At 33.0% G+C, this 104,541-nt stretch overlaps 3 protein-coding genes, 1 long non-coding RNA gene and 2 pseudogenes across 7 annotated transcripts; 1 reads left to right on the top strand and 5 right to left on the bottom strand.

The window, feature by feature from the left end:
* Positions 1–9,484: 9,484 nt before the first annotated feature.
* LOC147404151 (glycine-rich RNA-binding protein RZ1A-like) lies at positions 9,485–15,380 on the top strand. The gene is made up of 4 exons (XM_086439997.1): positions 9,485–9,638; positions 13,721–13,845; positions 14,600–15,160; positions 15,234–15,380. The coding sequence occupies exons 2-3, from the start codon at positions 13,735–13,737 to the stop codon at positions 15,134–15,136; spliced, it is 648 nt and encodes a 215-aa protein (XP_086296123.1). The 5' UTR covers positions 9,485–9,638; positions 13,721–13,734; the 3' UTR covers positions 15,137–15,160; positions 15,234–15,380.
* Positions 15,381–21,871: 6,491 nt separating this feature from the next.
* Positions 21,872–23,485, bottom strand: LOC147404150 (U-box domain-containing protein 28 pseudogene; annotated as a pseudogene).
* A 21,086-nt stretch (positions 23,486–44,571) lies between these two features.
* Positions 44,572–45,429, bottom strand: LOC147404149 (vacuolar iron transporter homolog 4 pseudogene; annotated as a pseudogene).
* A 9,065-nt stretch (positions 45,430–54,494) lies between these two features.
* Positions 54,495–59,358, bottom strand: LOC147404148 (uncharacterized). Its single transcript, XR_015177212.1, has 3 exons — positions 58,976–59,358; positions 55,776–56,030; positions 54,495–55,324 (listed from the first exon to the last, which is right to left on the bottom strand). It is a non-coding gene; the product is annotated as an uncharacterized LOC147404148 (long non-coding RNA).
* A 10,148-nt stretch (positions 59,359–69,506) lies between these two features.
* LOC147404147 (putative serine/threonine-protein kinase WNK7) lies at positions 69,507–74,193 on the bottom strand. 4 transcript variants are annotated; one of them, XM_086439993.1, is made up of 9 exons: positions 73,946–74,192; positions 73,617–73,727; positions 73,481–73,523; positions 73,278–73,360; positions 73,133–73,185; positions 72,814–73,034; positions 71,327–71,484; positions 70,486–70,924; positions 69,507–70,396 (listed from the first exon to the last, which is right to left on the bottom strand). In XM_086439993.1, the coding sequence occupies exons 5-9, from the start codon at positions 73,180–73,182 to the stop codon at positions 69,642–69,644; spliced, it is 1,623 nt and encodes a 540-aa protein (XP_086296119.1). In that variant the 5' UTR covers positions 73,183–73,185; positions 73,278–73,360; positions 73,481–73,523; positions 73,617–73,727; positions 73,946–74,192; the 3' UTR covers positions 69,507–69,641. The 4 variants fall into 4 exon arrangements, with proteins under 4 accessions (XP_086296119.1, XP_086296120.1, XP_086296118.1 ...); XM_086439994.1 differs by having other exon boundaries at positions 73,486–73,523; XM_086439992.1 differs by having other exon boundaries at positions 73,133–73,360; positions 73,486–73,523; positions 73,617–73,745; positions 73,946–74,193.
* Positions 74,194–75,451: 1,258 nt separating this feature from the next.
* On the bottom strand, positions 75,452–91,751 carry LOC147404146 (PH, RCC1 and FYVE domains-containing protein 1-like). The gene is made up of 9 exons (XM_086439991.1): positions 91,214–91,751; positions 82,383–82,469; positions 80,324–80,413; positions 80,062–80,148; positions 79,833–79,952; positions 77,246–79,354; positions 77,015–77,161; positions 75,983–76,527; positions 75,452–75,858 (listed from the first exon to the last, which is right to left on the bottom strand). Exons 1-9 carry the CDS (start codon positions 91,259–91,261, stop codon positions 75,690–75,692), a joined length of 3,402 nt encoding a protein of 1,133 aa, XP_086296117.1. The 5' UTR covers positions 91,262–91,751; the 3' UTR covers positions 75,452–75,689.
* Between the last annotated feature and the right edge of the window lie 12,790 nt (positions 91,752–104,541).

The raw sequence follows: 104,541 nt of genomic DNA, 5'->3' as shown, positions 1-104,541 counted from the left end.
CTCTTGTCTATCCAAGATCATCTCTTTTCCTCGTTCAATTTCATAAATGTATATTCACTTATCTTTGATTTGTCTTGATCTAAGCATGCAATTATCTTCTTTAGAAAATCCAACTTATTTTTAGGAAGTTGAGCTATTTTTAAATTTGTTAATGCATCTCCAAAGTTTACAATATAAGTAAAGGATATAATTAGCTAGGTTAATTGGGTCTTGGGGTGATGATACCAGAGACCTGGGTTCAATTCACATTAGGAGCGAGTTACTAAACTTATTAAAAAAGTACAGGCTTTTTAAAATAAAATAAAATAAAATAATCTTTAAGTGATGATTCTATGATCTGGGTTCAAAATTCATCTTCATCGATTGATTAGTAACTTTTAATCTACTAGTCTATTTTTTATTATTTTTTAATTGCTACTTTTGCACCATATCTTTGAAAAAGGATATTGACTGTGTTTCTTTTGAAGCTCTTAGTTTATTTTCAAAGGAAAATTAAATATTGTCAATTTCTTTTTTGAACTTTTATTTTTATTATAAACATTACATTACAATAGAGTCAAATTTTTTTTTTTTTTTTTTTAATAATGAAGTGTCTGGACCTACGTTTGTCTAGGGGGGAGCGGGGGAGCTAGGGCCAAAACAAAGGCATATGGGACCCTCCCTCGAAATGTACAACGCCTGCACATCACACACATCAGTGAGAAAACACCCTGGCAGGTGGCCCCGAGGAAATATAGTTAATATAAATTGTTAGAGGAGCATAATTCAGCTTGAACTTTTCTTATATTTCTCCATTCAAAGCCAAAAGTTATATTTCATATTTTTATCTTAAATTACACTCTTAAAATGGTAGGAGTAAAAGGCGATCTGGTATACAAACACGGAAATGATACATAATTCAAAGCTAGAAACTCTATTGAATTCCATGTTATATCTGATCCTTTCCCACACACACACACACACAAAAAAAAAAAAAAAGTAGCAAATAATTTCTTTTACTCTTAACTCATGAATCATCTCACAGAGTTGACTCGAATGACATACAAGTCAAATGGCTCAAGTTGAGTCGAGTTTTAAAATATTGATTTAAATAGTTGATTTAATAAGAGCACCCTCACTCCTTTTTCCAACTCCACACACATGAGCCTAAGCATTGTTTAGTCTATAACACACTTTTTTAAGTGTTCCCTCATTCACAAAATCTAAAGCTATAATAAAGCAATAAAGACTTTCATTTTTTTACCATTCCATGAAACCCGGGACAACCTTCACGCACTATGTTATTACTTAAACAGCTTTACATGCTTTGACTTGGAATTCAGATTTTCCCAACCATACACTTACCTAAGTGCTTATCTCATCTAATTGGTGTGTGGGCCCAAAGAATAAAACCTTTAAGCCTTTTATTAGCATTTTCTTCTTGGCACAATGACAACCAATCTTGGTAGGGATTTTAATGCTAACTAATCCATTAGTCTGGATTGTTAAAATCTCTAAATTCATTATAATTAAATTTAGAATCGTGATTTTGTGATGCCCACTCTACACGTCCCCCTGACGTGGTATTAGCTAGAGCCATAGATTCCCCCCCTCGGGATACACAACTATACATCTCATTAATATGTGCAGTTGTGTATCCCGAGAAAAAGAATATATTATTGTAGCACATGCCACGTCAGGGGTCATGTGTCATAAGGGGGGGGGGATTGTCAAAAAATCATTATTCTTATATTTAGGGTAATTTTTTTTTTATTTGAACTATTTGTTTTTATTAGAAATACTACTATGTAATAATATCATTGTAAATTGTTATAACCTTAGTGACAAAGCATAAGAATGAGACCAAGAATGCAAAAGTACCATGTTTAGAAATATCTTAACAAGTAGAGTAAAAGCATTTGGTATTAATTTAATATGTTTATTATATCTGCTCCATCTTTCCATCACTCATTTATATATTTTACTCAACCAATATAAATATTTTGTTGTGTTTTCGTTCATCTTTACTATGTCTTAATTAGTATTACTGACATTTCTACTCTATCCATCTTATAACCTTCGATTAACTACACTTAAATAGTTCTAAGTCAATATTAGTATTTTTAACTAGTAAATTATATTTAATATATTTTCTGCAACTAAAATTTATTGTATTTGGGAGTATTACACCAATTTCGCTTCTTAATTGCAATAATCACAAATAAATTGTGTTCCAATTATGAATTTTGACCACATAAAGAATAAAGATTTGTATAAAAAAGAAAAAAAAATGCTTAACAAGATAGGTGGATCATAGTTCTTTAGTGAGAGTAGGGATCTAATATTTTGAAAGTAGGATTTGAAAAATGAATGAAGTTTGAGAGTAGGAGTGACACCCCTAACACAAGAATATGATCACTGAAACTGTAACGAATGTTATTTTCAAAATAATAATTATTAAAAATAACAATTATTATAATCAATAAAACATGCATACAAATGATAGGTTAGATGTTATATAACATCCCTATCATTTCTCAACCACACATTCATAAACATTATTTTTTAAGTCTTCCCTCATCATAAAATCTAAAGACCCTAAAAAGTTCTAAAGATTTCACTTTTTAAATATTCCATGAAACCTAGGGCCACTCACATGCCTTTTGTTATTAATTAAAGGCCTAACAGCTCTCCTAACTATTGACTTAGAATTCAAATCTTCCCAACCATGCACTTACCTTAGAGCCTATCTCATCCCTTGGGTATGTGGGCCCAACTACAAATCATTTAAATCATTTTATTAGAAGCTTTCTTCTTGTATTAATGACCGACAATCTCTTGGTGGGGATTTTATAGATAAATGATTAATGCTAATTAATTTATGATTAGAAGCTGTTAAAATCTCAATATCAACAATAGTTTTATTTAGGGTAATTTTGAGTGACACACCCCTCGAGGTTTAGGTATTTGTTTGATGACCTTCTCATATTCCCAACCTAATTTCATACTCCTTCAAAATAGAAAATGACTCAAATACTCCCATCTTCACATTCTTGTAAAAAAATTTCTTGATTTTTTTTTTCATTATGTCTTTCTCCTTCATTCATTTGACAAATACTGTGGGATATTATAATTTTTCATTTATTTATTTGTCTATGTTAATTTAAAATCCAAAATTATATAAAGAATATCAAATAATTAGTAAAGAGACCGAAAAATATTGCAGATCACCTATTATCGATTGCACTCTGTTACTTCAAAAATATCCTTGACTTTCATTGGTATTACCGCACCAAAAAAAAATTAAGCTGCATTTCTTCGTTTATGGAAATTCAAACCAATCCAACATTATCCTACCTTTTTAAAAGTTACGATTCTTTTCAGAAATTCAAATCTCTTTCTTCTTCGTTCATTGAAATTGGTAGGGTGCACACAAAGGTATTTGTCAAGGTTGATATGCAATTGATGACTTGTGATCTGCAAATAATTAGTCTCTAAGTCAAAATACACAAGTCTAAGTGACAATATTATTGTCAAAACCCGAGGTTGAAGACAACGGACTTTTGGGTGAAAATTAGGAATTTTATTCAAGTGTCGAAGATAAGGTTACTAAAATCATTTTATATTAATCTCTCAAAGAATACCTTGGTCAAAGGGAGTATGTCATCAATTTGAAAACACAAGGGATGTCTCAAATATTCTCCAAAACCCATATAGATAATGACAAAATTACACTTTGATCTAGCATTAAAAATACCTATAAAATCAGCTAGAACATGTGATCCTTATAATCAAAATTCGTCCAAATCCCAACCCACCAAACTTAAAACTCCATAATTGGGTCTCCAAATATCTTTAATTATGACAGAAAACACATTAAAAACCATGCAAAAGCATGTGGTCGGATCCTCTAATTATCCCTACTCTGCCCAGATTAGGACGTGTCACAAACTTACAGATCGAAAACCGATACATTAGTGTGTGTTGTGTGGGTGTCATTTTCAATATTTCCGTATCGGCTTCTCATGGTGGTTGGCTAGTTGCCACCCTCATTGACTTTTTTAATATATGAACGTATCGTGGTCCACGTTACAGATTTTAGTTGAAGGAATGATTGCTGCAAGAGAAACGTAGTAAGTTTTTTTATTTTAATATAAGATTCAGACCTTTTTTAAATAATACAGACCATGGACAAATCAGGTAGTGCCACGTGTACTAACAGCCAAGATACTGGTCGATTCTTTTTTTAGATTGGAAGCTGGCCTTAAGAAGTCAATTTCTTAAAAAGCCCACCTTGTGAAATTCAAGATTACCGAACATGGTGGTAAAAGTCCACATTCTATGCATTTTATCTTTGTATAGTGGAGAAATTTTTTGTTATCAACCTCGAGGGGTCAATGGCAATTTCGGACCGACCAACGATTAATGCTCGTAGGTGGTGAGTGAGTTCGATACCTAATATGAACATTAATTCCTCATTGGCCACTTATGAGGGCGCCCCCTCACTTACCTGGTGTGTATGTGTGCTAGTGTTGCACATGCTGACTCTAGTCCATGGACGAGATCATGGTTTATGGATGGGATAGAGCGTAGATACAAGTCTGATCCGTTATTTACGGGGATACCCAGTTTAAAAAAAAATTGTTGTTCTTCAAAAATTATCAATGAAGCTGATTTTTGGTGTGGGATTAGCAGGTAAAAACATAGTTTTAAGATAGTCAAGTTGAGTTGACTTTAGTAAACATGACTTGGAGATGACTCGCCCCAAAGACTTTATGTGACTAACATGCTATGTCAACTTGACAAATAATTGAATCGACTCAACTGAATTAACTTGAAAAGGCACATAACGATAGAAATTCATCTGGATTATTTGTTTATACATAATATTTATTTTGTATGTAAATAATAGTTTTCTTGAGGGTATTTAAGAATCACTCCCCTATAAAATTGGTGATATTAGGTTTATCCCCTTGCAAAATGCAAGATTAGGTTTACCCCATTGATCGTAAGTCAACGTTATTATTTTTTTTTTTGATAATTTAACAGTGAAATTTTGATTTTTTTTTCAAATTTTAATTTAGTAATGTAAGTATTTGAAAAACATTTTGAAAAAATTCAAAATTTCACGTTAAATCCTTTAGAAAAAAAGCAACATTGACTTATGATCAAGGGGGTAAATCTACTCTTGCATTTTGCAAGGGGGTAAACCTACTATCATCATTTTACTAGGGGGTATTTCTAAAATACCCTTTTCTTGATTGGCATTCAACAATTCCTAAACCCTTTCCATCATAGTATTTTTTTCCTCCTTGAACAAAGCAATATCCTTTATTTTCATGTTCTCTTTTTTATGGCTCTCATTTTTAGTTAGGAATCCACATTCTTGTTTTGTTAGTAATCTTCTATTTAATTCTTGAAAATTTCATGAATTTTTTTTCAATGAAAGTATTATTCTCCAGATTATTGAATTATTATGAATAATTTATGTATTTTAATTTAAAAAATAATAAAACCTGATTTTAACAAAATTTATAAACCTTAGTCAGAAAAAAAAAATATTATCATAACTTGTAACACAAGTCATTCAAAATTTTAGAGGAATCCATGTCTTCATTTATAAACTAATGGAACAATAACCTCAATGCCCTCATTATGACCACCATCATTATTACCATCATCCTATATCATCACCAATTTACAATATCACCATCATTGTTAACATCACTATCGTATTACCAAAATTTTGATTTTCAAAATGAGACAAATAATACACGGATGAAGTATATGTCACATATTTTTCATTTATCGAATTTTAGACCGGATTTTTGCAATCCAAAATCAAATAGAACCCAAATTTTTCACGCATTGAATTTTTGCCATATTCTGAATTGCTAACAAGGATCCACACTATTAATAGATACATTGGAATAACACCCACAGCCTTTATAATTATCTTTTCGAAATATTTTTGGACGAAATTCCTCTTGTTGAGCATTTGATGGTGGATGATGCTTTATTTTTATCACTATTAATTGGTTACTATAATTATCATTTTAAAATATTTTATTATGAGCATTATATCTCTTGGAAGTTTGATGGCAATGGATAATTTGCATCTAATACCATCGGTACAATAATGATCTTTCGAAGTATTTTTAGTCCATCGTTGCACACCAAAGTAGAAAGAACATGAATCATTCAATTATAAGCAAGGGTATTTTGATCATTTTACTAATAAAATGAAATAAAGATAATTAGATAAACCATTATTTTCACTCAATCGATTGCTGATGTGAGATGTTTTGATTATTTAAGAATAATGATAATGATATTGTTAGGCTAGCATGAAGAGAGAAGATGCAATCAAGATAGAGAAAATGTAAGAAGAGTTGAAAGAGAGGTTCAAATTTTCCATATTCCTCTCTCTCGTGCTCTCCCCCTCTTTTTTTTTTTTTTTTACAAAAATAAATAAATAAAAATTGGCCTTTTCGTCTTGAAAATACTCTGTGTCCAATTTGCTATTCCTAATGATTGCTTCATTGATTGTATCATCTGTTGTAAAAATCTAGAATTTATCCCTTGTGTTTGAATGGAATTGGAAGTGTAAGTGTTAAGTGGTTTATTTTTAAGTTGTAGTGTAATTATTTTAATTTCACATCGAATAAAAACAACTAAAGAGTATAATTCTTATAAGGAAACTCTCACATAATATAATGAATTTGAGAGAGTTATAGATAAAGCCTACATGCACATGAGGGCCCATGGGTTCTAAAGGAATTTGAATTCATTGATTTAAAAAATCTTAGTGCGTGTGTGTGCAGAGCTAACACTATCTTCAAAGGGATATCACCGTCATATATTAATAGGTATATCATCGAAGTGAGGTGATTAGGTTGTTAATGGGTCAAGCAAGGCCAAATAAAAACACATGTAATCTTCGAGCCCCAAGACTTTTGGCCCTATATACGAGTTGAATCAATTCTTGAGTGAAAGTTTTCTGATGAAATTGCAATGCAAAAAATCGAGAGTTATAAATAGGATTCAGAGGTTTTTCATATTCTTCTCTAACAGAAAACCTATACCATGCCTATGCCTCATAGCCATGAATTGATGAGAACCTCAAGATGTGACGTGTGTTGGGTTCTACTAAGCATTTTTTTAACTTATCGTGGGTATCCCCATCCTTCGAGTGAGACTAATCCCACTGTCACATGCAGTTCCCCTTAGAAAGTCCCATGTGCAACTAGCCGAGTCTATGCTAAACTCTCATGAGTTGGAGAGAATATCAATAAATAGTTTTCAAGTTGGAGCTTTCACTTTGAATGATATATGTCTAAATTCTCCATCATTCATTCAAGGGCACATTTCATGCATCCATGTCATTTTCAAAGTTAAGTCATGAACAATGGTAACTCCTTTCTCTGTTGGGTTCTTATTTATCTCTATTCTCTCCATTATGTATGCATTTGGGTGTTTTTGTAAAAAAAAACATATGAATAGGGCCGAGCTTGATAATGAAACAGTCATCAACAATGGTCCAAGTGACATCCTTAGGGGCAACTATCATCTGAAGGACTATACATTAAATAGTGACTCGACGTCTTCTTTAACGAAAATGACAAGTTTATCAATCATTTCTATTTGTAATGATCTTTTTCCTATTTTCAATTATATAAGTTTGGTGAAAATTTTGATGCTTGTTGGGGTAGATTAGTAATTGAACTCAGTTTATTAAATTCCATTTCTCGATTATCAAATATTATTTTTATTCTAATTAGAATATCTTATGGTATTTTGATTTATGACATTAATTAACACAAATTATCTTATTATTCCTCAAAAACTCTTAATGAATATATATATAAATCAGTTTGGATAAAATTTTGAAGACAATATCACCTACATATGTGAGGATATATGTAGGTGATATTAATTAGAGAAAATTATCTTATTATTCCTAAAATTGTGATTTCTAGATTATATCATTAAGTTTTTTTTAGCAAATATTTCCATCATCTCATTTTGAATGGGCTTTCCACAGCCCAAGGGCTCTAACCAAATTTGGGCTTGGCTCGGGTTAGGCACTCTTTATTTGGGGTCGGGGTTGAACTTAGATTGTAGAATCCAACCCAAATTCAAGTTTAGGTTTGGGCTAACACCTTGGGTAATAAAACCTGATGATCCGATCCTAACTTGGTAATTTCATGTCATATATGGACCAATTATTTGAGTTGTTCTTCGGATCTGATTGATATTTATATATGTGGGTGGATTTACAGTGGGGGCACTTGCCCCCCACAAGAATTTTCAAAACCTAAAGGATTATTGAGTTATTGTGCTTCAAATAACAACGATAGATAAATAAATCTATCATTATTGCCCCCACAAATTATTTTCCCCTCTTGGTTGCTCCGACATAAAATTTCCCACTCTTAATTGCCCCCATATCAGCAAAATCCTGACTCTGCCTGTCTATAAATATAAGCTAACTGTCACTTGCAAATATTATATAAGTTTGATTTTGGATCAGTCATGTTTCGATCCTATAAAATGTGAGAAAGAATGTAAATCATATTATATATTTTATTTGGAAATATGAAGTTTATATATCAATCAGATTCGATCTTGTCCAAACCGATTTAATTGTTGAAGGTTTGGATTTGGATCCTAATATTCGGATCTGATAAAAAACCTGATCCAATATGGATAAGATCAGGACCTCAAATTTGAGCTTATCCAGGCTGGCTGGCCATATTTGTTGGTAGGTTGGGCCAAGTTTAGATAATTGTTCGGATCCCCCCCAATAAAAGTGAAGAGAGAAACCGTTTGGAACCAATCATGTGATACGAATCAAAGTTCCAATTTCAGTTTATCTGGATCTAACCATGGTCCGACCCGCCTTAAGCTTATGGGTTCGTTAAAATATCTCAAGAGAGGACCTCTACCGATTTCATACCCGAATTAAGACACACACACACTCATATCCGAATCAAGATACCTGATTTTTCATCTGAAATTTAGGGTAATACCCAAATTCGAATTTTTATCCAAATTTTAAGTGGATAACCAAACTCCATTTTTTAACTCACTCTTGCTTGAATTTTTTTAATGTGGTAACAAAATTTTTTACAAATACAATATTATGTAATCAAATATATTTTTATACAAAATGCAATCGAATAATTTATTACTCAAGACACTTGACACAACATCTCAAATCAAATTTATAGATTAAGTGATCTGTTAAAGTTCAATTTTACCCTTAGTTAAACGGGTAATTGAGTCGGATATGAGATATGATCATATCTGACTTACAAATCTTAGGCATTTTCCGTTTGTTAGGGTCAGATGAGTCGGGTAAACGGATATTGTCCCACTCATTGCAGCTCAAGTTAGAATCGTACCCGTTACTACCGTCACTCTTCGTCCAAACAGCAAATATTCCTCGCGATTTACATTAATTAATTCGAAGACCATCAGCGGTTTTAACATAGGGACGACAATACATTAGCACCATACTCGGGACTACAATATCAAAATATCTTAGAATGCTGTCAAGTAGAAAACTACAAAGGGGAATCATTTGCTTTCATGCCTTTGTTTCTTGGATTCATCTATTAGGGTTTTTCTGGTCTCGCTCGACTCTCGTTCGTTAGGTATCACATCTATCAAACCACTGGTTCTTGATTTCTCAGATATTTAATTGTTTTATTTAGTAATTTTTATGAATTTTACTCTCTCAAATTCCATGAATTTTAGAATTCTTACTCGGATCCATGAAAGATTTTGATCTAATTGTTTAGTTCTAGGGTTTTTAATTGATATTTGTAAAATAAAATTTTCCTCTAGAAGCTGATGGATCTAAGATCTTGCATAGAAAATCCGAAATCCGTCCTTTTTCACCATAGGTATCGGCTGATTTATTAGCACTGTAAATGAACATGGCATGTCGGTTTCTGCGACCCACTTTTTTCAATTATTATAGGAATTCTTTAATGAAAAATACACTGTATAGAGGAAATAGATTGAAGAGCACTACCATACTACCTCAATTCTGGTCAATGGGAGCCCTGCAGGTTATTTTAGGGGTTCCAGAGGTTTGAGACATGGAAATCCGTTGTCGCCCTTCCTTTTTCTTATTGTCACTGAAGCGTTAAGTAGACTGTTCAATAGGGGGTTTGAAATTGGTAGATTAAGGAGGTTTAGAGTAAACAACCAGGCCCTTCTCAATTCCCACCAACAGTTTGCAGATGACATGATGGTTTTCTTAGATCATTCTAGAGACCAAGTGAAAGTCTTGAGAGCCCTGCTGCATTGTTTCGAAGCAATTTCTGGCCTGCACATTAACTTTTCGGGGTGGGCCAAGTGTCTGACTTACATATTTTAGCGGCTACCCTACGTTGTAAGTGGGCTACTCTTCCATCATCTTATTTGGGCCTTCCCTCAGGTGCGTCTTACCGTAGTAAGAGGATTTGGGATGAGGTTATTGAGGGGCTGGAAAAGAGGTTGACTAGGGGGGAAAGCTAGATATCTCTCCGGGGGGGGGGGGGGGGGGGGGGGGGAGTTGACCTTGTTGAATGGCACTTTATGTAGCATCCCAATTTATTTCTCTTCCTTGTTTTTGATCCTAAGGTGGTGGAGTCCAAATTGGAGAAACTTGTTAGAGATTTTATGTGGAACAATAAGAAAGGGAGAAAAAAAGTACAATTTGGTAAAATGGAAACTCGTTTGTGATCCCAAAGAAAAATGGAGGTTTAGGAGTTAGAGGTTTGAGGTTAACAAATAAGGCTCTTCTTAGGAAATGGCTTTCTCATGTTGGGGAGGAAAGAGGAAGTCATTGGAAAAGGATAGTGTGGGCCAAAACGGGTGGTATAGTGGAGAGGCCAGGGGTTCCTACGTTATAATGTGTGGAAGGGTATTTTGAAGGTTTTGGAACAGTTTGTGAAGGATGTTAGATTTGAGGTTGGTGTTGGGGATAGAGTTTGGTTTTGGGAGGATTGGTGGGTTGGAAACTCTTCTTTGGAATCATAGTTCCCATCTTTGTATACGACTCCACTTAAGAAGAATAGCACAGTACAAGGCTGCCTGATTTGCACAAGGAACAAGCTCTTGGGATCTTGGATTTAGGAGAAGCTTTAATGACTAGGAGATAAACAAGGTGGCTTCCATGTTGCATCTTCTCAACTCCCAACACGTTGAAGGTGCGAATGAGGAGGACAAAAGAGAATGGGTAAAGGATCAGGAAAATAGATTCTTTGTATGCTCATTTTATAGATCCTTGCTTCCTCCCTTTGTCGTTTCCTTCCCCTACATCATAATTTGGTCCCCGTTTGTTCTTTCAAAGGTTTCTTTGTTTACTTGGTTAGCCTCCTATGGGAGGATCCTGACTTTGGATAATCTGATTCATCATGGGTGGATTATCCTAACATTTTTTGTCTGTGCAGGAGAACTGAGGAATCCATTGGTCACATTCTCATCCATTGTCCCTTTTCGTTTGGTATTTGGTTGCATTTCTTGCCTTTTTTCTAGGTGGTTTGGGTTCCTCCACTTTCTTTTTCTCTCTTTTGGCAAGATAGACTCAGAACTTATTCTCTAAGCGAGAAAGATACCTGTGGGCTATTCTTTTGTTTGCTATTGGTTGGGGGCTTTGGTGGGAGAGGAACAACAAGGTGTTTCAGGGGAAGGAGAATTCTTTGCATGCAGTGGTGCTGGAGCTTATGAGTTTGCTCTACTTTTGGAGCAAAATCAACAAGTACTTCAACAAAGTGGTTTTGAAGAGTTTGTGTTTAAGTGGGACTCGTTATGTACTGTGTAGTAGAATGTAGTTGGTTTTTTTTTCCTTTTCTTTCTTTTCTTGTATTGGGGGCTACCTTAGTTTCTTTTCCCTTTCTTTTTTTCTTAATAAAATTTTTACACTTATAAAAAAAAATAAAAATAAAAATAAAATAAAAATGGAAATGAAGTGCCTACTTAGCTAATTGATAAGATGTGTGGAGTGTTGAACCCACGTCCTAGGTTCAAAGCCCCTTGAACCCAACTTCCTTTGCTAACCACTTACCCTATGCCTATAAAAAAATGAAATGAAAAAGAAACAAGGAAGGAATGGACAACATGAATAGCATACATATAATGAAAAATAAAAATTGAAGTCTCCATATGAATATGTGATTCCCATTTGAAAATGATTTTCCTAAAAGGATCCCCCTAAAATCTTTGTACGTCAATGCCCACTAGAAGATATAGTCTTTGATTGATAGGATGTCTTGAATTTTACCCAGTCCCCTTAAAGAATCTTATGGTGCCTTTTCCTTCCAAAGTACTCACAAAGTGATAAAACGAAGGAACCTCCATGATGCACGGCTTCTAGAAGAGAGAGCCCACCATAAAATTTCGTAATCAACTTCGTTGTAATTCAGTGGATCCCAAGTTAGACCCATAGCTCAGTTGGTTTGACACATTGCAAAACAACTTGGAGGTCGTGGGTTCGAGTCTAGCTTACCCATCCAAAAAAAAAATGTTGGAAAAAAAAAAAAAAAAAACTCTAAATGTAAGAATGTTTAATTCACCGATTCTCATTTAGATTTGCACATGGAATGAAAATTCACCAAAGTCCATTTTCTAGAAATGAGATGGTCAAATGTTAGGATTTTGTTCAAGATTGCTATCCATACTCAAAAGATATTCTGGAAGGGATTTTTGAGCCATAAGCGACTAAAGTTGGAAAAGGAAAGAGAATTTATCAAGGAATGGAAAAGGAGCATGCAATTATAATAATAATTATTATTATCGTTGTTGTTATTGCTATTATCATTATTATCATTCTTATTCTAGACCCACTATCTCGTCCTTGCTCTGTACAAATTCACTATAAACCAGTTATTTGCATATAAAACAGGAGTCAATTTCAATATGTCGTATGGGCATGTTAAGCTGGTTGGATACGTAATCAATTTCTGACTAGGGGATCATCACCATCAATATTGTGGTGGAGTCTTACATGTTTTCTCTATATTTATCATGGCAATGACTAGAATTCATAAGTTTACTTATAAAAAAGAAGTTCATAAATACATACCATGAAGATGTCTCCTACCTAACCATAATTCCTTTTCTCTTTTCATCTGAAGAACTCCAGGTCCATGCTTCATGTGTTAAACTTCTTTCAGTAACCAATCAAATATTTACACTACATCATTTTTTTTCCAAATTGTGAAGGTTGTCCCATGAATTTGTTTTTTATGGAAATACAAAGGATTTCTATTGTGCCTTACATCATTTTTTATCATTCATTGCTGCAACGTCAACTTTTCAGATTGGATTTGTTTACTCTGACTGAACCTGCAGAAAATGTTTAGATATATGGTGCTCACATTACTAATATTTTCATTTTCTTCCTATTTACTTCGTTTTTCTTGGCACCTTAGAGTTTCTTTACAATAAATATCTTTTATTTTCTTGAATTAGTACATTTACCTTCCAGTCAATCATATCATCGTGTATTTTTTGCTGCTTTGGTGTGTGACTGGTGAACATGCTCATGTTCTGTATCGCTTTTTCTATTTTTGTATCAGTACACAGAGTGTTCAGATTGTTGTAATTATATTATATATGTGCCAATTTGGATTTTTAATGATTTGATAACCATACAGATACAATGTTCTTTGATGAATAAATTTGATGTTAGAGATGAGACTAACACATTTTTTTTTTTGTTGTGTGTGTGTGCTTTTAAATGAAGTTTGATTGATTGATATGTCGGAACCAGTAGAGTATCGCTGCTTCATCGGGGGACTTTCATGGTCAACATCAGATAGAGTTCTGAAAAATGCTTTTGAAAAGTTTGGCAATCTTGTTGATGCAAAGGTAATCCATCATTGGACAAATATTTGCTCATATATTGTTTCTTCTATAATTAGTGTTTCTCCTCATCACAATATATTTGTTATGCATTCCGTTTCTTACCTTTACTGTTATTTTGGCATTTCCTTTAATTATATACTATTACGGTTCATTTCTTGAATTTAAAAAATTCGCATCAACCTCTGACTGCTTCACTACTAGGTACCAAGGTCAATATATTTTTTTTGAATCCCTTCTCCAGATTTGTGCAAATATCCTTTGCACCCCCTTCTTTTGTGTTGACATCCATGTCAGTTGAGCAATTTTGGGGAGCTGTTACTTTTGGATAAAGTAGTTATTTATTCCTTTGTTTTTCCAAGAAATATCAGTATTGGATTTTCATGCTATTTGAGCGGTTGTGCTTTTTGTTGCTATCCTGGGTCTGAGAGTGCTTAGATTGCCTAGGCTTTAGAATAGAATCTCTCACCAAGTTTCCTTTAAGGCATGATTTCTGCTCATGTATTGAAAGGAGAAAAGAGGAGAGAGGGGACTCTTGAATTACATTTTGTTGATTAAATCAAGAAATCAGCTACTTCCTTAAATCTAGTCATTGACAAACACGTAAAATGATAAAAGAAATTCAACATATATTTCAAAATGAGAAATTGTAAGGTTTCTCTATATATTGAGATTTGGCTTTATGTTTTGGAAGCATTACTCCGAGGTTCTTGTAATTTTCAAGCAAGCATCTGACAGAGTAAATGTTTCCTAAATACAGGTAGTAGTGGACAGGTTCTCTGGTCGCTCTCGTGGATTTGGGTTTGTCACTTTTGATGACAAGAAAGCTATGGAAGAGGCTATTGAGGAAATGAACGGTCTCGATCTAGATGGTCGACCTATAACTGTTGATAAAGCTCAGCCTCATCAAGGCTCTGGTCGAGACCGTGATGAGGACCGGGATCGAGACAGAGACAGAGACCGAGACCATGATCGTGACCGTGGTCGCGATCGTGATCGTAGTCGTGACTATGGCAATGGTCGGGGATCTAATGGTGGAGAGTGCTTTAAATGTGGCAAGCCTGGTCACTTTGCGAGGGAATGTCCATCTGGTGAAGGGGCAAGAGGAGGAAGGTATGGTGGTAGGGATGACAAGTATAGTGGCGGTGGTGGTGGCGGTGGCAGTCGATATGGACCTGATCGTGGTGGGGATCGTGATGGTGGACGCAACAGGGATGCTGGTAGCCGTGGTGGATCAGGAAGCGACCGTTATAGTCGTGATCGTTCTGGTCCATATGAGCGCCGTGGTCGCTCCTGATAACATGACTGTTTTGAATTTGAGGTATGCTGCTATTCTTGTACAAATTCCTCAAGATCAATATGGGGACTGATGGAAATATTTTCATGTGTTGCAGGTGAGGGGCCGTGGAGCTTTTGTTGGAATACTAGACGTTTTGACTGGTGTTTGAAGTATGTCTTATGGTTATCACATCACGGACTATCGGTGTAGCTAATCTTTCTTTTGCAAGTTTGGAACATGGGCAGGAAAATTTGTGGTTCAACTATTTTATGTTCTGTCAGTTGCCCAATACAATGTTTTGTTTCGAGCCGTCTTTTGCTTGCTTGACATGCGTCTCGAATTTGGTCTTATACTCTTTGAATGCCATTATTGGTGATGGGTTCTGGACAATTTGCTTTCTATGCTTTTCTGGATTCTCGGTCTGGTCTTAATGTGGATGTGTGGAGGATTGGTGGTGATAACAGCTCAGTTGTGCAATCTCGGTTCTATTGAGTAATTTTGAGGGAGTTTGCAATGTGGAGTGTGCTTCTACCCTTGTTGTAGAATTAGTACAGTTCCCTCATTGGCTTTCCTGTTCTCCAAAACATGTGTTTTACCAAAGAAAGCATGGTATTTTTTGATCCTATGCTGTGTGCGAATTTCTTCATTATCGATTGAAACAATTTTAATTTTGTTGACCTTTTGGCAGGCTACAATTTGGTCGCCTTTGGTATTTTTGGATGCATTTTGGGCTTCTTGTCGCTAATCATGTACTGCTCAGACACGGTTTTTACATAATTGTGAACGCTTTTGGGCTGCATTGCCACTTAATGGAAGGAGTTCTTATCCATAATTAAATTGCTGCGGGTTTGCAAGATTTTTGCTGATTCAGCAACTTTTGTGCATCGTTCGTGTCATGGTTCTTTGTTCTGTATTGTTCTTTTCACAGAGAAGGTTGCGGGCATTCGTTCTTGTTTCAGTATGTGAACGTAATTTCCTGGTACCTGAAATAGTTGAATCACTTTCTACTATTCTTCCCATGGAGATCGGTAACTTTTGCATCGGTCCTTGTATAGGGTAAAATATAATTTTACTGTTACTAGTCTGATATCATCTGTGTTATCTTTTACTGGTCTCTTTGTCTTTTTTTTTTTACGCACTCTCCCATGTTTTTTATTTAGTTCCATGACCTTGATTTATATTAGGTTTGAAAGTATATCTATCTGATGGAGTCCGTTACTTTCTGGGTTCGTTAATGGTCCCGATCCCCTAAGTGGATATACTTGTGCAGCTCTTATGGTTTTCTGTGGCTTATATATGATTTTCCTTTGATATATATATATATATATATATATATATATATATATATATATATATATATATAGAACATTTCAGTTTTTTCTAATACTTATTATCTGCAAGATCATTGCATTATTAGCATTCAGATATCAACTATTTGATGCATTTTGTACTGTGTTGCTGAATACAATCTAACAATGTTATTTGGATTTGCAACTTATGCTTTATTCTCCTTTTCCTGATTTATTCTGTTCGGTATTTAGCCTTTTTTTTTTTTTTTGGTTGGAGCACAGATAGTAAGTATGTGCTTGATGTGGTCGCTATTTTACTCGTCTGCCGAGTATATTGATGCTTTCTCATGTTAATACTTCTTTCTTCCGGGTTTCAATTAATTGCATAACGCCACACTGTACACAATTGAAAATATTTGCTATAGTTTTATGGTAGCTGTTTTTCTCACAGTATATGGTAAAAATTTAAGATAAATTACATGTGCATTTATTCCTCTATTTTCCTGTCAAGGAACACTTGTGTGGTGTGGTCCTTGTGGAGCAATATTTTCACACACACACACACACTTCCACTGCTCACTGCTCCGAGACATAAGGCAGCCTCAAATGCTTAGAAATTTTAGAATAATAATATTATTCTATTGAATAATAACTATGAAATGTTGTAATAATATTGATTAGAGTCGCTACCCTATACTAGGATGGTTGCTTGCATTTATTGCTTACTTTTTTGGTCATTTTGTTCCTTTTTCTCCTTCTTGATTTTTCAAGTGGGTTTTATTGCTGCTCATTTTGGTTCCTTTTTTTTATCATTCTTCATTTTGAAGGTGGTATTCAAGTGGGGGCTTTTGAGAGTCTGATACCATTGTTCTGATTTGGATAGTATTTTGATCTCTTATGATATATATATATTTTTTATTCTTAATTACTAAGGGCAAGAATCAGGGGAAAGAAAAAAATTGTGAAATCATTTGATTATTTTCTTAAGAAAAGAACCAAGACTTTTGAGCTCTCATATTTATTCTTAAGAATCATTTTCTTGAGGGAATTCTATTCTCTCATATTTTTAGCTACACACTCAAGAGAGTTATCAGTTGACGATACTAAATCAGTGTGTTTTAAATTTAATTAAAAATTGAAAATATTAGAAATTTGTTTTGGAATATTGATTTAATTGTGTATCTGTTTGGAAGAGTTTACAACTTAAAAAGGGTGTGTTCTTACATGACCGTCCATGTGTGTTTGTTACTCTCATTTTATAAAAAGTTGCAACTTAATACATACATACTGGGTGACAGTTGTAACTTAAGATTTGTGATAGTTTAATCGGAACACAAGATGTTAAAAAAGGCGAATTTGCTGCTCTATTAATGCAAGTACCCCTAATAAATTTGACTCGTGAGCATACTCATTTCTTAAATTATTTAGAGCTGCTATTGCCACACCAACTTTTTATAATGCCACAACAATTCCTATGTAAATCACCAAAGAATTGAACAAAATTGGTGAGGGGTTAGTAAAAGTTGGTGCATCAATAGTAACTCATTATTTATCACACTCCATTGCAGCATTACAACACTGTTCAAACAAGTATAGTTGCTTACAATTATGATTAGGCTAATGTAAAATCCTACACTCAAAACAGATATCTTAAAAAAGAAAAAAAAAGACCTGTCAGCCACTCATTTTCTTTATTTTTAATTGGGGTGTAAAAAGTAAAAAAATTGGGGGCCAATGTCAGTTCTGTATAGTATGTTCTATTTTGATAAAAAGTATATGGAAATTATGACATAGAATATGTAATATAAATATACATCATTCTATTTATTTGGAAGTAAATTATCAGATCGGGTTGTTAATGGTCTGGGACATCAGTTGCTCAAAATTTTATTTTTTTTGATATATTGGGGTCAATATTGTGTTGGTTGCTTATCAATATTATCATTGGAACCTAAATCCTTGATCTGGATCTGAATCTTAATTATCAGATTAACAATTTGGTTTCTGATCAGATCAGATCAGATCTGATCCATCGACAGCCCATTCCAAACATAGGGTCTCGTTCAGCACCAACCATTTTTGTCCTAGATGGGTTAGAAGTTTTGGAATGAAACCTACACAGCTCCTAAAGCATAAAGCATCATCCACTCTCTCATAAAAAGCAGATTGAAGTCTGGGGACCAATTCTCGGCTTTTTACCTTTCCATAAAATTAAAAGGTTGTTTTAATAGAGAGTCCTCAAATTCAACTACTATTTCCATATTCTTTCTCCCCTTAAAGTTTGAGAAAACTCTTTCTTAACCCCCTTATTTTTTATTATTATTTTTTTTTCCAATTAGTTCTACATTCCTTCCAAGTAAATCATTTATTTTTAATAAAAATACTCCTCTCACTTTACATTTATAAATTATATTGTAGAAAGATATTTATAATGAGTTGTGATGAATGTAATAGTAATTTGGGAAGGGCACATAATCATTGATCTTTTTCTTCGGGATACACTTGAAAAAGATTTGCGATTCTGTTCCCTTACCACATCAGCAACGTACACGCCAGGTATGATTTACCGTGTGCATTCATCATTATTCATTTATAATATACATAATGTTTAAACTAAACTCACAATATCATTAAAATTTTAAAATCCAAATAACTTATTATTTACAAGTGAGGTTCCTGAATTAGATTGTTTCATCTTTTATGTTGAAAATTTGGAAATCATAGTATATATATATATATATATTTTTTAAATTCTCTTTTTTGTACAATCAACTTCTAAAATAACAAACTGATCAACAACAAAAAATTCTAAAATAAAAAATATATATAAAGATTGTCACATTTTGGACATTATATTTCTTGAAAAAACATTTATTTCTTAAAATATTAAAAGATATATCCAACTATAAATGAATGATTATATATATAAGAAAAGCATTTTTTTAATTTTAAAAATAAATAATATTTGTAAGATATGTAATTTCAATGACGCTCAACATTTTTGGATCAAATACAATGGCTACAAGACTATTAAATAACGTTTTGTATTTTAACAAAACTGAACATCCCCATAAATATGTACCATTGTGTATCCTGAGAAAACAAAAATCTATGGTTCTAACTCATACCACGTCAAGAAACGTATGTCAGAGGGGGTGTCCGAATACCTCCCTTCAGCTTTGCCGAAGTTTCAAACTGATGATAACTTGACCTTGTTCTACTTTGGAAGAGTCATGCTAAATAACCTAAATACCCTTTTCAACCTTTAGTCCAATCTTTTTATTATTTTTAATTTTATTTTAAACTACTTCTACGATAATTGTTTCTTTCTTGTCCCCCCCCTTTTCTTCCAACCCGGAAATTCTACCTTATCAAACGTTCTATGAAGAAACTAAAATTTTGGGATGTAGGAGATCATGAATTTTGAATAGAAAAATTGTTATTTATGTGTGGGTTTTATCCCAGCCATTAGATGTGTTTTAATCTAGTGGTAGGATAAGTTCCTCTTTTGGAACATTATAAATAACAATATTGGAATATGGTACATGACAATTAGTTTAGTTGGTAAAGTCTTTGGGCAAGCTAAGATTCAAATCTCGTGAGCATGGAGTCAATTACTAAACTCATTAAAAACAGGCTCACCTATAAGGAAATTTAAAAACAAAAATTGGGATATTTTAAGGATTAGATTTTTGAGAGATTAACCTGGTAGATCCAACTGTCGCATTTTTATTACAAAAATTTCTTTGAAGTTCTGACAACTCCAGGAGAGTTTTACTTTATGAAGTTTGTTACCCATAAAACCTCACTTTATCAAATTTGTTACCAAACAAACCTTGGAGTTGGGATCCAAGTCATAAAATTCAAATTTATGAGGTTAATTTGTTACTCAACATGCTTTGGAGTGGATTCTAACCCCATCATTTTGTGAAACATGATTTGATGTCATAGGGTTATAAAGGATAAAATTATGGGGACAATGACTGTGAGGGACTCTTTATTCAATGTATGTATTGATTAGTCCCCTAGAAAAGAATACGGACCATTTAAGTCCCAATTAATAAAATATTCACCTACTAAGGATATTTTCAAGATTTTTAAAGAAAAATAGTTGAAATACCCTTTTAAAAACTTTACAAAGTGATTTAATCTAAAAACATACCGAGTCAAATAAAAAATGTGATAAATTTATTTGTTATTAATATTTTTGTGAAAATAAAAAGTAAATATTTTTATTTATTAAAATCTATTAATAAATTCAATATAATTTTCTTTGACTCATATAAGTAAACTTGCTAATTTTTTAGTTGAATCAATTCGAATCAACATTCAAGTCGAGTTTTAAAATAATTAATTTTTTTTTAGTAAATCTAATATACATTGATCAAATTAGTTTGATGATGATGATAATCATACTCATCTCCATCATCATCATCTATAGGGTTAAAAATCACTAATTTTGCGAAGAGAGAACAAGGATTTTTTTTTTTTTTTTATTTAGATCTTTTATTATTATTATTATTATTTTTTCCATTGTTATATAAGAGTTGATCATAGTCAAGAAGTATGCTACTAATTTTAAAACATGGGATTACTTCAAATATTCTCAGATAAACATGGTTCTTTAAACTTCAAAATTCGTTAAAATGATAATTATGGTATTTTCGCTTCAAAAATTCTTTTTAGACTAATATTTGATAAAATGAATACTAAAGAGGCCATATATTTTCATAAGGGAGTTTTTAGTACATATTTTCAAAAAATAGGTCTCTGGGGTCATTGTCCCTAAGATTATAAGAACTTTAAAAAAAAATTTAAAAAAAAAGGATTAATTTTTATCATTGAATTTTAACTTTAAATTTGGGAGTTCGGTAGCTATCCATTTTCAACACCTACGATCCAATTCAAAAATGTTTTTGGTTTTAGTTTTTTCTTTTGAATCTGAGTTCGTTTTTTCTTTTGAATCTGAATTCTTCCCGGCAACCTAGAATGCTTGTTTGTTGGATTTCTAATTTGATAAATCACGTGGACCCAACAATCTTTAATAAAATTTGAAATCATACTTAAATTAGTGGGTTTTTTCAAGTCAAATTTTATCATTAGTCTTCTATGAAATCTCAAATTGACTTCTATGCTCAAAAAATTTCTCAGTCACACTTTTGCTATTACCACCTCAATTTATATGTAAATCACCAAAGAAATAAGACACATCTTGGTGGTGGTGTTAGCCAAAGTTGGAGTAGCAACATTAATTCTCTCAAATATACAACAAAATGTGGTGGGTAAGTCAAAATCGCACTTAAAATAAGAGAGATTCCCATTGCTTCATATGTAAATCACCGGAGAATAAGCACACATCTTTGGTGTGGCTTGGTAAAAGTTGGTGTCGCAATATAAACTCTCCAAAAACAAATAATCAAATTGAAACAGAAAGATTCTCTAACTTCACGGATGAATATATGAATGATACTTGGGCCGGCTCTACCCAACAAAACACTTTAATTAAATATCTAAATCCCCTCCAGAGTCATCTCCCCACTCACATACATTACTACAAGAATCCGAATGTTACAATAAAGAAGCCCAGTTGAAAGAAGAACATCAAATTCAAAGAAGAAAATGTCAAATCAAAACAATTCTTTTGTACTTTATTGACAAAATTTTCTTTAAAATTTACAATTATCTCTGTAAAAGATCCACCAAACAGGGGAAAAAAAAGATTTAAAATTTACCAGTAAAAATTAGAATGGCATGATATGTGTGGTTTTTGTCTCATAACTTGAAAGACAAGATTTCGAGTTCACACGAAAGATCTTAATCAAATCGCTGCACATCTGTCGAATCGAAGGTGAACAATTACTCTGCATCAACAGCAATATCTTTGTAAATCCATTGTTCTTCATCACTGCTTCCTGCGCTTTCTGATCCCTAAAAAGATAACAAACGCTCCACAGTATCACCGCAGCGTGATCTGTCGCAGCTTTCGAAACCTTCAACATCTTCCGTACAATCTCAGTAACACAGATCGGATCCTCACAGATCGCAATCCGACCTTCTGTACAAGTCGACAACATCTCCAATAGTTTTAAAACTTTTTCTGTAATCGAAACATTGGAATCGAATTGAGAGAGTAATTTCCCCAATTTGTGAATTGATACAAACCCTAGAATCCTTAATTTGATCCGTCTAAGGTTTGATACGGCGATCAAGCAAGATAGACCAGCGTGGATCGCTGTTGGATCCGTTTCGGAACTAATGAGCCTTAATAACTCGAACAAAATCCCTTCTTTTTCAGCGATTTGAAGCTTTGATTCTGGATCAATTGCTATTGTCTCCAAAAACCTAGCTGATTCAATCCTTGAATGCAAGCTTCCTTTGTTCAAAACCAGAACAATCGAAGACAATAACTCTTGATTTCTCCCAAGTGATCTCATCAATCGTTTTTTATCTCCGTAATCCGTCAAAATCAAATCCAAAACCCTGATCGACTGTTCAAACACTCGAATCTTCTCCTCACAATGGAGATCCACATTGCTAAGAACACCAACAAGAGCCGGAACAAAACCTTCGATCTTTGCCAAAAACTTCCTATTCTCATCGCAAAATTTCGCGAAATCAGAGATTTTCAACAAACAATCGAAGCAATTTTCATCCATGTTTTCGATCTTCCTGATCAAATATCTCGCTTCTTGGGGTGAGATCGAAGGAGAACCATCAGATTCAGATGAGTTGTTGATGGATTTCGACCAAACCTGAATCAAACGGTGGAGAGTGTGATTTGGAACAAAATCTTTACTAGGTAAGATCTGCATGGTTGCTGGACAGGTATTATTGCCGTTATCGAGCCATTTTTGGATGCTGGATCGATCGTAGGTGACACCAGTACAGAGACTTACAGGAGATCTCATTACGTCGAGTGAGATCGGACACTGGAACAAGCTTGGAACATTGATGAACAAATCGTTTCTCACCATTTTCGTCTCTTCGAGATTGAATTTCGATAGAACTCAGAGATCGCAGAAGAAGAAGAAGAAGAGTAGTTTAGGTTTGAGATAGAGAGAGAGAGAGAGACGACAAGGGTTTTGAGGAGAAAACTAGAATTGGTCAAAGGAGATGATGTCAGATAGAGAGTACTTTTTCTTTGGTCAATGTTGGAGCTCTTTTATAAAGTCTCTGTGTTTGTGGGGATATAATAATAGTATACTCCCATCGTGGGATTGTGGGCCCCACAGATCACTTAATTTAGTGTGAGACCCACGTTATGCACTTTACGTAAACAAGGAAAGATGCCCCTAATTTTTATTTTATTTATTTATAGTGGTATTAAGAAGTTGCGCAAGTGTTAGTAATTTGTAAAAATCAGTAATTAAATATTAGAAACCATCATATCATTTTGATTTAGCAATAACTATCTTCGATCATTGTCAAAGAAAATAAGATTGTGTACTACTTGTATCCTTGAGATTCTTGCTATGTGATCTTCCTCTTCGAAAGTGTTTCTTAAACTTCTGATTTTTTTTTCATTGTACTTGAAATTATATCTCAACGATCAGATTAATTGTAAATTTGACAAAATTTCTACTTTTGCTCTAATGTAGATTGTATATCTTCATCTTTGATGATTACTTATTCATGTCTTCGAGATGTTTGGTCAAAGAGCATGCTCATTTGGTCATATCAACCATTGATGTGATCATGTGTGTTGGTATGAGCGTTTTTTTTCTTCTTTTTCTTCAATGAAGTTTAAGGAACGTTAGGTCGTGTGTGTATTTGATGAGTGTGTGGCAATTTTGGATAGACTTTTTTGAATTCAATATTAAAAATATTAGTTTACATGAACCTATTAAATATAATGTGTGTCGGGGGATTAGTCTTTTGAAACATATGTTTGTTGGTTAACACTTAGTACCCTGAGTCCTTCACGCATGCCTTGGATACAATTGTCTAATTTTAACCTAGTCACTCAAGATTTTAGCTCTTGGGGGTATATTTTGTTTGGAAAGATTCTATATCGATCTTGTGTTTATATCATGCTTTCACAAGGATTACGCATTAAAATCTTCAAAAAGACTCTTGTATCAAACTACAAGTTTCTTCATATGTATCATCATCATGGGTATAATTTTTGTTGTAGTTATCGATGTAGTTTGTAGAGCCTAATAGTACTGATCAACAAAAAGGTATTGTAAAGAATGCAATATGCAATTGCGATTTTTCTTTTCATTGTGGAATCGATGTAACCCATAGACATACATCAACTTTGAGGGAACCACATAAAATCTGTGTTTTTGTGTGTGTTTGTGTGTGTGTGTGATTGCATCTTGTCTTAGGATTGTATCTCGATTTGTATTCTTAGCTCAATTGCACCTATTTTCTTGACAGTTATAGATTCCATTGTAATCAAGTTCAAATTTAGTATCATTAGACGGGATTGGTTCAAATAAATTTAAAAAGAAAAAAAAAAGGGGGGAAGGCGAGGGGGGATAAACTAAAAAAAAAGTCTGAGTGAAGGGAAATATTAAGAAATAGCTAATTATATAGAAAAAAGTTAATAATTTTTAAAATAATCGACGATTATTAATGTCGTCTTTCTCAAGACCTTGGCTATTTTTCTAAAAAATTTCCTTCAATTTTCACTGAAGTTTGGTGAGTTTTGTGAACATATGGTATATACAAACCATTCACGGTGGTACCCTAGAAAAAAAGAACTCATTCATGGTGGTAAACAGATCAGCTTATCCTCCTTGGATTTAATTTTATATTGTGCATAAGCCGTACTTAGGCTGCCTACCTCTCCCAAGCGATTGGTGTGCGTCAAGTACTAGGTCGACATGGTTGACATGGTTCTAGTGAGACACATTATTTTGAGTTTATCAAGCTTTTAATTTGGTCCCAGCATTCTTACGGCTTCTCCCACTATGGTAGCTAGGTTTCTAGTTGCATTATAAGGCTGTTGCTCCCATAATCGTCTGGTTTGATGGATTATGATCCCACTAGGGTCGGCTAGAATCCTCTTATTTATCTTAGAATTAATTTGTAGGACTTATATTGGATGACTTTATGTGTGTAATTGGATGGAGTGTGGGTTTGATAAGGGCTTGTTAAGTGATGAGGAGACCCCGACTTCCGTCTAAACCAAGTCCATGATTGTTTGGACATGATTGCAGATGAAAAAAAAAAAACAAAAACAAAAATAGATTGAACTAATGTTACGGGTATAACATTTACGTCATATGTGCATGAGATATTAGTCATTTATAATCCTCTTTCGTCATGCCCTAGTTGTTTTATAAACTCCCTCTCTTGGTAGAGTTCTTTTGCGAACATTTTTAATGTCTAATACATGTGTTTAAACATTGTCCGATGATAATGACTTTAGTACCTTACATGATCTAATGTTACCCGCCTTTTTGTTGAGGCATCTACCTATCCTAAAACAACATTTTGCAAGGTGATTCCCATCCATCATTTGATTCCTCCCTTAACCCAAATTTTCATCCATTTGGACTAGATATCATCTATCATTTATTATTTGCATGAGTCCAGCCAACACTTAATGGGTTGGCCTAGTGGCAAACCAAAGTTTTGATAAGCTTCTTGGGAAGGGTAGGTCAAGTGTTCAAAATCCCATCAAGTTATGAATCTCGAGATTACCTTCTAAGATTCATTTGACCCTCGATCCAATTTAATGCATTTAAAGACTTTTTGAGGGTTAATACATGTTACATAAGTCATAATTCAAGAAAATTATAAAAAAAAAACATATATATATGGGTCGGGTTCGTAGACCCCCATTACGACCCCCTTTGAGACACACCATTTTGTCTTATATGGACAAAAATGTTTGGAATAGGCTGATTTTTTGTGAGGGTGATTTCTATGGTGAGGAGATCATCCTTGCCAAAAATCAGCTCATTATGAAATTTTTAGTCCCATGTTTATAAGTTGAAAAATTTTAGACTGTCCAATTTTTGTAAATCAATTTTGATGGGGTTAGAAGTTTTGGAATGTGATGATTTTTTGTCAGGATGATCCCCTCATCACAGAGATCATTCTCACAAAAAATCAGCCCATTCCAAACATTTTTGCCCATATAAAATAAAATGATATGTTGCAAAGGGGGTCGTAATAACACCATCCTATATATATATATATATATATATATATATATTTCGATTTCGGACATTAATTTATCTGATTAAAGCCTACATGAGGTTTTCAATCCTGCACCACCGAATGTAAACAATATGGACTATTAAAATAGAGAATCAATAGATATTAATTAGCATGGATTATATAGCCCTTAATTAAACCAACAATAAATGTTGCGTGACAAAAAACAAATAAAAACAAAGACTTGGTCTTCGTTTTCAAAGACCAAAAAACAAACATTTCATGGTGGTGGGGTTAGGAATTCATGAGGCTGGCAGGCCTAGACTAGTAATTAGGTGAACAAATATAAATAGGAAATAACAGTTGTAGTGCGACATGGGTGTCTGACTCTCTGACCAACTACTTGTATTTCTACGCCAAGTTGGTAGGTCTACATTGTGTCCATTTCTTTAATATTTCAAGTCAAATCTCACACAAAGAGACCTCATCTAGTTTTCTTATTATGGTAGTTGTTACATGAAATGTGATGGGAGGATACACGTGCCCTATTGTCAGAAACGCATTAATTTTGATGTTAGTCATACAGCTGTGATCCTGTGACATGCAAGTAAGCCAATAGCATTAAATACTCGTCCCAGATGAAGACGACATGTGCGAGTTCGTTTAGGTCGAGAACATAGATGATTTGTTCGATATATTAAAGATATTCTATCGATTAAGATCTAGTTTTAAAATTTTGGCTAAGTCAACTGGGTTTTGTGTTTATTGATAAAAAAAAAGTAATTAAATTTTTTTTTTAATCATTTAAATTTTTGTTATCTATTTCAAAATAAGATAAATCGACATGATTTATTTTTTGATAATTGAGATTTTCAGGTCCTATTAAACACTTGACTAATCCTTGGGATACATGCAATTCCCTTTCCCCCACATGGGAATTCAAACTTAGGGTCTCTGCGTCATGATCTTGACCGTCTCACGAACTCTTCAGATTAATACACAAATACTCATAAAATAAGAATTTGAAAAAATGCTCAAGAAAGATTTTTTTATTAAATTTAGGTAATGTTGTTGACTAACATAGTCATGCTCCCATTTGTTTGAATTTTCTCAGTGGCAATTTGTTAAATTAAATCCACTTATTCAATTAGATCAAGTGTTTTGATGCCTTTTGAGATGTCATTTGTGTGTCATTATCACGTATGGCCCTAGTCCCATGCTGAAAGGAGCATTCCCACTTAGTGATCGATTCGCTAATTCACACAAATCTAAAGAAATTATCACAGACGAACCACATGCAGGAAAACACGTGTGATTCTGATCAGAGTTTCCTTTGATATCTAATAACATTGCTTCTGCTCGTCATTGGTGCACCTCTCCTACCTATTTCCAGTTAATGATACACTTGAAAATTTTTAAGATAAATACTTTTGAGAATAAATTCAAAGAATTTTTGTTAGAAGTTGAAGACAATGATAATTAGGTAATTAGTCTATGAGAGAAGACCCAATTAAGAGACAATTTCATCTTACTAGCTCCACCCCTAATGTCATCTATTCCTTTTTGATCATCCAAATCAATATAAAGTTTAAGGATTCCCAATCTATGTTTACTTATTTGCATGGTTTAGATTTTCTCGATTTTTCTAAAGATTAGGGAGTGGATAGATAATACCTAGGATTATTTCATTTCATTTTTTTTTTCCAATAGAAAATTCTCCATATTAAGTGATGTGGGACTCAATCTTTACTCATAAATGAATGTGGGTCTCAACCCTTATTTGCTTATAATAATTTAACTCAGTGGACCAGAGTAGGAAGGTTGGACTACTGTTGCTAATTAATGTTTCAAAACTCGTCTGCTCGGCTCAATTGAATCGTGAATTGACACGACAAAAAAATTCGTCGATCTACAAATTCGATCAAATTGTGCGTTATATTTAATATTCTTTATGAGAAAAATATGTAAATATAGTTCGAAACCTAAAAAATATTTGTAAAATCTAGTTTTTTTTTTGTTTTTTCAAAATGCTCATAAAAATTACTTTTATGGACCGTCCACTTAAAAGGGTGTTCTCAAATGGATTATTAGAAAATATGTTTTTTTTCAACATTTTCAAATTATAAAAATATTTTTATTTTTTCCATCTTGGGCATACAAACTTGGTATTTCGGATCACTTTCTGTTAGTGCAAAATCTGTATGAGGCATTTTTTTTGAGCAAACAAGAGATTTTATTAAAAAACGATATGGGGTAATAAAATAATTGAGTCCCGTTGTAACTTGTCTACAATCATAACTTAATGGGGGAAAGTAACGTTAAAGATAACATCAACTTCAATACTCATAATTGTTTTCTTGTCTATTATAATTTTCTTTGCTTCTATACTCATAATTTTTCCAATATTTAGCATCTAATGTTTGCATTTAACGTTAATATTTCACTTTTATACATATATAAGGGGCGTTCAAGGGACATCAGTAAAAACATACGAAAAAAAACAAACATTATTTCAAATATGGGTTAGAAATTTTGGATTGAGCTGATTTTTTGTGACGATGATCTTCTCATCATAGAGATCATCCTCATAAAAAATCAATTCAATTAAAACTTCTAACCCATTTTTTGAAAAATGATTGTTTTTTACTTATTTCCCTTGAACACTTATATATATATATATATATAGTTTGTATAAGATGTTTTGAAAAAATAAGAGTTCAACTAATTTTAGGAAGGGAATTTGGTATAATTAGCGAGGACACAAACTTACAGAGTTTGCCAAATAATATTTGATAAAATCAACATTACTTGCCTGAATTGGTCCATAATTTCAAGATTTTAAAACAAGTCCAGAAGGTAAGGAGATGATCCAATCATGTGAGTTTGATACACGTATGTGAGTTCTAGAAGGATATCCCACAACTTAGGCTTAAAATCCTATTGATCTTCACCTCCGTTAACTACTAACTATGCTTTCCTACCAATCAAAAAAGGAAAAAAAAGAGTTCAAGTTGAGAAGGAAATCTCATACCATCAAGTATTTAGCAAAATTACCTTCGTTGAATCCCTCGATTCAACAAATCACCATAAAATTGTAAAAATTTTGTTTAGGAATGCTATTAGAAGACAATATTAGTACAATGATAGCTATTTAGTTGACACAAATGATCAAAGTTATGAGTTAACGATCATTTTCCAATGGATTTGATATATAAATCTATAACCAAGTTTGGATTATGTTATTATTCAATAAGGATTCAATTTGATTAATCCTAATAAATTTGAGAAAATTTCATAAAAAAATGGGATATTCAAAAAATAAAGAAACGATGTTTTTGGATTTTTTTTTTTTATCAAAATCAATTATCCTTGACCTCACTAAAAATCACATTTTGTTCTCGAGATTTTAAAGAAAATTAAGTTTTGAGGGTGAAGGATAAAATTGATACTATATTATTATAAATCGGTTAGTCCATATTTCAGAAAATTTTATGAATTTTGAAAAAAATTATCTTGATAGACTTGTTTTTTTATCTATGCTCATAAATTCATATTTACTTTAATGAGTCAAACACTATTCAAATTTATTTGCTGAGTTTCTAAACCATAAACCAAACGCATAGATTCCCAGTTATGGAAAATTACACAAACCAACATCAATCATAATTGAGTATTGTTTGATTTAACTAATGAACGATGTAGATTCATCTTCTACAAACTACTTAATTGTAGATGATTCACATTTAGAACTTCTCTCATAAACTAATAATCAAATTTAGATTTGTAGATCACACAGAATCTATCCATCCATCAATCTTTTCATTCGAATATATCTCACGTCACTGTGGGGCCATCACTATTTGCATTTGACATGATAGTGTTGATTGGCGAGATGTGCGGCTTTCTAATATACACCCCATCCTCACGAAGAAAGCGGGCCCTGCACTCAACCCATCTCATTCGCTGCCACGTGTCACATCAATCAAAGTCTTTTTCAACTCTTTTTGGTGGGCCCATACTGCAAAAACAAAAAAATATGATTGATAAAATTTTCAACTTTGAGAAAAAATTTCTCCATCGATTCAATGTAGATAATCCACTAACAATCCTTTAATAAAGCCCATGATGAAATCATATCTCAAAATTACCAATCAAGCTGACTTTTGATTATCCCAAAGGGAGTGCTAAATAATATTGGTAGTGGGCCAAATACAGAGCCATATGAAGCTAAACGTTAAAAAATTTAATCTCAATTAAGAATTTATACACCTAGCTAGGAATGGAATGATTATTTATTCATTTGCTCGTAATTATTTGAATTTGGATACATTTTATTATCGAATTAAGATATTTAGGTAAAATTTTCCATAATTATTTTATTTAAAAAATTTCTAGATTTAAATATGAATGTATCATATCCGTTTTCCAAACTTATAATGGAAACATCACGATGAGGTATATATGTGTAACAAAAGTTAGGACTCATCCATCTTTCATACGGTGAGGTATATGCATATTGGATATAGGTATTTACTTAGAAATTCTGGTTCGAGTTGAATACACTTATCTTTAAAAACAAATGGATAAAAAGTCGTATATAGATACGTATATAAATCTCATCATCTGTTCCATTTTTACCTTTAAACTTGATTCTATTTTTTGGTTCAAGATCATGGGTTTGCAGATTAGTCTATTTGATGACAACAAACCATGGTCCAACTCAAATTTGATGAGCTTGCATGAGAATTATGAATAGAGTCGTGATTTTCTGACTCTTCAACAATGTTAATAAAGTTTATATTTGACGATCGAAGGTCGTCAAATTTCATAAAATTCAACGGATTAAGGCGTAAAAATTTTCATTGTCATTTTTCTCTTGATGAATCGAAACCGTCAAATTAATAGAGGATGAGAGAAATTTGATGGCTCTAAACCGTAAAATTAAGTAATATAAAAAATTTCAATAACCATGACTCGATGAAATTCAATTTCTAAAATTTGTGAGTTTTCATCCGTTGAATTTTCACAAAATGCCCTCTACTCTCTTAACTTGACATGTGCATAGAATCATAGATTTTTTTTCTCGGGATACATAATTATACATTTCCATAAATATATGCAAGTGTGTATCCCGAGAAGAAAACTATGATTCTATACACATGCCACGTCAGGAAAGCAAAGCAGGGGGGATGGCTGTTGAAATTAAGTTTCAAAATTTTAATTAATAAAGGGACTTAACCAAGCCTCTTATATTCTCAGGATGAATGAATCGGGTTAGCGGGTCATACCACCCGCTAGACAGCCTTGCATAAAGCATAAATGTGCTGATTGACACTCTCTTCAGTCCATCCAGAATTAAAGGACTTCACTGCCAATCCGCACGGATAGTAAGTAAACAAATTTCGTCCTTTTCTCTCATCACCAATTGGGAAAAACTTTGAAGCAGATCACCCGCTTCAAAATTTCGATAAACCCTCTTCCTTGAGTTACACGTGGCGTATTAAGAGATATCTAAAATATTAATAAAAAAGTAAGATATAAATTAATTAAAAAATCCACGTGTCAAGTAAATAAGGGTTTGTTCAAAATTTTGCCGCGGGATGGCCATTTCAAAGTAGGATTCATTATCAATTAGTTGTCCTCCCTTCTCTCTCTCTCTCTCTCTCACACACACGCAACACCTTTTGAAAACTAATATTATAATCCAAAACACACGTAAGGACTTAAATTAACAGTTGAAATTCCTTGGTCGGCCATTAAATCTGATGTGGGCCCAACACCAGACACTCACCTAATCAGAGGACACACAAGACTCTTTTTCATCAGCTCTCCATCACTTCTTTTTATTTGCTTTGCTTTCTTTATCCTCTTAAAGACCTGTTCAAACTTCAACTTCAAATCCCTTTCATGCTTTTTGTGTGTCTCTACCATTATGGGTAGTGTTTGGAACCACAATATTTTGGGATCACCTCCCCCTTCTAATCCTCTCAAAAGCGTTTTTTTGGATTAAATTTTTTTATTTTAAAATGTCAATGGTAAGTAATTTTTTGAAATTATTTCCTCTAGATATCGTCTTGTCCTTATCATCAATCACTATATGATAACTTAAACATATCTTGTGCCTTTATTCCACCTTATCAAGTAAAGCCATGCTAAATTGATTTAAAAAAGACAATCAAATAAATTCAACTAACGTGGATTGTGCATAGAACTATAGATTTTTTTCTCTCTCCATGTATATATATGAATCCGTACATATTTCTCATCAATTGAGTGTATTTGAGTGTTTTTTAAGTTAATTTAATGTTATTTTATCGAAGATTGAATTTATCCTTTTTTTTTTCTCACGTAATGCTTCAACTTCAATATTCTTTTAAATATAAATTTGAAGAGTAATCAATCGTCTTTGAACATGCCCATATCGTTTGAGTGAACTTTATTTTAGTTTATCATCTAATAAAATTGTTCATAAGTTAGAAGCAATTCAGACTGTTTCCAACTTTTTATAAAAATCTCATGTAACTATTCTATCTTACAATTTTTCTTGAACAATAATCCCCCCCTAAATTTTAAATTGATGACGAATACTTCCAAAATGTTTGTAATATATAAATTAATGATAAAAAATATTGAAACTTTTTATGCCAAATAACCTAAATTCCCTAGATCTTAAAAAGAAATTTCTAAATACTCAAGGAACAACTAATCTTGCAAGTCATTCTAACAAAATTGATTCATGGAGAAGTGATTCCTACAGAAGCACTTCCATAGACTGCATGACATTTGTTCCAGACGAGGCCTTACTAATAAGACTCTTAACATTACTACTTGTTGTATCTGATCACACCACCCTAACAACGAAACTCACTCAATCAAACATATAGACACGACCCTGCATTTATTTCTCCATGTTTCCTCCCTGCCTTATCGTTTGCTCCTCAAAGACTTCGAAAACAAGTTAATATCTTTCTATATTCTTATACATTTTACTCTCTCTCTCTCTCTCATAACTTTTAAACTCTGGGTTTCTTAGTTTTCATCATCTTCTTAAATTATCTTGTTTGGTGAGATGAATCTTTGTTCGAAAAGACCTGTAATTTTACTATTGTGGTTATTCTTGGTTTTCATCTTGCTTGTTGGGCACTGTCATGGATCAAGAAACTCTCAAGTTCTTGAAATTAAACCAAGATCTTCAAATTCTGGATACTTCTTTGGGTTCTTGCCTAAAACCATGCCGGTCCCTCCTTCTGCTCCTTCTAAACAACACAACGACATTGGCTCACAAAGCCGGAATTCTCCTTGATGATTAAAGAAAATTTGAAGGAATGAAAAAGGTGATATGGGGTCCTCTTCTTCTTGATCTTATATATTCTTTTTTTTTTTCTTAATTAAATTAAATGGAGTTTTTGTTCTTGGGTTTTGACGAGAAGGGTTTTGGATTAGAAGTTGTGATTATAGTTTTATGGTTATTATGATGTGTTCTACCTTTTCACTAAAGGAGAATTCTCTCTTGTAACCAGTAACTGATATTCAGAGGAGAAGATTTCCTTTTTGATGTGCAGCAAAAATGGGTTGACAGAAGGTTCTTTAGATGGGTTTCTTTTCTTTTTCTTTTTTGGAGAGAAATTTTTGTAGAGACAATATAGATGATAAATACAACAATTTTAGTTGTATAAGCTATGATACTTCTTTTGATTATTATTTTTTTTTTCACACCATGTGAGGGATTAATGAATGAATCAGTCAAACTTGTTTGATGGGCCTACTTACTAGTTCATAATTAAGTTATTCATTGTTATTGATTTTAAGGTTGAATCATGATTATCTACATAATTAATTTCCCAATTGTTTGGTCTTCTTTAGCTAAATTTGAAATTTCTAAATTCAACTTAGGTTATTATTTTAACATTAGTAATAATTTTAGATATTTAAAGTATATATATATTTTTTTTGGGTAATTTATATTCAAGAAATTATGTATCACATTTCTTAATTATATTATATAACATTATGAATCAAAAGTAACTTTAAAAAATATCTACATAATATTGCTTTTTAACACTGTGGGGTCTGGTGATTAGTGTGAGCAGCTCAAGTCGTTTTCAGTATTTTATGATCACTATTAGTCCATGAGTAGAAGAAAGAAACTTTGGTAAAAAAGAAAAAAAAAAGTACATGTCCAATTCTCATTAATTTATAGATGATGTGAGCCTGTGTCTTCAATGCAAATAGTATTTGATATATAAAGGGTACAGATGGTACCTTCACATGTCACATTCACTTTAGAGTACTATACTATAAAATCCCATTAAATAGTTTACTGTTTGTGTTAATAGTATTCCACCATTGGATTTCATCATTTTATTTCGAAAATTTTACAGCTCAATGGTTTATTTTTGGCATTTAAGCTTCAAGCTCATTTCTTGATAATTTTCACAAGCTTACACTACTAGTAAAAGACCACCGAGGACCTTTTCTGAACATGTTTATAATTTTTTTAATTAAAAATTTTGATTTGGAGTTTTGTGTTAAGAGAGTAGATCATCCTCAAATTGCTTAACTTTCTTTCAATCAAACAAGCTTCAAAGTAGTTTTTTTTTTTCCTAAGATTTTGTCATTAATTTTAATATAAACTTATTAAGGTTGTCAATGGATGGCTTTGGACACTGGAATGAAAGAATAAGATTTGTTTGGCCAACCTCACATCTTTGGGATAAGACTTTGTTATTGTAGTTGTTGTCAATGGACTAGATTTCCACTTAAATTGATATTTTTTTCTTCTTCATGAAAAGCAGATATGAAATAACAAATCTAATGTTTCACCAAGATTTCGAATAGTTGGCTCAAATTAAAGTTGGTTTTGTTTCGCTTCTTCTTTGAAAAAAGACTTGATTCAATAATATAGGATGATTCTACGAGGGTTCAATCATATATCCTATCGCCCCCCATTAAAAAAAGTGAAGTATGTAAATTATAAAATATATATTTTTGTTTAAATATATGCTTTATATTTATATTTCATAAACATTTGTGTATCAAATTGATTTTGATCTGTTCAGATTATAATTGAATTGGATTTAGAATGTTTTAGTTTAGATTAGAACATGATATAGTAAGTTATTAGATCTGAGTTAGATCCAACTAATTTTGGCTCAATTCTGGAACATCCACATTATTCGATCCTTGGACAACCTAATTCTTATTATTGAAATAATTGAAAATTTTGATCATTTTTGTAGTTAATAAATTTGAAAACATTACGTTCAAATGCGTGTAAACGATGGCTCGGGCCTTTGTTTTCCACAAAAACAACTGTTGCTGACGTTGCAAATGCAGTCATTTTTGGTAAATGACTAACACAATTCATCGGTAAAAATGATTGTTCATAGCCGTTGTTTAAGTTGGAGATCTTTTTTTTAACGTCAGTCTATGACAATCGTTTTTAAAATTTTCAATTAAAAAAAATTGGTCATTTTAGATTTGTGCATTGTTATTTCGATGCATCCTCATAATGTTCACTCCCCCTTTGCCCATTCCTCCCTTCACAAGTTTAGTCTGTTAGATGATGTTGCCTGCTGCCAGATTGCTAAAATTGTTGTTATTGCTATTGCTGCTTCAGTATTTGATTTGGCAAGACTTGTTGTGGGTTCCAACCAAACCTGTTGGGGGGTGGTATCTATAGAATCAACAATGTAAATTTTATCTTCTTTTTCATTCTTTCTCTCTCCCTCTCCCTCTCATGCTCCTTAAATCAAATGAAGCAATCATCATGAAACACTCTTTGCACCCAGCACTCTCAAAAAGCACTTCTACCCATCAAAACTTCTTCTCCCTTAAATCTAAACCTCATTCCCATCTTATCCAAACAAACCAAACATCATGAAAATCACTTCTCTCACCTTCTTCTTCAGTAAAATCACTTTTTATCTCCTCTGCAACTCTTCCTCCCCAACTTATCTCTTAAAAATTTTCGAAAAAGACCCACTTTATTATCTCCAAGATTGGAATTCTAACACTATTATTAACTCAGATTACTTTCAACAACCATGATCTCTTTTTTAAAATCCTTTCTGGCTCACTTCCCTCATGTAACTTGTTGCTACATCTGCTGCCTCTGATCCTCTAGATTCTGAACAGGGTATGATGACACACCAAATAAAGACTAAAATCAGAAAAGAGCATATTTCAAAAATTACAAAAAGATATCATCCAAAATATTGTTGTACATGTATTATTGAATGCAACTCTTGCTAACTCAAACTCACAAATTTTGAGTGTGCAATTTGTATTTGCCAAATATATTCTTTTATCTTTTTAAATCTCGATGGTACAAATTAGTTGCAACCAATTAGCTTAAGTATCAGCAATAAAACTAGTAATAGGGAAAAAGATAATTAACATAATTAGTGCACCTCAAGTTGGATTATATGAAAAATATCAAAAGAAAATTCTAGGAAGACATTAATGAACCTATTCGTGATGGACATGATATTTATAGAAGACAGATGGGAAAATACAAGTGTTGTTTCTGCAATATGGCGAACTTACTTGACTTGTGCAAGTGTAGCAACCATCAAGGTTGCACATGATCCACTCAATAGTATTTTTTAATTTCAGCAGCCCCCATGTAGAAGAGATACACTCAACTTTACCTGCATTTTGCAAGATATAATCAGGAAAATTTTTAACAACACTAACTCCAAATTTTCATGTCACCTCACCATTACAGATATGGATCCCTCATTTTTATTTAGACAAGTAATGCAATTTAATGATCTAATATAAGTAACAAAAACATTATGATATTACCTTAAGGTTGTAGATACCCTCTTTTATGCCATATCCACTAATTTATTGAACCCATCAAAAGGATTAGCTGCATAAAAAACATCAAAGCATTTAACCGTACAGTAAGAACTTGATGTAGATGAAAGCAATAATACCATTGTAGCAAGAAAACCAAGTGATTCGGTCATACCTCTCTATAGATTAACTCCCTTACATCATCTTTTGTCAATTTCTTCCTTCCAAACTCAAACTAAAGTTTTGATATGGGTTGTGTTAATGGTTCACGATCAATATTCGACAAACCTCGAAAGTATGGATCAACTAGTGCTTAAAAAAATAAACTATCAGAAAACATAATCAATAAGATTCTAGAGATTTTTTTATTGTGAGATGTGACTAGAAATTCATTTTGCATTTTTAAAATATCTCAATTATTAAATTGTACCTCTTCAGCAAATAGACGACCTTTGGTTCAAATGCAAACAGTTGCTCAAGTAAACGAAGAGCCAATGGATCTACATAAGGCAACTTTTGAGTGAAAGGAGCTGCTGGCTTTTTCTGCATACTACTTAAATAACTTCTAGCTTTTTCATTTCGAATATGTAAATGTTATGAAAGACTAAATCAATGGGAAAACATGATACCAGAACATGAGAAATTCAATGAAATGACTCTTAGAAGTACATTTCTACACAAAATATTGGAAAATTGTTTACATGTGACCTTGATCAATCAAACTACCTTCTATGCCACAAACTTTGTCTTGTCAAAGTGAGTTTTCCAAATTCCATAAACCTGCTAGAGATCTGAATTTTTGTTCATAGTTCTATATCATATTACTTATAGAAATCTCCAATTTTACAAAATTCAAAAAACAGTGAAATAGATCAAAACTCTGTCGGAATAATGGAAGAGATAGAGAAGTGCAAAGAGTCTGTTATTGAGAGGAAGAAAATGTTGGAGGAAGAGAAAGAAAGTTTTCAAGAAGCCGCTTACACCATTCTACATATGCCAAACAACAAAGAGATCAGTTGAACTACATAAGGTCCAACATTTTCACTACTACTTTTACTATCTTCATCTAAGGCTTTTTTTTTCCCCCAATATTATTCTTGTACATAGCAAACAAATATGTTTTCTTTCTCTTTTCAACAAAATGAAGATGTGATCATTACCTCTTAAAGTACATTATTCATCCACTTCCAAGCCATCGACCATGAGAATTTTATGCCCCGTTTTTTTTGTTTTTCTTTGGATCCATCAAATGGACACTCTTAATTTTTGTTGTTGTTGTTAAATGTAGACTATTGAAAATAAACGTTGTTCTACAAAACATGCGCAATTAACTATAATTATGTTATTTTACTGTAATTGATACTTTCGCAAGTTAACATGATAAGCAATTACAGCCCCCAAGATATGAAGGCTTAAATGTTTGCATCATTAATCCATTGTTGTTCAGGTGCTTTTGGTGTATTGGTTAGTCCTTATCTAACAGTTTTAGACCCGACACAATGTCTGGGGTTCGTATTCAAAAGTCGGGAAAGGTCTATAAGGTGGGCAGTTTATTTTTGGTTGGTGTTTGTGGTATCATCACTTGAACTTCTGACCTTTCGGTTAAAGTGTTGAAGTATCTTCCATGAAAGCAACCCAATGACGATGCTATAAGGGCAGTTGGATCCATATATGCCACAACGGCCTCCTTAGAAGATCTACACCCAACTAACTGAATGTAGACAAAAACATACTAGAAATTGTAAGAAGACTTACAAAATTAACACCATGATTCCTGATAGCAGACCCAATTCTGAAGGTTTCATTGTATATCTCCTGATATGATTTCCATACATATGGATCCACCTGTGAATTTAAATTTCAATTTAATTTGTACAGCTTGTTCTTTAGTTTTCCAAATCAAACCCATGGCCTCAATTGAGGTTTCAATGATGTTGCAACATGACCATTGCAAGGCCATGGATATCAAGTGATTTCTTTATAGTAATTAATAACACAACATATGAGTAACTATGATTTTGGTATCTAGATTGCAAAAGAAAATAACCCAATTGTACCTATCCATTAACAATCTCACGGCAACCAAACATTCTGTTTTTTGGGTTCTTTTCAATAGAACGACTACAAGGATGGGAACGAGATTCATAAAAGAAAATTTAGAAAACATGAAGATGAATATGCAATGTCTACTGATTTGCTAACATGTAAAATACAATAGAGAATAATTGAGAGAGTCCTACATTTGAGGAGTACCTAGACGGGTCCCAAACGACATCACCAAATGCACGGTCGTGATTTGTTGTTAATAACACACCTAAAATTCGTCGTTTTCATTGTAGCAACGGATGCAATCCATCGCTTAAAAATGGCTGCTTAAAACAGTAGTTCTTTCTGCAAAATCAGAGTCACAAATTACCTATTATGACATAGTGAAAGGTTGCCCATAATAACTGACAATAAATTTAATTTTTTTAATTGAAGAGCAAAGACGTAGTAGTTGAATGTTCTCCCACACATTGTTCAAATTAGAGAAATAATTAATCATACCATGACGTCCTAAAGAGAAACATAAATGTACTCCAAATCCCCTTTGCAAGATCTCCAAGGCCTTTCTTAATTGTTTTTTTTTTAATAATGTTTCCATATAGTTTTTAACAAATTATTGGAGTAGAACCCATCATTCATTTTATTCGAATTATTCATAATTCTTTTCAATATTTTAGAATTTTTTGGAACACATCTTAAGGGTTATGATTAAGTGGGGACGGTTAACACTTTAAGGATGACGACGATACACATTAGAACAACATGTTTATTTGTAATATTATCGAACTCTCATCATATTTAACTTTTCGTGATATTGTTAACAAGCACATTATGCAACTCATGTTCTGATGTAATTTAATGAAGGAGATATTCCCTAGTTTTGAAAGTATAAAAGAAAATATTATATTAGTGAAAATTTCATTATAATTTAATGATTTAAGGTAGAATTTCGTATTTTATCCATTTGATACATCTCTATTATAGATTTTTGTGAGTCTAGTTGACGATCGTGTATAATTTTATCAATCAATATCGTTCAATCAGTTGACGCATTTATTAATTAGTGGAAAGATTAAGAAAAATAAAATTAAAAATAAAGGCGTTCGAGAAAATGTACAGATAGCTTCAATAGACAATAAACTAAGAGAAAGTTCATTAAAGGGATTTGGACAGGTTCAATGAAGGTTGATTATAGTCTCAAATAAAAGAAATATAAAAGTAGAAGGTGCAGATACAATAAAAGGAAGGCCAAAGAAAATGTGAATTAAAACGACAAAAATGGATGAAGGAACAAGTTTCGTTTAACAAACCCCAAATCTTTGGGATGAGACTTCGATAGTTTGATTACACAAATCTCAAATAATCCTGTTTTTTGAGATGGTTAAGAAGATGAGATGTATTTGGATCAAGGAGCATTGCAGAACCAGGCCCAACCCACTTTTCGGAGGATTAGGCTTTTGGATGTTAACTAAGTCCATTTAAATCTCCAGACTGGGCCTATTTTTAAAGTACTAAATTGAGTAGCTTATTGGCTAACAGAACCCAGCCCATCTCTCTCTCTCTCTCACAGACACGCATTTTGGTGCCCCTTGGTCCAAGCCCATCCCCATTCAATTTGGTTGGATCGTCGTACGTTTATTAAAATTAAAAAAAAAAAAAAAAAAAACATTAAAAGTTCTTTGGTAAATTATCATGGCAAGAAAGAAGTTCCCACCTCATTCAGTCTGAGAACTAGTATTCTGATCTTATTTGTGTGTGTATCTCAGGATTATCCTGAACAAGATAATCACGATGACTACGAATTAAAAATGAACGACGGTTGGTTGAGAGTTGATTGATGACATAATAGAAGAGTGCATGCTTGATTAAGAGAAGACTAAACATAAGGAGAGATACCACTAACAAATTTGGACTCGTGTTTGAATATGCATAGAACATTCCTAATATAATCAACTTTTGTTGGAACAACGAATGATGATTATAATTTGATAAATAAAAATGATTTTGACAAATTATGATCAATAAAATCAAGAATTTGCAATTATTATATAAAGGAAGAATTCGAAAGACAATGCACGCAATTTTCTAATATTGATTATGTTAATTTGTTTTCAAAACCTCAATAGGAATTCAAATCCAGCTACGACTGAATAATTTACCAAAACACATTTACACTAAAAAAAGAATTTTATTTTAATAATTTATATAACTTTAAATTTTGGAATCTTTTTTATTATATTAATTTTAGATTTTGGTACGAGAATAACGTTTAGCATCTCTAATATTTTTAGAGAAACTAACAGAGTCACTGATTTCGTGGTCTTCTTCTTATCCTGGATAGTGAATTAAAGTTGAGATTGAATCTAGCCTAATGTATCATTGAAAATGATAGGGATAACTGGGTGTGGTACTGTAGGTTCTAATGTCTTGTTATTCTAATCTTTATCATATTTATGATTGGGGAATCTGTCTAACCCGAATTTCCCTACAAAAAAAAGAAAATGAAAAGGATAACAGAGAGCTGCTTTTGGCACCCCAGTTTTTACTTAATTGGGTTGGCATTAGAAACTTTGGTGTGGAAATAGTAGCTCTCATTATTTATAACACCACAATTAAAGATTAAAACACACTATTCAAACGTTACAAAGGTTTGCCTCCAATAATGATTTTAACATTACAAAACATTATAACTCTCATTCAGAAACCCCCCCCCCCTTCCTTACCCAAAAAAAAAAAAAAAAAATAAATAAATAATTGAGCAAGTTTCTATGGGGATGCCACTAAAAAAATATACCATCTCTTAGGCTATGTTTGGATTGAGAGAAGTGGAGAGGAGAAACTCATTAAGAGAAGAGAAAGAGAAATTCAATTTCTCTCCACCATGTTTAGATTGACAAGAGAGAACTTGAGATAATTTTGAAATTTTAAAATACCTTAAAAAGATATTTAGGGGACAGAGTTGGAATTATAATAAGATTTCTTTTCATTTCTCTCATCTTCTCTCCACTTTTGAAGAGAAAGAAAACTCACACATCTTTCTCTCCAATTCTTCTCTCCCCACTTAACAATCCAAATAAGAGAAAGGGAGAGAAACTCATTTATTTTCTCTTCTCTTCTCTCCATTTCTCTCATTCCAGACACAGTCTTAGTATTGCAGTAAGTGACACCAATTATTTTGATAAGAGTCGTGCTAGGGTGACACACACGGAGACACAGTGGTGACAAAATGATGTGGTGTTGTGCACATTACCATAAATGATTTTTCATGAGATACAAGTAAATAGCATCTACAATTATCTGCATGCCATCACATTATTTTTGTCACCCTTGTGTCTCCGTTTATGTCATTCCAACATTTTCCTTTTGATAATTAGATGTTTTTCAAGAGTTGAATGTTATTTATCATAAAAGATGTAGGGGTGTCAATGGTACCCATTTAACCGAAATCGGAACTGAAAACCCCGGTTCCGGATCCCTTTTTATTAGAATCGATTAGAGCCGGATCTAAAATGGAACCGAACCGATAAAAATCGAAACTATTTGGTTCCAAAATAAATGGAATCGGAATTGAACCGCGAGTACCCGGAACCAATTTATTTTGTCATTTATTTCCATACTATAGAAGATTTAAGGTATTTTTTATTTCAAAATAAATGCATGTTATATACAATTCTTCAATTTTTCGTATAAATTATCGATTGAAGCTTAAAATGAGTTATTCTTCTAAATTTTTTTTACTTTTAACAAAGATAAATTTTTTACTTAAAAAAAAATCATTAATTTGTATCGTTAGTATAACAAATTACAACTAAATTAATAATTTTATTGATAATATGTTAATTCTTTGTAATAATGATTTAAAATACTTTTTTTCTCATTCGATTCTTGAGAATCGGAACCGATGGGTACTCGTGATTTTTGGCGATTTCTATTTCATTTATTTTGAAATCATACTTAGAACTGACAAGAACCTGAACCGAACTAATATTAATGATTATGATTCTAAGTTTCTTAGGAACTGAACCGGAACTGACGCATTCACACCCGTAAAAGGATATGCGTGGCTGCCACAAGGCCCCATCCGTTATTATATATCTCTTATTTTATTTCAGCACTTCCCTTACACTAAAGGAAATTATCTTTAAAATGCCAAAATCATTTCTTAAAAAACAAAGTAATACTAATTTAATTGGAAAAATCTGGGGTGACATTGGGATTTATTACGATTCTCACATTTCCAACATAGCCATAGATGTGTTTCCTTGAAATACAAGTAAAAAGTATTTATGATTATCTATGCACCTCCACGTCAGAAATGTGAGAATCACAATAAATCCCAACGTCACGCAAGCATTGCTCATTTTAATTTAATCATACTTGACATGCAGGGCCCTCCACCTTAAGGCGACTTAGGCAGTTGTCTAAGGCCATGGTTGAGACAAAGCACCACCCCACCCAAAAAAAAAAAATCCCTAAAAAGAAAACTATTAATTTGATTTTAGTGTGTGAGTAAAGTGTGCATCAAATTCATGAGACAGTGGTCCCAAAAGAGTAATCTCACTTTTCCAATAAGAGAAAAGTAATAAAGTCTATATAGTCACTCAACTCCAAGATGTACATGATCCTAGCTCTTTTACTTGTTGATTAAAGACAGTGCATGATTGCTGAGAAAACATGTTTTAAAAATAATTCCTAGGAAAATGTATACTTGGGAAAAAAAATTTGTCAAAAAAATTACCATTATTTGATTGCACTTAGGAATATGTTAACAATTAGAGCTAGTTAGATTAAGTTTTGGGGGTTAATGAAATCATTGGAAAATTTCCTACCTCGGCGAGAAAATTATTTTTCTGCAGCCAACTCATCTTAGCACCATTGTGAGCAAGATGAGACTTTGTAACCGTGATTATTTTGTTCAGACATTAACTCTTTTTTAGAAATCTAGAAAAAAAAAAATCTTTTAATTATCTAAGATTTTGAGATCACTTGTCCAAATCCTCTCGTGATCATTAACAAAGGAGATAGAGATTTAAAACCACGTTTCCAAATGATTTTCCCATGCAATTATCAAAAGTCCTCATCTAAATCGTAAGATCGAGGAATTGAGAAATTAATATTTTACTTTCTTTTTCTCTTATTTCTACTCAATTATTTATAAGTAATTTGAATAAAAGCAATAAAAATAATGGTAATAATAAGAAATTAAAGAGAATTATACAAACTTTGAAGTTTGCATTTCATCACATACCCAAAAGGAAAATTACAAGTAAGTCCACCTCTTCCTAATAACCTTATATTTAAACCCTACTTGTATTACAAGTTACAGACCACTAGACCCAATCAACTTTGTTAACCCAAATGTTATAGCCATAGCAAACCAACCTCCAATCAAAACCCTAAAACATGCTTTCCCCATTGGTGCCCTCCCCAACACTGCCCCAACTCCTCCAAACACCAACAGTCCTAAGCTTACAGCCAACCCCACCACCACCAACCTCACCTTATACTCCTTTATAAACGCCGCCGCCAGTAAAGGCAACATTGCCCCAACTGAAAATGCTAAGGCTGACGCCGAAGCTGCTTGCACTGGACTTGGCAACCTCTCCCTTTCCTCGTTCTCGTTGGAATTGTTCACTTTATTTTCTCTCTTCATTTGAGCTAACTCGATATCCAATTGCGAGTAAACAGACACGAATTCACCTATAGCCATACTACAAGCCCCTGCGATAAGCCCCGCAAACCCGGTTAGGATCATGGACTTGACATCTTGTTTAACAGCTCCCACACCCATCATTAATGACGCGGTGGAGATTAACCCATCGTTAGCTCCGAGGACAGCAGCTCGAAGCCATTGTGCCCTTTGGGTATAGTCGAATTCCTTCTCTTTGATGTCTGGGCTTGCTTGTGATTCAACATCGGTGTTTGGGATTGATAATTTGGTGTCGGTAAGTGATAGCTGGGTTTGAGTTGCCATGAATGAAAAAGGTAAGTGAAGAGTAGTAGTAGGAAGGATTAAGGAAGGGATTGAAGAAGTTGTTGAAGGCTTGTGGAAGACACACGCCATGAAGGGTATTTATATATGGAGAGATGATCAACTGTAGAGTAGAAGTAGATAGTGATGGGCACAATTGGAGGAAAAAAGTTGTGGGCATTATTTGATGGATTATACATCTTCATGCCGGTGGTATCTACGTAAGTATTTTTGGGTGAAATTGTATTCAAGGGAAATTACTAAATCAATTATGCATTTTGCCAAAGATGACTGAATCAGCCATTTTTTTAATATAATATCTGATGCACCAATTTTGTATAGACAATTTGAGGGATTTGCAATTGTGCCCACAGGTTGAATGTTGTGCCCATAGGTTGAATGTAGTTTCACAGGAATCATAAGTAGGTAAATAGAAAATGATGTGTTATACATCAGATTATTGTTTCTATAATAAAAAAAATACAAAATTGAATATTGCATGGGTTGAACATGCGAGGTGGCAACAAGTGATACAAGTTGAATCTAGCCATTGGAGGGAATTGAAATTAATCCCTCCTCGGTTCATATATAACGCTCGTCAGTGATGGATTGGTAAGGTTAGAAACCTATAATATTTTCTTTCTATAAAAATAATTGTATGTGTAGAAGGAAAATACATACATGAGATAATAGCTGCAGTTCGAACATATTTTTACTATAGCCCCACATGATCTGTGATCTGGTCTCTTTCTCGGGACAAATTTTATGGTTCTATTTCTTATAAATGTATGATCATTTTTGTTAAAAGGAGGTTAAATAATGTTTTTCAAAATACATTTTCATAAAACACTCTTATATTTTTGTAAATATCAAATATAAGGGGTATTGCATGTACTCAGGCAATTTGGACTAGATATGGTGCTCTAAGAGGCCAATTGCCTCATCCTGCTAGTCGGACCTACAGATCCGGAACCCGTCTTTAAAAAAAATTAAATAAATTTAAAAGTGAAGTGATTTATTATGTCTAATCTCCAATATCATAATTTTGTATTTCATAAATGTTCGTAAAAATTAATCATAATTATCTTTCATCAGTAAAATTAATGGAAAGAGGATCCTATACCTTACAGGATTATTTTGAAGTACTGTGAAAATTAGAAAAACCTCCCTATGTTACTCTTTTAGTATCTCTCTATTGATTCATCACTTAGCACCATTTTTTGTTCACAGCAAATCCGGATAATCTTTTCACTCCAAGACCCACTTTTTTTTGTTGCATTAGATATCAAGTTAGGGAAGTTAAGTAGCCCGAAAGATTATAATAAAATAGAACATAAATTTTCGAGGGATGCTAAGCAAGTAACACTTAAAAGAGTTTGGCTGTGCCGTACCTTATTTAGGGTTAAGGGGGTAAAAAAGGAAAGATAATAAAACTGAGGTTCTATTAGAAAACGTGAGGAGATAATGTAATATATAAAGTTGGAGAGCCATTATTTGATGGATTATACATCTTCATGCCGGTGGTATCTACGTAAGTATTTTTGGGTGAAATTGTATTCAAGGGAAATTACTAAATCAATTATGCATTTTGCCAAAGATGACTGAATCAGCCATTTTTTTAATATAATATCTGATGCACCAATTTTGTATAAGACAATTTGAGGGATTTACAATTGTGCCCACAGGTTGAATGTTGTGCCCATAGGTTGAATGTAGTTTCACAGGAATCATAAGTAGGTAAATAAAAAATGATGTGTGATTATACATCAGATTATTGTTTCTATAATAAAAAAAATACAAAATTGAATATTGCATGGGTTGACCATTCGAGGTGGCAACATGTGATACAAGGTGAATCTAGCCATTGGAGGGGATTGAAATTAATCCCTCCTCGGTTCATATATAACGCTCGTCAGTGATGGATTGGTAAGGTTAGAAACCTATCATATTTGCTTTCTATAAAAAAAAAATTGTATGTGTAGAAGGAAAATACATACATGAGATAATATCTACAGTTTCTAGCCCCACATGATCCGTGATCTTGTCTCTTTCTCGGGGCAAATTTTATGGTTCTATTTCTTATAAATGTATGATCATTTTTGTAAAAAGGAGGTTAAATAATGTTTTTCAAAATACATTTTCATAAAACACTCTTATATTTTCGTAAATATCAAATATAAGGGGTATTGCTTGTACTCAGGCGATTTGGGCGAGATATGGTGCTCTAAGAGGTCAATTGCCTCATCCTGCTAGTCAGGCCTACAGATCCAGAGCCCGTCTTAAAAAAAAAAAATTAAATAAATAAAAAGTGAAGTGATTTATTATGTCTAATCTCCAATATCATAATTTTTTATTTCATAAATGTTCGTAAAAATTAATCATAATTATCTTTCATTAGTAAAATTAATGGAAAGAGGATCCTATACCTTACAGGATTATTTTGAAGTACTGTGAAAATTAGAATACCTCCCAATGTTACTCTTTTAGTATCTCTCTATTGATTCATCACTTAGCACCATTTTTTATTCACAGCAAATCCGGATAATCTTGTCACTCCAAGACCCACTTTTTTTTTTTTTTTTGGCATTAGATATCAAGTTAGGGAAGTTAAGTAGCCCGAAAGATTATAATAAAATAAAACATAAATTTTCGAGGGATGCTAAGCAAGTAACACTTAAAGAGTTCGACTGTGCCGTACCTTATTAGAGTTAAGGGGGTAAAAAAGAAAAGATAATAAAACTGAGGTTCTATTAGAAAACATGAGGAGATAATGTAATATATTAAAGTTGGAGAACTATTATTGAAAGGGGTAAAAAAGTAAATACAGTAAAATGGGAAAATATTTTTAGAAAAGAAGAGAAGATGAAAGATAATAATGTTAAAAGTAATCCTAGCAAGAATAAATCTCAACCCTACTTTATGTGGGGGATGAAAAGAGTCGGGTCCATTATTGTGTTTTATTATATAGAATTTATAGATATATTAACACAAAAGCATGTGTTTTGAGATGATTATTTACGTAAAGTATAACTATTTTTCTTATCTTCATAGGGTGGGGTATTTTTTCAAGATAATTAAATCATAATATAAAAAATAAAATAAAGTGAATAAGTTAAAATTTTAATTAAAAAAATTATTTAAATCTTATTGGAAGTGGTTTTAGACCACCACTAATGAACAAAAAGAAGAATATATTATTGTTAATAAAGAGACTTCAAGGAATCTCATCTTAGAGGATCAGAATATGCTTCATTTGGAAAATATAGAAAGAGACATGCTTATTCATGTCTAAGCCTCTAGAGCATTGCAAATAAAACGAACACCACTTGTCAAAACTCTTCCCAAGTGTGGCAGTATTCTTATTCCAGATTTTGATTTTGGATTGTCAAAATCAAATTATAGAAGCTTATTTTCAAATTTTGGAATCATATATATAGGACTGTTTCTTGAAATTTATTTTAGAATAAAAAATTAGAATCCATATCTCAGTTGCTTAGCATATTTATATGGTACTTGTGATCTGAAGTATTATGAACCTTTGTGTAAATTTTTTATTTTAGTTGAAAAACAATAAATGGATTCCAAAAATGCAAGAATCAGATCCTTTTCCAATTCCTAATTTTAGTCTATTCTTGATCATACTTATTGGAGAATCATTTTTGGAATGTAACATCGAATTCTAAAAACATATTATTGGATTCTATAATCTGAATGAGACACTTTCGTTTTGTGTTTTTTCAGTGCACTATATTAATAAATGAAATGTACACCATGACCGAACCCGTAATATTATATGTTTGGGATAACTTTTTCCTCAATTTTGTAATTTATATGGATTGTAAATCATAGTAAACTCGTTTTAGGGCTTCTATGAGAAGATTTTCAATTTAATTACCAAGAGGAAGTCAGATTGTAACCTCACTTGTCATCGGGAAGGGATCTCATCTTCGTCCAGAGAAAGTAGGCAATATTGCCAAACCACGTAAATTCTAGGATTTCTATATTTCCTATATTTTGATTTGCACATATTTTGTTAATGTTACCATTGTTTCTTGAGACCTTTTTCTACGTCCCCAAAGTTCTGAAAGAGGGAAAAAAAGATTCAGAACGTGATTGACCATAGGGGACATTAACACACTTATTGTAACATAATATTACTTTAGAAATAATTGAATGGAGCAAAAAGACGTTCAGGGACGTAATTATTTTTGGGATAAGATGACTTTACATTAAGACAATGATGAGTCGAAAAGAAATTGTACAATGTATATTATGATATAAGCATAACAGACAAAGGTAGAACACCAATCCCAAGGATCATCGATCAGATATATAGAGGATTTGTAATGGCCACACCAGCCCTTTACTTGTCACTAAAAGTCTAACATCCAACACAACAATAGTAAAGATTTATGGTGTAGCTCCAGAAAATTGTCAAATAAAGAATGTTTGGATTTGATTGTATTCTTTTCTAACCTTTTTAATTCTAACAAGGAAGAAAAGCAATCGTATTTAGAGACGTAGAAGAGAAGTTATAATAAGTGGGGGCGTTTAGAGAAATATTTTTATATATTATATCTAAAGAGAGAAGTTGGATTGCTGAGTAGGAAAGCACACACTGATTAGTAAATGGGAGGGAGTGTGCAATCCACACTACCGCCACCACCCACATTATCTGTTTCAAGTCTCCATTTTCTTTTCAACCTCCCACTAAAAGCTAGAGCTGTCAATGTATCAGATCAGACCCAGTATCTTCCTTAAATTTTGTTGGTCCATTTTGGTATCTTATTGGACAGTTTTGGATTAATTATATTAGATAATAAGGTCTTAATCCAATAATCTGAGAAAACAGATAATTTTTATTATATATATTTATCAAAATTAAAAGATATTTTTTATAAGACAACAATAAGTTCAATTATGTTTGTGAAGGGGAATGTTGGACAGTCCAAAGCATCATGTTAATAGATTGAGTAACAGAGACGAATGAAAGTACTTTTTGTTAGCTAAGTTGGTTCAAGTCTAAGTGTTAATATCACGACTTGGATTTAAAACTAAATCCTAATCGCTATTATGTTTGCATATAAAATAAAAATATAAAAAAAGAAATAAAAGAGAAAGGGAAAAAAAAAAAAAAAAATGAAGAGTAAAATTCATATGGAAACATTAAAGAAAGATCAATTACAATCTCAATTAGAAGAACTATACAAAGTTGGTGGTTCTAAAAGTAGATGGAGACCTAAAACAATATGAATTAATGTAGTGGAAATGGATACGGTTGAACACACTTTCAAATGTGGCTCCAAAAACAAATTGAAAAGAGAGGTGATTAAAACAAAAATTAGAATAAAAAAGAAAAAGGAAAAGATGAAGAAGCATTCTCTCTAAAATTTTCTATGGTCAAACATACTATAAAAGTAATGTTTTTGAGAAAAGTTTTTCATTGCCTTTCCTCTTATACCTTTTTTCCAAAAATACCCCCTATAACTTTATAAATTACTTTTATCTTCTCCCATTTTTCAATGGTACCCTTCCAATTTTTCTATTTTTCATCTTTTATCCCCTTAATCTCAAAAAGGATGCATGTGCCTTAGACGTAGGCAAACTCTAATATTTTTACAATGAGAGAATAGTGGAATACTCTAATCGACTGAAATCGATATCAAATAAACTTTTAAAATATCATTAGATAGATCTATTAATAATATATATGTACTAATATAATGAGAGAATAACGAGTATTACTAATCAAAATTAATATTAAATATTTTTTTAAATTATAAAAGTACTCTTCAAAAGATCTATTATTTCATTCTAAATAATACATATATATTATTGTAATAAGAGAAGGGTGAGTATTATTAATGGAAATCCACATAAAATCATTTTCTAAAATATAAAAATATGCTCAAATATATCGATTAATACACTTGAAATAATCCACCTCAAATAGTTTTAAAAAATCATAACCTTATAAGATCAGACCCTTACTAGAAACAAAATCCTTGATCCATATCAAAATTTATTGCATTGGGTTTGATGAGTATTGTTAATGAAAATCCACATTAAATCTTTTTCTAAAACATAAAAATATGCTCTAATTTATCGATTAATACACTTGAAATAATCTACCCCAAATACTTAAAAAAAAAAAAAAAAATCGGATCCTTATAGATCGGACCCTCATTGGAAACAAAATCCTTGACCCATATCCAAATTTATCGAATTGGAATAAATTGGGTTTGGGGTATGATCCAATCCATTTTGAGACTATGGTTTGAACTGTTTGGACGCATGAAGCATAAGCACAGAATTACGGTGTGCCATGATGCAATTGAATGTCATGGAAAAGTGAATCCACAAGGTCGACAACTTGGAAGCAGGACAAATCAAAACAACTTTATATCTTATTATCTTCCTCCAATATTGTGATGGTCGACACGATGGTCCACATTTCCTCTTAATTTTATTTTTTTGATATAAGTATTTTTGGATTTTTTGATAATTACATAATTGTACTCTTTAAATTACATTCTTTATCTTTGGTACAAGAAATCAATCATGTCTGCCATTTAAAACCATTCTTTTGTTAAAGTATGTTTCTGCAAATCATTCTCACCCATTTTCCATGAGCAATCCCTAATGGTTGCATTGGAAAATTGGTAGGAAAATAATTTTCTTGAAAAAGGTCATTTGCAGATATTATTTACTTTTACAGGAAACCCATTTTCCTCAAGAGAGTGATTTTCCGTCTTGGTAGAAAAGTGTTCTCCAATCTTTTCCCTAGAAAAATGATCATAATTTTTCTATGGAAAAATCCAAATACCAACGATAATTTTCTTCTAAAGGTGATTTTCTGTATGGGAAAGAAAAAATTCTTGTTTGACAAGCCGCTATGACTAACATGGTGACTTGACAAATTCGTTGCCCACACCACCATAAACTTGCAAGGAAATATTGACGTTGAAACATTGAATATTTAATATTGTCTTGAAATATTTAGGTCAAAACTTTTGACTTAATGTTTCTTTCTATCAAGGGGTTGTGTTGGTGGATCTTACGAGTTGGCATTTCTTAGCTCCTAGTCTTGTTGCCGACTTGGTGGACCATTTTGTATTGAAATAAGATTTTAAACCTTGATCTAATTAAATAGACAAATTTCTCAAGCTTCACCATCAGGAATTGACTTCAATTCTTTGCTAATCCAACCCGATCAAAAGCTCATCAAAGATATACCCATGAAACTCACCAATCCAAAATGATATGACCCTGGTGGAAGCTCATCAAAGATTTATCCAAAATTTTGATCTAATTATAGTCCTCGAGGATTGGGATTCTCTACCAAACCTCCATTACCATTTTCCAAGACGGAATTTAGAATTATAACCTGGAATTCCTTAATTAGTTCCGTGCCTCCGAACTTTCTAGGCATTTGCATCAAATGCTATCTTATTAAATATGAACCTTCATCTTCGAGTCTCTATAGTTCCATAAGCAATCTATTTGGAAAATTTTCACCACATATATGCCTGGCCACAGCGGTAAGAATTCACTTTGAATGGGACATACAATAGATAGGCAAGCACAATCTCATGTACCTTGTCCCCATTATCCCAAGGATCGAGATAATGGCATCATCAACAAATTGGAGATGATAACATAGCATATGCTATTTAAACAAAAATTGGAAATAAAATATTGAAGATGATCTTAAACTAGTATCCTATGTTCAATTTAGGGATGTACATTCAAATAAACCCGACCCATACCGAAATATGTTGGTCCAGGTTATGATTCCAAATGTTGAAACTAAACCCAGACTAAACTGATTCTTTTGAGTAAATTTTGGGTTCAGCCTGGGTAAATCCACTTTTTATAAGTGGGTTTAGGAGGAATTGAACCTAAGACCTCTTATACAAATGGAAACAAATCACAATTCCTTACTAAAAGCCAAGAGACTTGTTGTGTCAAATCATTTAACTATTAATATATTATAATAACTTATATTTATAAACATATATAAATATAAACCTATAAGTTTTTATAAACATATATTATAATAATTCACATGTATAAACATATATATTTATATTTATGTAATCATATAATATAACTTATATTCATATACATATAAATTACATAACTTATAAATATACACCTACATAACTTATAAACTACAAATAACTATATATATAACTTAGATATATTTATATAAAAATTTTATTTTCATAATTATATAAAATATAAACTATATAACTTTTAAACTATAAATAACTATATAATATATATTTATATAACTTTTAGATATATATATATCAAAACATGTCTGATACGGTCTGGATATGAGTAAGTTTTTATATAATATATATCTAAGTTATATATATAGTTATTTGTAGTTTATAAGTTATGTAGGTGTATATTTATAAGTTAAGTAATTTATATGTATATGAATATAGGTTATATTATATGATTACATAAATATAAATATATATGTTTAAAAATGTGAATTATTATAATATATGTTTATAAAAACTTATAGGTTTATATTTATATATGTTTATAAATATAAGTTATTATAATATATTAATAGTTAAATGATTTGACACAACAAGTCTCTTTATATATAGGGGACGGTTCAGCAGTCATAAAGTTTGTCAAGTTTGGTGCCAAACATTTTTCAAAATATGAGTTAGAAGCTTTGAAACGAGCTGGTTTTTTGTGAGGATGATCTCTATGATGAGGAGATCATCCTCACAAAAAATCAGCCTATTCCAAAACTTCTAACCCAATCAAACGTGATTTACAAAAATTGGACGGTCCACGATTCTTCAACTTGTAAACTAGGGTTACAAGTTTCAAAATGAGTTGATTTTTTGTGAGGATGATCTCTTCACCGTATAGATCATCCGCACAAAAAATCAGCCTATTCCAAAACTTCTAACCCCATCAAAAGTGATTTACAAAAAATGTTTGGCACCAAACTTGGCAAACTTTAGGGCTGCCAAACCGCTCCCTTATATATACTAGTAAAGTGCACGTGCGTTGCACATGAAATACATGTTTAAATAAAATATGGTTGGGATTAATTAATCTATTACTATATTAAAAGAAGATTCATTCGTATGACTTTTTGGTTTACAAAAATACCCTCATTTATTATTATAAATTCCTTTTATATCCTACAAAAAAATCATCTAATAAAATATCCTTTTCTTTTAGTAAAATCCAATTTACATCCCTTTCTATCTCTTTGAACCTCTTCATCTTCTTCTCTCCCAACCTGACAGTTCTTCTCTCCAATTGAGGGGTACCACATTGTATTAACAGTCAATTGTACAGGCCAAAAGGACCACTGATCTTACACCTGAAATCAATAGGAACAATTTGTTTTTTCATTATAATATCTACACTCATTTACATTTCAGTCATAAATGACTTGGTCTCCTTTTACCATAATCCGTCTTCATTTTCTTTACATGCGTCGCCCAACCTAAAGCACCACCACCACCGTTTGCTTGTTGAGTTGGTTGTTGGGCCCAAACTTGCTGATTGGTTACCTACTGACTTAACTTCACATCCCTCTAGGCCGATGGAGGACCAAGATTCTGACCTTTGACACTGCGACCCACAGTGGGAAGAGACACGGGACCAGTCCTAGGCTTCACAGATGACTTGTCTCTATCATTCCCCCTCTTCTTGCATATGACCAATTCACCTTGGTAAGTAAGTAATGGTATCTCTTCATCAGCAAGGATAGGCCCACACGGAAATAACTTTGGAGGAGGACTCCGTTTAGGTTCCACTCTTTAATCAGCTTAGGTCACTTGTTTTGGCTGAAAGAAGCTTGTTTAAGGGATGGGACAGATGTAGCTCCAGCACCAGAAACAAAACTGTGTTTCTTGCTTCTCGGAGATCTATGTCTGGAAATGCAATATTCATTATGTCAAAGAAGAGATCTTGTACTTTCCTTACTTCAGATCTTGCCTGTGCATTGAAAGCAGTTCATTGAGGTTCTGGTTTCGATTTGTCAAAATAAGTAGAATATGAATACATCCCTAGTAACAATTCACTAAATGAAGAGAGGATTGTTTTGTTCTTTTCATTTTTGACTATGTTCCCTATGAATTGGAAGAATATTAGTTACACAACAGAGAATAAAACTACAAAATTTTTAAGGTCCTGAAAATCTTGGGTTGTTAAGTATGATTTCATTAAAAGAAAAGGAGGTTGAAAAGACCTACCTATATACAAAAAAAATGAAACTAAAAAGAACCTGAACACATGAGGCCCCATTTGAAGAAAATTTCCTCAAAAAATATACATTTAAAAATATCAAATATTTTACACCAAAAAGGATACTTCATGATTTCAGACAACAAACATACGTAGATCAGTTCTAGTAATATCACATTAGAGAAAACTCCAGCAATCATACCTCAATTGAGAAATCAAAATACTGAGCAACATTTTTCAACAAGGATTGCACATCAGCCACAAAATCCATCACCCCATTATAGTCCAATCTGTCCACACGCATGTCAATCCTCCGTAAATCCAAAATACTACTTCCATCCATACCAGACATGTAACTTGAGTTCTCAATCCTCTTCCAAAAATTCATTAACAGAGGTACTATTTGATGACCATCTTTATCAATCCTTCTCTGAAGCTTGCTGAATACATTTTTACACTGCAAAGAAAAATAATTGCGAAGTGACAATGAGAAACTTGAACTAAGCCACCAATCCAAACCAGAAGTCAACAAAACGATTTTAATTCCCTCAAACCAAAAAAAAAAAATCAATTTTGCAGATTCTTAAAGTGAGTTCTCCATAAAATCTGTATTTTTTTTTTATTGAGGAGCAAACAAACAACTTCCAACTATGTACATTTCACTAAATATTTTAAAACCAGATACTAAATAAATAAATAAAAATAATCAAAACCAAAATAATTTTTAGAAAAAAAGAATTAAAAATAAGAACTCCCATAATGCAAAATTGACAAAAAGAAATAATGAAACATAAAATTGGCTATTTGATTGTGAACAATGCCCATATCTATACCATGACGTGTAGGGCACCAATCCTTTAAGAATAAGGAATCGGTCTAACCAAATGTAAGACATTCCTAAAATGTAGAGTTTTCAATGGGTGAGTTTATATTCTTAATGCTGAAACGATGTCATACACAAATAATGAGTGCTTGCCTATATCGATGAAAATATTTTTTTCCAAATCTCTAGCGAATGATTTAGCATCCACATCCTTGCCTGTGGCACCCATTTCAATTAAGGTAGATGCTATTGCTTCATATTCTTCACTTGCAATTGAGTCATGCAAAAAAAATCAATTTTGCAGATTCTTAAAGTGAATTCTCCATAAAATTGGTATTTTTTTTTATCTAGGAGCAAATAAACAACTTCCAACTATGTACATTTCACTAAATATTTTTAAAACAGAGACTAAATAAATATAAGTAATGAAAACCAAAATGATTTTTAGAAAAAAAAAAAAAACTAAAAAATGGATAATAGAAAGCAATTATGTCAAGGGACCCTATCTAAATTAAGAAGCTAGACGTAAAGGACATCTTGAAAGACATAACTTTGTGCTTGAGTTCACAGATTAATAAGCTTGTGACCAGTGCATCAAGTAAAGACAGTGGATGAGTAGTTGGTTAGGATGTGGAAGGAAACAAGGAGTTGAAGATTGAAACTTTGGGCAATCAAAGCAAAAGCATCCAAAGTCAATATTGCAAATACTGTGTTTGTAGACAATGCAATGAAACGGAAATCGAGACAACAAGGGTGGATGCTCCCAACCGGTAATGAAGAAGGTCCATATAGGAACAATTTACTATTTGGGGATAAGAATGTGTTCACTTCATAGTATTGGGATAAGTTCAGTATATGAGAGATAAAAAATATTCCTTGAGTCTTATTTTCTACAGATGAATCAATTATTAAATATAAAGACAAATTAAAGAATGGCAAGGCAGAGTATATCCAGACCCCAAATTACCTACTTGACAATTTTGCTTCTAGAGATCACTTTCTCTCAAAGTAGAGACCAATAGAATATCGAAACTAAATAGTAAAAGCATTACTTTCAGGATTACAATAGTAACACTAATATGTAAATACTAATTTATAGGTCATGAATGGTGTTAATACCAAAACCAGAGGAAAAATAATAATTAACATAAAGTCACTATTCATTGTAATGGCAAGCCTTCATGGTTGACATTTTTGCTAAAATACAGTCTATCATGCTATAATACTCAATCCAATCAAGATCATTCAAAAAGGAGAAGGTTTTGCTACAACAAACAGGAAGGGAAAAAAAAACCCCATAAATATTGTGCATAACTAAGAAGAAAGTAAAGCAAATTTGCAAATTCCATATTGAGTTAGAAATACAATATGCTTTTCAACTAAATAATAAGCTCTCATTCTGTATAATCAGATGATAATTAATGATTGGTACTACAAACACTTTAGTGGATATATAAAAATCAATATACCTGAAAGGCATATGGAATCTAGACAACAAATACCTGCCTCCATTATATTTATAGTGACATTGTATGGGCTATGTGACTATATAGTTTGTGCCTGACATCATACCTAATTTGGAGGAACTCTTTTGACCTTTTCCAATGGATTTTTTTTATGACCATGTGGTTACAAGGAGATTTGGGAGCTCTATTACCCTAAAGTTTAGTGCCCATTGGGAAGTAAAACTTGGCAGTGAAGATTCATTGAAGGAGAATAGTAATAGGGCAATGGGAAGTATGAACTCTAAATAAATTGCCATTTTATGTACGATAAGCAATCTCGGGCTTCTTTAAAGTTCTCTGAATCAGAAACATCCTTGGAGAATCGATGATCAAGATAGACATCAATCTTAACATGATGAACATCACTCAAAATTGAGGTTCAATTACAACATTGATGACTCATGCAAAAAAAATCAATTTTGCAGATTCTTAAAGTGAATTCTCCATAAAGTCTGCATTTTTTTTTTATCGAGGAGCAAATAAACAACTTCCAACTATGTACATTTCACTAAATATTTTTAAAACAGAGACTAAATAAATATAAGTAATGAAACCCAAAATGATTTTTAGAAAAAAAAAAAGAATTAAAAAATGGATAATTGAAAACAATTTCCAACATAAAACCAAGACTACCCATGAAGAAAGAACTACTAAATTTCTAACAAATTATTTATTTTTGACAAACAAAAATAATGACACCCATAATGCAATATTGACAAAAAGGAATAAGGAAACAATTATGAGTTCTGGACATATACATATTAGAAATTATAAAGAAAAAAAACATATCTCAAACATTTTATCAAACAGTTGGCATGCATATACTTAATTCTGAAAGAATTTATTATTCAAAATTTTAGTTTAACTAAAAAGATGACTGCAAAAATTAAAAATTAAGAAAACCAAGACCCAAGAAGAACCTGATCACATATGCTAAAAATCCTATTTCTATCATATATCATATAATTCAACAAGAAAAAACATCTTTTATTGTAAAGAGATCAATAAAAGGGAAACTAAAAGAAAGGAAAAACAAAAAACAAAAAAATTAGAACTTGTGTTTAAATCTCTTACCGAAAAATTGGTGGGATGAGAGATCAAAGTTGATTGATGTTGATGAGAAGATTGGGTAGAGAGAAGATAAGAAGATTGGGTGAGAGAGAATATTTGGTTTTTTAGCACTTATGACTTATGATGAGGAGATCTGATTTTATTAACCAAGTATATATACATTCGAAGCAACGTGATCTTTGAAGATGGTTGCACTCGAAAAGAATCAAAACGGTTGCCATTGAAACGGTTGCAAGTGAAGAGATGCAAAACGGTTGCAACCGAAGAGTTGGAAAGAAATACATTCCTTGCAAGGAAGTGATGATGATGACGATAATAGATTCGTCCATTAATGATTTGGAGAGAAGAACTGTCAGGTTGGGAGAGAAGAAAATGAAGAGGTTCAAAGAGATAGAAAGGGATGTAAATGGGATTTTACTAAAAGAAAAGGATATTTTATTAAATGATTTTTTTGTGGGATATAAAAGGAATTTATAATAATAAATGAGGGTATTTTTGTAAACCAAAAAGTCGTACCAATGAATCTTCTTTTAATATAGTAATAGATATATAGGGTCGGGTTCCTGCAACACACATTGCGACACACATATAGACAACGTGTTTGTCTTATATGGGCAAAAATGTTTGGAATGGGCTGATTTTTTGTGAGGATGATCTCTGTGATGAGGGGATCATCCTGGCAAAAAATCATCCCATTCCAAAACTTGTAACCCCATCAAAATTGATTTACAAAAATTGGACGGTCTATAATTTTTCAACAAAAATTGGATGGTCTAGAAGTTTCATAATGAGCTGATTTTTGGCAAGGATGATCTCCTCATCACAGAGATCATCCTCACAAAAAATCAGCCCATTCCAAACATTTTTTCCCATATAAGACAAAACACGTTGTCTATATGTGTGTAGAAATGGTTGTCCTTTGAACCTGACCCATATATATACAGCCCATTCCAAACATTTTTGCCCATATAAGACAAAACACGTTGTCTATATGTGTGTTGAAATGGTTGTCGTTTGAACCTAACCCATATATATATATATATGGGTTAGGTTCAAACGACTACCATTTCAACACACATATAGACAACGTGTTTTGTCTTATATGGGCAAAAATGTTTGGAATGGACTGATTTTTTGTGAGGATGATCTCTGTGATGAGGGGATCATCCTGGCAAAAAATATCCCATTCCAAAACTTGTAACCCCATCAAAATTGATTTACAAAAATTGGACGGTTTATAATTTTTCAACAAAAATTGGACGGTCTAGAAGTTTCATAATGAGCTGATTTTTGGCAAGGATGATCTCATCATCACAGAGATCATCCTCACAAAAAATCAGCCCATTCCAAACATTTTTGCCCATATAATACAAAACACGTTGTCTATATGTGTGTAGAAATGGTTGTCGTTTGAACCTGACCCTATATATATATATATATATATATATATATAGGGTCAGGTTCAAACGACAACCATTTCTACACACATATAGACAACGTGTTTTGTCTTATATGGGCAAAAATGTTTGGAATGGGCTGATTTTTTGTGAGGATGATCTCTGTGATGAGGAGATCATCCTTGCCAAAAATCAGCTCATTATGAAACTTCTAGACCGTCCAATTTTTGTTGAAAAATTATAGACCATCCAATTTTTGTAAATCAATTTTGATGGGGTTACAAGTTTTGGAATGGGATGATTTTTTGCCAGGATGATCCCCTCATCACAAAGATCATCCTCACAAAAAATCAGCCCATTCCAAACATTTTTGCCCATATAAGACAAACACGTTGTCTATATGTGTGTCGCAATGTGTGTTGCAGGAACCCGACCCTATATATATATATATATATATATATATATATATATATATATATATGGAAATGTTTAGCACCCTAAGTTTTACCACACACTTTAACAAACGTTTTTTGTCCTACATCGGTTAGAAGTTTTGGAATGGGCTGATTTTTGGTGAGGATGATCTTTATGATTAGAAGATCATCCTCCCCAAAAATCAGCCCATTCCGAAATGTTTAGTCCCATGTTTACAAGTTGAAAAATCGTGGACCGTCCATTTTTTGGAAATCATTTTTGATGGGGTTAGAAGTTTTGGAATGAGCTGATTTTTGATGATTATGATTTCCTCACCATAGAGATCATCCTCACCAAAAATCAGCTCATTCCGAAACTTCTAACTCATGTAGGACAAAACGCGTTTGTTAAAGTGTGTGGTAAAACTTAGGGTGCCAAACGGGACCCATATATATATATATATATGGGAGCGTTTCGGCAGCCCTAAAGTTTGCCAAGTTTGGTGCTAAACATTTTTTGTAAATCACTTTTGATGGGGTTAGAAGTTTTGGAATAGGCTGATTTTTGGTGAGGATGATCTCTATGATGTAGAGATCATCCTCACAAAAAATAAGCTCATTCCAAAACTTCTAACCCATATTTTGAAAAATGTTTGACACCAAACTTGGCAAACTTTAGGGTTGCTGAACCACTCCCTATATATATATAGGGGACGGTTCAACAGCCCCTTATGGTGCCCCATATGGTGCCATGCATTTTTTGTAAATCACTTTTGATAGGGTTACAAGTTTTGGAATAGGCTGATTTTTTGTGAGGATGATCTCTTCACCAGAGATCATCCTTACAAAAAATCAACTCATTTTGAAACTTCTAACCCTATTTTACAAGTTGAAGAATTGTGGACCGTCCAATTTTTGTAAATCACTTTTGACGAAGTTAGAAGTTTTGGAATGACAGATTTTTGGTGAGGATGATCTCCTCATTATAGAGATCATCCTCACAAAAAATCAGCTCAATCCAAAGCTTGTAACCCATGTTTTGAAAAATGCATGGCACCATATGGGGCACCATAATGGGGCTGTTGAACCGCTCCTATATATATATATATGGAAAATGTTCAGCAACAAACATTTTGACAAACATTTTGGCAAAACATTTTTCAAAACATGGGTTAGAGGTTTTGGAATGGGTTGATTTTTGGTGAGGATGATCTCTACGGTGAGGAGATCATCCTCACCAAAAATCAGCCCATTCCAAAACTTCTAACCCCATCAAAAATGATTTACAAAAAACGGACGGTCCATGATTTTTCAACTTGTAAACTGGGGCTAGAAGTTTTGGAATGGGCTGATTTTTGGTGAGGATAATCTCCTCACCGTAGAGATCATCCTCACCAAAAATCAGCTCATTCTAAAACCTCTAACCCATGTTTTGAAAAATGTTTTGCCAAAATGTTTGTTGTTGAACGGGACCCTATATATATATATATAGGGTCCCGTTCAGCACCCTAAGCTTTACCACACATTTTAACAAACGTGTTTTGTCGTACATGGGTTAGAAGTTTTGAAATGGGCTGATTTTTGGTGAGGATGATCTCTATGGTGAGGAGATCATCATCACCAAAAATCAGCTCATTCCAAAACTTCTAACCCCATCAAAAATGGTTTACAAAAAATGGACGGTCCACGATTTTTCAACGTGTAAACATGGGGCTAAACATTTCAGAATGGGCTGATTTTTGGGGAGGATGATCTTCTAATCATAGAGATCATCCTCACCAAAAATCAGCTCATTCTAAAACTTCTAACCCATGTAGGACAAAAAACGTTTGTTAATGTGTGTGGTAAAACTTAGGGTGCTGAACATTTCCCATATATATATATATATATATATATATATATATATATATATATATATATTTTGAAAAATGTTTTGCCAAACTGTTTGTCAAAATGTTTGTTGCTGAACGGGACCCTATATATATATATATATATATATATATATATATATGGGAAATGTTCAGCACCCTAAGTTTTACCACACACTTTAACAAACGTTTTTTGTCCTACATGGGTTAGAAGTTTTGGAATGGGCTGATTTTTGGTGAGGAGGATCTCTATGATTAGAAGATCATCCTCCCCAAAAATCAGCCCATTCCGAAATGTTTAGCCCCATGTTTACATGTTGAAAAATCATGGACCGTCCATTTTTTGTAAACCATTTTTTATGGGGTTAGAAGTTTTGGAATGAACTGATTTTTGGTGAGGATGATCTCCTCACCATAGAGATCATCCTCACCAAAAATCAGCCCATTCCAAAACTTCTAACCCATGTAAGACAAAACACGTTTGCTAAAGGGTGCTGAACGGGACCCTATATATATATATGGGTCGGGTTCCTGCAACACACATTGCGACACACATATAGACAACGTGTTTGTCTTATATGGGCAAAAATATTTGGAATGGGCTAATTTTTTGTGAGGATGATCTCTGTGATGAGAGAATCATCCTGGCAAAAAATCATCAAATTCCAAAACTTCTAACCCCATCAAAATTGATTTACAAAAATTGGACGGTCTATAATTTTTCAACAAAAATCGGACGGTCTAGAAGTTTTGGAATGGGATGATTTTTTGCCAGGATGATCCCCTCACCATAGAGATCATCCTCACAAAAAATCAGCCCATTCCAAACATTTTTGCCCGTATAAGACAAAACGCGTTGTCTATATGGTTGTCGTTTGAACCTGATCCTATATATATATACTTTATTTTTGTAATTATATAAATTATATTACTTATAAATAACTTACAATTACAAATATATCATAAAATAAATAAATAAAAAATGAACCATTACTTTTTTAATGATGAAATTGTAAATTGCATTGAGTGCATTACATTGAATATAAAAGTAATTGTAAAAATTAAATTACTTACAATTACAAAAATGGGTATCACTGCATCACAATAGTTTGAATACATCCCAATTAGGTTGGCACCCATTCATTCAATCTATCATATGCACAACTCAACTAAAAAAATAATAAAAAATAAAATAAAATATGCAATTTTTCTAATGATTGTTCTAATCGGATTTCTTCTTGTTATTGCTCTCCTCTTTTGCCTAACCACCAATCCTTCAAGCAAATTAAAACTTTTAATATCTTCAAAATTAAACGACTTTTATATTAAGATAGAATTCTTCCACTTGTATTAAATGCTAATTCTAAAGTCACAGTAGACACATAAATCGTTAGTAGATCACATATCATTATAGATAACACACGATAATGCATACTATAACTTTTTTACCATTCTAAAACATTATAATGACCCTTATCCCCAATTTCTATGATATCAGAATTCAAATAACATTGTAATTTTAATGTTAAATTATTATTATTATTATTATAAGTTATAGATGCTTTTGATAAAAGACTAAGAAAAATTATTTTTGCAACAGAAGATGATAATGCTACATTTTGAGGTCTATTAGTAGTATTATTATTTAAATCATACTTACTTTTATAAATGTTAAAAAGTTTAAATAATTCTTTTTTATTTTTTTTTTGGCATTTCAATTTTATCATTAAAATCACCACTTCAACTAAAAATAAGTTCTAAAACTTTAGTTTTAAATTAATCTAGGATCTATAATTGAAGAAAATGCTAAGTTATGTGGAATAATTTTCTAATATTTATTAAATTTATTATTCAATTTTGTAACATTATTATTACTCAAATTCAAAATTTAAAGTTATTTCATTTGAGTTAATTGCACACATAATTCGGCGGATGTAACATATTTTTATCCCAAAAAAGCTTTTGTAATTTTGGCAAAATTTTGAAAATAATCACAAATATTATATGCATTTTTTTCAATTACTTTTTTCTAATTGTGTTTAACTATGTGTGTCTTCTAAAAATCTTTTTATTGAATTTTTATAACGAACTACGTGTTGTAGCATGTAATACGTGGAATTCCATCGATATAACGCGTCTAATGATAATTTAGTTGATAGTAAACCAAATAATACACAATATTCATCAAATTATTTTTATTTAATATGTGATACTTTTATAGTGCTAATACTTTTTCTAATATTTTTAAAAACATTATTTATACATTGAATATCATGTTGTATAATTAAATTTAAAATATGTGCCACATAACGAATATGTAATATTCTTTTAAAATTGATTTGTCAAATAATACATCTTTAAGGTAAGTTACGACATTATTATTACTACTAGCATTATTTAATGTAATTGTAAATATTTTATAACTAATTTCATAATCTAATAAAATATTTTGCAAACCTTCAAAAATTATTAAATCGATTTGTTTTACATTTAATAAAGAAAAATATATAATTCTTGTGCAAATTCCAATTTTCACCTATAAAATGTGTCGTAACACGCATATATGTGAAGTCCATAAATCAGAAGTTAAGCATATTTTACTAGGTGCATTTTGTAAGAAAAATTTAATTTATATTCTTTTTTTAAACATTTTCATTACATCTCTTTTTAATGTATTTTTAGAAATACTTTTAAAATTAGAAAAATATGATTTTTGAATAAATTCTTTATAATAAATTTTTTCAGTTACAAGAAATGACATTTCTTCCATAATAAAAAATTTTCACGGTTTTCCGTCGTGCCTTTTCGACATCATATAACCACATGCTTATGTCGTCGGTGGTTGATCGATTAAGTAGATTTTGATTAATATCGGGTTGTTCTCTTCTTAGACACGTATTTTTTATGTGTTTATTCATTGTGCTTGTATAGTGGATGCACTGAAATAAGCTAGATATTTTTCACAATAATTACATTTTATTTTTTTTGTTTTACTTCTGTCCGAATTTACAACATCTAATAAGGTAAAATGTTGTCATGCCTCGGATTGAAATCTTTTCGATTTTTTGGGAGATTAGGATTAGACGGTTTCGGATCATTACTAGCCCCCGTAAGTAAATGAATTAAAATCAAAATTTTGAGGATCATTAAGATTTTGAAAATCACTGATATTTTGAAGATCCATTATATAAAAATTAACACTAAAATTAAAATTAATAAAGGTTGATTAAACTTCACTTAGAAGTAGAGAAAAAAAAAAAGGAGAGGAGAAGTTTAATCTAATAATATTTATTAAAAAAAAATTTAGAACCACTACACCTTTTGTCGAAAAATTTGATTTTGATTGGTTGATTGTGCCACGTGTCGATTTGATCAATTGATCTTACTACATAAAAGAAATTCTTGATCACTTAATGAAGACTTGATTTTGATTACTTGATGAAGATTTGATCACTTTGATGATGATTTGAAATTAATCTTGCCACGAAGAAGAATATTGACCACTTGATAGTTAAATTAATTGAGAATAAATCTCAATTTAATAAAGATCTTAAAGAATTTAGTACAAAATTATGAAAATAAATTAAAGAAATTGAGAGATTTAGAGAATTTTGAAAGAATTTGTAGTGAAAAATGAAATTCATTTTGGGGTATTTATAAAAATAAAGCATTCATATTTACTCCTACCCGCCTCTCAGTGGTTTAAAAATAGTAATAATTTCATTTCAATTGTTTACCCTTTTTTTCAAAAAATCGGCTTGCAAGTTGTGTTTCGAGTCGATTTTTTTTTTTTTTTTTTTTTGGGGGGGGGGGGGGGGGTAACGGTAAAAATTTGAAATTTTTTGAAAATTTTCGGGTTTTCGGTCTTAGGTTGGTTTGGGTTCAATCTAGGGTAACGATTTTCAAACCAGATTCAGTTCAGGTTCGATCCGGTCTGTGGGGTGAAACTGAACTTGAACCAATTTTTCATGGGTTCAGTTCGGTCTAGTCTGGGATCAAATCGAACTTGAACCAATTTTTCGTAGGTTCGATTTGGTCCAATTTTCAAGTCACGAGTAAAATGTACATCCCTAGTTCAATCTACTACCAATACACGTGTTGATCATACCTAATTCTAGTCTTTTGGGTTCCTAACACTATTTTTTCACTTGATGAATTGAATTACAATAGTGTGTAACTTTTGGATTAAGTTTGTCTTTTGCAATTTGACATAACTCGCGCGACCTCATTGAAGCACCACAACGGCACAACTCACTCCAGTGTTCCCACTTGCATCAAAATTCATGTCTATATAAAACCATAAAACGCCAATATATATACATGGATGCCATCCCAATCAATTTGCACCACTATTGCCAATACAAACTGAGAGGAGCTAAAGACAGGTAACATGAGGAGAACATGCCACCCATTGAAACACCATGAGTATGCTTTGTTTTGTAAATGTACGATATCAAGATTTGGCAATGAAGATAAAAATCTACTAGTAAATATCCTTACATACAAAAAATGAGACATTGCACCATAACACATGACAGGCCGCCTATGTAATCAACCCTTCAAAAACTGAAAAAAAGTTATTATCTCACACTAGAACACAGGTAGCATCATCTACGATCTTGCTGTTTTCGAAGGTGACTATGCTTCCCAATTCTTGGGCAAAGTCTAGTCAAGTCAAAATTATTAATGATAAGGCTTGAACTCTTTTTTAAGTTATTTTTCTGTTACCACACAAGTGTATTAAGATCATGGGACAGATTATAAGACATTTGCACTAAAAGGTCCATCCTGTTTTAGGAAGAATTTGTAACTGGAACTGTGGACCAATGTAAGCTGGGTTTTGGTAGAGAAGCCTGAATAAACATTATAAATGATTTCAAATCCAACTGGTCATTAGTTTCTCAAAAAGAACTGCAAGCTTATCCAACGTATAATATTTTTGTCTCCAAAGGGTGTGGAGGAAAAAATATATAAATTAATTAGGAATTTTGTAACAGAACGCATCATTTGGTTAATGAAAACTCTTTTGCTCACAAAAAAGAAATGGAGAGTTGGGAATTACAAGTTTCAAAAGACCAAACAAGACCCTTGTTAGCAATCACCCATTTAATTCTTGAAAAATTCACGAATTTTTTGTTTTTTCAGATGAAAGTATTAGTCTCTGGATTATTGAACTATTTTGAATAATTCACGAATTTTAAGTTTGAAAAAAATAAAACATGTTTTTTTTTATACGAATTTTTATAAAACTCAGTGGAAAAAAAATGCTACTATAACTTGTTGCCTGTTGCAAAGTGTAAACTTGTAAGTTATGACATAGAAGTCGACTTTGAAGCGGCCTTGCTTTAAAATTTTGGAAGAATGCACATTTTTACGTGACAAAGGTCATTTTTATCTTTAAAAAACTAATGACATGACTTTCTACATTTATTTGAGATTACATCTTAATTTTCCAAATCGATGAGTTGTCCCTTGACTTTAGTCTTCTTTTAAAATCAGTGGAACAATAACCTCAATGTCCTCGTTATCACCACCATCATTATTACCACCACCATTAACAACACCAATTTCATCATCACCATCACTATCATATGGCCAGATTTTTGGTTTTCGAATTTTTGAAATGAAACATATGCCGCATATTTTTCATTTATCAAAATTTTGATCGGATTTTTACAATCCAAAATCGAAAAGTACTCAAAATTTTCACGAATCGAAATTTTGCCATATTCCAAATTGCTAACAAGGAACAAGACTTTATTAAGTAAATGACTGAGGCGTTTTGGGGAGGAAAAAGGGAGTCTGTGGGGAAGAATCATTAAAGCAAAGTATGAGGAGAAAAATGTTTGGTTGGGAGAGTGGGGAGGCGAAGTCTTCGTATGTGTGGAAAGGAATTCTTAAGGTGTCTCAACAATTCAATAAGGGAATTAAGTTTAGAGTAGGGAAAGAAGTTTAGATTAGGTGCATTTTTGGGAAGAGAGGTGGTGTACATGGAGAATCATCTTCATCTGCACAATTTCTTTCTCTGTATGCGGTGTCTTTGAATAAAAAACAATGTTGTGAAAGACTTCCTGATTCTCAGTGGGAATGATTGCACTTGGGATTTGGGTTTTTAGGAGAAACTACAATGATTGGGAGGTTGATGAGGTGGCATATCTCCTTGATCTACTAAACTCTACCCAGGTTGTGTTGTTAGAGGAGGATAGAAGACTCTTAGAGTCTGCCATTTGGTCTTCCCTAGTTTCTTACGAGGTTGCCTTCTCTTGAGAAAATCTTAAGTTTAGATAAATTGATTAAGCGTGGCTTGCCTTTGTAAGATAAATGGAGAGTCCGCGTGTCACATTTTGCACAATTCCGTTGTGTCTAAGATTTGAGTTCATTTCCTCTGTTTTTCATATGGATTGGACTTACCCTAAGTATGTTTTGTCTCTTTTCCTTGGGTGGAGTTTCAATGCGCTCTCTAGCAAGAGAAGATATCTTTAAGTCATTCTCCCATTTGCAATTTGTTGGGGGCTTTAAAAAGAGATAAAAACAAAAGAGTCTTTTAGGGGATGGAGTTGTCATCTTAGGAGGTGACTTGGAGATTCTCGATCAGTTTTTTTTTTTTTTTCTAGTGCAAGATGAGTAAGGACTTTGAAGGGGTGTTCTTTGAAGACTTTGTGTTCAGATGAGATGTTTTGTGCTCTGTTTAGCTTTGTGTTTGATTCTCTTCGTTGTTATGTATCCCTTGTGGCATTAAGTTCTTGTCTTTCTTTGTGCATTGTACCTTTTTGGGGCCATCTCGTCCCCTCTTTTCGATTTTGAATAAAGTTATATTTGTCAAAAACATATATGTAACCAGGAGCTTATTCAGTGTGGACATAAGAACAAGAGAAAGATATATGAATTCAACACTAACATTCTCTTCCATTACAAGTTTTATGAATTCAACACTAACATTTTCTTCCGTTACAAGTTTTCTACATTTGCAAGAAGCAACGGAAGTAACAGACTAGCGATCCGATATCATATTCTTCTGTGACAACCTTCTCTTTGCTGCCAAGATGGCTTCATGCCTTTTTACAAAGATTTCCTTAATTGCTTGCTGGTACTGCATTTCGATCAGTTCCAACTCCAATCTCAACTCTTCACCATCATCCTGATCAGTCAAAACAACAGAAGAAACATTGCTTGGGAAACTCGATAAAGTTCGCATGTCACTGCTTCCATTGTTTATACCAATATCTCTGCTATCAAGGCTTGTCGCAATATATCCCGAGTCACCACACATACATGTGGTGATGGAGCATTTCTTATAATTTCCGTCTGTTGAGATTGCAGAAATAATTGACATCTCAGAACCTCGATTGTCTACAATATCTGTATTCCGAGTCCCAAAATCAGCATGAGACATAATATCATCCAGCTTTTCATAGTTGGAAGATTCATGCATTTGCAGAAGGGACTCTTCAACAGAACTTGAAACATTATGAAAAGATCCAAATGAAATTTCAGTGTGTTCTCGCAATTGAGAGTCCTTGCTACGATCTTTAGGGGTTTGGATCCCCCCATTCAGATTTGCCAAGTGATCAATGGGAACACAAGGTTTCCAATTTCGAAAAAGGTTAATTAACAACAAATCGATCATCTCAGCTATGAACATAACATTTTTATCGGCTAGTCCGAGTTGCTCAACCATTTCACCAGCGACCGAAACTGCTGTATCTCTGTCAAGGTAAAACTGGAAATCAGTGTGCCTCACGTCACCTACATGTAGTGAAGGAGAAAATTTAGGTCTCTACCTAAAAATCTATTTTTATTTCCAAGAAAAGAGACAGAACAAGTAGGTTAGTTACCATTTTGATCTGTGATTGGTATCAGCAGAGAGACAGAATTTCCAACATCTGTCTCCCCTTCTAATCTGAAGTCATTGCCTCTATTCGCTCTCTGAACCTCCGGACACACAAAGTGGGGCCCGCCATTAACAGATTTCTCACAGAAAGTGGTGACGGGAGGCTCACCATCATGATCAATATCCATCGACATGAGCATCGGCTGTTTTCTAGGCTCATCCGAGAGAACACAACGGTCTCTGAAGGCACCCATTTTGTTGGGTTCAACAATACCAGGAAGCTGCAAGGAGCCGTTTACTGGAAATCCATCCACTTGTAGAAGAAAAGGGTCCTTTAGAAGCTCTTTTGCCGACAATCTTTGAGCTGCAGGAACTAGACACTTCTCTATAAACAATTTGACTTCCACATCTTTCACCTTAGAAAGGGCGGCAGGCTTTATTCCCTGTGAAATGCATCCACATAATAGATGAGCAACCAGACTTCAGGAAAGCCAGTGACAAAAAATTGCAATTTTTTCAAAAAAATCAAGATTTTAACAGTTGTGAACTAAATCATGATTTTTTCAAAATATCACGAAGTTCTGAAGAAGAAAAAAAAATACTTTGATTTTTTTCCAAAAAATCACGATTAAGTGTTCTTTTATTATTTAATATATGAAATACATATTTATTACACTTTTTATATTTAAAAAAATAATTTTATTTTTTAATTTATCCAACTTTTCCGACTTTTTTTAAAGCTTTCTCTTGCCGAATTATTCCCAAACCCCAACTTTGTCACTATGAGTAAGGCAACATAAGCTATAATTGATAGATAAGTTTATTTCATATCGGGGAGGACTTACAGATGAAACCTTCTTATAAATCTGGAGCGAGGTTCTACATTCACTGTAAGGGTATTCAAAGGTCACCATCTCTAGCATGCACATCCCAAATGAGTAAATATCAACCAACTCATTGTAATCCTCATCATAGAGTTCAGGTGCCATAAACTCAGGAGTTCCTATAAGGACCATTGTACAGATTAATGTTCTTCACAAAATATGGTCCTAAAATGAACATACAAAAGGCTGCATAAACATGTATGTTTGGCAATAGCCATCAAAATATGAAAAATACATATTGTGGGAATCTGCATCCAATAATGCGCCTACACTCATAGCCTATATATATATATATATATACACATACATGGGCAGGGTAATGACACAAGATCTAGACTGTGTAAACAAAAAATCTAACGGTTGAGATTTTGTGTCTCACAATATATCTCAATGATACTTATGTCGAGGATTAGTTTCAAACGTTATTTTCTAACAAAAGATTTTTTGGAAGCTCACTCCGCTTGCTATTTGCTTAGGCTTTCGGAAGGAAAGGAATGGGTGCATGTTTGATGGAAAGGAAAGTTTCCTGCAAGAGTTAATCTTTAATATCCTCGGTTTCTTTCTTCTTCTTTTCTTGGTGCAAAAGGTATAAGGATTTTAGAGGGTTGTTCTTTGAAGGTTTTCAATTTAGATGGGTCCTTGATTGTAATGAGATAAATTAGTTTGTATTTCTTTTCTCCTTTGAGGACTTCTTGTCCTCTTTTCAATAATATTTTACTTATAAAAAAAAAATAACAATAAAAAAAATCAACCGTTAGATTTTGTATTTACATAGTTAAGATCTTGTGTCATTTATTGAGTAATATTTCTTAAGTCAACGGATCACAACCCTATATGTATAAAACACAATGGCGAATCTCACTCCAGCTGCAGTTGTGGGGGTATAACATCCCACTCCAACTACAATGGAGTGGGGTCCACACTATCCCACTTTATTGCCTTTCTTCTTGACCCCCTCACGGCATGGGCATCCTCTAGTGTGTCTGTGTGTGTGTGTGTGTGTGGGAAGGGGGTGTTTATATATATATATGGGTCAGGTTCAAACGACAACCATTTCAACACACATATAGACAACGTGTTTTGTCTTATATGGGCAAAAATGTTTGGAATGGGCTGATTTTTTGTGAGGATGATCTCTGTGATGAGGAGATCATCCTTGCCAAAAATCAGCTCATTATGAAACTTCTAGACCGTCCAATTTTTGTAAATCAATTTTGATGGGGTTACAAGTTTTGGAATGGGATGATTTTTTGCCAGGATGATCCCCTCATCACAGAGATCATCCTCACAAAAAATCAGCCCATTCCAAACATTTTTGCCCATATAAGACAAATACGTTGTCTATATGTGTGTCGCAATGTGTGTTGCAGGAACCCGACCCTATATATATATATATATACACACACACATATGCCTACTATAAAACCAGGGAAAGAAAAAAAGAATACCATTTACACTTTGTAGATTAGCTTGTTGAATTACGATAGCCAACCCCAGATCCCCAATCTTAACTTCACCATAGTTACCATTGATGAAAATGTTATCACACTTCAAGTCCCTATGTATAATTGGCGGGTTCTGACTGTGTAGATAGTTCAATCCCATCAAAATCTGTCTCGCCCACCCTTTCACAGCCTTCATATCAACCTTCTTGTGTTTCTTATGATACCTAAGTCAAGGATCAAGTCCACTAACCAAAGACTTAATCTCAATTTAAAATAAAAAATGGGTTATAAAAATAACGAATGTATAGGGAGATGAACTTACTGCCTCAAGCTACCCGAGGTGCATAATTCAGTAATAATATTAGCGGTCATTTTCTGGTCATCAATCCATGAGTTGTAGAGCTTTATTATGTTATTATGTTTCAAAGAATTCAAGAGTTGAACTTCAGAGTAAAGCCTTTCTAAACCTTTGGGCAACTTTAGAACTTCGTCGATCTGAATTTGGTTCCATGCTACTTCGATTCCGTTAATTTGATCAAATGCTTTGTAACTATAATTGTATTATCAGTTAATGAAATCAGACAAATGTATTAATAATAAGCTAAAAACTTATCAAAAAATGAAAGGAAAAAAAAAGAGCAAGAAACAAATATTGTAGAAAAAAAAAAACCTTACACTGTCTTGAATGCACCTTTCCCAAGCACATCGTTATACTGCTTGTAATTCAAGAACATAATCAATTAAGAAAAAAAATAACGAAAATATTTATTTAAAAAAAAAAAAAATCAAAATTTTCAAAATCTTACACGAATGTATCGACAAGTTGGATCGATTTCGAGAACATCAAGATCGGGAAGCTCCAAATGACTGGAACTATCTTCCACAGATTCAGTTCCAGCCAAATCCATCGAATCCATCTACAAGAATTCGGAAACCTAAAAAACTAATTAACCTAGAAATCTCAATTAAAATTCTCTAAAACAAGAATCCAATTTCCACAATCCAGCATAATTGGAACCCTAATATGGCTTAAAAATTATCAAAGAAATTACGTCTGAAAGAGGGATCCAGAAAATAGATAAAGAGAAACAAATAACGAAAACGAAACCCTAATAAAAGTAGAACAAAGATTTACCTGAAACAGAATTTGATTAATCGAGAGCAGTTAGGGATCCCAATCCCAATTCAGCGAAAATAAAACGAAACGAAACCCTTAACACCAAAGGGCGGAGGATTTCGACAGGTGTCGGATTACCTGCTGTAACATCCTCCTCCAACCCTTAACACCTACTATTCATGTATTTATACCTATTTACAACAAGAATTTTGGTTCGGCGTCGTTTTCTAAGATGCGCTTTGTGCGTTTGTATCTATGCGTATGCGAAAATATATATATATTTTTTTGTTTCCATGCTCTGACTGTGCACTTCTCAGTACTTTTCTGCGTTTGACTTTGGGAGAATCTGAATTTAAGATAGTGATACGTGTAATAATAGTCGGTATCCTGTACTCCAGGGAGGAGGGTAGCTACCCAACTTTAGGTCTTTTTTTTTTTTTTTTTTGTATGAAATGTTGTAGCACACTGGCCGTTGACCTACAATTGCACACCAAATTTGGTTGACGTGAGAGTAAGAGATAATCACATTTAAGATTGAGTCAACCACGAATGGGCTCTGCTTGAGAGAAGAGAGAAGAGGGCAGATAACAATCATTGTGTGTTGGCACCTTCCAAGTTGCCTTTATTATTATTGATATTGCATATTAAGTAAGGATGCACGAGACTGACATTTTATAAATTTTATAAATAAAAAAATTTATATTTCAACATGTGCCGTCATTTTATAATTTTTTTTCATTTTAATAAATCATACTATCTTACTCAACACATGTGTAATAATTAAATAACCATCTATTATGGGAGACGAGATACAAAAACTAGAAATCAGGACCTAAAGAACAAATCCAATCAATCTTACCATCTCACCCAACTCCTGATGAGTCACCACTTTCCAATTAATATGATCAAATAATCAAAAATCTCAAGATTATAAATAAATAACTAAATAACTTTCAAAACCAACGATACGTACTCTTTACTATCACAAATTGAAACTGTGTTAAATTTTAAATTCTCATATGATTTAATCATGCACCACTACACATTCAGGATAACCAAAATCATATGAAATTAAAAATCAAGTTTTTTTAAAACATGGTTAACCATCAAGTCTTGAGAGTATAAGATCTCTCTCTCTCTCTCTCTCTCTCTCTCTCTCTCTGGTAAATAGCCATGTAACACTAACCTAATAATAAGTCGACATATAATGATCTAATTGATGATTATGTCATGAAAATATATTATTCATCACAGTTACTGTTACTATTTCATTACCATACTCCCTAGAGTATAACATCAGATCTAATGAATGATGTAGGGTAGGAAATTTTTCTGACAAGTGGTATCTAAGTTTGTTTGCCAGACATCATGCTTTAGGATTCTCCATGCACACAATGGGTTTAAAAGCAAGGTCTTTGAGGATGAGAGAGAATCTGTCAAACAATGGCAGGTAAAATCATCAAAAGATTTGTATACTAGAGAGGAATAAAGCACTAAAGAAAAAGACTTCTTTCGACTACCATATTTCTCATAATTGATGATTTTATATACACTACAATACAACAGGTAAGTAGGAGAAGGGCAAGGATACCCACAGAAATAAAATGAGAGAACAAAGATAAATTTAAAAAAAAAAAAAACATTTAAAAATAGAAAAGAAAAACAAATTCTTTTTGAAATGGGGATTCCGGCAAGGCCTTCGAAACCATCACCAAGATTTTTACTCAAAATCGTCTCACAAGTAGATTCCTCTTTTTTACTGTTAGAGTTGGGGAGGTAGTGAGACTGCTGTTGCTTCTGTTCGAGGTGCAGACTGTCCCGAAGCCCCTGATGATGACTTGTCTGATACCCGGATGTTATACTTCTCATAAACCTTCTCACGGTTCTCGGCCCACCAAGTTTCTGCTTGGTGCTCCCCAAATCTTCTCCGACTGCAGACACATATTACTTAATTAGAATTTTAGTAAACTTCTCCGACTACAGCACAGAAATTCTGCCTTGTTTGAAAAAATAATAACATAAAGATAAATGATTATCAGAACCTTGAATGGGTACCTGAAGCGCACTCGCTTAAGATCTCTAGTTCCATCCCGGAGGGCCACAAGAGTTATATAAACACTGGGTTCATACTGTTCAATCCATTCAGCCTCAACTTGACTACTATTATCTTCCATCGAAGGAATCCTTGGTGTATTACCATTCTCACCATTTTGTAAAGGATCAGGTTCCATACCATCGGCAGACTCTGGTCTATTGCTCCTACCTGTGTACACTCCTCCATTATCATCCCGCAATCCCATATCAGCTTGATCATTCCTCCCTTCGGAAGTTGGATATTGGTTTTGTAGGTGGCTATTAATTTCGTTGGTTCCAGCAATGTCAAGATGAGTTTGGGCTGGAGTTCCATTTGTTGTACTAGTGTTGTTCCTCGTGGGAGAAGCCAATTGAGGGCTGTTGAATGCATCGGACCTCAGATGACATTCTCCATTTGAATCAGAGTGATAAACACCATTGGACTCCAAGCCATTTGGTAGGTACAGTGGCCTCATGTTGTCATTCTCATAGGCCCCGGGAGGTAGCTTCTGAGCCATGTCTTTGAGCTGAACAAGCATCAAAAGAAAAGCATAGTACTCAGTGGCAGAATATGATTATCAAATATTTTTCCAGAGAACAAATTTGCTTCCTCAAGGTAAGCCAGAAGTAAAATTTAGAATAACAAAAAATTGTTGACCAGTAATATGTAAGTTCTACGGAACACCAACAATAGAAGAAAATATGGATAATGTTCCATCACAGTTAAAGAACATGGATATTAACATCCAAATTTACTTGTCCGTAGAAGAGACTACTCACAGTTGACTGTCATTATAGTCACCCCCCTATATTAACCAATGTAACTGATATCTTTTTTCCTTTTTTTCAATCGATGTATAACTGTTAAAGTAAAAGCGTTGGTGTGAAATGTAAGGGAGCTCAAAATCATTAATTCCATATTAAGCAAAACAAGAACAATTATACTCTTTAACTTTCATTAAACTCCAAGCATAACCAAACAATAATAAAAAAGTTCATATATCAGCGAAGTACCTGTGAAGTTAGTGATTTTATAACTTCTTTTGCAGCATTAGACTTAGCAGATTCCTCTGCAGCCAAAGCCACAGCTTCTTGAGCTTTCAAAGTAGATTTCTGAAGCTCAAATTCTTGAAGTTCACATCGTTGTTTCAGGCTCTCAACCTAAACCAAGCCCAAGGTAAGGAGACGTATTTGTTCATAGGTGATCCTCAAGTAAACAAGAGTAAGGAGAGGCTTTCTAAGTACCTGGACACGCAACTTCTGCACTTCTTGATTCAAGAGTTCATTTGTCTTCTTCAGACTATCTGCAATACTTTTGGAGAAAGAAAGGCCTGATGTTGTAGGAAAAGGTGTGGCAGAACGTGGTGGACTAGATTTCCTCGAGAAAGGTGACACAGCCCTGGAACTGATACCGGACTGACCTATTGATGTTATAACTGCTTTGGGTATTGTTTGGCACACATCAACAGCATTAGACAAGGAGGTATCTTTTAGTTGTAACAATGGGAGTGCTTGAGAAGAACGAACAAAGTTATCGGCCTTCTTTCCTTGTTTAGCAGCTTTGCTATCCAACTGCTTAATCAAATCCAAATTACTAGGCAATGCAGACTTAGATAATCTAATATCAGCCTTGTCTAACTTGTCTTTATTTTCACCAGAAAGACGAGGAATGGCGTTCCTCCTTTTATTATTACCAACAGATTCTGACACCTTGTTTAGTTTAACATAACAGGAATCACACACACGATATGGCTTGCTAGGATTAGGAGCCATTGCTGCTCTAAAAGCTTTTCTTGAACTACATGAATGACAGTGGACAAGTCCACAGTTGTAGCAATTGTGCTTCTTTCGTGTAAATCCAAAGGCCTGTCTACATGCCGAGCACTGAGCCTGCTCTGCACCAGATACCCATTTGTGAAGACATATAGCTGCTGTGAAGTTCGAGCCGCAAGCAATATATTTAACATGTCTATCCTTCAATGCTTCTACCAATGTTGGTGTTTTTCGATTTTCAACATCTCCATGGCCCAATCTTCCATTAGCCCCCTTTCCCCAAGTGTAGACCTCGTTCCTAGAGGTTAGCACTGCGACGTGGTAAGCACCACAAGTAATGTCTTCAACAGATTCACCCGTAAGACTTTCTTCAACCAAACAAGGTAGCTTTCCATCACAATGGGGATTGCCAAGTTGACCGTAAACAGTACTACTTCCCATTGTAAAAACATGCCCAGATGTCGTCAAGCCAACTGTTAGACTATGCCCACAAGCGATCTTGTGAAAATTGAATTCAATAAGTGAGGGCACGCATGTGGGTTTCAGTCTTGGTTCCTTGTCTCCGTGGCCAAGACGATTCTTGTCGCCATCACCCCAAGTAAACAATTTTCCCGACGAAATACTCGCACTAGTCTGGCCCACGATAACCTCCACTGCAGCGGCGGTGTGCCACACTCCACATGCAACTGCAATTGTCTTCAATCCCATCAGAGATTCTACTTCTCTTGGATATGCAATACTCTCCTTGTTTCCATGGCCCAAGACACCAAATGTTCCATCACCAAATGTGAACAACTGACCCGTTGAAGTTATCAAGGCTGTATGCCACGGACCACAAGCAACTGAAACAACTTGAAGTCCTTCCAATGGACCTGAAACTCTCTTGGGTATCCAATGACTAACATCAGTACCATGACCTAGAAGCCCAGCATTATGCGTTCCATCCCCCCATGTATATAGTTCACCAGCTATGGTAACAGCACAAGTATGGAATTCTCCACATGATACAAAATCAACATTAGAGACTGCCAAAGATTCAACAAAACGAGGTTGAATAACATCTCTCCCAACTCCATGGCCAAGCCGCCCTCCAGATTCTTCACCCCACGTAAAAACTTCTCCTTGTCTCGTGACTAGTGCAGCATGCCTGACACCACAAGCAATGTGATTAACATCCAAAACTACATTAGACTCTAATGGTTTAGGAAGAAGCACATCAACTCTCGAGCTCGAAGGATTAACGTATTTATCAGCTCCAACGCCTGCGTTATCACATATAATCTCACCCCATATATACACATCGCCTAGAGCATCAAAATCATCCTGTGCAGAACCATGACTAGAAGTGCTTGGAGCACTTGAAACACTAACTCGGAAAACATCTGAAGAGGATCCTTTTACTTGCATGTTTCTCCTTTCTATTGCTACATGTGATCTTTCTGAACTCGCCGAACTCTCGGAAGGGTAACTTGTGGGCAAAGTATTTGTGGTGAGACTGATAGAAGTTTCGGGGGAGCTAATATCATGTGTGGCACTAGCAGAACTATCACTTGGACTATTTGATGTCAAATCTCTACAGCCCTGAAACATATGAACCATGAAAACATACAATTGAAATGAGAACAAATACGTTACATCACCTACAAAAATTACTGAATTTTATAAAATCTTTAACAAATGAAGGTATTTTGACCACCTCAATATTTTCTAATAAATCAATCCAGATAAATAAGCAATTTAGGTCACAGTGAAAAAGGATTGCGTTAGCACAATCCAGTGTTTTGCGGAGATAAGAAAATGAAATGCTTCTTATGTTATTTTACACAGATGAACATCTACCAACTTTTAAAAAAGGACCAATTAGAAGCCAGATTGGCTTATATGTTGCATAAAGAGGCCACGAGGCTGAGCCATTTCGCTCAGCTACACTAGGACCAGATGAAATACTAAAGTAGTTAAGGATGTTGATTATTTGGTACGCAAGAAAATTTACAACTAGAGGACGCGACATTTATTTGGAAAAAAAAAAAAGAATTGTTTCTAGGTTAAAAAAAATTACATCGAAGTAGAGCCCTCCATCACTCCATCCATCAATTTTTGAACGCCCACATTGACCTGAAGATACTAATGCTTTGAGGCCTGCAATCCACACCTCTGCCTCAAATTTGTCCTTACAAATCTAAGAATCGACAACATATTACATTGGCATTAGTAATAACTAGTAAGCATAAAACTCGAGAGACCCAAATGCATAATTATAAATCAAATATAATAATGATCATACAAACCAGATCAAGGGACCGTTTTCCATCGTTGTAGATAAGTGAAAAAGACAAGTAGTCCTTCTCAGGCCGCAAGTATCGTTGGAAAACAGGCTGACAAATTACCAAAAAAAAACACACATCGAGTAAATTTACCAGCCAGGAGCTACTGAACTAGTGCTAGTTCTTCTTTTTTTTTTTTTTTTTTTTTTGGTTTTACCACAAAGCATAGTCCAAACATTACCATCAAGGATTAAATAATAGAAAATGATCATAGAGAAAATCTCACAGTTCTTTGTCCAGGAATAATTTTTGAGACAGAAGCTAACTTTAATGTTCTTTCACCACCAGTTGACAACCAGATCAAGGATGATTCATCCTGTGAATTCACATAAAACACATTAATCAATAGGCATATGGAAATGAATGTTTACAATGTGATTAATGAAATTCGATAGACCAGTGACCAAGATTAAGAATTCTTAGGAAGATATTCTTGAATACAATAGGGATTTCTTTGAAGGTGCAAGCTTAGCTAAGCTGGTAAGGCATGTATAGTGTTGATTACACGACCTGGGTTCAAAATCCTTTGAACCCATCTTTATGCTGACCACTAACCCTTGCTTGCATAGCAGGACAAAAAAATGGATAAGGGAATTCTCTTCATCATCCCTTTTCAAACTCAAATGTCACTTATTAATTAAAAATGCACTATATGCTTAGTCAACATGGTTAACCCTGAGATGTTTAAGGAAATTTTGTCAGTCATGATATTTCAGCAGTACAATTCACAAGCTTCCTTATTTTCAGCATTTGCTGCTAAACATGACATTCTACGGAGATCAAACTTGCATCCTACCAATTAAATTAGGCTAATCTCTAATGCCTCTCACCCAATGATAGGTAAAGGAAATTTATAAAGATGAAAAAGGAGGTCGACCAGAAACCATGAACAGAGGACATCACCGACCAGCAACTATGACGAATGTTCTGCTAATAGATGGGAGATCATCTTTAAAGAAAACCTACAGTAACTAGATTTTTTTTTCTTTCCAACATTCCATCCATGCTTGAGAGTTGGTCTGCACTTGGTCTCGGTTTTTTAGCATTCAAGAGGAAATTGTGTAGTCCTATCCTTGGTTTAAAATCTCATTTCGAGTCGATGCTTCAGTTTTAGGAAAACCAAAACAATACCGAAACATTTGACATATTCGAAACATTACATTAACCTTTTAAACGAAGTCTTTTAGAGAAGACTGTGGTCAAGGGGTATATAATAAGTATGAAAACATAGGGTTTCTTAAATATTTAAGAAAATATGAGATTTTTTATCGAAAAATACCTAAGTCTTCAAGAGAAGGCTAAAGTCTAGGGCTTTTCATAGTGAAAAAACAGCTTTGTAGCCCTCGTCTTTATTCAAAAGAGAGAAAAAAAAACACTGAAGAAAGAAGAAGAGGAGGAGGAAGTTTCACTTACCTGATCCAGCGATGCAAATCTCTCTCTCTCCTTCTCCTTCTCTGATTTTCCCAGAAAAATAATACTCCTTCCTTCTTTGATTTTCTCAGAAAAAGGTCTGAAACTTTGAATATTTCGGTTTCAAGCATGTTTCGTCCCAGGATTTGGAAAAACCGAAATGTTTCATACGAAACATTACGATACAAACTGAGATTTTGAACCATGGTCTTATCCCCTCACCTATATGTTGGGGCATTTTGAAGGAAAGGAATGCTCCGATATATTTGATTATAGGGAGTGCTCAAATCATGAGAACTTCATCTCCATCTTGGGTTGCATTATTTTGGTGTAAAACTTTTGAGGAATCAAAGGGGGCTTTCTTTGATGTCTTGTACCCTATTCCTCGGTTTGGTCATCTCGCCGTAGCCTTTCCTTTTTAATAAAAGTTACATTTATCCAAAAAATGAAGTCTAGAGAGTTGAGTACATGTAAATTATACGAGACATTTGTCTACCAAATTCAGAATTTATGCAATATTCCAATGAAAAATTAGTCAACAATGTGCATTAGGTGAGATAATGAAATATTGTTCTTTTCGTCTTTAGTCACTTTTGGTGCCAAACTCTACTATCTCTTCAATTAAGGTTGTGCCTGGTTTGAAGGAGCTCTAAGTGGCAAACAACAAGGAAGTAATCAAGACAATCATCACATCTTTCTCAGCCAAGAGAGAGAGAGAGAGAGTATTGTGGTCCATCCAAACAGGCCCTAAGTATGATATCTAGGGAATTCATCCATTTATTCAACATAATAAAGAAAAAAAGAAAAGAAAAAAGATGGAACATAATTACAATAAAGCACATTCCCTAAAAGCAGATATTAAGTATCGAACATACATTAGAAAGTCTGAATGGGCAAAATTTGGGCTTCCCTTTGCGGCCATACTTGAGCAATTGAGCACCTTTCTTCAACGCAATTAATGCCTGGACAAGTAAAAGAGTCAAATAGGCAAAGTATTTTGATGGAGAAAAATAAATAGTACAAAATAGAAAACCTATAAGCTAAGTTATGTTGGAAAGCAAAAGGAGTAATAGTAGTGGACCTTGAACATTATTCACCATTAAAACGGCTATACTAGTGGTTATGAGGTGTCTATTATTTGCAACTTTTTAATATTTTAATATTAAATCTGATATCCAATATACTTTTTTTTTTTTGGTGGGGTTAGTGGTTAAAGTTAACATTAGTATAAGAAGGAGTTCAAAGGGTTTGAACCTAAGACCTTGGGAACAACCTCCACAAGGTGTTACCACTTAGCTAAATGGGCATATAGTTTGTTTTAAATATTCACTTATAAGCATTGTTTTAAATGTACTAGCTCATGAGGTATATGCATTGAGGGGCTAGACCAAGATTCTGGCTTCAATATTCCTAGAAATACAAGAGGCTCACGTGTCACTCTATCGATGCCTAAGCCTTAGGGAGTGAGCGGCTAGGTGAGGTTTAATGTCACAGCCCCTTTTTGCAACTTGGGATTTTTCACATCATAGTGGCGAGAGAATTCGGTTTTGGGACAAGTGGTGTAGAAGCTTTCCATTATCCATTCAATTCCCAAGGCTTTATGCGTTTTCTTTGAAAAAGGAAAATCAGAGTACTGGTATTTTGAACTCTAGTACTGGGACTACTTGGGATTTGGGTTTTAGAAGAGATTTTAATGATTGGGAGATTCAGGACTTGGCAAAATTAACCTTTAAACTAGACCAGTCTTAAGTGGAGGGGTCAGGGCTTGATAAGAGGGTATAGACTTGCACGAAGAACAAAAACTTTTCGGTAAGGTCATTCAAGAATTCCTTAACTCTACAAGGCCTATCTTTCTTTCATGTGGGCCCTATTTGGGGTCGCAAAGTCCCTTCAAAGGTGTCGTTCTTCACTTGGTTGGTGGCATCTGGTAAGATTCTAACTTTTGATAACCTCATGATAAGGGGTTTTGTAGGCACAAATATTTGTCCTTTGTGTATGGGGAGTGAGGAATCTATTTCTCACATTTTGTTACATTGTCCACTCATGTGTGAGATTTGAAGTCATTTCTTGAATCTATTTAATTGTGTGTGGGTGTTCCCAAATTTGGTTTTGTCTCTCTTTCAAAAACGTATGGAATTGAGAAGAAGAATGAGCAAATAAACTCTAAGAATACTCAGGAAATCCAAAGTTATAGGCATGGTGAGAATAATGAGTTGGTGGTGGTTGCCCCCTTGGAGATAACAAGGAGTTTAATCAGACAAAGAGTGGACAAGGTGTTAGTCAGGTTCGAGAAGAGGTAGGTTAGTCTTGTCAGTTTAGGGTCTTTGTTAGGTGTCCAATGTTGCTCAAAGTTTTATCTTGGAATGTCAGGGGATTGGGTGATAGGAGAAAAAGGGCAACAGTGAAAACTTTTATTAGAAATAAAAATCCTCTCATTGTTACGCTTCAGAAATCGAAATTAGCTAATTGTGATGAGAAGATCATTAAGGAAATTCGGGGGAAAAACATTGATTGGATAGCACTTCCTACTTTAGGTTCGACCGGCGGGATTCTTCTAATGTGGAATAAAGAATGGATCTAAGTGACAAACAATTTAGTAGGAGCCTTCTGGATTTATATTTTGTGCAGGAAAAGGGATGAAGATTTTCAATAGGTGTTTTTCGAGATTTATGGCCCAACCATCAATAGGGAGAGAATGCAATTTTAGGATGAACTGGGAGATGTTGTGGGATATTGGGAGAAACCTTGGGCCCTGAGTGGGGATTTTAATGTCACCAGATTTACACATGAGAAGAATAGGGTTTCGAACATATCTAAGGGGATGAGAAATTTCAATGACTTTATAGGTAGACACCGCTTAATGGATTTCCCTCTCCTGAGTAGACGATTCACGTGGTCTAATAACCAAGATAACTCTAGGATGTCCAGATTAGACAGGTTTCTAGTTGATAATGCGTGGGAGGAAAAGTTTCAAAATGTGATTCATTCAGCCAACCCTAGCCCAGTCTCTGATCATACTCCTATCTTTCTAGAATCAGGTCACCCTAGACAACACCTTCCTTTCAGATTTGAAAACATGTGGCTGGTTCAACCCAACTTCTTAAATCTCGTCAAGAATTGGTGGAATGAGTGCCCTTCTATAGGAAACCCGGGTTGTGTGTTCAAAAAGAAGCTCAAATTCTCGATAAACAAGTTGAAGACATGGAATAAAGAGGTTTTGGGGAGAATCGATGTGAAAAAAATGAGATTTTGACAGATATTGAAACCTTGGACAAAAAGGAGGAAGAAAGAAATTTGCACTTGGATGAAAGAAGTAAAATAATGGAGTTGAAATTGGAATTCCAAAGAGTGGCGTTTATGGAGGAGATAAGTTGAGAACAAGTCAAATGGTTGAAAGAAAGGGATAAACACAAATTTTTTTCACAAAGTTGCCAATTTCCATAGAAGTAATCGACTTGATAAAGTCTACATCAAAGAAATCATGGTGGTAGGAGAAGAGAAAATTAGGGAAGGGGTGATGAGCTTTTACAAATATCTGTACTAGGAAAATGAACCCTTAAGACCGCGGGCGAATAATCTACATTTCAAATCTTTGAACCAGGAGGAGAGGGTGTGGTTGGAAAGACAAATAGGGGAAGAAGAGGTTAGATCAGTTTTTTTTTTTCGATGAATGGGGATAAGGCACCGGGGCCGGATGGATTTAATATGGAATTCTTCAGACATTGTTGGGATATCGTCTCGAAAGACTTCATAGAAGTCATTAGGGAGTTGTAAGATAAGAAATTCCTGGATTATAGCCTTAACATCACTTTTGTGGCCTTGATCCCCAAGCAAGCCGGGGTGGATAAGCTAGGAAATTTCAGACCCATTAGCTTGGTTAGCTCGGTGTACAAGATTATATCCAAAGTACTAGCGTCGCAGTTGAAAACAGTACTCCCTAGTCTTATCGATGATGAGCAAGGGGCTTTCATTAGAGGGAGAAATTCTAGATGGAGTTTTAATGGCCAACGAGTGTCTTGACTCTAGGATTAAGAACAATAAAGAAGGGATGATAGGGAAAATTGATTTACAAAAGGCTTATGATCATATTAGTTGAGACTTCTTAGAGTATATGATGGGTAGGATGGGTTTTAGAACGATGTGGATCAGTTGGATAATGAAATGTGTTACAACAGTGTCTTATTCGATTCTCGTCAACGAGAATCCAACTGATTTTTTTAGAGATTCGAGAGAGTTGAGGCAAGGGGACCCATTATCTCCTTTCTTTTTTCTTATTATAGTTGAAGCCTTGGGTAAATTGTTTAGAAGAACAGTCAATTTGGGTAAGCTTTCGGGGTTTAGGGTGAAGGACAGACCACTGATTTCTCACCTACAATTTGCGGACGATACACTAATTTTTTTGGAGCATTCGAGGGACCAGGTGAGGGTGCTGCGCGTTTTATTGTGATGTTTTAAGGCTATGTCAGGATCACATATTAATCTGCAAAAGAGTAAACTTTTCGGGATAGGAGAGGTGAATGATATTCATTTGATGGCCACAACTTTGGGCTGTGGGTATGATACCCTGCTCACGTCTTATTTATGCTTACCGTTGGGAGCACCCTACAATAGTATCAAAATTTGGAATGGTGTAATTGAGAGATTGGAGAAAAGGTTGAGCACATGGAAGGTCAATAATCTGTCGAAAGGAGGGAAAGTAACTTTGGTTAAAAGCACCTTAACGATTATCTCGATTTACCTTTTCTTTTTGTTCACACTTCTGAGGTTCGTCGAAATCAGATTGGAAAGGCTCGTGAAGAATTTTTTGTGGAACGACAAGAGCGGCAGGAGGAAGTATCATTTGGTCAGATGGAAGGTGATTTGCATGCCCAAGAAGTACAGGGGACTGGGCATAAGGAGCTTAGATTAGCTAATAGAGCGCTTCTAAGAAAATGGCTTTGGAAATTCGGAAAGAAAAAATGGTAGTTTGTGGAGGAAGGTGATTATGGCTAAGTACGGGAAGAGGAGGCTAGGCTAGTATAGCAGCGAGTCTAAAGACTCGTACGGGTGTTGTGTCTGGAAAGGGGTTCTAAAAGTAAGCGAGGATTTCGAAAAAAAGATTAAGTTCAAAGCAGATTTGGGGGACAAAATCAGATTTTGGGAAGATAGTTGGTGCGGCACATCGCCTCTGACAACTCAATTTCCGTCTTTGTACGCCTGTTCTATTAAGAAGAATCGCTCAATCCAGCAATGTTTGATTCGCAACGAGTCCAATCCTACTTGGGATTTGGGATTCAGGAAAAATTTTAATGATTGGGAGCTAACTGACGTTACATTTTTTCTTAATCTCCTGCACATGTTTCATCTCAACGAAAGCAAACAGGATAGGTGGGAATGGTCAAGGACTAAGGATTTGAGATTCTCTGTTAGGTCCTTCCATAAGTGACTCATTCCTTCGGCAGAACGATCCATCTTGCGATCCATTATTTGATCCAAGTCAATTCCCTCTAAAATCTCCTTTTTTTGTTTGGTTGACTTCCCTCGGAAGGATTCTTACGATGGATAATTTGATTACTCGGGGTTAGATCACTCCCAATTGTTGTCCCCTTTGTTTGAAGGAAGGGAAATCTATTGATCATATTTTAATTCATTACCCTTTTTCTTATAATATTTGATCAACTTTCCTTGGTCTATTCCGTATTAATTGGGTCTTCTTTAGTAAGTTCTCCTCGTTGTTAGAAGAATAGACCAATAATGCTTTTCACACCAGAAAACGTCTCCTATGGACTATGCTACCCTCAGCTATTACTTGGAGGGTTTGGAACGAGAGAAATAACAAGGTGTTCAATAGCAAGATTAGAAGCTCTCATGTAGGTTTCTAGGAGATCTTGGGCTTTTTATACCTTTGGTCAAATCAGAACATAGAGTTCGCAGGGATTACTTTTGATGACTTTGTTTTTAGATGGAACTATTTATGTAACCACTGATGTTCTAGTTTTCCTTTACTTTGTTGCTCTTTGTGAGGCTTTCTCAGCCTCCTTGTAATTTGTTTACCTTTTTTTCAATATATTATACTTATCAAAAAGAAAAAAAGTGGAACCATAATGTGTTCGTGGATGAAAAGAGGTGCCTTTAGTCAATTACCCCTTTTGTTGTGATGGGTAACCAGACGACAAAGAAACAATAGAGTTTTCAATGGGGTGTTTTTTGATCACTTTGTATTTAGATGGGATTCATTGTGCGAAAATTAGTACCGTAGGTGACCAAAGTTTGTAACTTAACGCTTGCAATTTGACTGGTTATCTCAACCAATATGATTTGCTTTTAATATAATTGTTTTACTAATCAAAAAAAATTTCACATCATCAAATTATGAGAAAGCTAGAAAGTTCTAAAAGGGTCCAAAATACTTCATAAGATGGTAAAAAATATAGAATATTATTTATCAAAAAAATGAAAAAAAAATAAAACATTCTTGACAAGTCTAGAATATTTTTTTTTCGATTTCTCTCTTGTACAATAACAATTATATCTAGTCTTGTATATCATTAGAATGTTCTAGTGTAAGGATGTAATCTTAGACTAAATAACTCTAGATGTATCTTATGAAGATTTTAAAAAATATATTTAATAATGAAGGTCTTAAAAGCGTCAAGCCCAAATTTATATAGGAAAATTCCTCGTTCATAATCATCCCCTCTAAGATCACCCAAGCTTGGATAAGTAAAATTTCCAAAAGTTCAAAAAACTAAGTGTGTGAGTTTTCCCTCGTGTGTGCGAGTGTAATGTCAAAAAAAAAACAAAAAAGTTGACTGAGTCAACCATTGTTAACTCAAGTCAAGTTGACCTAGTCAAGCTTTGGTCAACCAGTTTTGACTAAGTAAAACTGACCAAAGTCTATATACCTAAAAGATTCTAATAAAGTTATATATTTTGTTAAATATGTAGATATTTATTTATTTTTATTTATACGGGGTGAAGTTTTGATGTCTAACTTTTACATAAAAAACTTTGGGTATATAAGTAAACCTTATAACAAAATAAGTTTAAAATCCAAACCCATGATCCTTCTCATTAGAGAAATCTGATGTTTGTGTTTCATCTTCTTCCCATTCACTAAGAGAAAGGAAGGAAGGTAAGGAAAGGAAGCTACTGATTTGAGGTAAGCCCTTACATTTTTATAATAACTTAGGCTTTTCTTCAAGATCTTTCAAATTAAAGAGTAGTGAATTGATTGTCAAAATATACACATGTATTTCATTAATTTTTTTTTTTAATGTCTTATATGTGTTTTAGTTGTTAAAAAGAATGCACAGTATTAGATATGTGTTACATATATTTAGAATTAGAAGTTGCTAATTTTTTTCATATGTATTACATATGTTTTTTAATTTTTATTTATTAAAGCTTCTTGTTTTTCTGTACTCCACGTATTTTTGTACATATTTTATACATGTTTCATATGTATTTGGTACATACTAAAAAGAAAATTCAATAACTATACAAGTGGTTTTCACATACAACTTACATATTTTGTACATACTTTATATGTGCTCTAGTAGTTCTAAATACATGTATAGTGTGTTTTCATTTCTTTATAAACTTGTTATTTTGTTTTTATTTTATATATTTTAAACATATTTTAATATTTCAAATACATGTATAGAATCTTATTTACAAATTTTAACTTGCTGATTTTTACATATTGTTATTTTCAAATTAAAAAATTGGGTAAGAAAAGTATTTTATTTAAAATAAAATATGAGAATGAGTTCTCAATTGATTGTCGTGTTTTTCAAATACCTAATTGGTGAGATGCTGCGGCGTATGTCATGTAAGACACGAAGGAGAGATGCTTCGGCTGATGGTCATGTAAGACAAGAAAGAAAGAAAAGGAAAAGAGAGATGATGTTTTACATTTAAGCGTGGATTGGGTGTTTAAGACATATGCATGTCTTACTTTCAATACATTTTGAAAAGAAAATAAGTACCTATATGTAATATTTTAGTGATTTATTAAAGAGATTGTGAAAACCTATAAAAAATAACGTGTTGTGACATTTCCTGAACGATGCATTATTCTAGGATAACAGTTGCGTTGTTTGAGTTATTATGTATTATAGGATACATAAGAACATAACATCACAACAAAAATCCGGGAGTTTTCTTTATATCTTTAATAGAGAACAAAATGCAAATAGTTGTATAATTAATAGAGATTATTAAGGATCACATACATGCTAGATTGTCATAGATGAAGATGGTTAGTTAATGATAATTAATAGTCTAAAATAGTCAAGAAAGAGAGACCTACTTGATTTTACCCGTTTCTTGAAGCCTTTGTCAATAGTCAACCTGAGCTAGAAAACAGTTACCCAAATGTGGTAGAGACTGGCCATAGAATTAGGAACTAACGGTGGGGTTTCACACTGGTTAAGTATTGGAATAATAGTATCTTGACTGACATGTTCACATCAGTCGTGACCCTCAACTCTTTATTATAGTACTCTATTACTTGATGTTATATTAAGAATAGTTGTGTTTTAGATTTTTAATTGGGTTTCAATTTCCTACTAGGTTTTATGATATCAATATTCAATTATTTTCAATTATGTGTTGAACATCAAACATGCATGTTTAAAGTACATGTAGGATGTTATTCCCTTACTAGGTAACTTCCTTGTTACTCACCCCTATTACAACACAAATTTCAAGCATACCTGGTTTAGATGATCTTTCAGAGGAAGCTCAGGTCCAGGGCTACATAGATGATCGATCCAAACTTCCGAGGGAGGATCATGGGTATTATTATTGAGTTATTGAACAAGAGTTAGGTTTAAAAGTCTTCCAATGTTGTTTTCTCTTGTTTCTGTGACACATTATGTGCCGTTACTATGATATGTAAATATGTCTAAGTGGGTTGTGTTTTGTTGAACAATAATCAGGTATGAAATTTATTATGATATTTAAGTATCATGTGTGTCCTATATATGATTATCATATTATGGGTTAAATATCATGCCTCTGGAATCAACTTGGGAATCATGGGGTTTTGGGTTGAGTTTTTGGGGCGTGACAATGTGCGTGTGTGTGTGTGTGTGTTTGGGGGGGGGATGCTTAGTAAGTTTGGGTAACTCTTATGATAGTTTGAGCTATAGGTGATTTAAGCTACAGCAAAGGGATTAGCTTGAGTGCCGCTCGGACACTACTCGATGAGGGGTTAGGTCCATGACATTAAGTTGACTTCTACAGGCATATATGTATGGGCTGAAAAAAAATTCTTCTCCTCCCTCCCTAACACCCCCCCCCCTCCCCCAACACACACATCTCTAGTCTCATAATTCAACTACAAAACGTGACGACAGGGCTTCTCAGTAACCAACTCAAATGTTTAAATTATAAAAGTTTTAAGTCCCACAAACAAACTACAGTGAAAATTGAAGGTTTTAGATCAACAATCAGAACTAAAACCCATAAAAATTCATGTAAATTGTTCAACAAAGTGAACTAATTCTCGAAAAGTTTAAACCCCTCAACAATTCTTGCATCGCTTATCAGTTCTCATAAAATTTTAGCACTTTACAATATAAGACCCGCTTTCAAAATAAAACTAACTAACAAAATAAAAAATTCAAACAAAGAAATAAAAATCAAGAAAAAACATTTAAAATTTAAAAAAAAAAAAACAATTTTTCAACAATTAAGAAGAAAATAACACAAAATAAACCTGCTCGATGTCTCGCTCAGCATTCCCGTAGCTAACAAGATCTGCCATTCCATGTGAAAAACTTTCCAATTAAACACCACCCGCATCGATAGTTCAAGTGTTCCGATCACCATAGATGACACACTTGAGTGTGAACTACCATCAATGTTCAGCCACAGAAACCCCCTCTGTTCTTCCCCAAAATTAATCTTACAAGAATCTCTCAATAACCCTAGAAATCTGCAGCTTCGGAGATCTGCAAATCTCTCGTAATCTTAAATCCAAATCGAAACCCTAAAATCTCCACTAAAATTATAAGTCTTCAAGAGCTTCGAGAGTCGTGTTTAGAAGTCAAGAAACAGTTCAGATTCTTCGGAAAGAAGTTCAAACTTCAAAGATACAGAAAAGCGGTTTTGTTGGAGATGAAAAGCGGTTTTCGGACATTGAAACCGGCTTTGTTACCACTTACCGTACGTCTCCGTCTTCGAAAAACCAGGCGAAGAGAGAGAGAAAGAGAGGAGAGAGGAAGTGAGTTAGAGAGAAAGAGAGAGTTGGATTTAAGTTGGTGGTCGCGTCCGTGAAAAGTACGAGTCAAAAAAAGGGAAAAAAACATGAAGTCGAAAGAAGAAAAATCCAAAAAGAACTTTTTTTTATATAAAAAAATTCTAGGATGTAATTTTGGTTTTTTGATGTCTTAATTTGAAAATTTTGGAATTTTGGAATTTGGAATGTAGGAGTTACGGGGGACTTCTCTGAAATTGAGGAAAGTTGATGTTTAATTATTGTTATATCTTGGGATGGAAAGAGTTATAGATTCAGTAAGTTGTGTGGATCTTTCTTTGCTTTTAAGAAGTGATGCTTGAAATGACAAAAGTACCCCCTAAAGTTATGGACTTGAATTATTGTTTGGCCAAATACATATAAGACATGTTAAGCCTTCCAAACACTATATGATGTTGCATATATTAGGAAAATTAATAATGATAGTAGGTCCATCATGATTTTAAAACTCAATGAAGATTGACTCCAAACATTACGAGATTATATGATTAATGATGTGAACCGTCCATCACATTTAATCATTTGAGATCCAAGTTGACTCATGTGATCGTAAAGAGTTGATTGAGTTTGGTATTTTTTATTTAAAACAATCAAATTTTTATTGATTTAAATGATCGTTATTGACATAGAACATAGATTTTACGTATGAGTAAAGACTATTCCACCTTATAATAAGAAAAAATTATGATTATCTATATATTAATAGAAAATATTAAATAAATTTAAATGATTCAACCTGATTTTAAAAAATTGGGATTCACTTGGAATCGCTAATTATCCACCTGGCAACTTTGTTAACTTACCAAAATTGATGAATGATACCCCAATCAAGAAAAAAAAAATCTCAAAATCAATACATATAAAAGATCAATCAGATTGATTTTTGTGTGTAGATCCACTAAGAAGTGGGAAAATAATTAATTGGGACAATATATCCAATAAGTGTGCCATGTGACATCTTAGACAAAGTTTTCACATGTGACAAATGATGTGGTAAGAAAATGTTCAAGGGCAGCCTCATTGATAAATGGTTTGACAAATTCAAAATAGTTCTTTTGATTATTTATCTATATAATAAAACACAATGGTGGATTCTATTTTACTATAATTTTATAATATTTAAAAATTGAGATAAAGGTATAATCTCACTTTATTATCTTTTCTCTTCTTTCCCTTAAATTTTATTGTCTTTCATTTTTTTTTTTATTATAATAATATCCTTGTAATCTTATTATCTTTCTTTTTTTACACTTTTTACCCAAAGAGGATGCTTATGTCGTAGTCATGGATAAACTCTAGTATATTTATATAGATTAATGTTGGATTGACCTCAGTGAAGGATATCTTGATGTGATGACCCGCGCATGCTCATAGATGATTTTTTCGAGATATGAGTAAAATGCATATATGGACATGCACACGCCACCACTCAAATGTGTCCCTTGTGCACAACTGATTTATATAAAACATAATTGTAGGGCCCACTTTTCGGGGGGACAATCTTCCATTTATCTATGACAAACATCCCGTCACAATACAATTTTTGTGAGACCTACTTTATTGACTTTCCTCTTTATTCTATCTTATTTTACTATATTTCTTCATTACTCATTTGACCAATATAACACTATGTGAAAAGGGGGGTAAATTTAACGTTAACTTTACTTTGATTTAGTCAAATTCAACGGATTTTGATATCGAATTTACTCATTTTCATGTACTGGAATGTAGACACTATCTACATTGGTCATGTAGACCTCCACGTGGCATCCGTTAAGAACAATAAAGAGACTTGGTTTGTCACTATAAATATAAAAAAAAAAACATTTTTCCTTATCCATAGAACATGAAAGTATTATAAATAAATGAATAATGACAATAGTTGAGTTCTAGAAGTTATAAGATTTTTCCTATGTTTGGTATCACAAAACTTTATAGTATTTTAACCAACGAGCGTGGGCACAGTGACCAATGCATCCTCCAAAGAAATGAGAGATTTTAAGTTCAAATCTCCTAATTGGTCACTCATAAGTATTTATTCTTGCTTACCGGGTAAGTGTGGCTTGTGTGTGTGAGGAGTGGGTGCAATCCACTGCTTCAAGAGTTCAAATACTTTATCCAACTCCAGCTCGTTTTATTCAGGATACTAACTCAATATAATTTTGATGGCTTGATAAATTCTAATCATTAGATTCTATCAATCAATCTTTTTTATAAATCCATAGTTAAATAATTATATATTGAACCAAAAAGAGTAATTAAACACCAATAATTTGATTTTTTTGATGTCTAATGTCCACCAATGGACAGATTAAGGAGTTAGCTAATGTTTTTCTACTCCTGTAGTAGTGTATCAACAGTCAGTCTTATATGAATGAATTAATGAGGAATTCGAGAAGCATATCAAACCAAACAGAGTCAGTTTTTTTGCGTGTGAAATGGAGCAGAGAAGACGTGAAAGCAATTCATTTTCATATCTTAAAGTCTGAATTAAATCAAACGTGTGATGGGTACCATGAAGTTGTAAACTTAAGAAAGACAACTCAGTTAGTAAAATCTTTCTTTCGTAATGTCTCCGCACATCCCATAAAGCGGAAACTCAAATCTTGAGATCAACGTGCAAATCATCTATCTCAACAATTTGAATCTTTAAACGTAAATTCCACCAAGTCAATTAGATTGTCTCACAATTCGATGTACCCAGCTCATTCAATCAACTTGGCAAATCATCAAGTCAACTTGATTGAGCTAACTTTAAAATGCACCTAATTAGGTCAAAAACATGAGTGAGTTACTTGGCGATGAATAAATTTTGTTGTGGAGAACAAAAATTGATTTTATTTATTTTAAAATTTAATATATTTTTATTTGACTCATCAATTCCCTAGGTGGGATAATCACGTAAAAAAAAAGCATCTTCAATACTTGGATAACTATTCATTCTCCCCAATTGAGTGGAAAATCACATTCAGGGGCAGAGTCAGGATTTTGCCCATGCAAGAACATAGAATTAAAAAAAAAAATTGTAAGGACAATTTAGAGTGAAAAAATATTTTGTGAGGATAATTAAAAGTGGATATTTTTGGTGGGGACAATAGTGGTTGATTGTTTTATCTATCGCTAATATTTATCACAATAGCTCATTAATCTAAAGATTTTGAAAATTCTTGTGGGGGCAAATGCCCCCAATAAAATCTGCCCTGATCACATCGAATTAAAATTTGACTTCTAACGAAATATTTAATATTTTTTTCATTGATAAAAACTATGTAATAAGAAAAAGTATAACCAAACACCTAAAAATCATAGTCACAAAATTCATCAAAAATTTATAAAATTCTCCAAATTAAAGGTTAATCGATTAAATCGAGGAATTAATTGATGATTTCTCAATGAATTATTAAATAAGGTAACATTTTTACCATTCTCTTCCAAAATTTTAATTTTTTCTTGAAATTATCCAACTTAACCGAATTGAACTCCCACCAGATAATTATCCAATCCCAATAAAATCATTTTTCATGTGCAATTAAATACAACTTTGAGATTTGGGGGAAGGGGTTGCATTTTGGTTATTTTATTAGTCTCTTAAAGGATATTGAAGTCAAGTCAAGGTGTATATCAATGATGTCATAATCACAAGGGTACCTAAAATTAATCCTAAATGATAAGGGTATGTAAAAAAAAATGAATTGACAGGGACGTTGAGTGAAATAGTAACTTTATATGGTGACAGTTTTTATTTTAGTTTCATGTTTTGATCTCCTTTTGGAGGATCTATAAGATTCACAAAGCGAAAAAAGAGAAACATCAACGAGATGACGAGCGAAAAGAAGGGCATTGATATTCGATTACGACCGGTCCACAAGGAACAGCTTTGACCGCCGACATAGACCAACGAAATGTCTTGTCCTCTTTGTTGGGTCCTTTTTCGGATCCAAACTTAAACTAACAACAATTGGATCGGATCCAGATCCAATATGATTTTTTTATTGGATTATAATCTAATTGGATCTCAATATTTAGATTATTGGGATTTTAAAAGCAAAACATATAATATAATTCACATATTTTCTCCCATATTATCGAATTGGGTATCTATTGAATTCATATATATATATATATATATATATATATATATATATATATATATATATATATATCATGAGTTTGATACCTAATACAAGCATTAGTTCCTTAAGAGTCATCTGCGAGGGTGCACCATCACTTACTTGGTGTGTGTGATGTGGGGACGTTACACGTGTCCTGAGACTAGTCCTTAGACAATATCATGGTTTATGGATTGGGCAAAACCCAGATATGGGCCCAAGCCAAGTTATTTGATAATAGAATTGTTAAGTAATCTATATTTCTCTCCCCAGTTCACTGTCTCTTTAGTTTGTGGAACATTGTGTATCCAATGAGGTTGTGCCTTATTAAAATTCACATTAATAAAGTTAATCAAGCTGATTTTTGGTGTGAAGGTGGAGGATAATGAGTAGGATAGGAGATACCTATTCATTAATATATATCCATTGTAGTAGTATAATGGTTATCATAGCTAGTCATTATTATTTTTTGTTTGGTAGATTTCTTAGGTGGGATTCATTTAATTTTGAAGAAAAGGAAGAAGGGTCCATTGTGATATCGATTTAAAGATTATGAATTCTCTTATCATAGTCTCAAAACTTCCACGTGTTGTTAGTAGCTTCCACACCTTTGCACTCTTCATAGAATCCATTGCTCCAATCAAGGACACTATCGCGATCAAGTAAATAGCTTTACAAACAAATGGAATAGATCGAATTGAAAAATGGAAAGATTTGTATGAGTTACGAACTTCGTCATCACTTTGTAGAAAATTGCCAGGTGTTGTACTTGCCAATCAAACGTTTGATCTGATTTTGATCAACCTTAATCAAATACAACAAAAAGAGTTAGGAAATTCTCAATCCTCCTAATATTTGAAATTATACCACAAGAAAAATCCCTACCATTCAAGATAATGGCTGCTAATTTGGGCCTAATGTTGGCCCATTCATATTTAAGCCCGAGATTGCTCAGATCTATTCCAAAACCTAAACATGGTCCAAAGAAATGGGCTTTAGTATCTACTGGGCCATCGAATAACTATCTCATCCTCCCAAGAAAAGCGTTATCATATCATATGGACGATACATGTCATAGACCATACGATTTCCTAGCCAATCTTGGTGAATGGATTACAAAGAATTTTGTTTGGGCCGAAATTAATTTTTGGCCTCTCTTAATGTTAAATACTAGCCCTTGGGTTCTTGGCTACTGAACCCATTATCGAAATACCGAAATTAATAATATTTATTTATTTATTTTGGGTATGGTAATAGGCTCAAATTGATAATAATTATTCCATTATTCAACTAAATCTGGATTAGTCTTCAAAAATTCAACTGAACCTACACATTTCCTTTAATATAATTATGAAATTGCTGAAGAAATTTTTATCCCAAAAGCTTGGGCAAATTCTTAAAAAAAAAAACATAAAAACAAAAAAAAAATTGATACCACTCGAACAATTTTTTTTTTTCTTTTTTTGAAAAAAAAAAAGGAAAGGAAGAAAAAAGGGCCAATAGAACGGACTTGGGCCCACAAGGTTCAACAAGATAAGGACCACTTCTCTCTATTGGGTTACTAAGGGGGAAAGTCAAAAAGAAACTTTAAACCACTGCACTTACTTTTTGTATATGGGATAAAATATTATTGTACTAAAAGAAAATAATGAAACCTATATAAAACATTGCAAGTTAGTATATATATATATAGAAAGTCAAAAAGAAACTTTAAACCACTGCACTTACTTTTTGTATATGGGATAAAATATTATTGTACTAAAAGAAAATAATGAAAACTATATAAAACATTGCAAGTTAGTATATATATATATAAATGTTTTATTTGAATCAGATTAATATATGAGTAAGGTCTAAGAAGGGTAGATCAAGGAGAAGGTCTTGGTATCAGTTGGACCTCCAATTGGTACAAAATCTAGATTGGTGTCCAGGAAATGAGCCACTTTAGTCACTAGCAAATTAACATTGAACTTGAACAAAACAAACAACTCTTATCTGGATGTCTGTTTGACTATTATTATTACTTTGAGTCATCTAACATACATCTAGCCAAAAAAGACCTGTCTTCTAAAATTCTAATTATTTTTATTTTTATTTTTTGTTTCTGGATTGTTTTAATAGTTTATGGAGATACTTTCAATTTATCTTTCACAATTGTTCAGTTAAGTTAGATGTTTATATTTTGGAGATCTTAAGAGTTTGAGTTCAATAAGATTCTAAAATTTATATTTGTGGGGATATTTTAAAGATTCTCTAAAATTCTTTCATTTTCTTTTTGTTCAGTTTAATCTCACATTTGGACACTCATTGCCTTGAATCTCTTCTCATAAGTTCTTGGATCTATCCCCTATTGTCAGTTGGTTTTGAGTTTTATCATGGTATTAAAGTAGGTTTTTCTTTTTTTCATGTCACTCATTTCATATCTCCACGTTTTTTGGTCCAGTCCGACCCACATGTACGGAGGCATGTTGAATTTAATCCCACATTAAACACTCATTGTCTTGTCTCTCTCCTTATAAGTTCCTAGGCCTCTTCACTCATTGTCAATTGATTTTGAATTAGACCCTAAATTTATCACTTTTATTCAATCTTTTACTTGTTTTTAAAGAAAGAGAGAGAGAGAGAGGATATTAGCATAATAACTTTATTCATTTAAATTCAGGATTCCATATTGTACTGGCAAAGAAATATTACCTACAAGTGAGCTCAAATGAGAAAAAAAAATCATTAAAAATTCAATAAATTGCCAGGGAAAAAATCTGTAATCAAAAGAGTATCTTAGAGACAATAACTTTATTCATTCGAATTCATGATCCCATACATATAATATGTTACCAACAGAAATATTACCGAAAAGTGTGCTCAAATGTGACCAAAAAAAAAAAAAAATCAATAAAATCCAGTAAATTGTAATGGAAAAACTCTTTAAATATATACCAGTGATTATTTAATTCTAATGTACTTTTCCTAGTCCCCACTTGTCTTTCAATGAACACACATAAGTCGTAAGCTTTTCAAACCATTGTGGGTAGGGGGTGAAACTCAGATCGGTTTGGTTTGTGGCTAAATCGAAATCGAATCAACATTGGTCAATTTCACTAAATAAGAAGCAAATCTGAACTGAAATGCCAATAGAACCGAACCAATCCAAACCAAACTAAGATTTGGTTCCATGGGTTACCAATATCTTATAAACTTAATTTTTTTTAATAGGCTCCTATAAACTTAGTTGGAAACAACATATTTTTTATACAAAAATAAATAATAAACATAAAATTTTATATAATAAGTCATGAATCTATTCATTAAAAAAATATTTTTATTTATCCGTAAAGAAGTTATTAATTTATGTCCTAACTCCTAAAATAATTCATAATAAATGAATATATTTATTATTTATTACATAAGATTCGGTTCTCGATATGGTTCGATTCTATACAAGCCTTGAACCGAGAACCAAACCAAATTGATCGGGTCTCCATTTTTCTAAACCTAGAACCGAACAACAGCTTTTTCCAAACCGAACCAATCAATCCAAAGCTATCAGTTTGATTCAATTCTTGGTTTGAACTATACCAAGTTGCATCCTTAATTGTGGGTACCAACTAGTTATGTTTGCTCTACAAATTGGTGGTTTATGGTGTACATGAATGAAGGATAGTTTTCTTTCTTAATGGAGTATCACAGAGAGTTGAGGAAGCATAACTTGTTTTGCATCCTTTTTAGCCCTTATAGCAGTAAAAAACATTATGGAATACCAACTGAAGAAGCAAACCTGATTGTTAAGCAAGCTAAGTTATTACATATCTCGGGGTTTCATCGATGAAGTTTATTGTAGATGGTAGTGTCCATGTCGTGAAGAAAAACAGGTTGTCGGTGTGCTATAATAATTCACCATAGAGTACTGGAATATCATTTTGTGGAGATGTAATGGGCCTGTCTCCATTTAGATTTTTAAAACTGTAAATGTAGGGGAACGACTATGAATCATTATAAATTATTCTCTTATTCTAATACATATCCTTGCTTGCTTAGCATAAAAAAAGATCTATTATGAAAATTTATTTATTTATCTTAAAATTAATATTATTTTAATTGTTTAATAAATGTTTCTCACGGATCGAGCTTAATTATCAAAAAAAATATTATCTGTGGAGTTTGTTCAATTGGACCCTTTTAATGATTACAAGGTTTTTCATTTATTACCAAAGTGTTGCCACTTTTATTATATTCCCCATTTGATAAATAAATAAAAAAATACGTTTTAGACAAAATTACACTTAAGGCATGTTTGATTGCACGGCAAACTCTAAGGAAAATAGTTTGTCGTGGAAAACTTCAATATAACAGTGATCAAGTGCAAAGCAAATTCAAAAAAAAAAAAAAACAGAAAAAAATGATTTTTCATGTGAATGAGATTTGCCTCTTGAGGCGACAAATCTTTTCTCACACCTTCCTGCTAAGAAAATGATTTGCCACATGGCATCAAATTTGAATCTCATAAATACCCCCATTTTTTTTACGTTTAAACTTGATCTAAGAAAGGTCATTTTGGTAAAAACCAATAAAATTGCAACCACAACCCAATAATCAATGGTGGTTAGGTTTCAAAACTACAAAAATATCTTTTCTTTTATTATATAATCTTTAAGAACCCTTTAATCATGATTTTAAATTACAAATAAACCCTTTAAATACATGTACATTTTTTCATCCTACCTTCTAATTTAATTTTATAAAAAAGAGAGAAACACTTTCGTTACTCACTTGGTAAGATTTCAAATCTCACTAAAGGTCGTTGAGCTTGAATGGATTACCAAATTGGCAATCCAACACCAGAGCCCTCTAGATTTCTTGTAAAAACTCATATCTGAAAAAAAAAAAAAAAAAAGAAATTCATTTTTTGGGGAATTGATCCAAGGTTTTGAAAATGAATGACAATTGAATTCCCACCAAACTCTCAAATTTAAAATTAAAATTTAACAGTGAAAAATAATTTATTATTATTATTTTAAATTTCATATTTTTTTGAAGGTAAGTTCATAGAATTTTGTCCTCTACATTCTTGTGGCATTGGCTCATGTTTTTTGATGTACAAGATGCGCTCAATGACCCTTGTAAGATTTGAAATCTTTTTTTTTTTTGATCGGTAAGCTGACGCTATAAAGAGCTCCACCCTGATAAATTAATAGAGGCTAAAGCCAATAAAAACAAACAGTGTGATCCTCCAGGAGGACATTATAGAATTCCGCTGGAACATTTGAGGAATCTAAAACACAAAAATTATTAGTTAAAACACCCTTCCTCGCCAACAAGTCAGCTGCTCTATTTGATTCCCGCCAAGCAAACTCAAGCACAACCGATTCAAAACACCGAATAGCTCTTTTGATCTCTCTTACGAGGTTTGTTAATCTCCATGGAGAACTCCATTCATCCTGAATACCTTGGACAGCCACTAACGAATATGAATTCACAATGATATCCTAACAAAAAAAACTTATACGATCCAATTAAGATGAAAAAGTACGAAGAGATATTCTGTTTGACTTTCCATGATGTGCTCAAACAGAGGAAAAAGATTTGTAATCACATCATTTGCTTGACAAACGATTTGCAAGCTAAGTAAGAGATCTTCTATAGTTCCATTAACACACCAAATTTTAAGTGTAAAACACCAATTTATATGTAGTGTTCAATTTTGAAAGGATTGGTGTGTTGTAAGTAAAAGTTGGCATGCCTATAGAATCTCTCTAATAGAGAGGTTTTGATCCATAAAACTCGTCAGAATCTACATGTTGTTCGAGGCTAGGCTATTCCTAGTTTCAAACAATTTTAAAAATCCGAAAGAGGGTTAAAAGGAGACAAAATAAAAGAAAATCATTAAAAAAAAATTTAAATGAAAAAAAATAAAAATTCAACATCTAATGTAAATATCTAATTCTAATGTACTTTCACTTGTGCTTCAATGAACATACATAAGTGGTAAGCTTTATAAACCATTGTGGGACCAAACTACCAATTTGATAAGTTAGATTTACCCTATAAAGTTCACAATCAACTGTACATTAACGAATGCATGAAGGAAGAATTTTTTATTTCTTCCCTAGAGAGTAGAGTGGAGTTGAGTTGAGATAGAGTAGTGTAAACTAGTAGAGGAACTATGCGTTAATAATGCCTATAATAGATCAATTGAGATGGGAGGGCAAAAAATAGGTTCCCTTAAGGATCCATTTTTCCTTGGAATAATCCCCGGAAATACATGGAATATCAAGGCCACAATGTTTAAAGTTGGGCTTAATCTTTCTTATTTCAATCAGAGATTGCCAATTAGGTTCAAAAACTAATTAATCTTGGTCCAAAGTAAATGGGCTTTAGTATCTAGTGGGTCTGTCCAGTGCAATTAAATTCATATTTTATGTTTTATACTAGAGTTTGCTTGTGTCGTAAGGGTTAGAGGAAAAACAATACATTCGAAAGGGTATTATAAAAAAAATGGAGAAGAAGTAAAATAATGTAGAAAGTTCTAGGGGTATTTTTTAGAAAGGGGTAGAAGAAAAAAAATAATACTATTGATTATATTCTTGGAAAAGGAAAGGAGAGAAGACAAAGGGAGACGGTTAACCATCCTTGAGATACATTATTTATGGAGTGGACGTTATCTATCCAAAAAGTGGGTTCAAACTTCAAAGTAAGGGGGAAAAGAGGGAAAAGTACTAAAAGGACTCAATCAAATGGACTTTTTTTTTTCTTTTCTAAGTAGTCCCTAGGTTTTGGGTGATCTCTTAATAGTCGATGGAGTAAAATTTTCTTTTCTTAATAGTCCATGGACCTCTTCTTACCTGTATAATGTCTTTGAAATACCCAAACTTCCCTTTGCTCATCTTTTTTACTTACTTCGATTTTCCAATGACGATTGTGATAGTTTCCAACGATCTTGGATCATGAATGACGAATGAAGAATGATATTCTCTTAAATTTTGAACATTTAGATGTATTTTAATGTTTCGATGATTTACAAAAAAAATGAAGAATGAAATTGAGATTTAAAATTTTTTGATGATTACGTTGTAATTTTTAATTTGCAACTATGATTTATGCATTTCGAGTATTTCAAGGAGATTTACTTAGTCTTAAATTCAAAAAAAAAAAAAAAAAAAATCTTATCACATTTACAATATCAAGTTCGCTACTTTTTATTGTCTATTTCAACATTTTTATTGTCAAACTCACCACTTAGGCAGTGTTTGTTTGCGCTATTTTTTAGTGCTTATTGCTGAAAAAAATTAAATTCAGCATTTTTTGTCAAAATAGCGCGTTTGTTTACTCTATATTTTTAGCGCTTATTGCTGAAAATAAATGAAAAAAATTTAGCACCATTTTGATGTTGATAAAAAGTGCTGAAGCGGTAAGCACTTCGCTTTTTTCGACACAAACAAGTATGCCCATCATTTTTTTGAGCATGGACAAGTATGCCCTCATTCTTAAAAGAATATTACTTCTTATATCCCATAGATAAGTATATAAACACCCCACAAATTAATAAACCCACATCATGACTAAATTATTTCGTCTTATATGGGTTAAATTTTTTGAAATGAGTTGATTTTTGATGAGGATGATCTCCTCATTAGTATATAAGCACCCTACCATGGCTAAATTATTTTGTCTTATATGGGTTAAAAGTTTTGAAATAAGTTAATTTTTTATGAGGATGATCTTTACAATGTGGAGATCATCCTCACAAAAAATCAGCACATCCTGAAACTTCTAACCCTATCAAAACAAGTTCAAAAACTATAAAACGTCTTTTTTTTTTTTTTTTGAAAACTATTTTTGACAAGTTATAAGTTTCAAAATCGACTGATTTTTTGTGAGGATGATCTCTAGACCATATAAACCATCCTCACTAAAAATTTGCTCATTCCAAAAACTTTAACCCATATAAAAAAAAAAAAAAATTGGGTTGCAAGATTAATTCATAAGGTGTTTTTATAATTACATATCCTTCATTTTGTTTGAAAATTATTCATCCTAAATTAAGTTTTTTTAATGTTGATTTCAAATTTTGGTGACTTGTATAACATTATTATTTTTAATTTGAAATTTGTAGGCTTTATAAATATGAATTATTATTTATAAATTGAAGATTTGAGTATTATTTATTATTGAAAAATGAATTGTATTTTAATTTTATAATAAATAATATATTTTATTGTGTTTAATAAGAAATAGGCATTTGAAACATGCAAACAATGTATAATATGATTATAAGGGTAACAAAGACAATTTACCAGCTTCAACAATGTGTAACAAATATGATTCAGCATCTAAACAAATAACTTTTTCAGCACTTAAATTCAGCGATTAAAAATTTCAGTACTTAAAGCTATTCAACACTTATTTTTTTCAGTTTAACAAACAACACCTTAGTGTCGAGTTCATCACTTTTTAATGTTTAGTTCAACTTTTAATTATTGTCGAGTTCGATGTTTTTTATTTATTTATGCAAATATTGTTGAACTTGACAGTAATTAAATGTTGACCAAAACAATAAAAAGTGGTGAACTTGACACTGTAAGTAAACTAGATTTTTTTATTTATTTTTTTACTTTGATATCTGATAAATTTTTTCAAAATAGCCAATGTTGTTAATTTGGAGATCTTTGTTAAATATAATTA

This window comes from Akebia trifoliata, chromosome 4, assembly GCF_017979445.1.
Source record: "Akebia trifoliata isolate Shusen 1 chromosome 4, ASM1797944v1, whole genome shotgun sequence".
In the NCBI taxonomy this organism is placed as follows: Eukaryota; Viridiplantae; Streptophyta; class Magnoliopsida; order Ranunculales; family Lardizabalaceae; genus Akebia; species Akebia trifoliata.
This window is presented reverse-complemented; position numbering and strand designations above follow the sequence as displayed.

Bases quoted from the DNA above. Each gene is read 5' to 3' on its own strand.
- LOC147404151 (XM_086439997.1), top strand. From the start codon at position 13,735: ATGTCGGAACCAGTAGAGTATCGCTGCTTCATCGGGGGACTTTCATGG. The intron at 13,846-14,599 runs GTAATCCATCAT...TCCTAAATACAG, and splicing joins GCAATCTTGTTGATGCAAAG to GTAGTAGTGGACAGGTTCTC.
- LOC147404147 (XM_086439992.1), bottom strand. From the start codon at position 73,727: ATGGATTCGATGGATTTGGCTGGAACTGAATCTGTGGAAGATAGTTCC. The intron at 73,035-73,132 runs GTAAGTTCATCT...TCCTTGACTTAG, and splicing joins ACCTCGGGTAGCTTGAGGCA to GTATCATAAGAAACACAAGA. The intron at 70,397-70,485 runs GTAACTAACCTA...CACTACATGTAG, and splicing joins ACCAATCACAGATCAAAATG to GTGACGTGAGGCACACTGAT.
- LOC147404146 (XM_086439991.1), bottom strand. From the start codon at position 91,261: ATGGCAGATCTTGTTAGCTACGGGAATGCTGAGCGAGACATCGAGCAG. The intron at 79,953-80,061 runs GTTTGTATGATC...GTCGATTCTTAG, and splicing joins GAAAACGGTCCCTTGATCTG to ATTTGTAAGGACAAATTTGA. The intron at 79,355-79,832 runs GTAATTTTTTTT...CATATGTTTCAG, and splicing joins ATGGAGGGCTCTACTTCGAT to GGCTGTAGAGATTTGACATC.